The sequence below is a fragment of the Anticarsia gemmatalis genome, chromosome 11, assembly GCF_050436995.1.
Source record: "Anticarsia gemmatalis isolate Benzon Research Colony breed Stoneville strain chromosome 11, ilAntGemm2 primary, whole genome shotgun sequence".
Lineage (NCBI taxonomy): Eukaryota > Metazoa > Arthropoda > Insecta > Lepidoptera > Erebidae > Anticarsia > Anticarsia gemmatalis.
The window spans coordinates 6,310,899-6,455,077 of NC_134755.1; the positions used below are offsets into that span (position 1 = coordinate 6,310,899).

General features: G+C 34.6%; 10 protein-coding genes across 19 annotated transcripts; 7 read left to right on the forward strand and 3 right to left on the reverse strand.

Moving 5' to 3' along the window:
* The first annotated feature begins 27,958 nt into the window (after positions 1-27,958).
* Positions 27,959-31,703, forward strand: LOC142976543 (uncharacterized). 3 transcript variants are annotated; one of them, XM_076119968.1, is made up of 5 exons: positions 27,959-28,056; positions 28,135-28,362; positions 28,478-28,623; positions 28,784-29,384; positions 29,712-30,918. In XM_076119968.1, exons 2-5 carry the CDS (start codon positions 28,158-28,160, stop codon positions 30,035-30,037), a joined length of 1,278 nt encoding a protein of 425 aa, XP_075976083.1. In that variant the 5' UTR covers positions 27,959-28,056; positions 28,135-28,157; the 3' UTR covers positions 30,038-30,918. The 3 variants fall into 3 exon arrangements, with proteins under 3 accessions (XP_075976083.1, XP_075976084.1, XP_075976082.1); XM_076119969.1 differs by lacking the exon at positions 29,712-30,918 and adding an exon at positions 30,956-31,703 and having other exon boundaries at positions 27,968-28,362; XM_076119967.1 differs by having other exon boundaries at positions 27,968-28,362; positions 29,712-30,917.
* Positions 31,704-31,730: 27 nt separating this feature from the next.
* On the reverse strand, positions 31,731-36,508 carry LOC142976542 (putative ATP-dependent RNA helicase pitchoune). The gene is made up of 9 exons (XM_076119966.1): positions 36,107-36,508; positions 35,770-35,922; positions 34,034-34,195; positions 33,655-33,796; positions 33,254-33,416; positions 32,880-33,032; positions 32,451-32,618; positions 32,095-32,269; positions 31,731-31,949 (listed from the first exon to the last, which is right to left on the reverse strand). The coding sequence occupies exons 1-9, from the start codon at positions 36,372-36,374 to the stop codon at positions 31,861-31,863; spliced, it is 1,473 nt and encodes a 490-aa protein (XP_075976081.1). The 5' UTR covers positions 36,375-36,508; the 3' UTR covers positions 31,731-31,860.
* A 649-nt stretch (positions 36,509-37,157) lies between these two features.
* On the forward strand, positions 37,158-42,675 carry pit (probable ATP-dependent RNA helicase pitchoune). The gene is made up of 11 exons (XM_076119828.1): positions 37,158-37,350; positions 37,544-37,615; positions 37,831-37,992; positions 38,389-38,649; positions 39,454-39,603; positions 39,905-40,069; positions 40,385-40,526; positions 40,956-41,115; positions 41,566-41,718; positions 41,993-42,163; positions 42,312-42,675. The coding sequence occupies exons 1-11, from the start codon at positions 37,245-37,247 to the stop codon at positions 42,639-42,641; spliced, it is 1,872 nt and encodes a 623-aa protein (XP_075975943.1). The 5' UTR covers positions 37,158-37,244; the 3' UTR covers positions 42,642-42,675.
* LOC142976453 (ATP-dependent RNA helicase DDX18-like) lies at positions 42,634-47,916 on the reverse strand. Its single transcript, XM_076119829.1, has 9 exons — positions 47,488-47,916; positions 47,156-47,305; positions 46,496-46,660; positions 45,767-45,905; positions 44,328-44,490; positions 43,747-43,899; positions 43,505-43,672; positions 43,190-43,367; positions 42,634-42,902 (listed from the first exon to the last, which is right to left on the reverse strand). Exons 1-9 carry the CDS (start codon positions 47,735-47,737, stop codon positions 42,883-42,885), a joined length of 1,386 nt encoding a protein of 461 aa, XP_075975944.1. The 5' UTR covers positions 47,738-47,916; the 3' UTR covers positions 42,634-42,882.
* Positions 47,917-48,694: 778 nt separating this feature from the next.
* On the reverse strand, positions 48,695-50,829 carry GCS2beta (glucosidase 2 subunit beta). Its single transcript, XM_076119771.1, has one exon. The coding sequence runs from the start codon at positions 50,719-50,721 to the stop codon at positions 49,135-49,137; it is 1,587 nt and encodes a 528-aa protein (XP_075975886.1). The 5' UTR covers positions 50,722-50,829; the 3' UTR covers positions 48,695-49,134.
* Positions 50,830-51,068: 239 nt separating this feature from the next.
* Positions 51,069-54,083, forward strand: noi (splicing factor 3a subunit 3 noi). The gene is made up of 11 exons (XM_076120186.1): positions 51,069-51,327; positions 51,469-51,516; positions 51,649-51,807; positions 51,883-51,955; positions 52,261-52,352; positions 52,457-52,684; positions 52,811-52,971; positions 53,054-53,182; positions 53,268-53,460; positions 53,560-53,761; positions 53,905-54,083. Exons 1-11 carry the CDS (start codon positions 51,232-51,234, stop codon positions 54,036-54,038), a joined length of 1,515 nt encoding a protein of 504 aa, XP_075976301.1. The 5' UTR covers positions 51,069-51,231; the 3' UTR covers positions 54,039-54,083.
* Positions 54,084-54,369: 286 nt separating this feature from the next.
* On the forward strand, positions 54,370-60,260 carry LOC142976580 (WD repeat-containing protein 36). Its single transcript, XM_076120011.1, has 8 exons — positions 54,370-55,460; positions 55,593-55,762; positions 56,080-56,316; positions 56,542-56,724; positions 57,171-57,366; positions 58,846-58,924; positions 59,262-59,424; positions 59,539-60,260. The coding sequence occupies exons 1-8, from the start codon at positions 54,517-54,519 to the stop codon at positions 60,240-60,242; spliced, it is 2,676 nt and encodes an 891-aa protein (XP_075976126.1). The 5' UTR covers positions 54,370-54,516; the 3' UTR covers positions 60,243-60,260.
* A 26,326-nt stretch (positions 60,261-86,586) lies between these two features.
* Positions 86,587-91,899, forward strand: LOC142976480 (facilitated trehalose transporter Tret1-like). 3 transcript variants are annotated; one of them, XM_076119872.1, is made up of 4 exons: positions 86,587-86,803; positions 89,312-89,458; positions 89,957-90,095; positions 90,204-91,899. In XM_076119872.1, the coding sequence occupies exons 2-4, from the start codon at positions 89,366-89,368 to the stop codon at positions 91,484-91,486; spliced, it is 1,515 nt and encodes a 504-aa protein (XP_075975987.1). In that variant the 5' UTR covers positions 86,587-86,803; positions 89,312-89,365; the 3' UTR covers positions 91,487-91,899. The 3 variants fall into 3 exon arrangements, with proteins under 3 accessions (XP_075975987.1, XP_075975988.1, XP_075975990.1); XM_076119873.1 differs by lacking the exon at positions 86,587-86,803 and adding an exon at positions 88,118-88,249; XM_076119875.1 differs by lacking the exon at positions 86,587-86,803 and adding an exon at positions 89,040-89,227.
* Positions 91,900-96,547: 4,648 nt separating this feature from the next.
* On the forward strand, positions 96,548-102,641 carry LOC142976486 (trehalose transporter 1-like protein). 6 transcript variants are annotated; one of them, XM_076119886.1, is made up of 4 exons: positions 96,548-96,571; positions 99,094-99,282; positions 100,174-100,309; positions 101,262-102,641. In XM_076119886.1, the coding sequence occupies exons 2-4, from the start codon at positions 99,184-99,186 to the stop codon at positions 102,557-102,559; spliced, it is 1,533 nt and encodes a 510-aa protein (XP_075976001.1). In that variant the 5' UTR covers positions 96,548-96,571; positions 99,094-99,183; the 3' UTR covers positions 102,560-102,641. The 6 variants fall into 6 exon arrangements, with proteins under 6 accessions (XP_075976001.1, XP_075975998.1, XP_075975997.1 ...); XM_076119883.1 differs by lacking the exon at positions 96,548-96,571 and adding an exon at positions 98,239-98,368; XM_076119882.1 differs by lacking the exon at positions 96,548-96,571 and adding an exon at positions 98,249-98,511.
* A 4,098-nt stretch (positions 102,642-106,739) lies between these two features.
* LOC142976750 (facilitated trehalose transporter Tret1-2 homolog) lies at positions 106,740-112,599 on the forward strand. Its single transcript, XM_076120283.1, has 3 exons — positions 106,740-106,998; positions 107,970-108,108; positions 109,708-112,599. The coding sequence occupies exons 1-3, from the start codon at positions 106,915-106,917 to the stop codon at positions 111,006-111,008; spliced, it is 1,524 nt and encodes a 507-aa protein (XP_075976398.1). The 5' UTR covers positions 106,740-106,914; the 3' UTR covers positions 111,009-112,599.
* The last annotated feature ends 31,580 nt before the right edge of the window (positions 112,600-144,179 follow it).

Sequence of the window (144,179 nt, forward strand, 5' to 3'; positions counted from 1 at the left end):
TCTCCTAGGTCAAGATACTAAGGATCTAGTCAGGCTACCAACTAATCATGATCGCACTAATCTAGCCTTAGTACGGGTATTACGTCTGTATTAATCTACCAATGTCGTACACGGACATAGAAGCTCTCATAATACTCCTTTTTACTCTGGACATTTTGTGAACATACAAACATTCATTCATGCCTTTTACATGTAAAGTATTTTTACAGAGTTTTAGAATTCAAATAAGTATAATTGTATTGTAATTTGAACTCTAATGCTCTCAAACAAACTAAAATACATACATAATAAGTTTTTATAGATTAGTTACATCATAATTTTAAAAAGTAACTTATTGGGATTTAAAAATAATATTGATAGTATAAGATCAAAAGACTGAAAGATTCGAAATTATCCCCTAATTAAATGCGAACACTGAAACATAAGCTTATTTACATTAGTGTTTATACGAAGCGCTCATGTCGTTCGAGTTAAATAAATTACACCTTGTAACAAAATTAACGAGACACCAAATACTGTAACTCAATTAAAGTCTAACGAATCCCCGCTCCATTGACACATCCTAGATGCAAAAGATTTAAGCGCGCCAATTCTACATTATTAAAGTCTTAATGAAAAGAACCGAAGGGTCTGGTAAAGTGACTAAAAAACTTTGAATCTCAGATTTGTAACAAAAAATGTGACAAGTCATCAAATCTACATATTTTATTAGACTCTCCCTCGCCAGCTCCGACCCTCTGTCGGTCGGGACCGTTCTGTGCTAGTGATGCATTCACTACCCTCGTAAGACATGTCGATATGTATTCTGAACCACATTTTCAAGAAAATTGCATGAACCCTTGTTTTTTCGGTAACGACGAACCCAAAGAAAAAAGTATGAACTATCGATTGCATAAAAAACATTTGATTCACGTTACAGTGACGTGAAAATTGCTAGCGTATACGAGTGGAGAGTAAAAAAGCCTTTTTATTCAGGATATGTTCAGTCTATACGAAGTTTTGGGAATATTCGCTAACGTTATATTTCACTGCGTAAAAATTGCAGGATCAAATCGTATCGATTTGATGATTGAGTAAACTGCTTTTTTCATTTCCCGCTTATTTTAAAATACAGTTCGCCAATTATCACCGCATTTTTTTCTGTTTCATGGTCTTGCATGGCGTCTTAACGCCAAACTAACTATTTTTTAACCCTTATCCTCATAGTTCGTCATAAGGAAAGGCAAGTCTTAACAGAAATACCTTCTACAAAATACCAACATTTCACTGGTCCTTTTGTGGGATTAAGATGTAGTGTGTATAGTATACATAATGTATACAGAAAATATTTACGACATTCGAGCTCTATATTTATACTAAGCGGGGATATCCAATAAAATATTTATATCCAACAATCTTTATTGTGTTTTCATGCTGAAGAATCACATTACGTCACGTTCTTTTACTATTATATACATTTATATTGTAAGAATTAAATCGTGCTTTATACGTTTGTGTTTCCTTTGAGTCAAGTGATATAGTTACATAAATAAAGTTCTCGGCATAAATGGTGGTCATATAGCTAAGTTATTTGACGGTCCACTTCACAGCGTATAAAAGCATGAGCGATATAATAGTTAAAATATCGATAATCGTGATGTATGTAGGAGAGGGACGGCCCAGTTCAATATTACAGGACTTTCAAATAGGTATCAACGACAGCCGGCCGGGTGGCGGCGCGGCGCGGAGCGGCCTCAACTCCACTGTGGCGACACTTCATAAAGAACACTTTTATACTCAAGCCTTTTATTTATGATGCCCTTTCACATCTTTGGCTTCGTTTTATTGTCTGATGTAGTAGACGTATTATTGAATTTCCAATTTAATCATTCGATTGTATTTTGAGTCTCAACGATATGAAAACGAATAATGATTTTTATTGAACAGTTATACAGAGCAGTGATTGAATTCGGTTGTGCTTTATAGAAAATGCAAATTTTGAATTTGTTTAGAATTTGCATTTAGAAATAAGGTTTAATTTTTAAAACATAAAGTTATATGATGTTTATCGCAACTGAAGTGTGTTAGAAAATACTTAAATACTGGATTAAAGATGTTTCATAGATCATCTATTTAAACAATTGCTCAAAGCATAGACAATATAGAGTGGCGAATCAAAGAGTTGCTATATATTATTTAAATGGAGAATGGCGCGGGTCTTTTTACTGTGGAGTGGCGGTTGCGCGGTACATCGCTCCGCACTTCGGGACGTGACCGAGCGACGCTGGCCGGAATCACATTGACCTGCCCGCTACAGCTAGATGTGCCTCTATATTACTGTACTAAATAATAATTAAATGGCAGAGGGCAAAGATGATGTGGGAAGGTTTTTAGCAGATTGCATCGATTTTCACAACTTCGACAAAGTTGTGAGACGATTATTGGAATAATTACACTTTGGGCACATTAGTAATGCAGGAGAATTAATATCCTAAACCACTGCTTGTTAAAATAACTATAGTAGGGGAAAACGTTGCAAAATCATTTCAACACATATGGAGTCTCTAAAAGAAAATTCCGAATATAAAAGAACACAAACTTTATTTTAGTCCTAATGTTTATAAAAGTAGTAGCAACCGCCCACATGTTTGCCCTTAATAGTATCATGAACGCCTTTCTGCATTTAAAGCTATGGAATCAATTCAGTTCCTTCCACTCACTTTAAATCGGAATCGAAATGTTTTATTCCAGCCAGCGAAAATGCCGCGAATGGCTCGGGGCCGCATTACTTGTTCGCAAAAATTTTTGGCTGACTCGGTGGATAATGGTCATCAGATACATTTTGTTGAAAGACGAAACATAATGTAAAAGTTGAAACATTTCATATGAAAAGATATTCATAACGTCGAATAAAATTTCAATTAGCCCTCAGTCAACACTCTTTCTAAAACAATTTACAATTTGAAAGCTTTATTTTAATGAAATAAAGTGTCGATTGTGCACAACTTTATTCAAATATTGCAAAATTATTAAAGTTTTGGGCAATTTTGAGAGAATTGTGAAAGTCAACAATTGTCGGATTTAACAGACTTAGTTGTAAATTATTTACGCTCTATTAATTTATGAGTACGTTTAATTTTACTAAACAATTTTATTAAATATGTATAATATCTAAAATCATAAAACAAACGAATGCTAAGTAAATACTGAGCTGACAATATCCGCACAAAAGTGGGAACACAATATGAAAGGTGTTAGCAGGCATTAAACGGAACAGAAATGTTCTATAAAATACACCTGCGGTCTCATAAAAAACTCCAGATATTGCGCGAGATTGCTTCACACTCCATTGCTTGTTTCATATTTTTACAGACAAAACCTCGTGAGTGTAACTTGATATCGAATTATTTGATTATATTTGTAAGTCCTTGTTCCTTTCTTACCCTTCTCATATAAACGACTATCCGCGAATCTATGTTTATACTCTCATATTCGCAAACTTGCTTTGTAATAACAACGTTACCACCGTTGTTTATGGCAACGAAATCTTCTTTAAAACATTCTAACAGAATAAACAAAGTTTTCCTTTTAACTTTTACACCTACTTTATCAAAGTAGGATGTTTGAAAAAGGTCAGTAATTATAAAAGAAAGAAGGGATTAAAATTAATGAGAAGCATTATATACCTACTTGCTTCCGTGGCACTTAATCTCATTAAAAGTAATACATATGTCGCTAATATCCAAGCCGACCTTGTAGAGAGCTGTAAACAAGCGGTCTGTAAGTTCGCAGCCCGAGTTCACAAGTTGTACCCCATTGCGGGAACTAAGATGAACCCCAGGGCGATACCAAGTTTCGGCACGTATATTGAGACTAGAATGGATGTTTGATGAATACGAAATGCGATCTCAGTAACATGTCGAAAACTTGCTACACGACTCGTGGACGGGACAGTTTAGCTAAGTTTTGTGAAATAAGCATCCGTTTTGTAAGTTCAACACAAACACGACCCATACTAGAGTGACGTTTAATTTTGAACATTTCAAAAAAGTGGTAACTAGTTACACTGAACTTTCATTATGCGAATTCATTAACACTGCATCGGAATAGAATTCTGAATTCCATTGAACCGTGGACGAACGCGCTTCGGTTGAAATCTAGCTGAAAAGTTGGATGGAAATGGTTTTTTGTTTGTTCGACCAGAGTTACTCCGTTCCACGCAGGTCTCCGATTTGTTTTTCAATTTTACGATTTTATTTTACGTTTGCTACGCATTGGTGAATAAAACCGAGGACCTAAAAGTCATCTAGTGTCATTTAAAGAAACAGGGATAGTATCAACAATATTATCGCTAAATAAATATTTTTTTTTGCAAAAGGGGTTCATTCCACGTAAAAGATAGTATAACATGTATAACCACGGAAACGGTACATAGTTCAATAATACCGAGTATTTATATTATTTTAATCATCATACCTCTACATTTCACAGTAATAAGGATTTTTTACTGAATTGCTAGAGAGAGCTTACCATGAGTTTAGTGAATATACACAGAATAGTCGGTAAAGGACAATCATCAGGAAACTTCTGCAGCTACATTCCTACAGAATATTTGAAGCTAGCTTCTTGCAACAATAGGTTTACAATTTACGCAGGATACCTATTGAATAACCGAGCACGTACGTTTTACTGTAGGTACACTTATACGTAAGAGGTCACAACTCTCACCGCTGAGAGCAGGCAGCAAGTTTACGCAGTAGTATGTCCGTACAAATCCAGAGCAAGCGCGCACGTTGGCGACAGTCATCTGACAGGTGGCGGCCGAAGGACCCATTAACGTGCCTTCCGCGCCGGCTGCGTTACGCGACGCGACGTGCCTGCCTCTCTCCCCCAACAAATGGACAGCTCAATGAAACACTTTCATTGTCACCCGATGAACACTTCAGCCCGTTAACGCCCGATTGTCTGGCGAAATTCACTGTTAAACCGTTTATTAGAAATTCGACAATGAGAATGTTTTGATTAATTTGGAGATAATTCCGAGTTGAATGACGTTTTAAATGTCTGCATGTGTTTTGAATGTCCTTTTGTTGTTATTGTGTTTTATTTGACAAGAGATTTCAATATACATGTATACGTTTCGTATAGGTACCACTTATCAGTGACTAGGAGCGCGTGTATTATTGGCATAAATGTTTCATATAATTACAAATCTCCTTTCATATAAATACCAAAACACTACTTATCTTACACTATACATTCAATATCAGTTTTATAAAAACCACAACGAGTACGAACTATCTTTTAACAGCGACAAAAGTACAGCAAACATGTTAGACCCATCCAACAAAACATTCTAAAATCTCGCCAAATGTAACTAAAGTCACATGTATTATTCAGAATAATGTATGCAGCTGCACAATTGGGCACAAAGTCTGATGAAAATAGTTGTGGCACGAAGCGACGCCAGTTGCGGAAGTTCTTGCTACATGAAGGGCAATGGCCACAGCAAGCAACCCTAATACCCTGCTTAAGAACTACTTGTATGCTATCTACTTACTAGGAACATCTAACACTAAAATTAAATGTAATTACTTAGTGTTTGGTGAATAATTAGTACCTTTTACGGATGATCATAAACACATGGAATTCTATAATGACATAATATGTATGAATTTACATAAAAGTATTGAAATTACATTTACTTAATTCACGTAACAAAATAACATTAATGTTTAACCTACCGTACAGATCAACCCTTATTTATTATTCAAAAAAATCGCGATCAAAATAAAAGGAAACACGAAAACCGTTTCCGATAAATAAATAGAACACATCACTTAATCCGACTGCTCGATAAAAAATATAACGTGAACTACATTACTTATGTTCCCGATCCAATTACTCATCGAATTCGTATCATCTAGACGATTTTTCCTTATTTTTCATAAGCACATACCGTCATGGAAACCTTAATCCAAAATAATCAAACAAATAAATACTGAAAAACATAACACACCAATGGAATTTAATATACTCTCAAATGTGTTTCATATTAAAGTAGTTTAGCATTTTGTTTGAGGGCCGACTGATATTTCAATGCAAAGTTCGTACATGTTTTATGAACCAACATTTGAGCAAAACATGCAGGATCTATGAAATAGAAGGCGCGGCTGTTCTCACAGCTCAGGAAATTGAAACAAACATTGCAATCCCTTTTATCGAACACTCCACATGTACACATTAAAAGCTATTCGGCATTCTCGAGATACGAGCAGAGTTATTTTTAAAATGATTCGTCGGTAACTGGATTTGAATTCGATTTCGTTTTAATCTGATCGATTATATTGTTAAGAATTTACGCATGGATAAATGTACATATATTGACGTGATAGGCTTTAGTGAAAGCAAAATATGGAGAGCTGGCAAATATTTTTATTTAAAATAAAAATATTTGCAATACCATTTTATTTTAAATTCACTTTTTCATCAATGTAATCTTTCCTTCATTTATAAACCTTTTCTGCGCTGGTATATTTTAATCGTTCGTGATATGAGTTGATATAACTGAGGATGTAGAGATGCGTTGCTGCACCGCAAAAGTTTCGAGATATATCGGCGACACTCGCAAACAAAGCGACGCTGCCACAATAGGTACCACTTGTACAACAACAGCCACTTTACACATGCTAGCGGGTTGTAACAAGCTGGGCATTTTATTCCTTATGCAATGGTAATACTGTATGAGAAAACTGTGCATGAAAGTTTTGAAGCGCAAACTTGCCCTGGTTGTTCCACACTCCCGCCACACGCGCCGCTCCCCAGAGATAAGAACACGTCATAAAAGAGGCACCCGCCGAAACTTTGCCTTAATTTCTGTATTTTCCATTTCGTAATCACTAAGAGACGCCTAAACATATAATATGGTTAAGATAAAATGTATTGCAGAAGTTAACTATACGGAACACCGGTACGTAAACTTTCATTGTCGAAAGTTATCTCAACTTTGTGACACAACATCATAACATTCTACCTATCGCTAAAACAATTAACCTAAGCCTAGGCATTACAATCTAAATAGTTAAAATTATGAATCAACTTCCAAACTGACAGTAAACAAATATCATTATACAGATTCAGATGAAAACAAACAACATATACGTTTTCATGAAACAGTGGCTATTATTCTGTTCTGTTAATTCCCAATTAACCTGCAGGTTTTCCGTTTGTATGGGATTAACACAATTAGCGATGAATCACCACTTACAACTGTAAAATACATCTTTCACGCAAAAATTCCAAAACATTTTGTTGCGAACATTTTCGCTCAAAATGCGAACCTCATTTAAAAAACACAGAATTTTGTACATATTACGACCTTTGTACTCATTTGACTGTCTGAAAGAACACCCGAAATTATTCAAACCATTTTTCTCGTCAAAACTATGTTAATTCGTATTTAGCACTTTTTCAAAATGGATAATAATCCCGCTGTACCTTTTCTTTTAATGCTTTACTTGGTCGACGTTCGTAACGTAATTCATTCTTTTGTGATCGATATTCTTGGCTTTGTTATGTTATTTAATTAAACTTCCGAAAAGGAATCATAATCTTCTGCGCTTACTAGTAATAGTCTTGGCAATTGTAAGTAAGTGCATATTTGTTTTCTCTACATGTCAGGTTCAGCTTAAAATTACTTTTATACACATATGTACATGGACATGTATACAGACCTACGCTAGCACTCAGGATCGGAAACCATCAGTGAGATTGAACAATCTTTGGCGTGGTAAAGGCTTACCGGACCATCAGGCGATGGACCTGTATTTGAACTAAATACTTTGGACTGGAAGCCAAAAGCCTTTCGAGCACAATCTATTAAGTTTTTAACAAAAATAACATCTGAAATACACAAAATTTTGAAATAGAAATTCTGATACATCATTTTAGCAAATGATGAAGAAACGAGACGAAATTAGAATTTATTCCTACATGCTACAGTTAAGAAACAACAATGAAGTATCGAACATTACAAGCTAAATGAAATCTCGAATCACCAATTATACTTTACTTGAGTAATTCTTTTGCAATGTTCAACATTAAGAGCGATGTTGCTATTATTAAACAGAGGCATCACCAATCTAGGCTTACATCGCACAATGCGTACATCGTTCATACAAAACAAGACGATTTAACCGCCAGTGGTTAAATACGAAAGAGCGGATTGCTGTACGTGGGAAAGTTTAACCACGAGCGCCCGACGCGAATAAGTATTGCTTCCTAACACATATACCGAGTGTTTGCAGACGGAGATTGCAATATTATGTACCAATCTCCTGCCTTTTCCGACAAGCATACCGCTCGGTGCACTTCTTAGCATTGGAAATATTACCCTATTGAGGTCTTAACGTCTATAGTCATGCGGATACTGTTTGCTCACAGCAAATTTATGTAAATATGTAACGAGTAAATAGTCTGTTCCGATCTGGATCGTGAGAGTATATATTATTACTTCATGTGGTTTATCTCGGTATTTGCTTCAGGCGACAATTTGTACGGTATTTAGAAATTAGAAAATGCCTTTATTTAATCTCCTTCTACTGTCGTACGTCAACTGTCAGCGTTATTATCAAGGTTGTATTTTCTTTGAAGTATTAAGTATCCGTTTGGTCTCTTAAATATTTGCGGTGACTGAACTCTTGGATTCGACAGTTGTAAGATCTTTCATGCAATAAGCTTGTTAATCGTTTTAATACAAGCTTGTTGAGAAATAGCTTACGACTCCTTTGGGAACAAACTAACGGTATCCACGTGGCATAATCTGCAAATAATTCAATACATGTTCAAACAAATTACAATTTAGAACACGTTTAGTGCTCTCTCGGGAACATTTTCAATAAGAGTATAGTAATCGTGTGGATTACGACGTTCCTCTGCCGTCTGAAGCCGCAAATTTACTTTTTCCCCTCACATTTGTGACGATATTTTACGTAGTAATAACTGACATTCAAACCATTAGAAGGTCGTCAATCGACCCCTCCCAAATATCAGTCGTGAAATGTAAATATTCAGGCTTTCCCGGCCCTCTCAAAATATAATAAACTGGTAAATAAAACAGGTATTTAGTTACCAAATGAAACTCATTAAACTGGTATGGCGGAGGAACGTTACACAAAGTGTGTGTTCTGGGTATTAAAATATTGTTAACGGAACAGAAACATCGTTTGCAACTATTTTTGAAAGCGATGCAATATCGTGGCAATATTTGCTTTGCGATCAACTTTCCTTTGTGTAAAGCAAACCTATATATCAAACGTAACGCTACTGCAACAGCAACACGACGATTGATACACAAATATCGATCGGCACGTAATTGATGGCGGCGGGAAAAACTTTTTATCTTTTAAATATACAGAGAGACATCGCCACGGTGATTTTCATTTATTACGTTGATAAAAAAATGGAATGCATATTTCCAGGCTTCACTGATTATGATTTCGAATTCCTTTGTCTGTGTCTTACAGCAAATACACATATCTGAATGAGTATAGCAAAAGGTTTCGGTTCAAGGAATATGTTATTGGGTTTCAAAGATTTTCCAGGAAATTCTATGAAGTTCGTAGTTCCATTCGTGGATTAATATGTACTCCACAAACTTCTAACATTATATTACGTATTTCTACTTAACCTTAAGGCATCGGCAATTTCTATCAGTTTATGATGAACGCCTTACAAATAATCAAAACTTAGGTAAAATGTATCACGCTATGAAAGTTGATAAACTTGATAAGCTAAACAAAATTTCAGTGCATTTCTGCACATGTTGTAAATATAGTAGGAGCGCACAATGTGTCGGTAAATCACGGGCGTGAAGCGGCATAAAACGAAAGGTTTTTTATAAACTCTTCACATAGTAAAGGTAACGCCATTATTCTCCAAACAAAACCTTATACAAAATATGTAGGATCATATATCGTGGTGTACAGCTCACTATTACAATGTAACGGGTCTTAAACGCGATTGAAAATTAAAGGTTAGAATACCTTACATTATGAGACTGAACTTTACTGAATTCAGGATAGCATTTTATAAATGTTTCATATCAACAGTTTTAATGTCATTACTTCTCTCTTCTCTATGTAAGAACAAGTAAAGTTCCCATCAATGTCTTGCAATAAGGTCAGGTGCGTAGTATTCGTAACTGGCGTTCCTATATATTACTATATAACAAGATGTATGGATGTGAATGAAGCAAGGGAAGTTTGTAAGGATCGTACCAAGTGGTGTTCTTTGGCCTCTACCTACCCCTATAGAAAAATGCCGTGAAATGACAATGTATTTATGTAACCAAAATAAGTGTATGATCACTCATACAAGCTTTAAGTCTTAGGTACTCTTACGAAAATAAGATAGAGTTGATGTTGTTAAATTAAATGGATTTTTTTATGTATAATAGGATACAGTAATTAACGCGAACACGCATTTTACCCTGAAATGCCTTACGTTTCGGTGCAGGTTGCACTCGCCGTGGTCACATCTCAAGGTAAAATGCGTGTTTGCGTTAATTCCCGCGTTAGTTATGAAACGGTTTTTATTTACAGCACCAGTAAGCATATATCATAAGAACTTATTGACGTCCAATTGATAAACTCTACTAAATCAGCAATGGACAAATGGTTCATTGGGAAACCGATCTCAATAGTATTGTCTATCGTCGTAACACCGTTGGTCGGAATTTCAGCTCTAAAGTTTATATAACTGAAACACGTTTCTAAGAACTATCACGCACTGTAACAGTTGAAGACGACTTGGTTTCTCAGAATTTAAATAAACGTATATTGGTTTTACAGGTGAGTAGTAAATCTCTATTCACCTCTACAAATCAATCCTCTTATTCATAAAAATATATGAAGTTACGAAAGGCGTATAAAGAGTTTTGTTTCTTTCACTCCTTAGCGAAATGAAAAAAAGAAAACATATTATAGTAGTATTTTAACTAAAATAAGTTTATAGTGTGTGATTTGTGAATAAGAGGGCGAGACTATAGTAACAAACGTGGTTCTAGATAAAGTAAAAAGTTAAACCGTCATTGTCTGTATTCAAAAAGTAAACATTGATGGCTTCAATTGCGAATTGATAAATCGTCATCGTAATCACACACGACATACACAGTATAGAGGGCATGAGCGACGGTAGGTGACATGACAAACGGTCGCGGGCGTACCCCGGCGGTAGTGGAAGATTTAGTGGCGCGTTGTGTAGCGATAACTACCTCTGTTTACACTACATTTAACTTGTGCCAAGTGCCGCGACTGCGAACCGGAGTCGATCGCCACCGCCGAGTTCTTACTTGTAACGTGAATAAATATTAGTAATGGTCCGCTTGTCTAATGACACTTGCCGGAAAAATGTCTTCTTATAAAATAAGGGTGTTTTCTATTACGGGCGTACGAGGTATTTTTGCTCTTTCTTGACAGAATTTATTTTGAGTAATGAGGAATTCTTGAATCTAAAAATAAATATTCAAGAATTTTAAACTGTCAATCAACTTATTTTCGAAATTAAACCTAAAAGTATCACTTCTGTCAACATTGCCGTCACAACCAACCTTTTGTTATGTTCTTGATAATAATTAATTAACTATTACATAGCTACAATTACATTAGGTTTATAATGATGCGCAAATTGAATACCAACTTCTTGCCTACCTAAAAAATACTTTAAAGATATAAATTAAGCAATCATCATCAGATCTTTCCAATAGTTATCCTGAAATAAGAGTCCTAATAGAGAAAAACCATTGATTATAAACTGTGATTAATATTTGATTAAGGCTTGTAAAAGCTTCGTAGAACTATGAACAAACACAAAAGTTGTAATTAAATATTTTATTAACTTATTTATAGAGATAAATTAACTACGCAGAAAAAGATTAAATGTATCTTTTATTTAATTTAAAAATCAGTTGCTTCTATTTTCAATAATAAACAGCAGTCTGTGAAAAGTGAAACTGCAGATTAAAGCATTAAAACTCATTCATATCTGCTCAAGCTTTGTATATTTTCTTTGAAGTTGTGGATTTTATATTTCGGTCTGCGAGCGTCGACTGCTGAATATACATGTACAATTAGTATTTATGATGGTAATCAGCAGTGCGCGATATTGCATCTGTTGCATCAACAGCCAGCGGCAGTGAAACGTCATTATTTTGCGACATTTATTTGATTGTGGGCGCACCTTGTAGCTTACAAAGCTTTGACCGTCCGAACAAACAAGCCGTGGACGCAATAAGCTCGCAATTTCGGACGGACGCTCGACAAATTTACCAACTGAAATGAAGTCTCAACTATAGTGCAACAGACCGTTGTCAACAGGCCACGTTTTATTACTCACGCGCGCTATTGAATTTCGCTGTTCCGTTTCCGTGTCCGACACTGCGCTCACTACATGCAGCGTTTGTGCTCCCACTGTAAGGGCTGATCAAGGCGCGGAACCAACAAAATGCTGACAACAAACACATATCAAATTCTAAACAACTATGCACCAGGCGTAGGTGTGTGGTAAAAATCGTTTTCATAGTTTCCTCACCAATATTTCTGTGCAAATATATCACAGTACTCGTAATTATGAATCAACAAAGTAAATTATTCTTCCTCCAAATATTACCGCTACTTAAAATAAATTAATGTCATAAAAGTAGTCAAACGAATGTAATACAAGGATACACAAAATTAGATTTAACCCAGTAAATATAATTATTGAAGTCACATTGAAATGAATTTCTCAAAAAGATTACCCTCCATAAGTCTGTTACACTTATTCACAATTTAATTAGAGTCGTAATTAACATTGGCAGAGTTTCCGCGAACTCTATAGAATACTTTTCCTGGAATCTTTCAACATTTGTGAAAAAAAGTATGGCATACTATATCAAACTCGTTATTATAAAGTTTGTACGCGTCCTTCATAACATGTGTAATTGAAACACGACTATTTGTTATTGAATCAAACGGCAATTACGAGTGACATTGTTTAATTAGCACTCCAAATTAGCACTAATTACAACCTAAGGCAGCATTACAATCAAATTATGTAAAACAACTAAACAGGCTTGACAGCAATTAAATCGAGGCGTAGTTGTGCTCGGAGTGGCGGCAAACATTCACTGTTATTGCAATAGCATGATAGTCGGGAATTTTACCATAAACCGGGTGCAACCGGGAATTCCGGGAGCAGTCGTTTGGCGGAACATTAATTACCCGGCCACTTAACCGGATGGTGCCATGCGGCCCCGACTGCTTTATGATGAGTAGATATAACCGATAGTTGACATAGCTTTTTTATATCGAATACTGCGTAATGTACGGCGTCTGTGTAGCTATTTGCACTCTGATGCGATCTCGATAATCGATACTATGCGACCTCGTCCCGTCCAACACAATTTGGCATATGAGATGAAGTGTAACTTGATTTGTGCTTTTAACGCAAAAAAACAGAATGAATGCTTTATAAGTTAGAACTGCTCGAGTATGCGCTACGTATCTAAGTAATAGTATGTAATTCAATACATATGATTGTAATATCAAAAAAAAACATTGGTTAACAGGTAATCACTATACCAAGCTAACAAAACCTGTCAAACCTAGTTCCTTATTGTTCCAAGTGTACTCTAAAACTTGAACTTCAATATCATAAGCTCGCTTATAATAAGGTGTTATCAAGTGTCTTGACAGTAGGCCCTCGACCGCGAACCGTCTCTTGATAATTGACGCCCGGGAAATTACATGTCGGGCCGCAGACAGTTGTTGATGACGTCACGACACTTGATTATAAACGATTTATTTCACAAATGATGCCAACGATACAGTGCCGAGTGTGCGCGTAATGTGGTTAGTTAATAAAACTCGAGGTATGCCTTATGTATCATACAGATAACAACGGCTGTAAAAAATGCCATTTGTTTCTTAATGTCTGCTGTTTAATATTAAATTGCAGTGTTATAGCTATGAGTTATGAAAAGGAAATAACAAACTTAAGTTCTTACGCTAAGTTGGTAATAAACAGAACGGCGCAATATTTTAGGTCATTTGGGCTCCGAAAATTCTAAGAGAAAAATCATACTTTACAAAAAAAGCTACCAATCAATTCTATACCGTAATAGACCTACGTTGGTAATAAAACAAATAGAACTGAATCAACAAGCAAACATTTTCAGTCCATAAAGTCTTCTTTCAACTGTCTCAACGCAACACATGCAGTTAAAACGTATTAAACTTTACTCATCTATATTTATCTAGTAATAAATAAAAAAAGATCCTTCCCTCATTACACATTCAGCCAGTAATACCACAAATCAAACGGAACGTTTTCAATGTGTCTATTCAATTTAAACACAGAACGTTATGTTTATGCGCGCCAACGATCCTCCGCCTTATTACCTTGAATTGACTTAGTTAAGTAAACGCTCGTACGATATAACATCTGTCAAAGTCGTGTGTTACACTATTCTATTCTAATAAATATGTGTGTGTAAACCAGTGTTGTTTTTGCAGCAGTGGATTTTATTACCAACGTGTTACATAATAATATTTATTCATTTTCTTTCTCTATGTGGTTTTACAGTATCGGATAGTTTAGTTTCCATTTTATACTTATTGTTTACGTTTACCTTTTGCAAAATATTTTCAAACACGCTTAAGTGAAGAATTGTAATCCACATCGGTAGGTACATACCTTTAATGATAGGGACTAGGAATCTATCTAGAACTATCACTATAATTATTTACGTGTGTTCACGGCGTGTAGGTGAGTAAAAGAAGTATATTTAGTCGATTTATTTTTGTGATAAACATACGATCTACGAGTTTATTTTTATACCCCGTACACGAAAAAATACCTTAACAAGGAACGCTCGAGTCACCATCACGTAAAACAATTTTCGTCGTCAAACATCCAAGTCACCTCTCAAACGGCAGCCAATCAAAACGCTTCAAAAGCCGGACATAACCGGCTTAATAATTTGCATTAAGCTTCTTTACCAACATAACCGTATTTTGTATAAACGGCGTGTTGCAAGAACGCTGGCTTTACCCGGTTAACTACCGGATAATCAATTAACCGTTGACCGCCTGCATCCGGCTGCACCGGAACTATGATGAGGCACCAGATAAATGAACCGGAAAGCTGAGCTCTTAGTTACACAATGCTGTGTGCTGTTATGTGTTAAGACATACCTATCTGTTTTAGTTTACGCCATATGTGTGATTGTGTAGCCGACAAAAGTGGAATATTACATCTACTATTGCTGCTTTTTAATGTAGGTGTTTAACTAGATAAAATTTTAATGTAAAATACAACTCTTTATTTTTTACCTCAGAATGTTTGTCTATTGTATTAATTAAATAAATAAGAAGAAACGACTTATTTATTGTTATAATTTACAACCGTTATGCATTCAAGTAAAGCTTCTCTGTCACTGTTTAAAATTAAGTTTATTAAACAAATGCTACTAAACATTCCACTAATTAAAAACTTAATTCTCTCAACTAAAAATAATGAAGGTCGCAACGGAATTCAATACAATTGTCTCTGAACGGTACGTTACTTTCGAGTTTCGATAGAAGCGCGCCACCAACAAATCTGTTAGCCCTTATCTTCCAATCCGTACCCGAAGGAACTTAACCCGAATGATTTCCGAGTCATTAACCCACTCCCACCCGTCCTAAGCAAGATAGACAACATCTGACTTAGATGTGTATCGTGTGAACCCAGAGACTTACAGATTAACTGTCACTGATCCCGCTGTTACACAGAATTGGAGTTATCAACCACGGACGCGAAGAAATCGTGCTATCTCCAAGTAATGCAGGCTTAGCCAGCTCCAATCAAACTAAACAAACCTCACTAATCGTATTTCTATTCTCTATCTGGCTCTGTGGAGTTTCGTGAGCGGCGGGATTATTCCGTATCCAGACAAGACGGAGTTATGGTCTCGTTACCTCGAATGACTCTCGGTAAAGCGGCGTTTTAAGATTACGGAGTCTCAACTAGTGCGCGGGGCAATATTGAGCGCTCATTACAATGTTCTGATAATGGTAAAGGTCGTCCTGAATCTGCTGACGCAAAATCAAAGGCATTTGGTGAATTCCACCTTGTATTCAAAGCAAGTTTCTACTGAGATTACAATTACAAAGTAAATGTTGGTAATATTATGTTAATACAATATTAATTTTGGTTGAAGCTAAAATGTTGTTCGAAATATTACTACATATTATTATAACGAGTAATGAGAGTAGAGAATAAGCTATTCATCTTATATGTATGTTATCACTGCACCGCTGCAGCTGGGTGCATTCCTTAGAAGCAATTAATTGTGCTGCCGCCCTCCATTTATTATGTCATCTTGATAGGGTAAGCGAGTAGCAAGCGCATCCGTTACTAAACCTCTTAACAATGTCAATCTCTTTGCTTTGTCCTTCACACTACATGGAAATTGCTCATGCACCAGGACCATTATCGCAGGAGTGTACACTGTCCATAGTGATAATTAGCGCTTAAGTCATTCTCTTGTAGAAAGCTTCTTTGATGGTTGAAAGCCAGTGCAAATATGTTATTAACGTATTTATACCAATAACGTATCCTAACAAATATTAGGTTTCTTCGTAACCCCACTACTCCCCAGTTAATGTGTAACAGACAAAGGTTACTAAGTTTTATACAATTTGAAGTTGTTAAATTACTAAGAAGGGTTTTAGGAGTCTACACATTAATTATCTCAAGCTGGCATCTTGTAAAACCGACACGGGCTTAACAAATATCGGAAGCGGCCAAACAAGGCTTCTTAACTTTGAAAATGCTTAGTCACCGCCGAGCTTGAGCAAAAGAGATTGTTTCTGAAAACAACAGCACACTTCGAGTTTACACAGATACAATTTTGTTGTAATACGTACAACAAATACATTGTTTGGTGCTAAGATGAGATACTATGATAAAATATTTACGTCACAAACAAACTAAACAAAGATGGCAAAGTTCATATTTTTAAACTGTGTCAGTCCAACGTTTGAGTTCCAATATGAGGAAGTCGACACAATAATAATAATAGTGTAAGAGTAAAGAGAAGTGAGGAGAGGCTCGACTCACAGTTGTAAGCTCGTCGTTCGTTCGAAACTTGAACCGCGGATCAAACTTTCCTCGCGAGACATGAAACTTGACTCGAATGATAAGATTAAAATATTACATCAGCTCGGCAAACTCGCTCAGACATTATTCCAGAGTTGAGTTACACTACTCGTTATAATTATAATGTTAACACCGCACTCAACTTAAGCGATAACATAAAGAGGTAACACCGTCTATTAGATCCGCTAGTCGTATATCCTAATAGGTCCTAACTAAAACTTTATCGTGAGACATAACTTCAGAATGGAACACTTTTCGTTTCAGTCGCTCGTTTCAGTCTTATCAGAACGTCGTTGGAAAGGATCCTCAAATTTATATTATTAGTATGCAGTGGTCGGAAAAAGTAGGACAACAATTGGGAGGTTTTGGCCGGCAGTTAAATGGTTCGTAAGGATGAGTAAAAATAAAACTAATTAGAATGTGATGTGCAGTGGTAGGCAGAGCCGTGTAGCAGAAGGTAGGCACTAGGCGGAGGCACGCGGTGCGGGCGGCGGCCCGGGGCGTTCATCTAATGAGCATCCTGCCTCTCACAATGTACCGAGATGATATTCCGCGGTGCCCCGACGACTATTATTATATTCCGCCAAGCGAACCGCCGCGGGCGCGGCGTGCCAGCCTTTTCAAAATAACTATGTTGCGCTATATTTACGACGACTTAAAGCGAACCTCTAATTCTAAATGTGAGATTATTCGGCTCAAAGAGCACGCCACCGAATATTAAGCTGAAAGTTACATAATTTTACATTTTTGTTAAGGCCAGTGCATGGGTTGGATGCATCTATCTATTGCACTCGTTAGTGTACCATGCGTCTTTGAACAATTTCAAACAATTACAGGTAGGCTTTGGGAGTGACAGTGTTTAAAAATACTTCTTTAATGAATCAGACAAGTTAATAGGTGTTAAGAATGTGTTCAGACATGCCACGTACGTCTTCAATATAACCGGTTCGGTGGCACGGTTCGACTCAATCCGACCTAATCTGGGCTTACAGGAGATCACAGGAAACGTTACCGCTGCCGTGATAACGTTTTCCATTTGCTACAATACGAACATTATATTATACCCTGCTTATGCTAAAATATCACTATTTACGTTACTCCCAAACTAGCAGTCGATTTCACCAAGACGTCTGTATTTATTGATAATTTGAATTCCATGCACGAGTGACAATGCTCAGAATTGAAATGATACTATTATATAATATGACAATGCCAATTGTACATAGTGTACATACCATAAAATAACTCCACAAGATACATAGGTACTGTTCTCAGGTTTAAAATAAAAGTTCGAGTAACTTCGAGGTCAAAGAAAATAGAATCACAAAACTAACACTTTTAAATGAAAATAAACTCGGTGAAATATTTAGTTGTGCAGTTTGGAGACTACGAATAGAAAGGTCTTAACCTATTTTATACTAGCCTTATATAAACAATGCAATTTTCCATTCGGTCGACGCTGAGAACAAACTAAACGGAAGCAACTTTTCTACTCGATAGCTTCTACGAGCGAGATGCTTTGCGAGTTTTATGAATAATAAACATCGTTTAATGTTTACCATCGGTAATAACACAAGTTTCGTAATATGCGATACTTTCATATTCGTCTTAATATTATGCTCAATATCGATGGGATTTCATAAAGAAAAATGTGTACGATATGTATTTTTTATTGTTAAACGAGTAGGTACGAGTAAATATAGCAACGTTTTGATTCTGACATATACTAAATATGGAAATTAGCTGAAATTACTACATTACCACTATGAAGTTAATTCTTACTTAGTCCTCTTATAATAAAATCCACGTCGAAGGAAATATAAAATTATTATTTTAACATTTCCTCGTTCAGATATTGTTGAGAAAATCCAACAGAAACAAAAGGTAATTGCAGCAGCGCAAAACAAATCCAGGCTTCGCAGTCACCCCGCCTGTGTCTAACGACTAGATGAAGAAATAAGCTTTCCATAAGCAAAACTACATTTCCTATAAGACGGAAGGCAAATAACTTTATCAGGGTAAAGTCTATGGAAACGGCGATTTGTTTTTTACCCAATAAAGAAAAAATAAACAAAATACCGGATGAAATATAGGTACAACGGCAGTTCATGTTGAGCCGAAACGCACAGGGTTTTGTTTTGGATTTATTGATCCTTTATTGCAGTAAGACGGTTTGGGTGTGTCTAACTCCCTGTATATGTACTCTGGACTGAAATTTATTTTTGTTTGATATAACTTTGATTCTGAAAATAAATATTACCTAGTATATGGATTTGTCAAATAATTTATGTTATGTTAGCTTATAACTTTTGCCCGCGACTTTGTCTGGTTTCTGACTTAGGACAGAATATTCATACAAACTTTCATCCCCTATTTTATCCTGTTGGGGGTAGAATTGATCAAAATCGATCCGTACAGTGGTTTGGGCTGTGCGTTGATAGATCACTATGTCCATCAATCACCTTTGAGATTTACAATTATATTTGATTATAAATGTGGACAACTATTGTAATAAAAATATTTTTATGAACGATTTTAAAATATTATGTATTTACAAATAAAAGTGCTTCCTTGATTAAACGGAGAAAAAAAACTCGTGTTTCAACAATATGCTTTATTTCAAGTTGTCATAACAGTAGTGAGCAACAATAACACGCTAACAAGTTCCATCTGTTTTAAATCAATGTTGGTTTCCATTGCCACTAGACAAAGTTTCACTGAAGGAAGCCAATAGAGGAAAGGAAAATAAAAAGTTCTTTCCAACTTTGTCCGAAGTGTCAACCAAAGTTCAACAATCGACGCGCGATGGAGTAAGAAAATGTTTCCAGGGCACTATATTCGATACCAGTGCATTTATTTTTCAAACACAATACAATAAACATAAGATCTCTGGGATATCCAGTAGCCACTACAATTTGCATAAAAGGTTGTGTCCCAAGGGAAGTTCAGGATTTACCCTAGTTTGTACATATCAGTTGTCGTCAATAAAAGTAACTTTTCCGTAAAAGATACCCTTCTTAAATTACATATGATCGTTGTTTTTATACGAAAACGACAATTTTACATGAGTTTTATTTTGATGTCTAATCGTATACTTATATACGAATACGATACCCAAATACGATGGGATATAATTCCTGAAGCGATATCTTTTGACTGACACTTGGTTGTATTGTGGAGTGGCTGGCGCAAACAGATCGCCAGGCAGCTTTCACGCTGGAGTGGCGCTAAGCGCGACCATTTCATGAAGTAATCCGCACTCCGAGAGGCATTAGCGGCTCTCCCCGCGCACTGCGCAGCTCTTCCTCAACAAATACCCTGACACTGCATTTTCACATTTTAATTTAACTTTATCTTCAAAGTTATTCAAACTATTTATTAGCTCATCTGCTATGTATACTTATTTATAATTAAATATTATTGTACTGCTTCGTACGGTTGTTTCTAAAAGATACAAAGGCTAAAATAGAGTTTATAAATAATTTTGTATTGCTAGGTATAATCCGGCAGCAAACTATCTCGACGCTGTTTACTTGGTAGTGCAGCGGCAGAGTCGGTAGGCGACGATAAGTAGAATCGTTTCACGGCATAATCCTCTCACTGAAGAGGTATTATCCTACTGCGGAGTCCACCCGCCTGACTACGGATAAGCACCTGCATTGTGTTGAAGAGTCGGCATTTTGACGTATGCCTTCTTATGCAACTTACTACTTCTTGAGAACACGAACCTGCTTTGTAACACATATGAATGCGATTTTCTAGCGAGTCATGTCTTACAATCAAATTGTTTTCCGGAACAGGTCGAACTACAAACTTTTAACTTATCTTTTGTACCTATATCTACACGGCCTTTAAAATATTTACTAAACATCTTAAACGGCGAGTTGTTGTGACATTTCTTTTACGGTCATTACATTTGGTAACTTTTAGGAAAAGATTTTCCGTTGAAAGTCTTTTACTTAGGTAAAAAGCTCTTTGAAGTTGTCTAATGCAAGCGAAGCATTATTTGACAATCAAGTAAGATTTTAAAGCAGGTAACATTTGAATCTACTGAGATTATGATTTAAAATATGTGGAAATTCATTATATTGATAGCAAAGTAATGACCAAGTCATTGGTGCTTTTAAAACCTTATTTCAGTAAAAGCAAGCCATTGTCTCTTTGGATCTTTCCCAAATATCGCTCGGAACGTCCTAAATGGAGACAAAAAGCCACTGCAAACCGATGGTAGGCATATTGAGAATGAATGCGCACATAAAGTAGCAGCTCTTTTATATTTTAAAATACAAAGCGGACCGTTTGAACAAAAGCCATCCCATATAACATGCAGGTGCAATATCAATAAGCAGCTGACACAGTAGGTACATACAACACGTCTAATGATCAAGTACGTACGAGACGCCAGAAGCGTTTCAAACGTGACTGAAATTGGGAGGCTTGTAAAAACATAATTCATAAAAATTCATCCCAAGATAGGATGTAATCTACATTTCGATTGTCATCTACGTTATTCTAAGGGATTGAATTTTAAGGGTGAGATTTATTCTAGGTTAGTCAGCGAGCCTTAATTGAGGTCCATTCAACTGAGATATTGGTAAACGGTCAGTCGCCGGCGGCGGCCGCCTGATTGAACTCTCTTTCTTGTGTTATTGTGAGTGTAATTACGGGTTTTGACGGATTCAATTATGTTAGTCCTTTTTTAAACAGCCATCGCTTCCTACTTAAAACAGAATTCGAAATCAGTGAACCCTTTTGCGGGTTACTGTGTTTATTTGAAAAGTGAACAAAATTGGGAACATTAAATGAAATTGCTCGAGAAATTAAATTGTAGGCGTGGGATACTATTCGAAACCTAAAATACTTAATTGTAAATAATAATATCTTCAGTATAAAAATCTGTAAAATAAATCTAAACTTCTTAATAAACTTATCAGAGCTAAACAAACCTCTGAAAAAATAGAAATGATAAAATCAAAATGATCACAACGGATGAAGCATGAAACGGTTCAGTTAGCGGTCTCAAGACGGACTATTGAGGTTTAACAATGGGGCCAATCACGCGCCGCCAACTTCCAAGACCTCTACAGAGGCACGTTCTCGCACTTCCGAGTTGCGGATACTTCCCCAAGTAACATTCAACCAGAAAAATCCCCAATCAATCGACAAATCATGATAAACTTAATGATATCTTCTATTATTTATTCCAAACGCGTACGCGTTATATTTTCGCTAATTCTATTTGCCAACTAATCAGGAATTCCATGGGGAACTAACTTAATATTGTGTGAGGAAAACGTGACGAAAACTCTAAACATAAGACACAACTTACGTATAAATAAATATTGCAATCAATAAATAAACTAATATGAACTAGTTACGGTTTATCTGTTAGTAACCATCAAAAGGATTTGCTTTATAGAAAAGCCACACTTGAGGCACAAAACACATTATTCTTGTACAAATGTAGAAAACCGTCCGCCTTGCCAATACATAAGATTGGCGAGCTATATCGGCTAAATCCATCAGATAGAAGGCAGCGCAAAGTTACAGGTAACACCGCGGTACACAGCACAATCCCGTGTAGCGCAGTAAATAGGTCGGCTAGAAGTTGTCCCATCTCTCGGCGCGTGCCGAACAGAACTTACAGATGTCTAACGCAGCTGCTGTCTCGATGCTTCTCACTACATATCTACGATACAACCTACTATTCTAGACCTTGTTTTTTGTCTCACAGTATTGTAAAGCTAAGTTCTCATTAACCCTCCCCCGAGTGTAGACTGTTGTAGGTAACTGTTCTAAATACTAACAAGAAATGATTATATTCATTTGCATCGTACAGAACATAACAATAATGATATAGCACCTAAAACTTTTGTAATTAATATAAAGAAAGATTTTCTCTCTCCCATATATCACAGAGTGGATAAAGTAGTATCCCACTTTACAAAAAGTTTATTTGGGTCAGTAAATTTTGTGAGTGACCAGATCATTATTTTAAAAAGAGGAATAACTTAAAAGGAAAATATACGAGCCCTCACGATCATTAAGCCGATGAACACTAACTTTTAAAACGAGGAGTTCACTCATACAGTTCAGATCATTTTTTAACAAGAATAAAAAATCCATTGAACACTTCTCTGTTAATAATTTTAGTGCAAAGTTGGTGCGGCGGAACAGTCACAACGTTATTAAAACTTCTACCAACGAGCTTTGTTATAATCGATTAATGCAGTTCACCAAACTTCTGTAAACCATCAAAATGATAAATTACAATAGTATATTTCCAAGGGATTAGCATCTTGCAGACTGTCAACCCGATCCGTAACAGTTACCTGAGTCATTAAAACAGGTAGCCAAATTTCCCGCATGTTATTAAATGCGCAGTCATATCGAAATCGCTATAATCGAATACGCTCCGATTCATAACCGTATTAAGCCAGGGGTCTGTATCGATTATATCGAGTAGATACACATGCCGAGAGCGGAACCGATAGCCAAATAAACTAGCAAACCGCATCGATTACCTGTCAATGGCAGCCTCCATTGGAGTGACCCCGTCGCCTGTGCCACCCGAGACCGTCCTGATTATATACAACCGCTCATTTAATTACGTCATACTTTTTATTTTTAAATATCCAGTAACTTGATCTCGCGTCAAATGCCCTTATTTTGTCTCATAACATGCTATGATTTTATAAAAGTGACTTCAAAGTTCAGTCTTCGCTATTTTAATTTTCAGGTCAAGTAAAAAGGGAAAGAGCTAATATTCAGAATTCATATTCTAAGAAGAATCTGCACAGCAATTTCATTATTATGGTGTTAACAACACAATAGAGAGAACTTTGTCTTGACGAAACTTTTCTACACTTTTAATAAGAAGCCCATTCATCGCATACTTTTCATTAGTGGGGAAGTGGAGAAGAAAGGGGATGGCTTTATCGCTGTAACTCGTGACACCAGAAAATTAAAAGTGCGGAGTCATGGTTGGGCTATCTTAGGAAATAGGGTGACTCTGCTCTTACTGAACTTAATTAATCGACGCTTAAGCCGCTCGGTGGACATGTCCTACAATCGATAGGTGGGGGAACACTGGGTACGACCACTTCACAAAACATAAATAAAATATGGCCACTACATTCAATTCTCTCCGGGCCACATTACTTGAAGACTTGACGACTCTGTAGCAATATTTATATGTATTTAAAAATGTGTACGTAACATCAGACACGACAATGTAAAGCTAAACGTAAGAGAAAAAGATTTTGTTGGTTTAGAAAGACACAGGTCTAAAAAAAAACTTATTATAGGTAATGAAGTGAGATTCAGTGTTAATAATAAATAATATGAAATTAGGTACTAGACGATGTAAGTAAAGTGCGTAAATATCTACAAAGCTCTTTGGTTGTAAAAGCATTGGTGGTGCGCCTCACAACTGTGACTGACATATAATCGATAGTGCACGAGACGTGTGGCTTTAGCACTGGTTTAATGGCATCGATAAGAATCACATAGCCATTACTGCAAATGGGTATTATATGATTTAATGCGATGAAAAATTGGCATGCTTAACAAATTAAAGTCATATAACTGTATACATATGTATAAAGAATTCTTAATAGCACATGCGCTTGACTTGGGGACTTTGGAATTTCAACGATGGCTTGAAATTCGAGGTTTGTATTGGTAGTACAAGGTATACATAGGAAAACCGAAAAATGCTTGTTTAATTTTATATTACTAATTGGCTTCGGCAATAGAACCACGAGCCACAATTATAATATTTTTTATGAGGCAATTTTTTTTAAAAATGCACGCTGTTCACTATTCAGTGTTTTGGATTGTAATTTATTTAGCGACATTATAACATATATTATTGATGTTATGTAAAAAAAATCAACTGCATTACAAATATTTTAGGAAGAGTTTTTTTTTATTATTGAACCTTTTTATTGGGATGATCATCGGTCTTCTCGCTATTATAACAGAGTCAGTTAGCATATATTTATTTACTCATAACTAACTGAAACAAAAAAAAAACAGAAAGTCTATATCTAATTGTAAGTATTTAACAGTAACAATCTTACCCGAATGTTTCCTCTAAATCGGAAAGCCAAAAACATCTCAATCTGTCTTGGCAGCAGATGCCTTCCTAAATTCTTTACCGTAGATACCTTCCTAGAGTTATAGCCTCACGTAAACTAGTTCATTAGCTTTTACGTGTCACGACTATAAATAGACGAACTCCTAACTAAAAAGAAAATTCCATCGGTAAAGCTAAAGATCTTTTTTCTGCTCAGCACCTCATTTAGTATTGGTATTTATTATTTAACTAACGTGTAATATCATTTTATTTTAGTTAAACCGAATTAAAATGTTGGTTAATAAGCTAAACGAATAAAACAATTAATTTATTATTACCTGTTCTGTTTTACCTGACAGCGATCCAAATTACATTTTCAGTGCTGAATGAAAACAAATTTGATTGAAATACAAACGCAGTCAGATACTATTACTAACTTTTACTAAAAGTATTTATCCACTGTAACTCAGAAGTTAGTGTTTGTTTGTACAAATTCAGCGATGTCTTAGTTTGTTATCTGTTCAGTTAGTCTCACGCCATCACGCGGCAAAATATAGAAAATCTCACGTAGATAGATAACAAACAAAACTTAGTCAGTGTAACTAACATCTTCGTTGGGATTCCTCTGCGTCGACAAACTCCGAAAAGTTTGGTTGAAACTTAATTTAGCTGGACTAGTCCACGACCGCTGATGGAAAGTTTTAGCAAAGCTCTGTACTAATGGAAGGCGAACGAAATAACTGGAAGCCATCTATAAACTAAGTTAAACGTGATGCTTTATACATAGGTACATGTTTAGTACTTAAATACATCCTCATCAAGGATTACTTGTATGAAGCTTCAGACTTTGTAAATGTTCCTAGTTATGGAGTTACTAAATAAGTTAGTACTTGGAAGTACTGAGTGCTACGTTGACTATTTCTAACTGCACCTATAAAAGTAATAAATAAATGAATATCAATAAAATTTTGGATAAAAAGTACCGTTTTTTTTAAGGGTTCTCTACCGATGCAATTTTTAAGATGAAGATCTAGACAATCTGGTCATTACTATAATAATATGAATACATAGCTGCTAATCATTAGGGCGCTTATTTTCAGACAATTAGTCCAGTCATTATAGTAAGTTCACCTCGGAATTCGAGATACCCAGCTGTAAGTCTGTAAATACTTGTATATTGACACCCTAAAAGTTGTCTCAAAACCTACATATGGTAGGGTGTACGCAACTATAAAATTTCAAGGTCCAAAGTCCCAAAAACCGGTTTTTTGAGCTTTTTTTGTAAATATCTCATTTCCTATGGAATTTTTGCATTCGTATTCATTACCAATATTGTACAGTATAAAATTCTCTACAAATTTTGTTTGAATTTTTTTTTTTACGGTGAACTGTTTTCGAGATAGAGGGCGGAGAGCGCGCGGTCACAGGATCATTTCAAGTCAACCGGTGCCTCCGGTCGAAGATGCGCCATATATAGTTGATGAACTATCGATAAATCAATGATTATAATAATAAATAAATTTAACCCATTACTGTCCCACTGCTGAGCAAGGGTCTTCTCCCGTAATGAGGGAGGGGTTAGGCCTTGAGTCCACCACGCTGGCCAAGTGCGGGTTGGGGACTTTGCATGCCCTCAATAAATGTATTTAACAAATTTTATTCATGCAAGGTTTCCTCACGATGTTTTCCTTCACCGTTGGAGCATGTGACAATTATTTCTAATACACACATAACTTCGAAAAGTCATTGGTGTCATCATTTTCTTCATAATTATATTAAATCTATATCTTTTCAATAATACCGATTTATTTGTTTTTTTTTCATCATGTAAGAAGTTATTAATATTAATTAGGTTAAAATTCAAATATAGTGCCTATAATTTCATGAAAAATTCTGCAATTACATGGGCAGGTAAGTGTTGATAAGTTAATTAATACTGAATAAAAAGTGGATAGGTTATAAAAAAAATGATAAAAAATAATGTAATAGTTAATAGAAATTGACAAATATTTATTAATCATTGATTTATCGATAGTTCATCAACTATAATATATATGGCGCATCTTCGACCGGAAGCACCGGTTGACTTGAAATGATCCTGTGACCGCGCGCTCTCCCTCCTCTATCTCGAAAACGGTTCACCGTAAAAAAAAAAATTCAAACAAAATTTGTAGAGAATTTTATACTGTACAATATTGGTAATGAATACGAATGCAAAAATTCCGTAGGAAATGAGATATTTACAAAAAAAGCTCAAAAAACCGGTTTTTGGGACTTTGGACCTTGAAATTTTATAGTTGCGTACACCCTACCATATGTAGGTTTTGAGACAACTTTTAGGGGGTCAATATACAAGTATTTACAGACTTACAGCTGGGTATCTCGAATTCCGAGATTCTTACCTAATTTAAGCTTAATTGACTGCACTAAATTACCTAGACACGTTACAAGACTTTGGGTACCTTGAGAATAAATTCAAAAGTTAAATAAAACATTTGCATATTGCCTAACCTACCCTTCCGTGTTTCCTATGAATAGAACTAAAGACTTCGTAAAATATGCGTAGCTAATTCGATAAATAACACCGTAATCGGTACGTAATTAAAATAGTTAGCATGTTTGCATTAATAAGCCACATGTTAAATTTTATGACGTAATAGTCGATTATTAGTGTAATTTTAATTAATTAATAGGTGGCAACACTACTAGCATACGCAACGACGCGCGTATAATCTATGGGACGCGCCGTTCACATCTGTCACGTTTCCTACACAAAATATTTATCAAGTTTATTTTACTTTATTCAATAGAAAATTGTTAGTTTCGCGTTTATTACGTGTTTATGAAAGCAGGAAGCATCTTAAACATTAATTATGCCAAGTTTTACTTTTTAGATGCAATTTAATAGTGGTTAGAAATGGACCAACAATTTTCATTGTCCTGGAACAATTTTCACGGAAATCTGACTAAAGGATTCGCCGGTTTATTAGGAAATGGCGAGTTTGTCGACGTAACTATAGCCGTAGAAGGCCATTTATTGCAAGCTCATAAAGTAATATTATCAATATGTTCACCTTATTTCAAGAAAATGTTTCAAATGAATCCATGTCAACATCCAATTGGTAATTATAACATGACAAAGTTTCTTTGTGCTCACCGTGTCTCCTCTTATTGCTATTAGAATCTAATAAGTAGTAAAATGCCTGAAGTGGCTAATCAAATTTATTTATTTTTCAGTGGTGTTAAGAGATGTGACTCACAAAGCAATGAAAGACTTGTTACAATTTATGTATCATGGAGAAGTAAGTGTGAAAAGAGAAGATCTCACTAGTTTTATAGGTACAGCAGAAGTGTTGCAAATCAAAGGGTTGACGAATAAAGAGGTTGGTAATGTTTTTTTTTCTCATAATTGACTTAACTACATACATAACATTATTTCTAATGAGTAATTACCTAATAATAATTAACATCCACAATACAAGACTATTTTACTTTATAGCAATGTTGTGTATATTATTTAACCATATTTTTTACATTTTACAGACTGATGATGAAAATGATAGTGAGAGAGAGCATGATTTAGCTAAGCATGGAGCAGACACACAAAACAACACACCTGATGCAGAGTCATGCGTCTCTGACACATATGACACTGGCATCAATGAAGAGTCCAGTCAGAACAATGACATAGAACTACTAAAACAAAGACAGCTCATTGAAAAACTACACAGACTCAGCAATCTCAAAAGAAAATCTGATGAATTCATACAAAAGAACTACTTCACTGACATACTCAACCCAGAAAAGAGACCCAAAATAAAAGAAAAAATAGTCTACAAACAAAACAGCCAGATATTTCAAACTAATAACTTTGAAAATGTCAAAAACTTGTATGATGAGAACCCCATAGATATATCCACAACATTTAACACACACTTGCACAAAAATAATTCTCAAGATCTGTGTGAAAAAAGTAAAGACCAAGCATTATCTGACAATGGAGTTGAATTGAAAACTGAATGTGATGATAGTGACATCATAGTAACTGATCCTGCTGTTTGCTCAACTCCTAAAAACTATGAATCTATAAGAGATGGAAAGAAAGATCTCTCTGTGCCAATGGACTATCCATCCCCACAAGATAGTAAGTATTTTATCAATTAAAATCTTATGCAATCTCTAAAATCACAGCAATTTTAAACCAAAGCAATTAATTTAATTTGGTCACATTAAGTTTTATTTTGTTAAAACTTCTCTGCTTACTAATGCTTACTCATTATTTCACCCTGATCAGAGATTGTGTTGAAAATGCAATCATTTTATTAGTTTTCATTAAGAATTTTTCCTGTTTTCTTTTGCAATAAGCTTCTTATATTGAAAACACGATGGCATTTTCAACATTATTCAATCTTACAATTGTTTGTGATTTTTTTTTCAAGCAGTACATTGAAAATGCCCATCGTGATTTCAGATACCAGTTTGAGTTCATTTATCATCGACCTTAAAAACTTAGTGAATGGTAAGGTGACTAACAACATGCTGAGAACTAACACCAGCGAGGAGTTCACTAGGCCTACCATGGAACATCGCCTCGTAACTATTCCACAAAAAGAAGATGGCAAAAAGAAATACCCACAGCGTTCATGTCGCCTCTGTTGGAAGATCGGCCGGCGGCGAGACACTAGATTCATGTGCAGTGCTTGTGAACTACCATTTTGCAAGTCACCATGCTTTGGCATACATTTTAATGATATACTCAAAGTCTCACAGCTGCAAGGAGATTATTATGCAAATTAACTCAACTCACACACTTTTATCATTTAAGGCAATACACAATTATTCCTAAGTCAAAAATTGGTAACCAAAAGGTTTACTGCCAGGCTACTATACAGGCCTCATATATTTATTTTCTAAGTCTACTCAAAGCCGAATCATAGATTCAAAAGATTTGGGACCAAATCTATAAACTGGATGATTGTGAGAACTATAAACCTTTTAAATAGGTACATAAATATATTGTAGTTTAGGTTATGGTTAAGTACCAGTTACATTTCAGAGTAATAAAGATCAAAAAGCACAATAATTAATCAACTGTGATAGTGGGACAGGCTCTAAAGTGCCAATTTATAACTATAAAAAATGCTATTTTTATAAAACTGCAACTGATTAGATACTAATTTCACTCTTTTGATAGTGCCATCGCATTACGCCATAAATTTTTATAAAGACTTTATTGCTCATATTCTAGTCTATTTATTGTACTAATTAAGGTATCCATCAATCATTTTTGTACTATACACGTATATTTTCGTATATAGACTAGTATTTCGACAAGAAATAATTATAATCAAAATGATCTCTGTAAGAGTGGTTTTACATGTATCTTTTATATGAACAAAATTGAGATTACATTCCTAATTTTACATTCGTGATTTTTATATTACTTAAGGTCTTTGCATGAAACAATTATTGTATTATTTTTAGAATTTGTGGAGCAAGTGCTATTTTGCGTGTGATTTACTTAAAAGTGTGTTTTTGAATTACTATTATAAGCGAATGTATTTTTATATCCATATTTCGATTAAATGACATATAAACTGAATAATTGTGTTACTCATTCTGTATTTATAGTCACAATAAAATAATATACTAAGCAAATATTTTGATCAATTCGGCCCGATAAAGTTTTAATGAGTGTTGTAATTTCTTTTACAGGTGCTCTCTCACTAGTAGTCAATGGAAATAATGAAAATCAGCAGTTGCCAGTGCGTTATAAATACATTTATAGTAGGAAAGGCCACAAACAACTAGTACATATGAACTTTGTTTACACAAAACATTCAACAACACATGGAAAGACTTCATGGAGATGTGTGCAGTACTTTTCTTTGAATCGATGTCCAGCCACGGTGGAAACTATAGATACGATGATATATGCCGTCAATCATCAGCATAATCACGAAGATTGTCTCGAGAAATTATCAAGAAATAACATCTACGAAATGAATGTTTCGCCTAAATAGAAGCAGTATCGTGTAAATAGTATTATACATATTGATAGACCTCAATTGCAATTGAAGAACTTTCTAACTCTGCTGTGCAGTCCAAACTAAATACTCATGGAGTGAAATAATATCAATATAGTTTTATATGGTCAGTAAAGCAAATGATAAGTATTAAAAATGATATGGGAGTCCTAAGACAAACCTTTATACGACAGCTGAGCTAGAAGAGTTCCTCATTGGAGAACCTCGTTGTTAAGGTTTTGAAAAGTTCCTATGTTTTATTTAACGATGATTTGATCTGTAATATAATTGTGTATGTATAAATAAATTCAAAATGGTTTTTATACGTAAAGATTTTTAGACTTGTCTAGTCAAAATATAGATTATTTTGTTCATGTAAAAAGGATCATATTTCTGCCCTTAGATAAGGAATAATTAATATAAAATGCCTATTTACATTATTCATGTTTTATTTAACACCTAATAGATAATAATGTTACTATTTTTAGGTATATGTACATTTTTAATAATGTCGTACTATAACATTACTTTTATATCTGAATGGACAGATTACTTTCTTCATTTAAAATGAGTTCTATAATTTTCTTGTGTCCACTATTTGATTCGCTTATTCCCGGTGGATTTATCTGCAAGCATAGCTGCTATTCTTTTTCTTGGTCTATGTTTCTTACTGAAGCCGATACCTGTAAAACGAATACAACATATTATTTTCCGGCTCCTATGAAAAGGATACCTAATCATTTTTCGTTCAATTTATGCAACCAAATTCACGCATGCATTTCGGTTCAAAGTGGGTAAAAAAAATAGTCTTTAGAAACTGTTACTTACGGACATCAACATCAGGCCTCTCTTTTAGACCGAATGATCTCGCCACAGCGTCTACGTCCATGGTAAGCAAATTGAAAATGTGTTTTAATTTTTTCACTTCAAAAGCTCTCATGTAGCCTTCAAATGCTTCAACAGCCAACTGATGGAATTGAGGATCTGACATGGCAGCATCTAACTGAAAAAAAAAAAAAAAAAGTTTATATTTAATCAATGATGGGCATATTGACGCTTAAATTATAAACACAATACAATAATATTTTACAATCTTAGGATAAGAAACGCAAAGACCCTTTCACAGACGAAACGAAAAAGAACTCAGTTTTTTTCATACACAACAGTTACTTAAATTAATTTACCTTTGGTTTCAAATTCGCTAATTTATCCCAAGATTCGTATTTGTCTAAATATATTTTAGATTCCTTCAGATAATTGACGAATTCAATCTCGTCGGGCCGTAGCAAGAGTACCGCGTTTCCTTCGGCGCCCATACCTCTTGCAGTTCTTCCTACTCTATGAATATATTCCTGAAAAAAAAACAAATCTGCAGTCAAGAAATAGTTACCTACATCACAATGATTTTTAGCACATGACTTACGAAGCACCGGTAAATTTATTTTATTGCTGTTTGGTCTCTGCCTACCTTTATGGGAAAAATGCCTGATTTTATGTTTGTATTTTTGGTACCAATACAATATTTAAAAATAGCAGTAGGTAGGTATATAATAACAATTTGCGTGTCGACTAAAGTCAGGACTTCAATATTTATTTAAAAACAAACAACTTACATTGGCATCTGCAGGTGGATCGAACTGTACTATCCAATCTACCGCCGGAATATCCAGCCCTCTAGCTGCCAGATCAGTACAGAAAAGTGCTACTTTCTCTGCATTGTAGAAATTTGATATTACTTCTGTTCTATCTGACTGACTCATTTTACCCTAGAAAAGAACAAATAGTACCTATATATTTTCCGAGTATTATTATTGCATGATGAAATATATAGTCATGCAATTTTAACATAAAGATTGATTCAGATTGAAATAAATCATATTTTTTATTGTATTCTAATCCAGATCAAAACAACCAGTTGCTGAACTAAATTTCACTTTAGTAAACATTTCATGTTAATTTGGTGTTTTTCGTAATATGATTTACTTACATGAATACATAAAACTGAAGCTTGACAATACTTGATAAAGAATTCATGATGAAATTCAACTGACTTACAACTAGAGAAAAACACCATCACTTTGAAGTTTTTTGTTTTCTTCAAAAGCTTGTCAAGCCACCATAATCTGAATTCAGTTTCACATACAGCATATCTGAAATTCAATGCATAAATTTAAATTTATAAATCAATTTTAATAACACTATTTACCACTGAAAAACGTTGTAGTTAAATAAAAGCCTTGCATTTCTTGCTACCAAATTCTAGTCCTGTGTTTCTAAACTACAATATGAAAATATGGGATTTTGAACTATACAACTATTATGTTATGTGAACAAAATTATGGGTGATTTGCCTGAAATAAATAGTTATTTAATTTAATTTTAACTTACCCCTGTTTCAAACCCTCTACAGTGGCCATGAGATTATCTTCATCAGTATTTATATTATGAACCTTTTCTTTCATAGCTGATTTGATCAGAGCCTCTGTTCTTTCTGACTGTGTTGCACTGAACAACATGGTTTGTCTGTCCTCTACAAGCATAAGGCAATATATTCATATATCTAGATCATAATTCATAGAACTTTGTGTAGGTATACAGACATGTGGTAAGCAAATTTCTAAATAAAAATGAGATCTATATAAAGAAATTATTTATTCTCAGAGTAGAAAACATTTTAATTAGGGTAATGGTGAAAAAGTTCATGTATAAAATGATTTTTGACTAAAGATATTGGTTCACTTTGTGAAATAGAAATATTTGGACTTACTAGGTAACCTATTTATAATTTGCTTCAAGTCTTCTTCAAATCCATACTGGAATATTTTATCAGCTTCATCCAATACTAAACAGCAAACATTTCTATAGTCAAACTCTTTTGTTCTCATGTGGTCAAATAATCGGCCGGGTGTCGAAACTACTATATTTACTCCTGTAATCAATAACAAAAAAAAACCTTAATAATTCACAATCTGTACTTTGTAAGTACTAAGTGGGGAAATAAATGACTAACTTGTTAAGTGTATTATCAACTGTAATTGAGTATTTTATTTATTGAATGCTGCAGAACTATGCAGCTAACTAGTGGTTATGCCTTGTATAGGTGCTTAACCCTTAACTGAAGTCGTGAAAAATAATCACACTTCTATAGTCGTGGGTCCAGGGGACCCATATTCTACTTTTGATGTAATAAAACAAAAAATATTTTATATTTTACGCATTTATATTTATTAAACTCTACATTGAAACTTTAAGAATCAGAATCTTAAAGAAAATCAACAATAGGAACTTTAATTCTCTCCTTAAATGGATCTTTTTTACAATCAGTTGTTATTCAATTAACCTAAAAACATATATTTATTTAAAAATCGTAAAAAATATAAACGTAACATAAAAAAACTAAATACAACTTTTTTCGTGTACAAAAAATAACAAATTTAAAAAAAGTTATCATAAAAACTAAAAATCTTCTTCTTAAAAAAAATTGACATATCAAACTGAAGAACAAATTATAAGCATGAATTGCATACATTCTTTGCACAAGTCATACAAATAGGTAGTTTACACTTAGGACATAAGTGTAGGCTCTTCACTCTCTTGTTGGGTGGACAGACAGAACACCTGTTCCCTTTATTTCTCTCCAATTTCAGGCTTTCTTTATCTGCAGATGACGAAGTTGGTGCTGGTTTTAGATTGAGAGCTGTAGCAAATTGTCCTCAGTTGTGTGGGAAGTTTTTGGTTAGGTATAGCATTTTTCTTACATGTAAGCTCACACAATATTTTTGCGAGTCCTTTCGAAAACATCATCCTTGTCATCTTTGCAGCTCTTTTATGACTTTGCTGGATGATAAAAGCATTCACCGCACTCATGACCAATACTCTAAACAAAACAGTCGTTGGAGCATTATTTCGACATATGGGTGAATTTCCACTAGTTTCATCTTCATCATAATTCGATTCTGTGTTCAACCACTGCTCTATTATATTATCTATATTTGTAGACATATCTCTTTGGTCTGACATCACAAATAACCGAAAAAAATAAAATAGTAAAATGAATGAGCAACAACTAAAAAGTTACGTTTCTATAGAGCTCATCAAAACTCACCTTAGCAGTTGCGAGCGAAACGCGTCCATTCTCCCATGCGCGCACCGGCGTGCTGGCGGAAGGTACCTAGAAGTGGGAGTCGCTAAGGCACGAGCCTTATTTTTTACACGCGTTTGAAGATTGAATATGGGTCCACTGGACCCACGACTACAGTTAAGGGTTAAAGAAGGATTGTTTTGAACTTATGGTTGTCCCAGTGCTGGTCAAGGGTCTCCTCCAAAATGAAGGAGAGAATAGGTCTTGAGTCTACCAAGCTGGCCAAGTGTGGGTTGGTGATCTTAACATTTAGATTATATAAAATTTTATCACATTTTGCAGATTGGGATCTTCAATGCTTAGATACTTTAAAATTTAGTCAAATGTTCACAAGTATAAAGCTTAAATAGTTTTGTACTAACCAGTTGCAAGTTCAGCACTCTGTCTTTTCCTGCTTTCTCCTCCAATAACAAGGGCTGATGTGATATTCTCATGATAAGCGATTAGATCTTGCAGAACAGTGTAGGTTTGTGTGGCTAACTCTCTAGTTGGTGAGACTATAATACAGAATGTACCTGCAAACCAAAAAAATATGAACATTGATGGAGACAGTTGTATTCTTTTTTTAGCCCAAATGAGGGAGAAGTTACCTTGAGGCCACCACGCTAGCCAAGTGCGGGTTGGGGACTTTGCATGCACTCAATAAAATATTTAATTCTTACGATAAAGTTATAGCTATTTATTAATCAAAGAGGTTACCTTCCAATTGCTTTTCTTTACACTGCAAAACAACCTCAACAGCTGGTATTAAAAAGGCGAGTGTTTTACCAGACCCCGTCTTTGCAGTAGCAACAACATCAAACCCATCCAAAGCTTCAGGCAATACTTCAGCCTGTATATCAGTCATTTTTTTAAATCCCATTCCCTTGATAGCGGCTAATGTAGCCGAAGAAACTTTGTCTTTCAAACTTTTGAACTTATTTCTAGGATTTATATTTTCCTCTTCCATGTTTGTTTCCGTTTCCATTTTAAATGCAAATAATTCCTGCGTAATATTGTACTGTACGTACGAAACGAATGAACTTAAACAAGAATTCAAAATAAATTCAAATCACAAGTGAAAACCAAAATATTCACATCCACACTTTACTTACAGTGACACTGACGTCACTGACTGACAGTGACATTTTTCAGTGCTGCCATCGTTTATTACAAATCGGAAGAAGATAGGCTAAAAAATACAATAGGCTTGTATAGTATAATAAAATATTAAAAAGTAATGTACCTAATTGCGAATAATGCGAATGTCATAACAGAAAGGATCGTCTTCAATACTCTATAGAGATTAAGACCTAAGTTCTACAAATACCCGAGGTTAGATAAAGGTTCTTGATAATTCTAATAAACGAAGATCTAAATGATTTAATAATATAATTTATTCTGGTGGTGGGTCAACCATATTAATATATTATTCGTAGAATTTGCTAATTCAAGTGAGCCTTGCCACTAGTTGCCGCTGTATAAAGTTTTTAGTTTAATTCTAATAAATGTTTGGAGATATAGCGAACTCGGCAAACATACTAATAAGTTTATGGGACCAAAGTTTATAAAAAAACATCGCAATAAAATGAATAACTTCGGCGCAATAAAAGAGTATAATTACAGCTTATTTGATACCTTTGGCAACATAAAATAAGACCACAGACAGTCGCATCCTAAGTTCATAGTGAGGTGACACTAATCTACGTTCATTAGGCGATAAACAATAGTCCATCACCGCTATAGTAAGGGAATTGTCAACTTCTGTCAACGTGCATCTGTCATTTCGTTGATCAACATAAAAGCGTGTATATCTCCATGTGAATAAATAATAAATATTTCTTGAGAAACACCCAAGATGCCTACTCCTGACAAGATACTTATGAGGAAGATAAAAAAACGCGAAAAGAAGAAATTAAAGCTGATCAACAAGAAAACCAATGGCGTATCAGAAGACGCGCCAGGTAACATAACCTCCAATATGGTTTTTACCACCTTTCTTCCGATTTTATTACCGTCGATATCGATATTCAACAATTTTTTCTTTCAACGTTCTCACGAGACTTAAAACTTGTCATAAGCCAACATAATAATGTTAAATATTCATTTGTATTGGGAACACATTGAAATCAATACAAAACTACATTTCTTTTACAGATGCAGTACCCCAGGTAGTAAATGAGAACAAAAAAAGACCACGTGAAGATGCTGAAAAAGCCGTGCCTAAAAGTAAGTTAATTATTATCATTATGGATGTGCACTACAGATTCCTAAAATATTAATTTAATTTGTCTTATAAAATTTATTGTTAGATCAATGATTTTCTGTCTTTCTCAGTATTCGTCCTTTTAAAAAGGCCCTATAGCAACCAAACATTATTTATGCATACATAATCTTTAAAAATAATACTAAACTGTAGTCTAACATCTCAATTTTTTTTACAGAGAAACAAAAGAAGGTAAAGCAAGAAGTGAAAGAAGAGCCGGCGCCAGTGGAAGAAGAAGATTCTTCTGCAGAATATAGTGAAGCAGAAGAAGAAGAAGAGGAGGATAATGACACGGAAAATGAAGAAGTTGAAAATAATACCAACACAGAAGAGAGTCAGTGTAAGTGTACTTTGTTTTATGTTTAATTTTGTTCTCACTCCTAATAAATTGTCAGTTGGCTTGTTTTTAATAGCAAACTAAATACATGTTACATTTTAAACAATTTCAAAAATACAATTGAATTTGATTTAGTCTTTTAAAAAGCTCAGTCTTTTAAAGCATTCTAATTATTATTGATTGTTTCAACTTAATTTCATGAAAATAATTGTTTTTTATTTGTCCCCATGGGACTTTATACTAGTGCACATTGTAGAATAATTTTAGCTAAACATCATAAATTATTTGTTGCTTTTGGATGTCAAAGTTGCATAGTTCAATGTAAACCATTAACACTAACATTATTTAATTACTAACATACAGTAATATTTCATTAAAACTTCTTTATTTTTATTACAGTGCCTGGCTCCAGCTTGTGTCTTGGTATACTATCAGATCAGAAGTTCACTTCCCTTGAAGACAAAGTTTGTGAATCAACTCTCATGGGTATCAAAGACATGGGTTTTACCACCATGACAGAGATTCAGGCTAAAGCAATCCCTCCACTGCTGGAAGGAAGAGATCTTGTGGGTGCAGCCAGGACAGGCTCTGGAAAGACATTGGCCTTCCTTATACCAGCTATTGACCTTATTTATAAACTTAAATTCAAGCCTAGAAATGGTGAGTTGTGTTGTATTACATTATGAAGGTACTATGGTTTAATTTATTCTAATTTTTTGTAGCTTTCCCTTTCTGAGAGTCAATTTAAATGTCAATGTAACAAAATTTATTACTGTTACTAAAGGAATATTAACAAAATATATTAGTTACAACATTAAAAAAAAATGTTTAGTTTAAGATGTATAAAATTTTAATTGATTCAAAAAACATGCTTACTTACTTATAATCTTATGATAAACTAGCTGTCCCGCGCAACTTCGCTTGCGTCACATAAAAGAGAATGGTTCATAATTTTCCCCTTTTTATAACGTTGTTTACTGGTACTCTGCTCCTATTGGTCGTAGCGTGATGATATATAGCCTATAACCTTCCTCGATAAATGGGCTATCTAACACTGAAATAATTTTTTAAATCGTACCCGTATTTCCTGAGATTAGCGCGTTCAAACAAACAAACAAACTCTTCAGCTTTATAATATTAGTATAGATTTAATCAATCAAAGAATAATGTACATATAAGGTTGTGTTTTATTATTAAAACAAAACAATATTGTAATGATGACAAAAGGCGAATGTGAAATTGGTTTATCATATCTTCAAAAACAGTTGATGTAAGTTGAGAGGTTTCAAATTGAGTCTCCAGTGCAAACTGTCGAGACACATTTGTTGCTAGAGGTCCTTCATCAACTGTAGGAGAATGGAACCATTTTATGAACTCAGAATGGATATCTGAACATGCACCATCATAACTTACTTTTAAGATTCAACTATTTATCCAAGTTTTAAAGTTTATTTTGTTTTTTAGGCACTGGTGTGATTATTCTTTCTCCTACAAGGGAGTTGGCGATGCAGACGTTTGGTGTGTTGATGGAATTGATGAAATATCATCACCATACTTATGGATTAGTCATGGGAGGTGCTAACAGAAGTACTGAAGCACAAAAGTTGTCTAAAGGTTATTAATTATAACTAAATCCAGTTATAGTATTTACATATTTACCATACTTAGACCCCTTACACACTAGCAATCATCTGCAGGAGTGGCTAGCCGCGCGGTTACGGTTTTATAAGCAATAATTCATGGCAGTTATCCTATCACGAAATATTTTTCCAAAATCTAGAAAGGGTGATATAATGCCTTTCCTAGATTACAGCTTTTTCTACTAAGATTATATAAAAGAAGTTTTCCTATGAATGCATTGACAAAGTATTCTTCTAAAACATTATATAAAACCAGTTTATGTATAATTTCACAGGTATTAACATCCTAGTGGCGACACCCGGTCGTTTGTTGGATCACTTACAAAATACGCCAGACTTTTTGTACAAGAACCTCCAGTGTCTTGTCATTGATGAAGCTGATAGAATATTGGAGATTGGTTTCGAAGAAGAAGTCAAACAGATCATCAAATTACTGCCAAGTAAGTATTATTGGTCAAACTATATCGTGAAAGATCCTTTAAAACATATTTGCTTAAACAACTTTTCGTCATAATTTTGGCTGACGCGCTGCTACCTCAAAGATATCGTCACTATCACTCTGGCAAATTTCATCTATTGAAGATCAGCTCTGTACTTGGAAGCATCCTAGAGTTATTTATATAACATTTTTCATATAAGAAATCCCTCAACTAAATATTATATTAGTCCGAAATAAGTGTGTTGGTTAAGTTACTGTCGCTATTTTACGACTTTATAAAAATATTTTCTTAAAATAAATCTACTCATTGCTTCAGAACGTCGTCAAACGATGTTGTTCAGTGCGACGCAAACAAAGAAAACGGAAGCTTTGACTGCGCTGGCCGTCAAGCACGAACCGGTTTATGTTGGAGTTGATGACCACAGGGAACAGGCTACCGTCGACAGTTTAGAACAAGGGTAAGATGCCTAACAGTAGCAGCGCCATCAGGTGCCTTTACACATCAAGCCCGCGAACGTTTTTTTCTCGGGCTTGACAGATGAGCGCGATTTACTTTTTATTACTAAATACATCAACAAGCCAATACGCAGAAGAGGGAAAATAATTCGAGAGACGTATTTTACCATGCATAAACGAGTATTTATTGTAAAAATTTAAGATAATAGTCACAGTAAAACAAAAACAGATTAGTAATAATTCAAATTTAGGACTCTGAAGAGTCCTAGATAGAGAAAATACCTACTACAAAAAGTTCCAGGATTCTTTTTATCGGATATTGGAAAGCCTGGTTTTGTTGATAAGATTCCGAAAATGTTTGTGCAAATTGCGGTGCATAGAATCCGAAACAAACTTTTATTCCGTGGACTAACGTGAAATATTTTTTACAGATACATAGTATGCCCTTCAGAGAAACGTATGATGGTTCTATTCACATTCCTCAAGAAGAATAGAAAGAAAAAGGTGATGGTGTTCTTCTCTACCTGTATGTCTGTCAAATACCACCATGAGCTCTTCAACTATATTGATCTACCAGTTATGTCTATACACGTAAGTATTATATTATGTTTTGAGCAAACAAGTCGATCACTAGTAATTGTGGTAATGCTAACAAATAAATCTCAAATAGATTATAATTTTCTTGAATGAATCTTGAATCGCAAGGGATTGCAAACACCGACGAAAGTAAACATCTGTTCCTGACAACAAAAGCTACAACAGTGTTAACACTTCTTTCTTTTCCAGAAAACAATAATTTCATTTTAATAGTAACAATTTTTGTACAAATCACAATATGAATAAAATTGGTCTCATATTCGATTCTCAGGTCGGACAGGTCGGGTCTTTTCTGGTAGTATGTAAATGTGCCCAGTAGACAACAAGCTCGATCCCTATTACATAAGACTAAGATTTTCAATGACAAAACGGGCTTGTATTCTATACCACTTCGGGTATAACACATGTGAAGTATGTATATAAAATTATTACTTTATTCTCCAGGGAAAGCAGCAACAAACGAAACGTACAACAACGTTCTTCCAGTTCTGTAACGCGGAGTCCGGTATACTGTTGTGTACAGATGTAGCTGCGAGAGGTCTGGATATTCCAGCCGTTGACTGGATCGTGCAGTATGACCCGCCGGATGATCCCAAGGTATTGTTACACATACTTATATAATACTAGTAAATACTAGTCAAAATATCAACTAATCATCTCACACTACGAAACCAGATAAGTGTAATAGTTATTCTACAGCCCATAATCATTAAAAGTTGAGAGAAAAAATTAAGTAGTATTAAAATTTATGGCTTGTTTTGTGTCTTTAAAATTGTAGAATAGACTGGTCTACTTAATCTAAGTGTGACAACCAAATGTCACTATAGTCTGTTCTCTAGAGCTTAATAATTAAATATATTTATTATTTTAGGAATATATCCATCGTGTGGGCAGAACAGCTCGTGGTCTCGGTACAAGTGGCCACGCGCTGTTGTTCTTGCGTCCAGAAGAGCTTGGCTTCCTCAGATACTTGAAACAGTCGAGAGTCACGCTAAACGAGTTTGAATTCTCTTGGAATAAGATTGCTGATATACAACTGCAGGTCAGTGACTACTTTTTTTATTACTTTTCCCACTATATCATTCTTTCTAGTGCAAGATATATATTTTACTTAGAGCCAATATTTTACTTTAAAGCGTAAATGAACGTGAACCAAAAACAAATTAATAAAATCGTCTCTTTCTTTACAGCTCGAGAAACTGATATCAAGAAACTACTTCCTGAATCAATCTGCGAAAGAAGCATTCAAGAGTTATCTGCGAGCTTACGACTCACATCACCTGAAGACTATATTCGACATTGATACTATCGACATGGCTAAAGTATCAAAATCTTTCGGCTTTACCGTACCACCAGCTATTGAACTGAAAGTAGCAAATAAAGGACCCCCTCAAAAGAGGAAAGGAGGCGGCGGCTACGGATACTTCAAGTCACTAAACGCCCCATCTTCTTATAAAAATAAGGCAGAGAAAACTAAGATCTATAGGCAAAAGGGGAACAAAAACAAATCCATCAGTTAATAATAATAATTGAAAATAAATCAATATTGTTTTATCTTTTAGTTTTATTGCGTAACATTAGTCAACAATGTTAGTTATCTAAGCCATCCTTCACTGTGTACATATGTACTAAACGTCAGATAAATCAGACGTTAATATCTTGACACACTACACAACAATGTAATCTTGTCTGGCAATTGAATTTTGTTGATAAACAACCTTCGTTTTCTAGGTGACCCCTTCATTATCAGTGATGAAATTGTCATTTCTTCTTCTTTGGTACTGGAGTGGTTTAGTTAAGAAAATCAAATTCTATTTCGAAAACATCTTATTTAGATAGTAAGTACCTAGCCATAGTATAGATAATCATGTTGAAGAAAGTTTTTGAAGATGTTCATATTTGCAAAATATTCCATTTACTCAGTCGGGTCTTGAATAATGGTAGATATTTACATAACAGACTGTCTAATCACAATCGGAGCATGTTATTAACTTTTCAGGTAATCTTATGGAACATATTTATCCTGTAAGGGCTAGTATATAACTACAATTCATAGTAAAAAGGATACAAAAATCAACATGAGGCTGTTCTTGAAAGCCAAACGCTCTCGCTGCTAGTTTCAAATCCAAAGAGTTGATATTAAATATTTTCTTGAGGGGATGTGTTTTATAACACCTGAGAAATGAAAGATACGCTTTTCGTGCCAGTGTTTTCATTACTCCATTATTCGATATGATGTCTTCTAACTAAAAAAGAGAGGTACAATCAGTATAAATCTATCTATGACCGAATCCGTATAGCTATCGTAACTGCTATTTGTGCCATAAAGGAGGTTAAAAGATTATTATTACCCATATAGTATAGAAATCTAAAAAGTTCTTACCATTTCTTGAAGTTCGTTATTAGGCATTTCAAATGTGTATTTATCTAAATACACTTTCTCTTTTTGTAGAAATTCTATAAATTTCTCTTCTTCAGGCCTAAGCAGAATTACTGCGTTGCCTGTATTGTTGAGTCCCCGCGCCGTACGGCCAACTCGATGAATGTATTCCTAAAGATAAGATTAAAATATAGTAAAAATTCATATGAATCACAGAACAGTAAAAAGTATATAATTTTCATTACCTTAGGGTCTGTTGGTGGATCGTATTGAACAATCCAATCCACACTAGGTATGTCCAAACCCCTGGCTGCTACATCAGTGCAAAAGAGAATCCCACTCTTAGCTTCCGTAAAACTATGGAATGCCTCTTTTCTCCTCGCTTGGCTTTGCTGTCCCTACAATATACACTGCGACATCAATCACAAGGTTTATTAGAAAATTATTGCGCATTGTTGTTTCAATCGTTTGTCGTAGGTCAAATTATTATTTATAATATAAGAGATTTATGATATGCATTTAAATGATGAAAGTGACACATGTTATCTATCAATACCTATTAATGTTAAGTACTTCCCCCGAGGGTCAGCAAAGCTATCACGATATGAAACTTTTGTGATTGAACGGATGTTTTTAGAGATAGCAACTTAAACGAATGTAGGAAGCTGTTATAAACCGCCGACGTCCATCGCTGGCTAATATAAGTACGTTCAGTTTAGCTCGCATTGTTGAGACAGTTAAGCATGCATGTATGTCCACCGCAAACTATGCCAGCTAAGCTAACTAAGGTTCCAGTGTCAGCATTTACAAAACTCATCATACTTACATGTATACTCAATACAGATGCTTTACAATGGTTACTAAAGAACTCGTAGTGAAAATCTACAGATTTACAAGATGAGAAGAACACCATTACTTTTAATTTTTTACTCTTCTTCAACATTTTATATAACCATGACATCCTTTTCTCCACTGGGCAGATGTAAAATCTGAAAGTCAATTTTAGGATCATAATATTATTAAAAATTAGAGGCTCCTTTATTTTTGCTTTTATGCAGACAGATTCAATGCATATGTCGCAATTAGCAGGAATAGGTACCTACTATTGCGAGGTCATATTTATTATCATAATACTGTCAACCTTTGATTACTTTTATGCTGATGCACAGATCAGTGAGAGATAAATGTGTTTTCTATTGCACCCCGTAAGTATGTCTAGTGTCTACTCTTACCCCCGGTTTCTTAGGTAGGTACCTACATTTAGCGGTAGTTTATCTATTCAAAAGCGTTTAAGCTCAATGAAACAAGACAGTTTGGATAGATAAACTATCGCTAATTGTGCCTCAGAAACCGGGGATTAAAGAGTTAATGTAGACTACAAATGTTGACCCCTGAGTGCTAATTCACTCCAAGTGGTGCAAGACCTGGATCTCACATCTACCTTCCTCACCAACTTATGACTTCTTGACTATTCTGAAAAGTATCCGTGTTAAGAGGAACTGACTGGCTGATTCTCGTAAACAAACTTCGACCTCTGTTTCACCCCAATTCATACGTTCGATGTTGTTGCATGCTTATCATTATCGTATTATATTTTGTCAACGGACGTGTGCATATACAATAAATGACTGAGTATATAGGTCACAAGCATGTTTTTAAAATTGGATTATTCAGGACTCTCTGTCAACAAACAAATCTTTACTATCGCGCTATCAGCAAGCGTACGAGAGGTGAAGATGTTATCAATGTTCGTGTAAGTGCCCAAAAAATAAAATATTATTATGCATTTTTCTAGAGCATAGCAATTTTATAGTGACCTACTTTCATGTTGTTATGACAAAGAACGCTTGCGTACATTTTATTAAATGTAGTTTTTCGTGCTGACACAAAAAAAGTACCTATGTTACCTACTTAAACAATAAAACACGTCGAGACCGTAGAATTTTGTATAATTCTGATGAGAATAATAATTTTGCTGATAGGAAGTAGGTAAACATATTAGGTCGGGGAAAAAGTCCTTTCGCTTTATAGTATGTATGAACTTGTAATAAAAGTTTTCTCTACACAACAACGCGATCAATCGATATTTGGGTACCTCACGAGTTCACTGAAAGAAACCTAATGAACCGTGTACTCATTTGTGATTCTCGAAGCCAAAGAGATTTTATTACAAGTTCATGCATACTATAATGCGAAAAAACTTTTTCCCCAACCTAATATAACAAGTATTTTTAGTATTTACGATAAATAGTAAATGTCATTTACCCTTGCTGCAGTCCAGAAACAGTGGACATTTTACTATCAGTTACTGATATTAAAACCGGATCAGTTCTCATTGCCAATCTTGCAAGATTCTTCACATTTTCGCCCATCGTCGCGCTAAACAAAACTGTTTGTCTTTTTGCTGAAACATTTACAGAAATATTACTGTTACATTGTAACAAGTACATTGACATTTATTACATATTCATAACTTCATAAATAAATACAAATGACTGAACAGATGTGGCCTATAATATATATTACTGTTTACAATTTATGCAAATCAACACTTGATAAAGTTATAACTGTATCATATAGAATAATAACACAGCATTATATGTTTGGGCTACAAGTAGATTTCTATAGATCAAAGCACAGTTCTACCATGGGGTATCCAAAAGGACTGGAAGAATGTTGGCAGCAAAAATGCACTTCAAATAAAGAAAACAAAATTCTATACAAGGCCTAGACAATCAATAATACTGCATGATGTGATTCATATTCACTGTTTCAAAAACTGGTTGTGCAATAGTATTATAGGTCTAGACCTATAGAGGCAGTTTGATCATTCTTATTATAATAAAATTAGCATCTGTTGTTGACCATGTCCCACAACATTCAAGAACAGAAATAGGCTACTTCTTTTCTTTTTTGCTTGTGGTATAACACCAGATTCCTTTCTGTCCTATGAAGAAATAAAAGTTGACTAATACCACAATGTAATATACTCACTTGGTAATAACTGAATGATACCAGTAATATGTTTTTCAAATCCAGCCTCTAACAATTTATCTGCCTCATCCAACACTAAGATCTTTAGATTATTACAGTGAAACTTTTCTGTGTTTTGAAGGTGGTCTAATAACCTGCCTGGTGTGCTGACTATTATATTTGCACCTGTGAAAACATACAAAAATTTCAAGCTTTACATTGAGAATTACTTCTGGTGGATAGATGTAAATCTGAGTCACATCATATAGTTGATAAATAGCTTGAAAACCAGTGCTTGATTGCTGTTATTGATTTATAAATCTTGTTAGGGAAAGTACCCAGGGTAATGACATTAACTCATTGACTGTGCAATGGTTATTGTCATTACTCTAGGTAAATAAATTTTAATAAAAACATGTGAATTAGTAGATCAGATAACTGGGTGCCCTCTGCACTGCATTCTAATACTGTTTATGTACACATGAGCTGACTTTTTAGCTTCACTTTACTAGACTCATCTTCTCACATTGGTGCCTGCAAATTTATAAAGTAAGCTATGGTTTTCAAGGAAAGTTGGGTTCAAGCTATTTACAAAATCCTCCTTAAAGATGGGCTCAGGAAACTTCCTAAGTCACTGATTATGCAAATTATGTTAAGATTTTAATAGCTATATTATCTTACCTTTCTTTAGTTTCAATACATCTTTTGCTTTCTTTTCACCTCCAACAATTAGGCAATGTGATAAATCAATGTGTGCTAGTAACTTTTTTAATACTTCAAATGTTTGCAATGCCAGTTCTCTAGTTGGTGATAGAATTATACATCCAGTTCCTGAACAAACATAATATTTAGTAAAGAAACATATTATACTGAATGTTATTTGATATTGGATATGTCTGATACTTAATATGTTTATGGTAAGCAAGTATATGAAATACCATTCTTATTTTTTTTCTGATCTTGTGCCTATATTTCTAATTATTATAGAAAGTGATGTAAAAATATAAAGTTACCATCTTTTGCTGAAATTCTTAAATTGATTAGCTTGTCTACAATTGGAATTAGAAACGCCAACGTTTTTCCGCTACCAGTCTTTGCTGCCCCAATAAGATCTTGGCCACGGAGCAGATGTGGTAAAGCTTCTGCTTGAATACGAGTAGGCTTATCGATACCCATCGTTTTCAAAGCTTTTAATATTTTGCCATCAATTTTCCCTTCCAACATGGAATATGAAGACTGTGATATTATTTCTTCGACGTCCATTTTATCTATTCTAACAAATGATCGACTTAAACACTTTCTTTAGGGGCGATAAAACTCAGTCGAAGCTTAGACAATAGATTGTATAAACTTAAAACGCCTCTATAAGTAATAATTAACTAAAAGATTTGAGCACACGTGCCTTTATTTACAATTTTTCATGAACTTTATTGACTGGTTTATTCAACTGTCAAAACAAAGCTGTCACGCTGACGGCTGATTTCAGCTTATGAGCAGTATTTTCGTAGCGTCAAACGGAGCGTAAGTAATGATTTGTTTTAAAAACATTTGAAAATGTTACACGTTATGGATATTTTTGCGAAGAATCCTTATTATTTAATTACGTCTGGCGTCAGTTCGAGGTAAAAATAACAATAACCGACGGAACACAGATGGTTTTTAATTTATTTTCCTTATTCATGCGTCATAATATGTTATGTTTACGAGAGTAAAATAACAGTTTAATCTTATCATCGGCTTTTTTAATGCACATCAAGGGTCGTGAGGATTAGTATTACATCAATAACCTAGTCCATTACTCCTTTAAGTAATGCTTCTGTTATCAGAAGAGATTCCACAAGTCAAGGTTGAAATGATTAACCGTAGGAATACATCGCATTTTGTCGATTGTTTCCCTGTCACTATAGGAAAATATGCGAATTTACTACGAGTTTATATCTGTCTCTATCAATTGGGTAGTAAAACAACACCATTCATATATATCAAGACAAGTTTTCCTTATTAGAATTCCTGGTTGTAGTGAACTTCAGACTTAAAAACCCAGCATGAGTAAAGATAATAATTTGTCACCTGAGACAGAATCGCTAAGAATCAATTACTATAGGATGTAATGTAGTGAAGGTACTAAATGCAGAAAAATAACATTGTTATTTGATTACAATAAGTTAAACACTGCAAGCTTAGATTTAAGTAAAATAGGAAACAATAAAATAATGAGGGTAATATTAAAACAATAATTTTATTGATCACTCACAATGTTTTTTGTTCACTTCATTTATTTTCTACTTGAACTAAAACAGCCTTGCGTCTGAGGAATGTGAGAAAAAGTAATGCATGATGTTTATGATTTCAGTCTTTACACCAAAAACACTGATGAATAATCATTGTAGATACCAAAAGTTCTTATACTTATTAACAAACACTTTCCACCTAAACAAAAATAAATTTTCTACTCATGATACTTCACTACTTATAATCATGCTATTTATATTAAATTCAAGTTGATTGTTGTCTGTGAATCAATCACATCTATCTTATAGAGACGGTGTATAGGTTTGAGACATATTTCTAGTTAAACATGACAATGGACTATGACTGTTTTACATTTGTAACTTAAGTGTTAAACACATCACATTAAGGTGTAAAAAACACTGGAATATTTAAAGTTCATCATGTGAGGCATGCAGTGGTGCATTACTCACATCATCACATGCAGCGGGTGTTGTAAACTCCATCTTATATTCACAGCGATAGGGTTCTGTGACAGATAAGAGTTTAGTCTCCAACCCACAACTGATTTGTACAATTGTCATTCTACTAGGACCATTCCAGCAAGCAATACCATTAATGTACTTCATAACTGAGTACCTATTGTGGTCTGGGCCAGCCCATTCTCCCCAATTTCCAAGTCCAATCTCACCACCACCATTCTTGGATTTCTGGGTGACCTTCTGGAAGAGACATAACTTGTAAACATATTCCTTGTCTTCATATTCCCAGCATTGGCCATCCAGGGTGGCATATTCTTGTTGTAAGCCATAATCCTTCTCCAGATTCTGTTGGATTTTCCTAATGTTAGACTCTATTTCTCTAACTGTGCGTTCAGCATCAGAGTGTTCACGGCGAGCTTCAGTGGCTCTATCAACCAGTTTTTGTGTTTCTTCATCATATACTCCAGTTTGCTGATCTGGTTCATGCTCCTCAACATCATGGTCTTGACTATCCAAATCACCTTCCTCTTCCTGATCAGCATCAGCATCTAGGTCACCCATGGTGTCTTCAGCATCACCCTCTTCAGTTTGTTCAATATCTTCAGTATCTGCTCCCTCTTCACCAGCTGGCTTGAACATGCCCTGTTCCATCATCAACAAAGGTTTCAATAAGGACCATGTATTCTCAATGAAACTCTCTTTGTCTATGCTCTCTCTATCACCAATGAAGTACTTAATTTCATCTTCATCAACCTCACCATCTTTGTTTTTATCAAAGACATTGGCTACCTTCATTTCATCTATTGTGAGCACTTCATCCTGATTGGAGTCAAACCTGTTGAACTGCTCCAAAGCTTCTTTGATAGTATTCTGTCTCTCCTCTTCAGCTTTCCTTTGCTTTTCTTTCTCCTCTGCTTCTCTGTACACCTTAAGGGCATCATTTTCTTGAGTTTCTAGATCATTCTTAAGAACTTCTTTCTCATCTCTTACTTTTTCAGCTTCAGCCTTGTCTTTCTCAAGCTGTGAAAGCTGTTCTGCCATCTCATTTCGTTTTGAATTACCCTTTTCAATTAATTCTACTCTTAAGTGACTACCAGCTTTGTACAACTCGGCTATTCTTTGAGCTTCAGCCCTAGCCTCTTTGCCGAGTTCCTCACAGGTGTTGCCGCACTTTGCAGACGAAGCATATTCATCAGTTCCATCGCAACAGTCACATACACCGTCATTGACTCTCGAACTTGGAATATTCTGCGGTCGATGACCGGCGTTTGTGCAATGGAAAACGCCATTTAGACAAGCTGATGTTCCTGGCTCGTCACTGCCATCAAAGCAATCACAGTAATCATCATTTACGTAGCTGAAGGGAATGGTCATTGTCCCATCAAAGCAGGTGAAATCTTTTGTCGGTGAATATAGCGGTGCTTTTGATAAAGAGACCCCGCGGGGTCTTGACACGTCCGACTGAACATAGGTGATAATAGAACTAATAATTAAAAAAACTGAATGATACTGGCTGATCCATGTAGAATAGATCATGATTATTTTATTATTACACCGTTTTTACTAAACACCGGTCACTTGATAAAATTGCAATAGATAAATAGAGAACGTGTAGAAAAATGACAGCGCTGACGTTAACCAACCAGAGTCAACCACAACTTAAAAATAAAGGTCATAGACTGATAATTAATAAAAATGGATCAATATTAATTATTTTCAAACTTAGCATACTTTAATCACATTTCAGGATCTTTTCGGGTAAATATAATGACCCTATTTGACCAAAAACTGGATCCAAATATATCACCTTAACGTTAACATTGAGATAATCGACTAATTGCATCTCTCCTCTATGGTTCTCAAACAATCTGTGTAAACTTCAATGTGTCAGATTGTCAGAAATTGATTTTGTTTTGGAGTTTGGAGCTTGAAGTTTTGTTTGGTTATATTGTAATAATATTCATTATAAAACAGAACTCCTGTAAAGTCGTTGATGTATGTTACGATATCTTTAATCAATTTTGAGTGCAACCTAGAAACCTAATCATGGAAACTATATTAGAGCAGCAACGAAGTTATCATGAGGAGAGGGAGCGTACCATGGATGCTATGGTGAAAGAAATCCTGCATAAAAAGACAGGGGTTAGTATCTTAGAATTATCTTATTACTTTATGGAGTTTTAAGGAAATCATTTTGAATTATTTCAATCAGATAACCTATATCGAATTGTAACCTGTAAACTGTTTGTTTGTAGTTAATTAGTCTTCTCCCCTTCTTTTCAGCATCGTGAGACGATTAATGCCGACCATCGTTTGAAGAATTTGCACGATGTGAGTATATTATACAGTGATCTTATATATTTGTGATTGACCACTAACTTTTAAACCTATATCATTTTCAAATTTTGTGATTTGCCTCTACAGTTCATACAGAGGTACTATTTTAATGATTAACTTTTGCAGAGGTATGTAGAGTCAACTATCAGGCTAAAAGAACTGTATGAAGATAAGGATGGACTTAGAAAAGAAGAGATTGCAGCACTGTCTGGACCTAACGAGTTCCAAGAGTTTTACGCTAGGCTCAAGCAAATCAAAGAATTTCATAGAAAACATCCTAATGAGGTATGAATAGGTTTTCTGACAAGTATGTAAGATTCTGTTATTCTTTATGTTTCAAAATTGTATGTATGTTTTCAGATTTGTGTTCCAATGTCTGTAGAGTTTGAGGAATTGGCAAAATTAAGAGAAAACCCTGCTGAGGATTATACAAGTAAGTATCAATTTTTTTTATTAATGGTCTGCACTGCATTATTTGTGGTGCAGTGTGGTGGGTTCAAATCCCACCCAGGATAGATATTTGTGTGATGAGCATTTGTATTGGCCAGGTTGTTTATTAATTAATCTATTTAAGTATGCAATTAGAAGTATATTAGTATGATAATCAGTTATTTGGTTGCTGTAGTATAAGCTTTGATTAGTTTGGAATCAAATGACCATATGAGCTGTCAAATGATATTTACTTTGCTACTAATACTAACAGAAGTTACTAATAATATATTTGATCACTCTTTGCAGCTCCTGTTGAATTCACTGATGAAGAGGGCTATGGCAAGTACCTAGATTTGCATGAATGCTATGAAAAGTACATTAATTTGAAAGGCATTGAGGTAAATGACAAAACTTTTTATTTTAATCATTTATTATTATGCATAATATTATATGGTTCCAATTGAAATTAACTCTTTGCTTAAATTAAATTCCTTATTTACAGAAAGTGGACTACATAACTTACCTTGCTATATTTGACCATCTCTTCGACATTCCTCGTGAACGCAAGAACAGTGAATACAGGAACTACATCAGGGCTCTTCTGACATACCTGAAGGACTTTGTGAGTCGTGTGAAACCTCTCATGGATCAGGCACAAGAAATGGCTGCTGCTCTTCAAGAGTTTCTTAAACAGTGGGAGGCTGGAAACTTTCCTGGATGGCCGGCAAGTGTTTTTATATTTTCTGTGACTTTAATAGACATTTGGTATTTGGTATATTCTGGTAACAAGTACTTATAGAAGATCAAGTAAAATAGGGTTTAAATAACAATATATTTTATATTTTTATATTTACAGAAAGAGACTGGTGGTGCTCTCACAAATGTTGGAGCTCATTTGGACCTTTCTGCCTTCTCTTCATGGGAAGAGCTTGCTTCACTTGGTCTGGATAGATTGAAATCTGCCCTCATGGCTTTGGGCTTAAAGTGTGGTGGCACATTAGAAGAAAGGGCACAGAGGTATGTATAGAAGAAAATTATTTTAGCTAATTTAATGTGCTTATACTTGTCCTAAATAATTTTAATTGTTTTTTTATTGTAGGTTGTTCAGCACAAAAGGGCAGACATCTTTGGATAAGTCCTTAGTTGCCAAAAAAGGAGGTAATAAGGCGAAAGCATCTACACAGCAAAGGCACAAAGATATTGCTGCCATTGAAGCACAAGTTTACAGGTAATCACACATTTATTTAATGATGTCAGGGAATAACCGAAAATGATTGATGCTTTGTTTATCTTCAAATATTTATTTTATTTAGATTTGCCAACATAGTAAGCAGTACCCGCAGTGCGACTATCGAGAATGTCACGCGTCGTGCGGCTCGCGCTGCCGGTGAGAGGCGCGATGACAGTGGCGACGAGAGTGATGCGTCTGCTGCTCCTGACATTGATTCAGATGATGATGAAGTACCTTATAATCCCAAGAACTTACCTCTTGGGTGGGATGGCAAGGTAATTTACTTAGCAACAGGATACAAGCCCCACTTAACTTAAAAATAACTTATTTGTGAACAATAATTTTCTTGTTTCTTACTTTTTGTTTATTTTCAGCCCATACCATACTGGCTTTACAAACTCCATGGTTTGAATATCAGCTACACTTGCGAGATTTGCGGCAACTACACGTACAAGGGACCGAAAGCATTCCAGCGTCATTTTGCCGAATGGCGACATGCTCACGGCATGAGGTGCCTGGGTATCCCGAATACCGCCCATTTTGCTAATGTTACCCAGATTGAAGATGCACTTGCTTGTAAGTATTCAAAGTTCTAATAATTTATATGTTTCAATAGAATAAGCTGATTTATTTGAAGGATAAAAAAACGAATAGACGAACTAGATGAATCTGTTCCTATTTTCGTGTATATCTCACAATAAATTATACTTTTTTTCTAGTGTGGGAGAAAATTAAACATCAAAAAGAAAATGAGAGATTTGTTGCGGAAAATGATGAAGAGTTTGAAGATTCTCAAGGCAACGTCGTAAATCGTAAGACGTATGAAGATTTGAAGCGACAGGGCCTTCTATAAATATTGTACCTATATAATAAGATTTATTGTAATAAATTGAAAACTAAGCTATAGTTATTTTATTAAACCTGATTGACCTACCCTTAATTATTATTTCCTTATCGCTTTTAAGCTCTCACACCGCAGGGAATAAGTGGAACTGTTTTCCTGAGGATACGAATATTTCTGAAATTCATACTTAGTTGTCTGCTGTAAACTTTGCTAAGATGACAAAGAAACAGCATAGGCAACTAGTTCAATAGCAGGTGTTGCCATGAGCAAAATGCTGGATGGTTGTATCGTCTGTATTCTTTTGACATATCGTACATTGTGACAGCACTGACAGCTGACAGCGTGACTGACAGCAATGAGCAAATTAATAACAAACACACGCGTGTGTCTTGTTAGTATGGTTTAATTTGTAAATGATATTAACCCTTTCTGTGAATTTAATACAGTGTTATTGTAAAGTGAATCTATTTGAAGAAGTCTTGTGACAATGCCGGAGAGTTCCAGCAGCCGGATATTTACCGGTTCGAGAGTGCTAGGTTATGTTAGCACACATGTGCCGTTTGTTGCTCGGTTTATCAAAAGGAGAGGCGAAACTTTACTATGTACAAGTGTAGGAAAGTGGTTTCACACCTACGGGTGCGACAAGTTCCGTCTGCTAAGCATCAGTGGAGAACATCCTGGCCCGATCACTTGTATGAGTGGCGACAGCTACCATGTCTATACTGCCAGTGAGAACAACATTTACGCCTGGAGACGTGGTTGTGAATTGAAACATGTTTATAAAGGACACAATGCTCCAATCCATTTGATGTTTCCTTTCGGTATTCATCTGATATCAATAGATGAAGACAATGTACTTAAAATATTCGACATCAAGGAGGAATCACAGTTTCTGGAACTTGGCTTTGACGAAGAACACTTTAAAATAACCACGTTGTGTCATCCACCGACATATTTGAACAAGATATTGCTTGGAAGTCAGCAAGGTCAGCTGCAGCTATGGAATGTGAGAACTTCGAAATTGGTGTTTACCTTCAAAGGTTGGGAGTCAGCTGTAACAGTAACAGAACCGGCACCTGCTATAGATGTAGTTGCTATTGCATTAGCTAATGGTAAAGTCATACTGCACAACTTGAAATTTGATCAGGTTGTAATGGAGTTCATTCATGACTGGGGCATGGTCAGTAGTTTATCATTCAGACTGGATGGAGTACCTGTAATGATAACTGGCAGTTCAGAGGGTCATATAGTAATGTGGGATTTGGAGGAAAGGAGAGTGTTATCACAAATACAGTCTGCTCATTACTCTAAGATATGTGGCTTGAAATGCTTGATGTCTGAGCCTTTAATGGTAACTAATTCTGAAGACAATTCCTTAAAGCTCTGGATATTTGATATGCCTGATGGTGGTGCAAGGCTTTTGAGGAAAAGGTGAGATAAATCTTCTTATACCTAGATGAAAATAAAAAAAAACTTCTTAGTGTTCAAGAAATCTTCATATTTATTTCCTTAACTTAACAGGTGTTCTTATGTACAATAATTATTATTTTCTGTTTTTTTTAGAGAGGGTCATTCCCAGCCTCCAGCAATGGTAGCTCACTGTGAGCCGAGTGGACACAATCTGTTGGCAGCTGGTAGTGACAGCAGTCTACACATTATGAACACTATTTCTGAAACATTCAACAAGAGTTTAGGAAAAGCATCACATAATAGGAAGGCTTCTAAGAAGAAAAGTAAGTACATTGTTTTATTCAGACCAAAGCTCACTATGTAAATATCTGTATGAATAAAGGTTATGGTACTCCTTGTATAGTATTAAAGAAATGGATATATGTAAGTGGAGGTTGTAGTACAAATTTCAATTGTATTTTACAAGGCTACTACATAAGCTTTATGGCACAGTATTCATTCTAAGAATAAAATTAAAATTACGTAGTTTTTGTAAACTAATGTCATGCTTTATTGAAATGCAAATGCAAATTAATTGATCATCAGATTAGTTTTCCATTGTTTTATAAGTATGATTACAACACTGTTTTTAATTTTTCAGAGAGATTGGATGTAGACAACTTGATATTACCTCCAATAACAAAGCTGAGTTCTTGTATGCAGAGAGACAAGCAATGGGATAGTATTGCCTCACTCCATGAAGGTTTCTTTGTGGCTACTACTTGGTCATACAATAAGATGCGCATGGGAGACCACAAGCTGAAACCTCCAGAATTTAACAAGGGAGTTACTGCAAACTGTTTGACTGTTACACATTGTGGTAACTTCGTAATTATTGGTAAGTGTTATATAGTTGTTTAATGATTTTTTATTATATTGACAACATCAGATCAGAAATTGTGAAATGAATAAAAAAAATACTTATACTTTTGTGCTTGAGTGTTCACGACTCTTGTAAGTGGATGTTAAAAGTAGAAGAATTTGTCCAAGAATTTGGAGACATGTTCATAAATTCACAACATAATCCGAACTAAAAAAATGTATTTTATTATTTGTTAAACAGGTTATAGCAATGGACAGGTACACAAATTCAACATGCAATCTGGCATACATCGCGGACACTACGGCAAAGAGAATAAATTAGCACATAAAGGCGGCGTCAGGGGAGTTGAAACAGATCTTTGTAATCAAAGGGTTATGACTGTTGGTGCTGACGATAAATTGAAGTTCTGGCATTTTAAAGATGGTAAATATTAAATAATTTAACTAAGTTTTAACTCCTCCTCCATTCCGGGAGGAGACGCTTGCCTAACAGTTGCCTATTAATGGATTAATTTTTTTTAGGTCCTAGGCAACACACAATATTTATATACCTACTCAGCATATAATTATTGTGTGTTGCCTAGGACCTATGTTTGTAAACCCTTACAATTTGCTTCAGCGCCGAGACAATTATCAACGACGAGTTGATTTTAAGATCTAGTTAAACAGTTTACTACATGAAGTACCGTATTTAATTCCGATATAACGTCCTGCCGTCCGTTCCGTTTGGGAAAAAATATTCGTTTGGGATATCTTCAAAAATCTATTTTATCCTTTTCTATCCTTTTGTTTCCTATTTCTGCCCACTGCGATTGGACGAAAGCAATCGGACTATAATTAAAATTGTTTTATGTAAATATTTTGTTTTAGCGTCATCACCGTTCCATGTAATAAGGTTAGAAGAGTCGGTATCAAGTACAAAATGCCACAGGGACAGCGGCTTGCTGGCTCTCGCCAACGAAGACTTCTCCATTACACTTGTCGATATCGACACTATGAATATTGTAAGAAAGTTCGACGGCCACAACGGGAGAATAACTGATATTGAATTCGATACTCAGAGCCGGTAAGTTTCTGTTTCAATCTTTTAAGTTTATTCGAATATTAATTTTACGTCCGTATCAATTTATTATAAGGTTTGAAATTGATTGTCGCAATCGGGTTTCGCTTCGCTTCGGGGTCGCTTTTAGTATAGAGCTTTAGAAATATGACATTGAACAAAAGACTAATAACATAGTACTAGATGAAACCTTAATCTTACTTTTTTACTAATATTATAAATGCGAACGTTTGAATAGATATTTGTTGCTCAATTACACCAAAAATATTAAACGGATTTTCATAAAATTTGGTACAGAGATATAGATTAACATAGAATAATTTGAACCCCTTAAAATCTTTTCACGCTGACGAATTCACGCGCAATGCTAGTAATATAATATCGCCGCTAGCGGGCATAAGCTAACACAACTAAAAAAAACAGTAGTTCTTTTTTATTAAAGTTATTACGACACTGTGCACATGTTAGTTTTAGAGTAAATTCTATGAAAAATAATTAGAATTTCATTGTAAAGTGCTAAATGGAGGCAGGCTAATTCCGTCTCGTGTTACTTATTTCTACGAATGAATATACGGGCGCGTCAACATTGCCACTGCGCCTTTAATACTCTACCACGTGGACTATAACAAGAAAACACCTTATTTACAGTGTCCAATTCAATCATTATCAATTTACTAGCTGACCCGCGCAACTTCGCTTGCGTCACCTAAGAGAATGGGTCAAAATTTTCCCCGTTTTTGTAACATTTTTCGTTGCTACTCCGCTCCTAATGACCGTAGCGTGATGTTATATAGCCTATAACCTTCCTCGATAAACGGGCTATCTAACACTGAAAGAATTTTTCAAATCGGACCAGTAGTTCCTGAGATTAGCGCGTTCAAACAAACAAACAAACAAACAAACAAACAAACAAACTCTTCAGCTTTATAATATTAGTATAGATTTTTTATGATTATTGTGTTACGGGGTATTAAAAAAATAACTTATATTTTACGTAAACGAAGAACCGAGAAATTGAAAACCTATTTTTAGATCCCTTATTGGGAATAAATAAATAAATATCATTGGTCACCGGTCGGTCATTTGATTCCAAACTAAACTTATATACTTCTTAATACATATTTTTATAGATAAATTGAAAACCAGGTTCAGAACAAATACTAGTGATCATCACCCAAAGATTTACCCCGGGTAGGATTCGAACCCACCACACGCGGCTACAGTTATTGTGGTGAGGTGACTTGGTGTGCAGTGCCGAATTAAACTTAAAGCTCGTATTCTATAATGTTAATGAATTTGAAGTGATGAAAGTATTTATTTTACTACAATAGTCATCGAAGTATCAAAGGCAACTGGAGATTTAAGTACTGAAGGCTGTTTCAGCAATTGGTTGTCAGAATGCAGTAGTATTTAACAACGTCGACCGTTGTGGCACATGCGTCGACCATTCATTATGAATTCACTTTCATGTACCTATCTTTACAGGTGGTTAATTAGTTCATCAATGGACTGCACTGTGTGTACCTGGGACATACCGAGCGCACAGCTAGTAGACATTTTCTCTGTAAGTATTAAATTATCATGATTGAGGTTTTGCGAGTAATATAAAGTATAGCTCATAAAATTATGACAAAACGCGCCACGGTTTGGTGAAAGTAAATATTTTGCAATATAATTTGTTATATTTCATATTCATTGTTTGCTAAAAACGCCAAAATAAAACCTCGAATAAACTAACACAACTTTTAAAAAAACGGTCCTAAATGTTTTAAAGAAGAAAAAGCAAGCGTTTGTACAGCTATATCTATATGACCGTGTAAGAAACTAAAAATGTACAACTATTCTTTGGATTTCTTAATTCGTAAATGCAAGTAAGTAATAAATGAAATATTTCTTCGTAGGTAGAACAACCTTGCACATCGCTCAGCATGTCGCCCACCGGGGACTTCTTAGCAACGACTCATGTAGGAGAATTGGGAGTATTTCTATGGGCCAACAAACTGTTGTACGAGAGGATATTCCTCAAGCCTATAGATAGAAATGCTGTTAGCATACCTAAATTGAGTAAGTATTCATTTGTTAAATTAGCACGAAGTAGTTTATTATGTTTTTATTTACTACATCGAACGTTATATTCTCTTATCGATTAGCAAAATCTCAATGTACTCGTATTTTTAGGATTACCAAGCACAGCACCAGAGAAGCCCGATATAGACGATATAGGTATCATAGATTTAGGAGAAGAGCCCGAGTATAAATCTCCAATACAAATTAGCGAAGAACTCATTACATTATCCGATCAACCTACATCTAGATGGCTGAATTTACTGCACCTAGACGTTGTAAAGAAACGCAATAAACCTAAAACACCGCTCACTGTGCCAAAATCCGCACCCTTCTTTTTGCCTACTATACCCAGCCTCGAATTAGAATTTGACTTGGAGAAAGACAAGGACGGCAACAGGGAAACGAAGCTATTAATACCAGATTCTTTATCAACATTAACAGTGTTTGCAAAGAAATTAATTGTATGTGAGACGGAAGAAAATTACGAGAAGTGTATCGAGAAATTGAAAACGCTCTCTCCTGCGGCTATTGAAGCAGAAGTCACAAGTATGGCACCCGACGCTGGAGGCAATTTAGATGTAATGAAACAATTCCTGCGTATGTTGGACGTCATGCTTAAGAGTAATAGAGATTTTGAGTTAGCTCAGTCTTACATGAGTTTATTTTTGAAAATGCACACTAAAATTATCGCTCAAACTGAGGAACTCAGAAGTGCTTTGGTCGAAGTCGAAGAAACCTCAGCGAAAGCGTGGTCAAAGTTGCAAAGCCAGTTATTGTATAACATTTGCGTGGTTAAAGCGTTGAAAGATATGTAATAAAATATTTAAAGCTCATTGTTTCTGTTTTATTTTTCTACACTATTGTGCAGCACCAACACAATGCACACTTTATTAAAAATATACCTACCTACCTATTGCATCGGAATGAAAAATGAGGGTACGCATCTAAATATAAAAAAAGATATGAAAAAAGCTCAAACTAAAGCTGTACGTACATACACAAAGAGAACCGAAACGTACCTACTGCGGGAGCACTCTCAACAATGGAACGTAATAGATGATTCTTTCTTATTGTGAACATTGAAAAAGTGGGTTTTTATATAAGTCGATGCGAATTATCTTGTAAAGCAATATCTACTTATTACATAGCTAATATAATACCCATAAAAGTAACTATGGATTAGGTATCGAGGTGTTCCTCAAATTGACTTAGGAGGTAGAGGCAACCAGTATTCATTGGCAAAGAAAAGATTTGTAAGGATTACTGGTTCTTTGATAAAATATGATTTTTCCTCCGTCTATGCAATTTTTCTCCTCCATTGGATTCCGCCTGTTTGCGGATGATCCCGCGCGAGGGTCTTTGCGGCGTTTATTGAATATTTTTCGAAGGGAATTAAATCGCGGCGATCGGTTCACCGGAGCCGGCGTTCATTAATGGCCCGCTTCATTTTCGCAATAAGTATTCATTTTTCCGCCCCCCTCAGCGTCGCGGCCCACAGGCGGCGACGAGAATCTCCAATGAAAATCTGATTGTGCTTCCTTTCCTTTGCATTATGAATATCTATCAAATTCCTTCGCATCTTAGCGATTCCTTTATTGAGCCAGGACCGAGTGTTAAGCAAATAGCGCGAAAGTAAAACGTTTCATTAATGTGTATCTTTTTTTGGCCTAGAATTCGTTGCAAAGCAGAATTCATGAGGAATGTGTGTAGATGTAACAAAGGCTTTGAAAAGTCATTTCGATGTGTATGCGCCTTCATTTGCAAGCGCTTTAGAAAATGTTAATTTCCGGAGGGCGTTCGGAGCGTAGCGTCTGTAGGTACGTATGTGTCGTAATGTACGGTTAGAAACAACCTATGAGAGCTGTTATTAAGGAAATATAACCGTTTCCCGATTGAGAATCGTACTCGTTAAAATAATATATTATGCTTGCAACCGTTTCTCGTTAAACAATTATAATTAGACCCTTTCATGTGAGTCGCGGGTCTGTTTCGGTCGGCACAAAAGACCGCCGCGCACCGCGTGTTTATTCCTTGCAAACAAGGGATGATTGGGGATGGGCCAGCGACTTATGAAGTAGGTGCTATCGTTAACTGCACTATTATGCATGAGCAGCGACCTGGTAACCCAGTAACCTGTAGGTTGATGTAATCATGATTTTAATTATTAATAAATAGAGATCAGACTCTACAATAACTAAGTTGGTACTGGCACTTAAAATATGTTACTTAACTAATCAGATATCTTTAACTCAAAGCTCTGTAAAAGACTTAGGTAACGGATATTTATAAGTCCTTTTTCTCACAAATTATCCTATTACTTCAATTAAGTACTCGTATATCCATTATGCACATATCTAGTAAAAAATACTTATTATTTATGACTATCGTAGCGAAAGTTTCCTTTGATCTGAATATAGAACAAGGAAATGAGGATTGTCGTCCATTTTCTATTACCGATGCTTTATTCCACGCCATTTAACTTTTTCAGTGGAAAGTTGAATCTTCATAAATGCGGCGGGCGTGGGTGGGGAGTGCTCGACCACTTGACGGTGTCCACTGGGTATTAAACTCAATATCTAGAAAATTAACTATTGATGCAGATTATAAAACGCATTCCAACTGACTGAATATATTACTTGTTTTGAGCTAAATTTCTTTGGAATTTTTGTATTTCTGATATTTACCTCAGAATGTAACTAAGATATGTATTTGGTGAAGGAAGCCATAGGGAACGAGAATTATGTTCTAAAATGTGTTTTTGAGACAATTAAACAAATGCAGATCGTATAATATTCTGCGAATATCTATCACTATAAACAGTACTAATATCATGAAGTTATATATCATAAAAAATATAACAAGTAATATGCTTACCTATAGTATAAGTTTGGTTTGCGTAATACCACGATTAACCGAGTTTTGATTGTGCGTGCAGTAACAATGTAAACTATCCACTTTCCAAATATTTACAGCAAATTAACTGGCTTGCCAATACAAGTTGTCTCTAATGGATCCACTAAGCTCAGCTTAAAAAAGGAAACGAAAATAAATTGAATGCCTGCTTCGGGGGTTTTGTTTAGTGATTAGACACCCTCTAAAAGTAGCAAAATACCATTACGTAAGCGATTGTTGCCCGAATCAGCTATTTAAAAAATAAACACCCACTTTTCACAGCTTCGCTGAAGGACTCGGGTAAACATCGTGTGTACCAATAGAGATACACGTTCATTAAACGTAGTAATCTTATTAGGCTTGATGAGTTGAAGAACATGTAGCTCTCGCTTACCTGTTTCGTGTAATTACATTAAAACGCTTCGAATAGACCTTTTCGCAGTGTAATAAAACCGATTCATCATTCAGAACCCGTGAATCGAATTGATTGAAGACGCAATTATTAATGTCCGTCAAACCGTTACGGCTACATCATCCATATAAAGAATAAACGAGAGTTTAATCGATACTTTCGGATGTGAAATTGTACCGTTACTAATTTACACGCGTTACATTAAGCAAACATACGTTATAAAGTGCAGCAAAATTGTTTCATGAAAAGTGTATGGGGCAAAGCCGTTTGTTGACCATTGGTTAATTAAAAGCAAACAGAGTGGGAGAGTTTACCTTGTCCATGGTGTAGCACTCCGATATCCGTTTTCTGCACATCGGCCTACGAGATATCCTACCTACTCGTATCGACTCGTAACTTTTATTTGTACTGCTGTGTAGGGTTGAGCGAATCCCTGACTTTCAATAAGTGTTGACACAAATATTATTTTAGAGATATCTACTATTTGTTAAGATGCTTTCGTGTAGTATATTCGATTAAAATTAATCCGTTGCACATATTTTATGGCTACCGTTTCCAAACTTACGCCACTGGCTATTGTTTAAAAATGCGAAGAACTTAAGCTTAGCATGTAAAGCATCGTAACTTTAAAGTAATTTGTGACAGAGTCGGTATCGACTAACGACATTTTTTATTTCTTTTAGTTTGCACTAGCTTCGTATTCATTTTGCCTTTATCAGTTTGTTCTTGCACGTTTTTGGAATTCAATTTCCGTGTCAGACGAGCTTTTCCAGTCTATCATCGTTCTAAAATATCTCAAAACTCGTGTCGTTATAATCGATTTTAATTAAGTTCAATATAATTGGCTCGTACAAACGGCTGAACCGCATATGTAACGTGTAGCTATGTAACGAATAGAGTTGTGGCTGATTGGATATGTACCTACATAGGTATGTTGATTTAATGTATGGAGGAACGTATTTAAACTAGGTGCAGTATTTTAACAAATTGATGTGCTATAGGTAGTTACGTTCAAATTTGAGCCTTATTGATGATTTTAACAGAATACAGTAGTAGGTATAGATATAGATCTCTCATTTTGAGAGTCTTTCTTGTCTATCTTGCATGAAATTTTATTTCACCTACTTAGATAAGAGTCTTAAACTCCCCTTAATCTCAAAAGCGTTATAGAACCTCAGATCTAAAGCGTCAAAGTCACTTTGAAGCCTAAGAGGGAACTAAACAAGCTTGAATTAGCACATCATATAATTGAGACAGAAACACTAGCTAATGCACAGGCGAGGGCTACTTAAGTAGGTCCTCGATTATACAGACGTCCGGAGCAATAAGCCAGCGCCCATTACAATGGGCTAAATTACCGAAACACAGATAGGTATAATAATACACTAGTTAGTAATTAATTACTTCATATATGCCTACTTAGATAGTTACGCGAAATTGACGTCTAATACATAAATTAAGATGTAACAAAGCAATACACAGTTCAATTCGACTGGAATTAATTAATTGTTGATAGACAACGTTATGCATATAATTAGCTGTTTTACAGTATTAGCATTTTGTTAGCACAATGTTAATATAGTAATCTATTTGTAGATACGAGGAAATGCGAAAATGTAACAGTTGGCTCAGAGAATGGAGGGTTGTGATACTCCAATAGTGATTATATGGAAATGCGATCATGCTTGAAAGGCGATTTCACACTTGTCGCTTTTTACTGAACCATTGACGTGCTACTCGCTTTGTGTACTCAAACGTGTATAAACTATGTGCTTTATTCCTCCTATTGAAATGTTACGTTATTGGAAGAAACACTGTTTCAAAATAAAACATGATATCGTTGTTTCATCTCATGTTTTTATTTTATTGCAATCAGCGCATGCATTGTTGTAATTTTATGAAGTCTTGTCGTTCATGATTGGTATTTAATTAATACATTGTCATACAGCGTAGAATAAGAGAACAGAGTACAGAGTAGAATAAGTATTCTCTGATTGTTCTTATATAAAATATTGTTATATTAAAACGATGATAGACAATATTGCGAAATAAGTCTCTTAAAGTTATTATCTATTTCTTGAAGAGGTTCCGCTTGAAGTATGACGATCCGTAGCTAATCGTCTATACGCTAACAGGAATACTTAATTTTATTTTTGGTAGCGGCATTTTTTAAAATTTAACGTGGCCATATATTTTTAGAAATTGACTACAACAACTTATTCGAAGTTTTATTTCTCAGATCCCAAAACTTTTTCAAATATAAATGATTTAAAGCAGTAACGACAATTTTGAGCGACCCTGTGGAATTGTTATAAAAACCTTTGAAAATCTTTATTAAAAACGTTTCTCGGATTAGTCCCACCCATCTCTCGTAAATCGGAAAGAAAAGGGTTTTCGTCAGCGGTATGTTAATTACAGAAACCAGAATACAACCCTTTTAAACAGACAGCCGTCCATTTCTGTATCTACGTTTTGAATGTGAAGCTGATTTGTTGAGGGATTATTTTAATTCGCGTAAACGAGGCACTTTCGTATACCAACGTACTTAATTTAAGTAATAAGTACATGTGTATGTCGTGTCGAGTACGCCTTTCTTCCTTTATAGCTGTTTTGTGCGCGGGTTAAACAAAGTTTTAAGTGAGATCGTTACGATGGAGTAAGTGGTACCTATCGTAATAAGACTTATATTTGTGACGGCTGTTAATCCCTATAGGGGAAGTAAATGTGCATGTTTGATGTTGTTGTGGAGTTTGAAACTTACATTAATACAATTTACCTTAGAATATATTGGTTAGTTTATAACTTTGTGTGAGAGCTTTTTATCAATATTATTAGTAAGCATTTTGCAGGTACAATTTTCTACATTACGTTTTGTTGAAAATAACGATGTCTCTATGAAGCATAATTATTAAAAAAAACTATCTTATGTTTATTCCATACTGTATACCTGCCTGAGTATTTATTTCATCAGTTTCCATTAGTCGGGTGGTTCATTCATCACAATAACTTCATAAGTGTTATTTATATAGGTCGGTAGATTTCACAGTAGTGCTCTGTATACACAGACGTATCTAGAGCTCTGCACGGTTGTGTATGTCGCTTAGGACGGATGTGTAATTTGCATGGCAATAAATTATTAAGATGACCAAACGGTCCGCTGGCCTTCCTCCTGTTTACAAATTAGGTGCAAATCTGACTGCTCTAATGTTCTAATACCCCAAATAGGTCGGTTGACTGCTACTTGAACCATCCATAATTTAATATTTGATCGAAGGGTAGCTAATAGTTTGACATTCAATTTAGTTAATAGACAACCTTATGACTGCCCGTGGGTTGTAAGACAACCCTACGTAATATTAAATACCCACACACTTAACATCAAATAATGACTAATTATATCGGTATACCAATTCAATAGGTTTTCTTCACGGCATTGAATGTTATAGGTGACATTGATCTTCTTGTTCGTTCAACCTACTAGGTATTTACTACAAAGACCGTTTTAGTAGTCTTGTATCAATATCTATCAAATTGTATAGAAGTAAGTTCAGTATTTTCTCGCTCGTAAGCCTTTTTCACACAAATTAAACCTGTTGAGAAAATAAATTTATAAATGAATCTATTACCAAAACGTCGCGCACATTTCGTCTTAACGCAGAGCCTATCATAAAATTTAATTAAAACAATATACATTGGCACCAGCAGAACGGTAACGAGAATGACAGAACAATGGCCGAGAAGTAGAAAAAATACTGAATCATTTTTTCAATAATATAACCAGTTAAACGGAAAAATAATATTGCTCAAAGCCGGGTCGCGGTACTTACAATATTTAGAATACATTTTGATAAAACTAGGTACCCTATCTACATTATTGTAGTCAATAGATTTAATGGTCTTTTAAGATTGAGAGGTGTTGTATATAAATTAAACCACATAGTAGGAATGATTTAAAAAGATCAAACAATACATAAGCTATAGTAGCAACCATTAATGGATTTAGGATTCCGTACTCATTAGTCAGTAGAATTATTCCGATATCGCAAAAAAATAAATATTACATCGCATACATATAGGACGAATCCTCGAATTTATTTGAAGACTGTGGATTTTACAGCTCTTCTAAGTATTTATTCCATTTTAGTAAAAACAATCGATCAAAATCATTTATTTCAGGCTACTGCCCATAGATAAATAAAACCTTAACCTAAGTAACTATACATAATATATTAATATAACTCTTTTAGATACATGATCTTGAATATTATACAAAATTTATCACGTGATAATTATGGTGATCGTTCATTTGAAAGGCTTTAAAAAGACAATCATTTTCATAATGTAATTATTTTCTGTTATATTTGGGATTTAATAAGGTTTTACATTAATTAATTACCGTTTAATTCCTATATACCTACGTATTGTGATTAATCAATGTTGATCTGTTTAAAATATAATCCAGCTAGTAGCGACTTTTATTATAACAAATTTATTGGAAATATGTCATTGTTTGCAATGGATTTTAATTTATTTGGTTCATTAATTAAAACGGTGAGTGTTTTGATGTTGAAAAAGTTATTTAACATAGTTACATGCACTTATTAAATATTATGGAGTAATTATATTTTTATTTACTCAATATGCCATTAATAATCATAACTTGAACTGCACCTGTTTATACCTTATGCTCTTACGCCGCGTAGTATTAGTAGGAATAATATAATATTGTGTACAATATTGTTACTTTACAATGAAGCGGCAATTAGGAATACCTACTTGGGAACATGACGTCAGTACATGTATTAATTGCGCGTATTTATCGTTCGGCTGCGATCTAGCAAGTCGGTGTATGTCGGAATTAGAATGTAATCGGGTAACGGGCGCGGTGGAACGGAACAACAAGGATTTACGAGCTCCGACGCTTCCGCACCATGCACTCCCAAACACTCAAAAACTACACCCCTTACCTTTTTGTACGGTGAATACGTTTTTTATGATAAGTGGAATAAATTGCGGACGTCCAACCAATTTGTCCAGTTGTGTTGGTTTTTCTTCGCCGCTACTCGCATATGTATCGTCTCGAATCGCACTCGTATGCAAAGTGCTCCGACGTACTCGTGATTTACCTACTTTTGTTACGGACTTATGTTGTTCCTTTTTGTTGGCTGTGCTAATCATAACACACAGGCATTTTTGCAATTTCAAATTAAAGATGAAGTGTTCGACTACCTATTTTTAAATGTATTTCGTAACAGTTTTTATAGGTAGGTCTGCAATCTTGTGTTGTGAACTTGGGGAATGATGTGGTTTAAGTGATGTGCTCTCGTTCCGAGATAATTTGAGTATATTTGGCGTACATTGCTATCGCTATAAAGTTCGTTAACGAAGTTTCCGAATCCAATTTATGCAAACAGCAAAGAGCGAAACAGAAGTCAACAAAAAATTAAGCTTCACAGTGAGCTGAGCCGTAGTCTTTGTTCTTCTAATCCCGACTTTCCTTTCAGATAGCGTTCAGTCAGCTCTTAAATTAAGAATTTATTTCAGAACTTCATACTTTCCTGTTCCCCTTTGTGTTGCATCACAATGGAAATTATTATCAATTGGAAAACTTTCCGTTTCCACAACTTCTATAAAGGCTCACGTTTTATTTTCCACTTTTGACTTTCTTTTTGTTTTGTAAGGCGATATCACAGCGGGATATTTCACCGTGCCCATCTTGATTATCAAACAATCATTTGTTCGTAAAGTAAGCGATGCCCCGAGTAACTTTTTAATATGGCGCTGTAGTCGTAAACTAGCCATTATAAAATACATCTCGCACATTATTTATTTAGAAATATTTTTTAAAAGCGGTCCGCAGAAGGTTATCTCCTAAAAGGGTTTTCCAATGGAATATTCATGATTACCCTGAGTAACATTAATGGTTGTTTTGAATTCCCTCATGTGAAAAGAAACATAGTAACGTGGGATATGTTTTCCACGAGTTTATCTTCAAAATTGGCTTCGAGCATTGCTTAAAAATTTGCATTTCATATAGATGTGATGAATAATTTATAACACGCCTCTGAAAATTAAATAGGCCTTAATGAAAAAACTACGCGCAGAATGTATATTTCAAGTGGCACTGTACTTGGTAATTTCTGTTAATATAATATAAACAAAAAGAGAGGGTGCGGAAACAGCAGGAAAATGGATTTCCGCGAGACAAAGAACTTTTGTCGGAAACTACTCGAGTCTCGCGCCACACACAGATAAATAAATGAGCGTGATTGAGTTTTAATATTTACACGAAAGATACATTAATACCACTCACTTGATGCTGCACCAGAAACATTTATTTTTATTACAAAGTTAAAAGCCCGAGTCGTTTATTTCATAAGGGATCATTTCAGTCATTTATTATACTCAGAATAAAATCAACAATAAACCCAATATTTTCACGATCCGATGTAACATTTTATTTGCGGTATGAATAAAACACGCAAATTGAAATAGTCTAACAAAAAAATATAGGACACATTGAGATGACATGTTGGCACAGTTTATGACAATGAAAGCCGACGAGCCACTTCGGCTGAATTTAATCCGCAGCGGTTAAAGTTCCCTTCAGAAACAATAACAATTCGTTCAACGATATAATGTGACCGCACAGTTTTCCCCGGAGGAAGTTTTAAGTGCAAAAGGCCTCACAAGTTTATGTGTTGAATGAATCTAGGAACCAGCCGCGTAATGTAAAAGTTGTAATTTGATTTGCAACGGCAACCACTACCTACCATTGTTTTCATTTACCTACAGTAAAACGGCTTTTTGTTTCTCGTTTAAACAAGTTACGACTTTGAGAGTTATGAATAAATGAATAGCTTTTCATTATACCCGCCTCTATCTACTTAAAGTACCAACACAAAGGTTTTTATTGTCGTGATGAAAACTTTACGGGAACAAGGTGCGTCGACTCATATCCCAGCCACTATATGCGTTGATCTTTTGGCATTCGTCTTGAGCACGGTGTATAGCGGTCTTGTAACTCAAATGGGCCAACTTGATTTAAGTTAAACTTTGTGCCAGATTCATGGGTTTATTATAAAAAGTTTATAAAGGTAAAAAAAGAGTGTCAGGCATATGAGCCACATTCTTGAAATAAGCTCTAACAGCAAATTTAATCCGGTATATTCAGACACATCGCGGGGACAACTTTAAAGCAGAGTCGAATAAGCAATGCTGCTCCTGTCCTCTGTCACGTACCATGTAGACGTTTTGTTTATAATTATGCTTTTTATGGGCAAGCAGGTTTTAGCTATAACGAACACTTATAGCAAACAATAACATCGTTCCACAACTAAGATTTTCTCAAGTTTTAAAACACGTAGAGGGCTTGCTGTTATACATTAAGTAATACCATCAACGCAAACGTCACATTCTCTTTTAAAATAAATGTACGCGTTACGAACGTCCCGCCTACGAACAAATACAGCCAATAAAGACACCTCCTTTCCTCAGGAACCAAGAGTATTAAATCTGAACGAAGCGGAGATTTATATAAACGATAATTTCTACTCTTCGCATCGGCGGCTACCCACAGCAGGGACCTAAAAACCAATACTGCCTACTTATTTTAAATAAATTCAATTACACATAAATGACGTAGCTGTTACTGGTTATGGTACTTACCATTAAAATTACCGCCATTACAGCTGTTAAAAAATAATAAACTGTTATTGTAAAACGTTAAAGAATTCGAACGGCATTTATAATTTCTGATCCGATAGCGCAATTTTTTAAAGCAGTTTTTCCTTCTGCATATTTTAAAACTTTTGTATTCTATTCTTAGACATCTCTTTATATTTATGTTAGCACTTGTAGAGTAAGAAATATTCAATCGAGAATCGGAAAATATGTACACAGCAACAGGGATTAAGCTCCCCGCGAGCACGAGGAATAAAGATGTTTGTCCGGTACAAAGAGATTTTCCTACATTTTGTACTTCTTGGTTATCCCTACATTTGATAGGTTAAGAAACAATGACGTAAAGCGGAACTTACGTCACTCTAAGCTCCAGATAAGTATTAAAACCAACAACAAGGTCACTTAAGTAAACAACAGCTTGTTTTCCTTAGTTTACTCAAATAATTTGCGTAAGAAAAGTTGTTGATCATGCTTTTTGTTTCCTTTTACTCGAGGATTAGTATTGAAAGTTAAATCAAGCGTAATAATGTGGTTGGCAGATGTTTATGTATGAGATTATTAAATTTAAATTGATGGCTTAAAAGATCTAAGATTCCTGTGCCGGTTTAAAGGGATCAACACGTAATCAAAACGTAGACCTTGTCGTAGACGGCTACAATAAAGTCTACGAATGTAGCAGCCTACGTGCTACGATACGACAGAGCTATTTGAAACATATTTTTTTATTGTTATATTTAAGTTTATATTGCAATATTGAAATAATTTATGTAATATTAATTAATTAGGATTTACATCCCGTATCGTAAACCATAACTTAAGTACCAAAAATCTTAATTAATCATTCTTCTACAACACCCAGAATACGAGAAAATAAAATTGCTAATATGTAAGTGATGTTATTCTGTCACTTTCGTAGCGTGAACGATACATAATGTGCGAACAACTTAATTAATATTACGAGTATAAATAACCAGAAAAGTGTATGACTAATCTTTTTATTTTCTGAACCGGGCATGCAATGATAGCAATCTTGTACAACTGCATAGAAAGAAAACTGAACACAAATAATACACTATAGAATCAAGTCATTATTAATAGTTGCTGATAAAAACGTTGGGTATGTTATTATTTTCTAGTATGTGGGTCATAGTACCGAGCGAGTTGCACGGCGGGTGGTGGCGACGCTTCGGAAATATCGGTTACACTTTACACTATGCTCTTATTATACACTAGTGCACCTAGATTGAATATAGCGACGAGATAAAGGGTATTGAGGAAGACATCGTTTAAAACTTTGTTCTCTTTATTACAATTAAGAATAGACTATTTTGCAATTTTTGTGTCGTATTTAGTGTTTAGTTCATTACGTCTTTAGTATTTTAACCGTCATGTTGCTTAAGTAGTATTGAAAAACTACGTTTCTGTGCTTTGAATTGTAGGTAAAAAGTCGTTGAGGTCATTAAGACACTAATGGTTAATCAAGCCAAAGAACATTGGAAAGCTGGAACAACTTTGTCCACAGACTAGAGAAAAAAAGAAGCGCTGCAGAAACTGTGGAATGGCTGTCTTTAAGAAAACTTGTATCCTGCAATTAACTCAGTACAGTAAACGACATTAAACATAAAACAATGTACGTTACATACATTGTTTGCTTTAAATTATCTATTTCGTTATTACGTGTAATATTAGATGTAGCATTAACAACAATAATAATATATTCTACAGATTAAACAACACAGAGAAATGCGGTTGCATCGTTAATTGGATAACACGACTGTTTGCTAAAATCAACTTTACAATTCTACCCCGAGACGTTTACTGGCTTTAATCAACCAACGTTTCACAGTCGAGTAAAATTATATAGAAGAGAGTATTTTGATGGGGTTTTGTAGTTGGAAACTAAACAGTTTATTTGGCATAATTCATAAGTCATTTGCATATTGAGCCCGTTTTCTCACTCAGATTTTCCGGCGTGACCCTCAGAAGCGGACCAAAGTATTTATTGTTACTTCATTTTGAAAACGTTTTTGCTACTTATATTTTACGACACTCAAACTTTCTGTAGGCCTTTTTTAAAAGGCAAACCTATTTTCACTTGATTTTATTTACCCTTTTGACCGGTGTTTCTTTTGAGAAACGTCCCGTTTATAAAATGCTCCAATCTTAAACTTATTTTAAAATATCAAATGAAATATAGGCATATTCATAACGATACTCCATACTAGAAATTAACATGAACATCTAAACTTAATACTAAATTAACATTATTTTGTTAATAGGATACGTGCAAAGTATACAACAATATCTTCACAAGCCTTCTAATTGTATAGATTAACTTTGGTACAAGCTGAACACCGTAGTAAGCGGGAATTAAGTAAAACAACAAAGGTACCTATTTGTTGCTGTACTTAATACACTCGGGATGTTCACTCGGGTACGGTAATAGGTACTTACAACCTTAATAAGTATTTTGAACTCTTTGGTCTAACCTAAAGTGGGCCAATTCCAAGTAATTGTTACTTGGGTCCTATTTACGTTTTGAATTTAACCGCGGTTAACTTTAAGTAAAGGTAAATGATTGTACCTGTATCTTTGAAATCGTAAATATGTTAATTATTCGTAAATATTTTGCGTGGGCGTACCTAATTACCAGGTAAAATTAATATGAGCGAAGTATGTTTTAACAATGTGCCGCGAAAATGTCATGGAAGCTACATGTGTAATTTTAAGAATGTCTCGTTGCATAAAGCAGGATGTTTTAAATTGAATTAACCTATACATGTTTGGAGTACAAAAAGTGGGAGTACGGTCTACGGAGTACGTAAATGTAGTTCACGCGGAAGGCCTTTAGTAGGATAGCGGCGGCGGCGGGTGCAAATGTCAGTCTTCTGTCGGACGCCGCAAAGTAATAACAGTCCGTGCTAATGGATTGTGGTCTTTAGGTAGCTCGTATATTTTATTTGCGAATTATGTATCCACGTTTTCTAAATATAGGATGTTTTGAAAAGGTTTGTAAATACGGTTCTAAACTTTAAACGGAGTCGAGCCGTTTGGGTTTTTGTCCATTTAAGATTAAGCTGAGTGTAGGCGTTGTTTGATATCGTTGATGTCCTGAAAGAGCGAACGAATTTGTCCATTTACCTGAAGTTTGACTTTTACTTTTTTCGAGGAAGTAACCCCTGTCCGAGCTTTACAAAGGACTTAAAGAGTCAAAATAACAACAATCAGAAGCGTCATAATATGTCCGCTAGACCATTTCTAAACAACGCTTAACGTACAAAAATCATTCTTCATTCAATCATTTTTTGTTGTAAGTAGTTATTAGTTAGCAATCAGTAGATTGAGTAGAAGTTTACAAAATATAAAAAATACAAAAAGTGCTGTAAAAATGAAATGGCTTTGTAAAATAAAAACAAAATGAAAAAAATAGCTTTCTGTTTACTTTTACGGTACGCGTCAATGCATTCAACTGGATACATAAATGTGTATATTTTAACGTCAACATTTTTTGATACATTTGTTATGTCTGATATACAAAAATACGATGCAAAATTTAATTGTGAGCACTTTCTAACAATTTAAAAAGCAAACACTTTGTAAATCAGTACATTCTTTCATTTGTAAGACTAAGGACTTAAGTGTGATTAAAATACTGAATATAGAAAATAATAATTACCAAAATTTATACCGTAATTTGTCGATGTAACGACGTACATTTAGTACGTACAGTCTAGAGATTTTATTCAAATTATAAAAACAAGTGAATGATTAATGAAAACGAAAGAATACCTTTGGGAATAAATTAAAGTGTGGGAAACCGGGATGAATGAAATGTAAAAATCAACATTGAATTAGGTTTCCCAATGAAACAGTTCAGAAGTACTTGACTCACGACACAATACAACAGTGACAAAGAACCCCTAACGACCCCGAATTTATCGTGAACTTTCCACTAATACCGTCATTAAACAACCCTTTGTTTTCTTCTTTGATAAAAACGCCTCGAAGCACCTCGGAGTTCGTAATTTTTATCTTTCCCTGCTTGAATAGTCACCTTAGGAACAAAAGCAAATAGGTACTTTTGCGACAATGACAACAGCTGTCGCTATTGTCTGGCAATGAGCCTATGTTTATTAATTTAAAGTTCAAATTTCCACAGAAATTTGAGTTGAAGTAGTCAATCTTTGATAAAAAGTGAGCATCGTTATAATAATAAACGTCCGTAGAATTCATGAGGGGAATGTCTAGTCAAGTACAGAGCCGGGAACTTATCCACGTCTAGCTCTATTTAGTACGAGCTTGAAATATGTCTAGCGATTTGGTACAAGTACACTGACACAAACTCGCATGATTGAGAACAACTTCTTTTCAGACATGTGGACCTGGCAATTATATACTATAGGCCTAGTAATTATGTTAGTAAAAATTGTGTTATTAAGAATCTAGGAAATTACTACAGCTAAGAAGACTAATGTTATACCTTTAAGATGTCAAACAAATATTTGAAATTCATCAGTCTTTTCGCTTACAGCTTTGCCCATGGATCGACATAGTTTGGTCTTACTAAAACAGGTGTGGATGTCCTCCACTATCCCTATGTCTCTCAGTACTTGTTACGACACTCACGGGAGTGATGGGGTAGCCATCCTTAGTTGAGACCGCCGCAAAATTACGTTTCAAATTGCCTTAACCACATGGGAAAAATCCAGCAACGAAATGCTAGAACAAGTTACGCCTACAAGCCTTGTTACGTGGTGGTGAAAAGTCAACATCATTATAATATTTAAGACTTTTTATGAAACCGAGTACTTACAATCCCCCTACATTGTAGTTTAATTACGAGGTACGAAATCCACGCCAGTTTGTGTGAAGTTTCATACGAGAAAATTACATTATGCTCTGAGTAAAATCCGTCGGCTTTCGTGCCCAGCAGGGTGCATACAATTGAATTATTTAAGGTATTATGACGTTAAATTGCCCAGTAGAGGCGAGTATACTGTAATCAGGTAAGAATGAGTCGAGCGAACGTCTGAGACAGACCTAAGATAACCTTTACTATAAGCTTGCTAATTATTAAAGTTATTCGTGTTAAGTTGGGTAATTTAACTACAGAGTGTATTGCAAACGAGCAAAGTTAAAAGAAAGTCAATTAACGTGACGCGTGAATTATAATTGTGGCGGTTACTGTCTGCCTCTCACCTCTGTAGCGATGTCACACAAGGTGAATTACTCATTGTTCGCATTAGTGAAAAAGTCGCAAATATAAAATATAAAAATATTTTTTTTTATTCAGGCAAGCAAAAAGACAATGTCTATCAGTATTACAATATTTTTAATGGTGCCCTCTAAAGATTACATTACACTTACCCTACTACAAAGTCTAGGATGTGCTTTAGTTACGTAAATGTATCCGTAATATTCTTCTGTCTAACCCTTCAGGGAAATACAGGCCTGAAGTTAGCTAACATCATATTAGCCGCGTGAGATGCTTGTCTAATACCTCCGTCAGGCAACATAAAATATGTAACAATGTTTTCGTTTTTTTGGTTACTTTTTACCTTTAAGCGATAAAATAATAAAGTTAGTTTGACTGTTTTATTGAACAAACGCAACGTAACTGGCGTCTAAATATCACATATGAATATTTAAATTGGTGACTTAAGTATTTTTTTCTATTTTTTCATATCCAAATTAAGGGCGAATACCCCTGAGCATTGCTCCAGAAGTTATGGAAAATACTTTATATTTTCTTCATATGAAAGTAACTATAGGTACTTACCTAATAAAGTTTATCGGATGTGTATATCTCGGGAGGATATGTCAGGACATTATTCCAAGGGTTCTCCCGTAGGTCGAAACTTCATACTCAACTCTTCAAACTCATTGATAGGCACTTTGCCTATAATTTTCCCCAAAACAACCTGGACAACTGTCAGACACAATAGTGTGGGCGTTTGACTTAATCAATTTATTGTTAAAGTCTATTAATAACTCGTTTACTCAGAAGAGTTTTTGACAATTATTGAAAACTACGCGTATTTTGTGCTTATTTTGAAATAAATAAAATGTGTATTTGAAATAAATGAAGGCATGTTTTGGTTTTATTCAAGTGTAATTCTTTGTAATGTATTGTGTTTACTGACTATTTCGTAATAACTTAATTCTCGGCGATCAAACAAGTGTTTATTACCTTAAAGAGGACTTTCTTAAAAAAATTGATTTTGTTTGTTAGCATGAATTAAAATTCTATTGTAGAATAATAATATCAAGAAATACAATCATTATAAAAGTGAGTCGGACAAAACCTGGCGCGAAAGGTTACATTTACTTGATTGTATACAAAGTCTGTTTAATTTTAGCGTAGTACCGTGAAGCTAACCTAGTTACCCTCGGCATAAGTGCAGTTAATTTTCGAGATTAGCATTTGTGTGAGACAATTAGTCGTGAGTAAACTTTAAATAGAGCTTTTGAATAGACTTATTGCCTTGCTTGGGCGCTTAGCTCGAGACCGACTAAAAACTGGAGGCAAAAACTTAAGCTGGTAAGTACACTCCTATTGAACTGAGTGAAGCGGTGCAATTACGTTAGTCCTCTCCCGGTAGTCGCGGCCGCGCCCGCTGCCGGCACAAAGACTCGCCCTTGCTTTCATTTTCAATCATCATTTTGTTCAGATTTCTTGCTTATTGCATTCATTGTAAAACAGAAGTCTTAAAAACGCGCTTTCTTAGAATGATATTGAGCCCCACTACGACTATCCTATATTGCATAGATTATTCGAGGATTAAAGCAATATTTTTGGTTTCCCTTGAGAACCGTTTGTAGAGTTTCTTGCGCCGTTTATTTACCGCGATAACATGATCCGGAGCGGTAGAAACTTGGACTATCAAAAAGAGCTATGTTACGAGTCTATTTAAAATAAAGAGTTGAATTTTAACTTGAATTTGTTAATGGTTTCTGGGTTGGCAAAGTTTTGTAGTAGACGTTTTGAGATGGAAGAACTTTATAGATTATCTTTTAATGTTACTAGTTTGAAATTGAAAACTTAAATTTGGCTTAGTTTGATAATAGGATATTTATTAAACTCGTACTGTGGCGAGTAGGGTCGTAGGCATTTTTTATTTCTTGTCTATTAAGTTTTGAATTCTTAAGATTCATATATTTAATAGTATTTTAGTTTGACAGATGACTCTATAGATATTAGTCTAAAAATATATATAATAAAGTGTATAAAGTGTATCACAATCTTACGGACCTTAGTTTGTCATAGTTTGTTAACTTAAGACATCGATCTTAGATTGCCTTGCCACGATATTTGGTACATATCATCGACAGCAGAGAGTGATATTAATTTACTATTCGCAGAGTGTGGTCTAGGACACTAACAATTTGCAAAGGATCATGCAATTGATATACCGTAGGCATACGTATGTCTATATTTCGTAGTGACGTCAGATCTCTAACCAACTAGACTGTGCAATATTGTGAATAGATATGGTTCGTTGAAACGTCTCGGTATCTCGATGTATGGGAGTGCGACGTTAACGGCACTTGGGAGACATATCGTCGCTCATTTAGAAAATATTAGCTTCCCTTAATTGGCTAACTTTCCACGAATTATCTTACGTAACTAGCAATTAGGTGGCTTAGTTTATCTGTTAGTAATAAGGATTTATGTATACCCGCGCGGGTTTCAGCTGTATTTTCTATTTGTTTATAAAAATACTTGATATTTTTTAGCCCCTGGGATTACCTCTACATAAAATAGGACAAAATAAATAATGGTTGACCCATTTGATTGCTACATTTTTATTTCAATTGGAAAATGTTTTCAGAGAAAATAAATGATTTTGTATATTACATTCGTATCTGGTGCGCTAAAGCAAGGCAATATATCAAACTAACGTTAATAGGTGCATATTGATCTTACTAAAATCAAACATAACTAACGCATCTAAAATCCTTTGAAGGTGATCCTCAAAGGCTTATGCAGGTACTATCGGGCACCCTGTGGACCGTACCTACTACGTTTGTGAACATAGGCAAACATGACTCTGCTTTTGACGTTATTAGGCCCAATGTCAAGCTAATAACAATGGTCGAGCTTATCCGGAATAGCCAACAGCCGCTAATATTGGGTACATCGTTACGGTTCTCAAAGTTTGAATAATTTCGGTCCACAGCTAGGTATTCCATTTACAACATTTAATTAAATGGTTGCACCGCTGCATATAAACTTCAAGGGAAACAAATTACTTACTCATTTATTCGGGTTACTATGAGCCAGAAAGTTTGGGAACTTAGATCTTAGTCTCTAATTATGTTAACGATATTTAGTAGTAATGAAACAGATTTCAAACCACCTATAAATTTACAATGTGTTACGGAACTTTACAGAGTGAATATAGTCTATTTTAATTCTGGGTTAGTGTAGTTTTAAAAGGATGTGTATACTCATGGATATGACTGTATTTGTAACATTCCTGCTCGCAGTGAGAACAGCAAAAATAAAGTGCAAATCGTTTGTAAAATTCAATATACAAATGTACCTAGAGCGAGTTAGACTTGACTAACTAAGTATATTGTGCCGACTGTGTTCAATTTTAGTTTTAGGCATTCCGAGATAAAATGCGTGTTTGCGTTTATTCCTGGATTCTAGATATATGTATATCAGTCGTACAATTTATCTAAGTGAATCGACTGCAAGCAGTATGCAGTTGGTAGTAAAAAAAAAATATCTTTAGTTAACAGTGTAAGGTACGGTCCAGTTATTCTCAAAGCGATTTTAGTATCTAAACGTAGCAGTCCCGGCCGACCGACATGTACACTGTACAATGTTTGACAAGAGCAACTTTCTGAAAAAGACTCCCCATAGATGTTGATGATGTTACTCAATGCGCCAACTGTGAGTTTAACACAAAGTCTTAAAAGTACAAGCGGATAAATAAAGTCTTGTTGACCGGCGTTAATGAAACGCAAACAATCCCTGAGTAAATTCTGCGATGCAAACCCGCTACAAGTTGTATTCCTGTACACACCCCTGGATGTGCTTCTTTTGTACCGTTTTCAATACGGAATTAGGGCTGATTGGATGAATTAATTACTTTGTTCTACATTTCCTTGTATCGTTCCGTTTATTGCTGTGTATGTATGAAATACAGATTGAATTGAAAATTTTCTTTGCAATGTGTATTATTACTTCTAAAAAAAATATTACTTCCTGTTGTTCGTGTTATTGAAATCTTTATTATTATCTGCTTTGAAGCCATTTAATCATATATTGTTTTATTAGTTCAATCTAGAAAAACAGTTTTATGGATATTTATTATTCACAATTATTTGGTGGAATACAGTCAGGATAGCACCGTGTTTTTTAATTATTAGGTCACCGTTGGCAGGCCATAAAAAGACGGTTGCAGCAAACGAGTAACAAGCATTTAAACAGTGCAGTCGAAATGACGTAAGCGGTTACATTGTTAGTGGTCGTCGGCATAACACAACACAACACAAATTCGTTTCTGCAATCACGGACGTGAACGTTCGAAATCTGATTTACCGCTGATTTGTGGTCAGGTGCGGCTGCGTGCACGTACCGCGTGCACTACTACCCGTCCTACCCGACCCCATCTACTACACCAACCAAGTTATTCCAAAATATAACTCATATCACCTGTCGTTCCGCTTGAAATATTGCCGTGCTACGATTTTATCACTCACAATGATGTATCCTTTATTGTTGAATACATTACGAAACTTCGTTCAGCAAATCCCTGAAAATTGTCAGGTTTCATTTAACGGCTTTCATAAACCCTGTTAGGATTCCGATAGTAAAAATAACAGGCGCGAGAATATTCGTTTTCAAAGAGTTGCGTGTTATGTTACGATTTAATTTTTATCAAAGTCCGTTCTATGTTTGCAGATCGGATTACGTGTAAATCATGGAAGCGTCCCTATTGTTTGCTTTTTCACATTTGCTTACATACCTGATTCGGCGAAACGAAATCGCCAATAAAATTCCACAAATTGAGGTTTAAAGCTATAAACAAGAAAAAGGGATGGCAACAGTTGCCAAGTTATATCCCGATGTTCGCACCCATCTGGATTGTGTTATAGACAGAAATGAGGACGTCGAAGTTGGTTCAGAATCTCGACAAACTGTCAAACCTGCTTCATTTACGACGAGCACCTACTTATTTATGTCCGCATTTGCGACGTGGGAGACAGATACTGGTGCAGTACATATTATATACTTTTAAGGACTTCCAAGTCATATCGTCACAACTTTTCTCGTAAATCATGGAGTACTTTGAATTGTTAAAGTTTTCGCCAAATGTAACTTAAACATGCCTACTTAAATGTTTTCAAATTGTGATGAATAATGAAGCCCAATTTTGTAGAACGAAAAAAAAAATCACTTTGACAATAAATTACGGAAGAATTTTTGTAGTACAGCGAGTTGAGGTGAAAATAATGATCGAACTTCGGAAATCATTTAAGAAGAACGATTATTGGTTATTGAGCAAAACTTTTGTTCGAGTCGATGATAATAGGCGGAGGAAATTATGAACAGACGTAATATTTCGATAAATGGGAGTTTCCTACAGATGTTCTTTTTATTGAGTTGAAGATTGGTCTTAAACTATTAGAAGTGAGACACGTGTAGTGCTTTGGCAAGTACCACGGGAATATCCTAGTGAGAATCGGAGTTGCCCGTCAAACTAGAGCCGGTACACAACAAAGCCATTACCAGTAGACGCGAGGCCCAATCTTATTTTCTAAGTTTAGGAATCGAAAAGTTGTTCACAAACATCGAGCTATGAGAATGTTCGGATCCAAAGCGGGTGTGACTTACTACTTTGTATGTGAACTTTACTTCAACAAGATAATTTAGCGAATGAACTATAAACGTTGTGCTATATTGCCCGTATGCAAGCTGCGGTTTTTACCACAATATGTTTATAGTCACTTTTTGTTGTACGCTTTTTGGAAGGTATCCAACTTTTTAATATTAATTTAAATTCTGTTAGGTGGTGTTTATTTTAAAAATGGAATTTAATTATTTATTGTTTCGTGTGCGTTAAATGAAAATGTTCATCAACTTAACAAAATGGGCTCGTATAAAATTAATACAAGATAACGAAACAGTAAACGCTTTAGGGTCAACTGTTGATTAAATGTTCCTGGATTCAATTACCCACTCAGGAGAAATATTACTGATATATAAGTATTCTACAGGACACTGCAAGTTATAGATGATATTTCTGCAATGCGCCTGCTCTAAATCTACAGTTAGGTGATACAAGGTCTCGTTTGGCATTTTGATTGCTTATCTCAAATGTATTTCCAATGTATGGGCAAATCTGATTGACCGCTGATTTGCGGGCGCCCGCGACGCGCGTAAACATTCACGTTGTGTTACTGTTCACCTACGATCTGTTTACCTTGTAATAAAATCATGCTCGCCTGAGCTAAATGAGTTTGCAGATTATAAATTAAAATAATAATGAAGTTATAAATTATTAATGAAACAGAAAATATGCTAGTTTTAATGTCAGTAAATGTTTACCTAATTGATAATATTTAATTACAGGTACAATACAGGTTAAAAAACTTTGAAATAAAAAGCAGTTATCTATTGAAAGCTATTAGTTGAGTGATATGATTTGAAAGTTTTTCCACCATTTTTCATAAAACAATTCCTTTAAGTCTCATTCTTCTCTTATCTATTCTTATCCTATTTCAGAAATAAGATGATATCGTAGTCGCAAGCTCAACACTTTTAATTCACTTCTCGTTATATCCTATACAAACTTTTCTGATATGCAGTACTGTTCACTAAAACATAGTAACAAATCAGGTTTGAAAGAAATGTCACAATAAAGTACAATCTCCCCCTTAGATTTGATCAGTCGCTTACATGCTTACATGAAAAACGCAAAGGAAAACGACCTTCAACGTATTTTCCTTCACTCATAATTCACTTTATTAAAACATGCATCAGCATACATTTTCTGATACATTATCAATAGGTTCTACTGTACCTTTCACGTGAGTATTCGTATTCCTACATTCATCAAAGCTTGATTCAAACGTAGCGGTACAACATTGGCAAAATATCTACAGACGTCAAACTACATAAAGAAGCCAAGGAATAAATCAATGAATCGAACAGAGATTCAGAGGAGTCGATTGAATATATTATCTGTTACCATGAATGCGCTAATGTCGGAGAATTTAATCGGGAGCGGGCGAGGGAGCGGAAGAGCCGTTCGTCTGAATTTACGAGCGAAAAAGCTTCCGCCGCTTTCGACGTCCATGCCACACACTATAACAATTTTTGTACATAACAATTTAAATAACTACTTTATATTAAATTATGCTTATGCACTGTCAGCAATTTTCCGTTGTTTTAAATTTATCTTTCAGTTGTCGTGTTGTTTACTTCATGTAAGTTGGAGTACGGGCCGAGGTGAAGCACTTTACGGCGATAGAATAATGAAAGATTTTGTATATTTCGTATATAAACACAGTTTTTCTTTGTTTATCAAAGTAAGGATCAAAATATAGACGACTAGCTTCTCCTTCAATTGTTTTCTGATCTATAACTTCTTTGATTTCACAACAAGTTTTTATTGTCAGGTTATATTGTGCTACACAAGTGACGAGTAGACGACACAGTGTTTCACACATTGTACACTATACTGCAAAATAAAAAGAGCGCCAGTTGAAATGCTTACAACGTCTCGTCGTCCCGCACTAGATACAGACACAACAGTCAGCGAAAGTGTAAAGTGTTTCTTATGAATTTTTATCAAATATTTTTACTGTTTGCGCATTCACCGTTTTATTCTCGAGACATTTATCTAGCGCAAGTTATTTAACAATCGGAGTACGAAATTTTCGTCGGGTATAATTTATAAATAGACCTTGAAAGCGCGATCGCCTAATTTGCTTTTCAGATATTTAGACGTCTCCTCGCTTAAGGGATTACGCTTTATAATGCCCAAGGACCATTGTTGTAGCTTGATAAAATTTAATTTGTCACAAGGAACGAGCCCTCCATCCCGCCACGAGGCCAGCCAAACGAACCGTGGAAAGTAATGATCACATGAAATCCCAGATCAAGAATTAAGAGCACTTTTGTTTTAGTAAACCGACCGGAATAATAGCTGAAGTTTCGCGTCGCTATGCCGACAAATGATTTGATGGGCTTCATCAGCAGTCGAGAGAGGCCGGATAATGTTTCGTTTCGCGACCTATAAATGAAAAAGTTCGATGTAACCCACTGTTCAACAGTGATGTACGATGTATAAATGGAGTTTTACAGTGTTTTTGCGAGCAAGTCAGAAACAGCGTTGCAATCTTCGTATACCCTTTATGTGTTACATTTTGTCGGGTGAAGCCCTGAATAGGCGGCCAGTCTCTTTGATGGTATTGAAAGAGAAAATGCTTATCGCACCATCGCCCGTAAATAGCCGAGTGGGTGTCGAATTTCTCTACACATGCTACGAAAACACACTTATCCTTTTTACTTAAACTGTTTTCACATCCCTTCTCAATACGTTGAAACTATTCGTCTGAGTCTTGCCCTTTTGAATCTATCGGCAGGTATGTTTATTGAGTATGAGACCTATAAGTTCCATTTGACGTAATTTATACACCTCGTTTTTTTATATTGGCACGTTTTTCTTTCGTTTTTTCTTTGATATTTTTTCTATGATAAGAAAAGTTTTGATTAAAATAAATACTTGTATTGTATCAATGAAAAATTGCTGATGCATTTAAAAGTTTGATTATAGTAGTTGTATAATGAAAGTTTGATAAATATTTGTACATTTGTATTTTGTAAGTTAATTTAATCTATTAATACTAGACTGCAAAATAAATAATGTTATGAACAAACTTAATGTTATTGTTAAAAACAAACTGCGTGGGCTGCAATAACAAGATCTGTTCCACGATATTAATACAATGAAAGTTATGAACTGAGTATAAATACGAACATATCGAGAAAATAATTCCCACGTTATCATTACCACTTTACACTCATCTTTGGATTGAAAAAGCTAATGGCTTGGAACAAGTCGAGGTGGTTAAAATAAATCGGCGACATTCCATTTCCTGCAGAAAGTAATGCGACCTCATGATTCCGTTTTAAAAATTGAATTTCACGTTATTAAAGTCTTAGTTAAGGAGCGACGGCTATTTAAAATAGAGTAATGAACATTTGGAATACATAAAATCAATCGGAATCGTATAATTTATGTTAAAAAGTGTCTCTATATTGTAAATGATCAATATTCTTATCTCATAAGAAAGTCTAATAAGGTATTCCGTTTGATAACAATTAACATTTAACAAGCGAAGTTGGATGGCAAGTTTAAATCTCGTGTTTCGACGTTATTTGGCAAATTAATTCAGAAACTTTATCTTGAAGCACGCGAGTGAAAGATGTTTTTGCAGACAGAGTTTGTTACTTAATAATTCTATGATTGTAGTCTAAGCTTTAAGGGGGTCAGAGCCCATTCGTCCCCTAAAATTCGTCCCCTAGTATAAAAGTTGTAGATTCGGTCCCTACATAGGTGCCCATTGGTCTCCTGGTAGGGGACCAATTAATATTTTAGTAAAAAATATTATTTTTAAGGTACCCATTCGTCCCCTCTAATATATATACAATATAAGTTAAAGATTCGGCACCTATTCAGGTGCCTATTGGTCCCCTGAGATAAAATTAGCTATATTTTACCTAAGAAACGGTTAACATAATACACTTGTGAACAGTTTATTAACGGAATTAATTTAATAAATCATAACAGATCATTGAAAAAAGAGCTATGATGAATGATAATCCATTATGATTTTGCATGTATGTAGTTGGTAAATATACAAAAAAATAAGAAGTAATTATTTACTGTTGATATGTGTTCTATTTTTTTCTGCATATTTTATATTTAATGTTGATTTATATGATGGTCAATCAAGACTGATTTTTGTAAAAGAGTAGTAAGAGAGTATTTTGTTAGTTTCTAGGACATTGTGATTTTGTATGTGTTAATTTTATTTGAAATAAACATGATATCTACCGAAATACTATATTTTTTATTAGCCTTTTCTGCGACAAAGACTAGGACTACCAAGTTGCAGTATACACATATACATGTACTTATATTAGAAGAATGAATAAAAATAAATATTCTTCAGGGGACGAATGGGCCCCTCAAAAGTTCCAGGGGACTAGTGGGCACAGGGTGCGAATCTTAGGGGACGAATGGGCTCTGACCCCTTTAAGGATTTTGAGCTCATAAGAGATTTCCGGTTCATTATGTTTGAATATGTTAACTAGTTGTGAGGAGTTTCATCGTTAGATATTAAAAGTAAACTCCAGTTCAGTACCACACGCAAATTAGATTTGAATAGAACGATTCAGTTTAGCTGAAAAACGGGAACGAACAAACTGCAGGTTTTTGTGATAATAATAAAGAGTAGAGCAGTTTATTTTTACTGAATTTAACACAATACGTATGAAAGTCTAATATTCTGTCGCTTAAATACACTTGTAACAGTTTTTTTTTATAAAATACTCCACATATTATTATAACTTAAAGATATAAAGGTTGTGTGCCGTATATGACGTTTAAATCATTTCTAATAAATGCTTGAGGTACCTACGATGCAACGTCTGTGTTGTGAAACTAATTTTAATGTCACCTTGTATTTAGTAAACTAAGCCTTAAAGTTATAATCACTAACCAAAAAATGCCATAAGCATTTAATATCAACTTTTGTTGTAAACAGGAAGGATGCTAAGAGAATTAAATTATTTTCTTTTATCGTAAAGTACCTTCTCTAAATGTAGGGAAACCCTGGAGAGTTGACCTTTTAAAAATCAAGGAACTTTTGCAGTTAAAAATTACTCGTTTCATAAATTTCTTGTTTCGTAGTATTTTATAAAATAAGATATAAAAACCTGGTGCAACATGGATAAAATGAATTGTCAGTCAAAAAACATAATTATATACCTATATGTCGAATTCAAGATTGCATAGCGTATAGTTTTTAATTACACATATTTAACGAGTAGTCAAGTAAGTAATTTGATAAGGCAGTTTGTATAGTAATTTACTTGCTTAGGTGATAGTAAGTTAGTTACTGTTACCAAGTGTCAATGTTTGCACTATTCGAATTGGTTGTTCAATACATATTAAATATGTAAGGCGAGACTGTATAATATGTTAATACGATAATAATAATCCTCACTCGACAGTACGCGTATCATTGGAAGTGCATTTAACTGGACTTATCCACGGCTGCCAATACTATCGGTACAGGTTTAAGAGTGTGATCGTTCGTTCAAATTTCATTATTAATGTTATTTCTTCATTGCATAATTAGGTGAGTGTTTATTTTTTATTGTGTCATAGTAATAAGTACTGACCTACATGTATCACAGCTGCCCTTTTACTGGTTTAAAGCAGTCAGTGACAATGAACCGTGTAGCTTTCGTCTTCCACACAAGTGGTTGGAGAGTCAAAAGTGAAATTGTGTGTGTATTAGAAATAATTATTCCACTGATTATATCCTGACATGTTCTTGATGCAATGTCCCAAACCCGACAACTCGGTCATCATTTTCATTTCGGAAGACCCGTGCCCGCCTTGCAGTTTGACAGTGATGTGCTAAATTACTATTTATAGTGTTCAAAACTTAATTTTTACCGTCGATAATTCTGTTGCAAGTTATAGGAGATTAAACTGTTGGGTTTAACGACTAGTGTCTGCACTTAGTCTCGATTGGTAGCACTACGACAATGACATACTAATCCGCGATAGGCTGCATCATATTACGGTCAATAGTAGGTACTTACCATCTTATTTAACCGTCAACGATAGTCGATCTATCGTTTACGATTTGGCTAGTCTGCAATCGGTTGCAATATGCTCTACTCTCTCTCTACATCTGCCCTTATGGCTATCGAATCTATACTAATATTATAATCTATACTAATATTATAAAGCTGAAGAGTTTGTTTGTTTGTTTGTTTGTTTGAACGCGCTAATCTCAGGAACTACTGGTCCGATTTGAAAAATTCTTTCAGTGTTACTTAGCCCATTTATCGAGGAAGGCTATAGGCTATATAACATCACGCTACGGCCATAAGGAGCGGAGTAGTAACGAAAAATGTTACAAAAACGGGGAAAATTTTGATCCACATTCTCTTAAGTGACGCAAGCGAAGTTGCGCGGGTCAGCTAGTAATATCATATTTAGGTATAAATTAAATGGGAATTGACATGTGTTGACAAAGAAATTAGTAAAAATAATTTGTTTTACTTCGTTTTAACGTGGTGTCTCTCATTCATAAGCAGGCCTATATCTATCTGAAGATATAATATTAACACCGTTCTTTAACAAACAAAAGGTCGTTTTCCTAACCACTTTGAGGAAAACGATTCGAAGAATTTGTTCCATTTAAAAGTGTATAACTATGCAGGAAGAAATGCCAAGATCATATTATTATTAGCCTCTGTACAATAACAATGTATAGTGGACATTGGTTGGAGAAACGTTATCAATATTGTTGATTCAAAACTCCGCTATATCCTTGGGTAACATTAGAAAGAGATGACCTATAAACCACTAATGTGTTGCGTAAATAAACTATTTTTGGACAGTTCATAAACAGTTTGAGTAAATCCCTTTGGTTTATGTTTTTGTAAATGTGTGTTGTGTGTTTCGTGAGATAGTTGTGTTTTATTGCATGAGTGATTGCATGAATAATTAAAGTCTAGACCTCTGTACGATATTTTTTTGTTCTATGTATCACAATCATTGTCTCATGGTAAGAGAAAAACCGCAAAGTGGTTTATATTTATTATAGTTTTTCAAATGAATTTTGTTACTCTGGTTGCAAATAAATTCCTAAAAAAACATATCATAGCCATATCATAACGTTATGACGGCGAACAAATAGGTTGTACAGTTTCGACGAATCGAATCAAAACCTATTTCGGTTTAGGCAAAAATATGTAAATACGCCTAAAACTACATACATGCATTGATAAAAACCTCGACAGATTTGACTAGGCTTTTTGCCATTTTAAAATCTAGTTTTATTTTTTATAGAATTTTGAAATATCTCTATTTCGCTTTGAATACAAATATTTTGTCAAGTGTATCGCCGTGGGGGCGGTTTAACTGATAGTTATAGTAGTTAGGTAATTATTTATAATAGCTTGAATTAATCACTTCATTTTATCTTGCTTGTGATCGTCTGGATTATTATAAAGGTTTTATATTTTCTGTAATATAAATTTAAGACCAGCTAGTTTAATGGAGAGAAAATAACTATCATTTTACATTTCTTCATCTCTCATATTTTGGCATTAAGTTGTAGTAGTAATGGTATATTACCGTCAAGTTTATTCCAGCTTTCTTTTGGTTTTCTTGGTCACATTGTAATGAAACCAACCTCAATGCGAAATATTTTATGATCCATGCAAATTAGTAAACACAGCTGCGTCTTATTATTTTATTGAATACTGAATGACCTACTAATATTTGTGTTATTGTAATTTGTATTATAAGCTGCCATTAAGCAAATAGGATTCATTGCGAAAGCAATAAAAATATTATTTCACGTTACTGCTTTAATACTGTCAGTGTGAATAGATAACTAGCAAAATATAGATTGAAATGTTTTTAAAATTATTTCTACACGTGAATCAAATAAATCTTCAAGGTGATTTAATTTCGTTTAAACTGTGGTATTCTGAAGCGCTGACTAGTGCGAGAAACAATGTGTTTACTATTATGGCTGGTATGTCAGCACTTTAAACGTTAAGCTACGTGTTGTAATTCCAGCATACTAACCTTTTTTAATTCAATTGTTCTAAAATTACAGCTGCACAGAGCGATGCCAAGATTGTATGTATAAACTGAATATAAAATTAGTGTAATGGCGAAGGATGATTACGAAAATGCTTATCCGGAATACGAAGAATCCATTGAGAGTCCTGTTAACATTTCGTGGACTCCATTTTTGAGACAGGTATTTTAAAATAATATTGTTTATTCTCTTTATAGATATTGACAGTAATTAGTTGGCAGAACGTCACGGTATTTGTTTTTATTTTTTCTAAAAGCTATTAAATATCTTGCGTAGAATATTCGAATAAGAATATGTAATATATAATATAATTACTTACTTTCTGCGAGGTACCAATATAAGGATACTTGTGTTAAATTTACGTAGAACGGTTGATAATACCATAGGTAATAGGTCATCGTTGCCTTGACATTTGAAATACATACAACAACAGCTAGTTTACATAATCCTTCTAGTAAGACCACATAGCAAAACACCCTCGAGGGCTTTACTAAGTTCAACAGGTAGGATTTATACATAGCATAAATTGCGTATCCAAATACAAGGAGTACGTAAAAGACAGAAAGAAAACTCAAAGCTGTAGGGAACTCATACTAAAGTGGTGGGCGGTAAAAGTATTCAAATGTATACTTACTTTAGTATTTTCTTGTATTATTTCAGTTGTTCGTGGTCGGTGGAGTGTGGACGATATATTTTGTATTAGGACTGTGTTACGGCGCTCCTAATGTCTTCATACCGCAAATAAGACGAGAGGCTAATTCAACCGAAGCGGTCTCAGAAGATATGGCGTCTTGGTTGAGTATGTGTTTCAGTTAAACTTGTAACTTTAAACTTATTTGTTTTTTTATTGTGGGGCAAAGTTTATGTCTGAAATTTAAATAATGCAATATTGTTTTTTTCTTTTCAGCATCGATTCATGGTTATGCTGCCTTACTATGGATACTTATTTTGCCAATACTTACACGGAAGTTTGGACGAAAAGTACCATTTCTCATCTTGTGTATTACTACGATGTTAGGATATATAGTATTTTATTTAAGCTCTTCTAACATTATACTTTTAATTAGTGAGATTATGCAAGGTCCGCTCGTCGCTAGCAACATGACCGTCTTGATTCTCATAGTCACAGAATATTCATCTCCGCGATACCGCGGCGTATTCATGACAGTGAAGTCAACCATTTTCTTCTGCGGAGTGTGGGTCGCTAATGCAACTGGAACTTTTAGCCACTGGAAACACATTGCATTTTTTGCATTTGTATGTTCTTCTTGTTCGCTAACAGCTTTTCTTTGGCCTGAATCTCCATCTTGGCTGGCTATGAATGGACGTTTTGAAGACTGCGCGAAATCTCACCACTGGCTGAAAGGTTACGACAAAGAGTCTGAGAATGAACTAGAAAGTTTAATAAATGCGCAAAAAGAATATCTAAGAGCACGTTCCAAACGGAAAGAAGCTTCCTGCTGTCGACTTAGAATTATCATGGAGACGCTCTCTACAAAGGCGTTTCACAAACCCCTTTTACTATCCATGACTGTCATGTTACTATACAACTTTTCGGGAAAGTTTGTTTGTAGTATGTATTCCGTAGAATTAATTAAGAGAATTACGAATAGTGAGCCCACTGCGTATATGGGTATGCTTATATTAGAGGCTGTGACAATATGTAGCATGCTCATAGGATGTGTGCTCTCAAAGTATCTTAAGAGAAGAACATTGTTGCTGACTTCATCGTCGATAGGTATTGGATTTCTGTTTGTAATATCTCTATATTTATATCTTATAAAATTAGCTGTGATTACTGAAAACAAAGTTGTGTCATTGTTGCTATTGACTTTGTTTTCTATGACTTTCAGTTGTGGGCCTATGATACTCGCGTGTTCAGTGTATGGGGAGCTGACACCGATTAGGTATAGAAGTTCATCGTTACCTATACTCGCAATATTCTCAGAAATATTGATGGCCAGTGTTCTAAAAGTTTCACCATATATTTTTAAAATATTTGGATTGCACGGTGCTTTCCTTTTTTATGGAGTCTCCGCCTCTGTTTTTGCATTTTTATTGTATAAATATTTACCTGAAAGTAAGGACAAGACTTTACAGGAAATAGAGAATTATTTCAAAGTTGCTCCGGCAGATGAAATCGTTTCACAAGAATTATTAGAAGATAAAGATTTACATAAACCAAGATGATATTGTTATGAGCGAAGAAAACCGGCATGCTTCAAAGTTTGCATTAGGTTTTTGAGTAATTTGTGGAAAATTTTGTGAGTTAATAATATATGCTAATAATATACTATAATATAGATAGAAATAGCTACATTTGTTAAGACATGCTTTAATTATATCTTATCACCTAAGTAACAATTTGCATAGTATAATAATTAAGTAAAAACTTGCGTTATACTTGTATCTAAAATAAATTGAGCAAAACCAAACCAGTATAAAAAGGTAAGTAGTCATAGTTTCCTGAATTTCAATTGTTAATTAGTTTAACATTAAGCCAGTGAACTTGTAAAAAGTGTGATAGTGTTTTTTTGTAACAAAATTATAAAAATAATTTTTAACATAGACTATATCGAATTATATTTATTCTCTCAGTCTATTTTGGGTTTTAGTCAATGTAAGTTAAAAGATCACTATTATTTATATTCCTGACTGGCCTTTGTTTGCATTTTGGTTGAAAAAAAACCTTACACGTGTTTCATAAAAAGGCGCTGTCTAAAAATATCGTGTCTCGTTAAAAAGGACACAAAACAAAGTTAATCTGGGAAAGATAGTTTAAAATGTATTTTGCATGAAAACTGAACTAGAGATAAACAATTTGTGCGGACGAGTCCAGTTCGTTGGAATCGTTTGAACGTGTATTTTTTAACTATTTTATGCTGTTATAGCTTTTAATAATGTGTAAAATGATTTCCGTGAAAAAGTTGGTTCAATATGACTTTTAATTTCCTATTTCGGAAAACAATTTATATTTTAAAGTATTTTATTTGGTTTCGGTTATTTATGTAGCAAAATAACAGTTTTACGAAAATACTCTAATTTTATCTGTTTATATAGTATCGGAATCGAAATACTGGCTGATAAATAATTATACATCTGTTCATAGGGTGATTATATCGAATCATTAATTGAATTGAATGATTAAGAAGAACTGAAACGCCAAGCTTGACTAGGAATCGTTACAAACCTTACATTACGTTAATCTATATAGCAATATTCTGTCTTAGATTTCAGTAGCATTATTTCAGTTTTACCAAAATAAAACAGTAAAAAAAATGATTGCTTATTGCTTATATACTAAATAAAAAAACTGAATTTTGAGAGAAACATATTCATGAAAATACTGTAACAAAATTGAAGCCCCTTTGAAAAAGGTCAGTTTATCCAAAATTTTCCAAATAAAATCCGAACTAGAAATAAACAAGCTGGACGGACGTTCCGCAGTTTAACATTTTTGTGAGTTTTGTGTCACACGAAACTTTCCTACAGTAAAATATTTTTACACATTTTAACAACGTTCTCGTATCAATTATTTATTTTGTGCAATATGGTTATAGGAAATAGCGCTTCACGTGGTTATCCATACTAATCCATACTAATATTATAAATGCGAAAGTAACTCTGTCTGTCTGTCTGTCTGTCTGTCTGTCTGTCTGTCTGTCTGTCTGTCTGTCTGTCTGCTACTCAATCACGTCTAAACTACTGAACCAATTTGCATGAAATTTGGTATGGAGATATTTTGATACCCGAGAAAGGACATAGGCTACTTTTGACCCCGGGAAAATGACGCATTTCCCGGGAAAATTCATAAAATTCAACTAATTCGCGAAAAATCAATATTATGATGACATTGAATTAACAAAATTCCGTTGCCATGGCAACTGTTTTAATGGCGGGTATGCCTCAGCGCGACTTCGTTATACTAAGAGATATAAATAATTTTGAGAATATTTTTCGTGAAAAAAAGCATATTTTATATCATCACGCTACGACCAATAGGAGCAGAGTAGGTAACAGTAAAAAGTGTTACAAAAACATGGAAAATTCTGACCCATTCTCTCTTATGTGACGCAAGCGAAGTTGCGCGGGTCAGCTAGTATTATAAATGCGAAAGTAACTCTGTCTGTCTGTCTGTCTGCTACTCAATCACGCCTAAACTACTGAACCAATTTGCATGAAATTTGGTATGGAGATATTTCGATACCCGAGAAAGGACATAGGCTACTTTTTACCCCGGGAAAATGCGCATTTCCCGAGAAAATTCAGGTGGCGAACGAAGTCGCGAATAACCAATATTATAATGACATTGAATTAACAACATTCCGTTGTCATGGCAACTGTTTTAATGGCGGATATGCGTTAGCGCGACTTCGTTATATTAAGAGATATAAATAATTTTAAGAATATTTTTGGTGAAAAAAAAGCATATTTTATATCATCACGCTACGACCAATAGGAACAGAGTAACAGTAAAAGTGTTACAAAAACGTGGAAAATTCTGACCCATTCTCTCTTATGTGACGCAAGCGAAGTTGCGCGGGTCAGCTAGTTATCTATATAAATAAAAATGAATCACCGAAATGTTTGTACGTGCATAATTCAAACTTAACTAAATTCGATAATTCTTTTTTTATTATGTTTGTAACTGTCAGGAGTCGGGACAAGGTTTGTAGGGTATCGATGGGATCAAAATTCCTATGGGAACTAAATCTACGGGATAAAATTGTACCACACCTGGGCGAAGTCGGGCCAGTCCGCTAGCCATATTACTAAAAATGGTTTTCAGTTTAATTTTTGAACATAAATCTCTAAACCTATGGCAACACGAAAACTTAATTTTGTCGCATGTAATCAACACCTTATTGTTATTGTAGTTATAAACATCATACAACTATAGAGCATTGCACTCGCTATTTGTAATAGCATACCCTTGGTTTTATGGGTCAAAATAAAATTTTTCTTCATTTGCATAAATACATAGTTCAGATTTTATTGTTTTCAATTGCAGTGTTAATGCCATGAAACTATTAAGAAATGATGCAGGTCACTACTGGCTGGTTGTATAACACTTCTGATTTTAATTGTTGGCAACACTACCAAGTGTAGTTTAATGTTTTTAAAAAACGAATAAGTGTGGCGTGATTAACGATTGCGAGATTCTAGGGTCCGTTTCCGGGTGGCGTTGAATTTCCTATCAGATTGTTATCAGTAACTACCAGCGGTAATGTTTTGACTTTACTCAGTACGAGGCTGGCTCCTACTTTTCCTTTAGAAGGCAGTAATTTGTATGAAAAACTAGCCGCGCAACTCAGCTGACACATTTTATTTACTCTCCGTAATATCCTTTACCGTGTCTTAAACACAATTTTACAAAAACGATTAGTCGAATTGCTCGAGCTCTACTTAAGCTTTGCGCTTAGCAACTCATTAAGTGAATCATTTTTATATTAAAAATAAAATATTCTATGTCCGACTTCTGGTTCAAAACCTCTCCAGCGATTTTTAGTCAAATCGATCCAGCCTTTATTAAGTTATAATAAGTATAACTAACAAGACTTTCTTTTATACGAGTATAAATAGATGCAGAAAGTTAAAACATGAAAGAAAGTCAGTCATAATGTTAGCGCTTCTCGTCATATCAAGTGTTATTGAAAAATGTTTGAGAGACGTTGGAGAGGCCTATTAATATAGTTATCCTAGTAAACATATTGTGACTCGATAAAATATCATCCTTTGGTAATTTAAATCAATGAAATGACTCCCAGATCATTTGCCTCGTTATTCTCTTGACGGCCATCGACAGCGCCTTTGAAATAACACGCTGCAACAAATGTGAAAATAGTCAAAAAGATGTGACATACAGTTACAGCCCGACATTGGGAATCTCATTATTAAATATTTTTATATGAATAGGAATCTAGAACTCTTACACTAAGAAAATTAAATGACGTATTAAAAAAGGGGTTGTTCATATTCTTGTAGTTTTCTGATTTTACCTTAAAATTGTTTCTTAAAATAATATGTAAGGTCAGATAACCTAACTGCTAGATGGTGTAGCAGCTAATGAATGAAAACAACTGTCAAGATCCAGCTCCTAAGGTATCTATTTATTATTCTTATCCAGGAATGGTGAAACTTAGTGTCTTATTTTGTTTCCTGAAGCAGGGTACTTACATATTTAGTGATTTATTATAAACAAAGCTGTTTCCAGTTTAATTCGATTCTAAGTTCGGTTACTTGAGTACAAAACAGACAGTCGTTATTTTAGTCATTATATTCTAGATGACAGCGCAACCGAAGATTTACGGTTTATAATAATTGACGCCACCCTCCTTTGGTACCTAAAACACTTCCGGTTTTGATTACACATAGTATCTATAGTTATCACGTAGACATTTATAACACAAAAGTAAGAGCCAGTTTTACTTCTATCAGGTAAGTTAAGGATCACTAATATGGCGGATATAGTAACAGCTAGTATGAAAAAATCTGTCAGTATTTCTATTTGATAATCGATACTTACCTTAAAGGTTTAAAACCGGTAATAAGCTTACTATTTTGAAAACATGCAAGAGCTGTTTTTATTAAAACTCTGCATAATACCGTGAATTTTATGTATGCCTCTTTCAGAAAAATGTCCCATGCATTGCGTATATCACAACACCGCTCATGACAATGAAAAATTGAGGGTAGCTGTACACCAACATAGGGAACTTTTAATGCACGACGCGAATTTGTCGCGATACTTATTTCTACCCAAACAAGTTCAAACGAAAATGTTTATCAAACTTTTTTGTCACAATTGATGTAAATAATTTACTTAATTTGTGTTTGATATAAGTTTGAATAGGATTTTTTGTGAATTGTAATTATTTGAAGTAATCGTTTAAGCATTTCCCGTTCTTAGAATTAAAAACAAATTTAAGTCAATTCATAATTAAATAATGATTGGCTCACTACGTTGCAACAATAGAATTTGAAAATATCTACTGAAGATAACTTGTTCTGAATAGTTTTCCGAATTCCACTTTCTAATTATCCAATAATAGAAAAATGAGAGGGCAAGCCCATTGGACTACGCGGTTAGTTCGTCATACAGTTTTTATCTATACTTACTTAAATAAACTCTTAAAAATACAGTGATTGTTCTTTACTTTGATAACATACATACATTGTAAGACGCTAATCAATTCAGTTCTTTATTTAATTTTGGCTTCTGTTATCGTTGTAACCTACGACCGATGTACTAAGATTTTCTTACCGGCCAGTGAGGTAAGAAAAATAGTGTTTATCTTTTAATTTTTTAGACCACTACATTTTTAAGTGACAAGTTCTTATACCTATTGTTCTTGCTCCTCATACGTAGGTAAGTATTTCAGTGTGTATATGAAGATGTGGAGACCTGTGTCATCTTGGTTATGGTTATAGATACTAACAACCACTTAACAAATTATATAAATAATTTTATTCATCATCAACCTCATTCTTGATAAATATTGTCACATGTCATCCTAAGATGAATACTTTCTTTATTTAGAAATGGGAAAGTATGTCAATTAGTATTAATTTACTTCTTTCACACACAAACGGCTAGACTGTTTTGATGTGTAACGACACAGACTACTACATTCAATAAAAAAACTCACGTGGGTCGAGACGCTAACATCAGCCAGTTGTGAATGATAATTACGAAACCAATAAATTCATAACAAACGTTTCACATTTCACATGCTCGATTCAAGAAACTGTAAACAATTAAACATCGAGGCTGTTAATTGCCATGTTTTGGATTATAAATTACCGTGTTATGGCGATCTGCGACTAATTAAACTGGTTTCCATCATACACGTCATATCACTTTAGTAATTTAGTGCCTGAAATTACTAACCTATCTGAAATAAGTATTTAGATTCTGTGCGTGGATTTCATTTCGAATTGTTTGCATGTGCACTTAAATTTTAGTAAATGAATGTTTTTCTGAGTTTCCTAAAGTAAATAGAATTAGGGTTATTCAATATTAATTATGCTTGCATCACAATAAAATTTAGAGATTGTTATCATAAGCTTGTCGTCACTGTAGTTCCCGATCAATTAGATTGCTATCTTTTTGTTATTTCTAAGCAACGAATGCTTTTAAAAAGCAAAAAAAACCTTTATAAATCAATAAAATTTTTGTTATGATACAACTGGCTGAAAACATAAATTCCTGAATATAAAATCAATTAGTAGTATACGGATATTAAATCATTTATTTTCAGTTTCTTATTACATATTATACAATAGATGCGCTGTAATGACCGTGGCATTTTCAAACAATTGCATTGGACATGCGGATACGTTGTGACGTCATATCCGCCCGTGAGTCCGCGACGATACCGCTTGACACTTCGATATAATATGCAACATCTCATCATTTGAATACTATTTCAATACAACTTGATTCGGAAGACACGTGTAAAAATATATACTATACTCGTTTAATTAGTACCTAGTTTTGACACTACCACGATTGAATTACAGTCAGTTGGGTAGGTATCGAATATTGCTGATTGTATAAAATTTATTTAGCTGGGGTAAAACTTAACAAAATACTAAAATTGTATCGTGTCACGATTTAGATGTTAGTGCTATGTTAATTAAATGATATCCTACATTAAACGGCTTCGTTAGGTAGTTCACATTATTTATTTAGCAACAGTATAAAACTGTCTTATTGCTATACCTACTGCTGAGCCTCTCAGTCAAAGGCCAACATTTATAATAATATGATAAAACTAAATTAAGTAAATCATAACATAAGTTAATCATTAAAAAATCAAAAGCTGCATTATTCCATCAAATCATATGTCTCTAAATCAAAGAGACATTTGTTTCCAATGTCAAGAATCACATGAAATCACAGTTGTAAATAAACGTTGATAAGAATTTGATAGACACATAAATACGAGTGCGTAAGAGTAGCAGTGCATTCGCGCGCTCCAGTGAAATGTGCCGCGTAGACGCGTGAATGTGCTGGCACCTTAATCTTAAGAAATCCGATTCAGTAATACAGTTATAGCGACATCGATGGTACTGTCTTTTACTTAATTCATTTGTGATTTAGTGTTTTCATATTCATAAAGATATTTGTTAGTTTGTATTAGTTAAGTGATGTTTAAAAGCAGTGACTTTTATAGTTTATTTGGTTTTGTAATAGAATCACGGCAATGACGGTAAGATGAGCATATACTCGTAATTCATTTTTTGCGAAAAAAATATTATACTGGGCATACAGAATTTGCTGGCATATGTAAGTGTGGTGAATTGAAGGTGTTTCAAGGTTTTATAAATAAATAACATCTGCTAGCAAATAATATTTAAATACTAATTGCTTTACAAACAGTATAAACTGCAAACGTATAGACAACTAAATAAATAAATTACATATGAAATAAGTATTACTGAGTATTATTTATCTGTGAGTACATTAGAATGTCGTTACTTTATTATGTTAAAACTGATGTTTAAGTTATTTGCTTTTTTGATAAGATTCATAGAATTTTAGATAGATTTAATTTGAATAGAAAAAACAATTTACGTAAGTAGTTTGTAAACTTGTACTAGATATTATTGTTATATCACAAATCTTCACCTTTTTCCCTTAAATAATATTTTTCTATTGAGTATTGTTTCGCCTTAATATTAATATACGCCAAAACGTATGAAAAATCAGGAATATTTTACTCCAGTAACAAACACCTAATTACTTATCAGAATCGAGAGTCCATCACGCATTTGACCGTATTTTAAATCAGTTTCAGATATCGTCTGGCGTAATTTGAGAGCCGATTATGCTTACATTCGAAACATCAACTCATCAAACGTAAAATACGAAACCGATCAAAATGGACAAGTGCAGTTACGACGAAATTAAATCTGTAGACTCGAAAGAGTGTAAGTCACAATTGTCAGTCACCAAGTCCGCGGTACCATTTCTAAGACAGGTTAGTAAACATTGATAACGAGAGGAATATTACGTGACTGACCCTTTTAAATATAGATTTAGAGAGTTGTTGATGAGATGCAACATAGATGGCACAATGCCAAATTTTAAATCGGTATAGGAAGTACTCTTGAGTATAAATAAGAGTAGACATAGTGGGTTGTAGTAAACAGTAAGATTAAGAGTAGATAGTTGTTGAGTTATTGATGCAATAATAACATTCTGATATAGTTGCAATAAAGTCAATGACCTTCTGGCACTATGCATTTCTGTTTACAATTACTTTGTACTATGTTTCAATAGAAATATACAACACAAGCCTTTGTGATATTTTAAAATAAATTTGCTTGATAAAAAGACAGCTGTTTAGTTTACGAAGTCTAAAACCCATGAAACAGATATTCCGATTCGAGCTACTACAAGTGGACTACAAAAACAATAATGCAGTTGTATAAAGTTAAAACTACTTTTGAGCCAAACTGCCTTTTTAATAAAAGTGCCGTAAGCTCAGATTACTTAGTTAATTAGTATATTTTGCCTTTTTTACTTGCATACCTATAGTTTTCGCATATAGGTAAAACGCAATTTATCTATTACGAGCTTACGCCAATTTTATAAACCCGTTAGGAATTGTAGGATGAACTACTTTACTTTTAACTAATTTATTCAATCACTGGTCACTATAGCGAGTTCGAGTACCAAAGAGCCTAGAGTGTAGTCAGTCCAAAGGCCGATTACTAAAACGTTTCTCAAAAAGCAACGCTTAAATTTAATGTTATCTCTGTTCTTTTAACGTTTATTGTTGCGACAGAAATAATTTCCAACGCCACTTACAACGTCTAAAGCAAGCACGACACATGTGTATAAAAACACGTTTTATTATATTTTTCAGCTTTACGTATGCACGGTGGCGACGTCAATATATTTCGTACTGGGATTATGTTTCGGCGCACCTACCGTGTTCATACCGCAGCTGAGGAAAGAAAATTCCTCGGAGCCATTAACAGAGGACATGGCGTCTTGGTTGTGTAAGCTCGAATTATTATTTAATTACCTTAGACTGTTTCCTACGTCAACGATGAATGCTATGCGATGCGAAGCAGCAAACGCAAAGCACGCGATAAATACAAACGATCTATTTAGTAAAATGTTGTCTTACAAACCTATTAAAGAAGAAACGCATTTGTTCTTCCTGTTTTCTTGATTTATGCGTTATATCGCATTCGCATCGCATCGCGTTTTTCAGTGCATATTTCACGGGAATGGAAATTGCGGGCACTATTTACTTCATTGCGTAATCATTTAACAGACATTTGTAAATATTTATTTCAATCAGTATTGTTGTATTTGTGTTCAATAAAAAAATAAACTATTGTTTTTTATGTATATATGTACATATCTGTCTCGAGCCATGTAATTATTGCTCGTTCAATGCATTATAAAGTTAACTCATTGTGGGGGTTTTGGTTGTTAGGTTTTAGTGCTGATCAATCATATCAGCCACATCGAATATTTTTGTTCTGAAAAACTATAATTTATAATTAATTATGTTAAACAGTTTTTCCAGACCCCAAGGAAAAAGTAATGTCAATTTCCTCCTTTTTGGGTCTATACCTCTATACCTGTTTTTTTTTGTTATTTAGAACCCTAATATAGTACACTTTGTACAAGGCTGGTCTAGCCTTGTACAAAGTATGACTCATATAATGCTCATAATTAAATAGCAGCTCGTTTAACTGCCCTTAAAAGTGTACAGATGGCGTGGTTTAAAAGATTAGACTAGAACAACAGTAAAGCAAAGAGGATTACTTTTTAATTAGGAAATAGGCGACCCGGTTGACTTTTCAAGTTCCGCGAAGCAGCTGATGCGTTTTGTGTTTTTCTTTCACCGTCTGTTCAACACAAAAGAATGTAATATAGTTTTACTTAACGTAAATATATGTAATGTTTTCTTTGCTAATTAAGGAATTTTCTTTACAGCATCAGTCGTTGGATACAGTTCGATGCCGTGGGTGATCATTCTACCAATCCTCACTCGTCTTATTGGAAGAAAGATTCCATTTCTGATCGTAACAGTATTGACATTAGTGAGTTTCATTGTTTTCTACTGCAGCACGAGTGCAACGCATCTGTTAATTAGTGAGATACTGCAGGGTGTCACTCTTGCTAGTAATATGACGGTACTGATATGTATCATCACGGAGTACTCGTCCCCGCGTTACCGGGGCGTTTTTATGATGATAGAATCATCCATATTCTTCTGGGGAGTGTGGATCGCGAATGTGACTGGAACATTCAGTCACTGGAGAAACATTGCCATCATTGCGTTCGTGTGCTGCCTGTATTCTTTAACTGCTGTCATCATGCCTGAATCACCTTCCTGGCTAGCGATGACTGGGCGTTTTGATGAATGTGCCGCTGCACACCATTGGCTCAAGGGTTACGACAAAGAATCTGAAGACGAACTCAAAAACCTAATAAGGTCTCAAAAGGAGTATCTGAAAAAATGCGCAGCGCGTAAAAAGTCTAAAACGTGTTGTCGAATTGATGTCATTAAAGAAACACTAACAACAAAAGGGTTTTACCTGCCATTATTGCTCTCTATGGCAGTTATGTCATTGTATCATTTTTCGGGGAAGCTCGTATGTTCCATGTACGCAATAGATCTGATTAGTGCAATAACGGACAATGAATCTGCCGCCTATACCGGTATGCTTATTTTAGATGCCGTGACAATACTCGGAATGCAGATTGGTTGCGTATTGTCCAAGTTGGTTAATAGACGAACGCTGTTGTTATCGTCATCATTTGTTGGAATTTTGTTTTTGTTTATAATTTCATTGTACTTGTATCTCATTCGCATCAGTGCCGTTGCAGAAAACAAAATTGTATCGATAGTGTTACTTACATTATTCTCAGTGTCTATTACTTGCGGTCCTATGATCATGCCATCAACTATTTTTGGAGAAATAATATTTTTAAGGTACAAAAGTTCCTCGTTACTTATATTAACATTATTTTCCGAGTTACTGATGGCAACCGTACTCAAATTGTCACCACATATATTTAGAGTGCTAACTTTACCAGGCGCTTTCTTATTCTACGGATTGTCCGCATCTGTTTTTGCTATTATTTTGTACAAATATTTGCCTGAAACCAAAGATAAAACATTACAAGAAATTGAGAATTATTTTAAAGACTCGCATGAAATAGCGGAGGATGCGGGCGAAGCTTTTGTTATGGTGAAAGAGGATAATTGCGACGCCCAGAAATGTTAGAAGATTTTTGTTATTCCTAATTGCATTTATTGTTTACATTATTAAAATAATTAATATAGAAATAAAATGTTATCAGTTTTCATTGGTTTTATTGTTTTTTGTTTGAACTTGAGGCGGTATTATTGTTAAATGGAAAATTGGCGCGGAATAACTTTCAAGTTTAGTCTAGTTTCGCAACCCTTTTCCTGAGATTGTTTGGTTTTGATAACAAAACTACACCAAATATAGTTTCAATTACTTTTGAAACGAGCACGAACGGTAAACTAGGCAGCTTCATTATACATTCATTGATTATTATTTTGTTACTTATCCTAAGGAAATCATGGAAGTAAAATGTTTTGCTCAAAGTAGATTATATTATTATTTTGCACCACTTTTGTATATGCTGGAAATTAAGTGTAGACTTTGTAGTTAGAGTATGATATAAAGTCGAATCTCACTTTCTCTTGTCTCAATAGTTTAAACTTTCGCTTTGCTGGACTATACTAGTCCTTACTAGACCTTATAATAGGTACGGTAATCTAGACTCACTGCGAAACGCCAATCAAACAGGATACCTATTGATTCCTGTATAACATACGATTGTGATAAAGTTTAGAGATTAGACTCAGATTTACAAATTAATATTTATTTATATCATGAGATAGGCAAACGCGAACTTTTTTGGCAATATTCGTCGGATACAACAAAATATTATTCAACGTCAGACTTTAAACTACATTTTGTTTTATCCAATCAAGTCTTCGGAAGTTTTGTCTCTTCAGTTAAATAGGTCAAGCCGAGACCGACTGAGACTTCTAAGTTGGAGTACAATGCAGATAACTGATTCACAAAAGCCACAATTAAGTACCTTCTGCCCCGCGACCTCGCCCGTCGACAGCTGGGATTGCTTGACTGATGTCTCAAATACATTGATGCTAAATCTTATTTAATTACATCTCAATTCAGTTAAAATCCAAACGTAATAAACGTAATCCTGTTAATAACTGTATAATTTGGTTATAAAAAGTGATGATCTTTTAAATTTTCTTACAATGTGAATGCGTGATTACCAGATTAAAAGCTTCCGTCACAGAATGCTACAATCCGCCTTTTGTTGGCATGTTTTTAATTAACGATAGGTATAATACTGAATCAATGAGAATACAATGTTATATCTTATCTACCGCAGCAAGATAGGTTAATACGACCCACGTAAGCCAAAAATAGTCCTTGTTATTATGTAACGATGTTAAAAAAGATTTTTATGTATATGTGCGCTATATTTAGTTAAAATTGACATTTAAATGTTTTCAAATAATATCACGTATTTGAAATCTTAGACAGTTTCACGTTCTCTAATTACGGTACCGCTTCTAATGAGCTCAACACACCTCAACCCTTCATGTACTCATAACATTCGTGACCTTTATCAACTTCATAAAACTCGGAACAATTTCGTCACGCGAAGTATTACGTTCATAAAATAGAAATAGATGTAGCGGATGGTAATAATGGTTGGTTGAAAATCGCGATAGTGCATAAATAGCGACAGTTTGCAACTATATTGGCTACAGAGTTGACTCAATACTGGCGTGGGAAGATCTTCAGCTGCTAAACTTATGTATTTCTTTCAGCTACATCTACGAGAGTACATCTAATGTAAGTGAACATTTCTGTTGAACTTCACTATTACGATGTTAAATACACATGCTACTTGGTTTTCTTCGTAAAAGAATAATGAAGTCTACAGATGTAACAACTACAAGTCGGCCATTTTTACTAAAGTTATAAGTATAGACTAAACTACTAATAAGACAAATACTGGGAATCACATACCATATTAGAGAAGTGGCTGAACTTGAATTTTACTCAACATTTTAATCTGATAAATACTGTAGGTTTCAATTTTTATCACAATGACCGGAAGAAGCACAGTACAAGTTGAATTAAAGCTTCATGGTCAAATGTTTCTGAAAACGCAGCATTAGTTCCTTTGTAATCGATTGTCGCCACATCATAATCACAATTATAATGTAAATCTAAAGGTATTTTTTTAATAAGTCATTAAAATACCATTTATTTTTTACATAGTATTTCATAATTGGGCTACCATTACGTATCCTCTCCGAGGTAACCAAATCTTATTTGCTTTTCTGATAATTTCCTGTAAAAGAATACCACATTTTACATTAGTTAAAACGTAGAGAATATATATAATTATATAGGGTATACAAATTCAGAAATACGTAGTACTCATTAGGCAAATGAATTTTGCTATAAGCCGTGACACGAAATAAGCGAATATGACCTAAATATATTTTGGAACGTTACCGATCATGTATTACAAATCATACTAATCAAAATATTCCGAACTGCGCATTTAAATACAAATGTTTAGTACCGTTTAGCGGAAATTGGAATTAATATTATTTATTCGGATTCTATCGGACATCATCTACTTTTATAGACGCTTAGATCCTTTTTATTGTCCAACGACGCGGAAAGTATTAGGACGATGTCCTCTTCCGATTTTCTATCAAATCAGTCGGTTATACCTACTAGGGTAAACATCTGAACATTATTCTATTCAAAAGTATGTCGATCCACACTGTTAAGATGTAAATGTCCGATAAGAAGTACGAAAACTACTTGTATTTAACAGTCTGCGCTTATTCGGATATAAATACTATGACATCTTCAAAGATAGGGAAAGAGAAATAAAGAAAAGTTAAATATATTACATACCATCGGTTGACCGAAAAGTCCTTCTTACGCGAGTTCGCGGTCAAAATATTCGTGACTGAAAGTGTGTTTACGCCTTTAGTTTTTGTTTACCAATCTCACGTAGATAAGGATCGCTTTTACTTTTGCAACGTATTTCGTTTCAATAAAATAATTAGCTTCGAACTCGACCCAGAAAGTTTTTATCCTGTTGAATCAGTCTATCGGATTCCATTCATCAGAACTTGAGCTCCGATCTGCCTACTCTTTTCGGAATAAAATCATTATCCATTACGCTTAACTGTAAATTAAACAAATGTCTTATAGATACAGAAGGTATGAAATCAAAATTCTAACTGCCTGTGTTTAATAAAAACACTTTGTTTTAATAAATTTTCAGAAACACAAAAGTAAACAGATATATTTACTACGTCAACATTACGGTGAAATCATTTTCATATGGAACTTGAATTTGTTTGGTATATACTGAAAACTGTTTTGGTGGATAATTTCTTCATAGTTGACTCTAGGTTCTCTAAAGAAATTGGTGCTTGATATTACCATTTTAGCACTTGAATTATAATGCCCTATAAACAGAAAAAGAAGAATACTGGTCGGGGATTTAAGTTATTGTATCAAAGACATAAAGTCCTTGTGATTTACCTACATCAAATCTAGGTCAGTATCGTATGACTATTAAATCATGTTTAAGAAAATCCTATATTCCTAGGTAACAAAAATGTGATACAAGTGTTATTGTATTGTGAAATTTTAATGTCAATAACATTGTTAAGAACTGCCGGAGCCCCTTTGTCACAGGGTTCCGTCGAACGCTTCTCTTTGTGCAGTTTCAAATATCAAAATATTGCTGTTGTCATATTTTTCCAGACTTCCCGTTTCTTTGGAAATTGTTTGCAGACGTGGACACGTCAGTAAGTTTAAGTATCGCCTCACTGGCCACCGTACCGACTGAATGAGAAGTAAGCTATGCAATCTCTGTAAATTATTTAGTAAAATATTTGTAAATTTTAAACGTCTGTGGAAGAGCAAATTGTAGCATTTGTAGTATTTTGGTCTTTCTACGATTAGATTTAACAAATCTTAGAGGTGGGCATACTCTCTCTCTTACATGCTAGGAATCCCATATGGTAGTGGAGTTAGCCTTCCTAATCTTTCTCCTCCAGTTCACTCTGTCCTGGACATCGTCTTGGAAAACCTCACACTCGCTAAATTCGGAAGTAACGGATAATGTCGTTTTATTCGTAGGGATGCTATATTATTTAAACTTAATCATTTCATGATATGAATATATCTTGAATAAGCGTAGGATGCCGTCATCTTTGACCGTCGAAAAGAAACAACGCTTTGTTTCGGTATCTCTGTATTTAATCACTTGAATGTAACACTTGCTCAAACATATAGATAAATAAGGATATTTCGATTTTAAATTATCGTGAAGTTAGTTAGCTACGATACCCAACGCTTTGCAGTTAATCGGAATTAATAATCTGTTTATAACTTTATTCCGCTGCCTGAATACACAGAAATAGTTTAGAAATGGGGATCTAATATCTATACAACTGAATTTTTGTTAAAATTTATTTACGTAATATCAGTAGCGTGCTGTGGTAAAAAACGATTGTATAATACAAATGGAGTTGTATAATTACAACGAAATAAAAGTTGATGAAGCCGAAGAGCTCAACAATGCGTCGTGGAAGCCTCTAATGAGACAGGTTTGGTTTTAACTACCTTTTATACAAACATAGTTGTAGATGAAATTTTAATGTCCATCTGAATAGTGGAAAGCACTTTGGATTATCTGGTAGTCGACAGTTGCATTTTTAAATTGTAAAAAGAAGTAGGTTAGTGTGTCTGTATCACGTGTGTTTAAAACATCTAGTGCCTTGTTTTATTTGCTTGTTGCAACGGAACATATAAATACGGTGAACATAACTTTTACTACAACAAGTTAGTAAGTCTGCTTATAAAGCTTTCTAAAAGAGTTTTCTTATATTTGTAAATCCACAAGAGATAAACATTTAGATATCCAGAAAACTATTCAAATAATTTTGAGTATAGACCCTAATCATAAGTTTTTATATACGCACTACAAATAGGTATTTTAGAATCATTGTTAACAATGTAAATTTGTTAGCTAGTCAGTCATCGGGCGATATAATACGCACCTTGCAAAGATCGAATTCTCTTGACTAAGCCAAGCGTTTGTAAGTTGAGCTGTTAATTAGAGAAACCAGGTTATTGATGCATCAGGATACCGTCTGTATATTATTATGAATGCTTGCTTTGTTTTTCGGGAAGGTTCGATTAACACAGCATAAAAAGTGGGATGTCATACCAATTTCCATTATTGAGTACATAGATACAATTTTTTTTTAGATGGGTAATAGTTGAAATCTCTGAGAAATTATTTTATTAGTAAATCTATATTAAGCTGTCGATACCACAATAGCAAGTGTAAGTACTGCACTTTAATTTTATCAAAATTTTAAGTCACACAACATCAACGCACACATACGCTGCAAGTTTTATTAAAATAGTTCTCGTTTTTGTGGCATACGTTGCCTATTTTTAGACTGTAGCTCTAATTCGTAGTAAAATTACTAGAAATGTTATCAAACTTTTACAACTACAAAATGTGAACTGCATCTGTTACTTTAATTACCTATACACTTATCTGTTCCAGTTGTTTGTGTTCAGCGGCGTTGGTTCAATATATTTCGTGCTTGGATTATTCTTTGGTGCACCAACAGTCTTCATTCCACAGATAAAGAAGGATGCAAACTCTACCGAAGTTCTCACTGACGAAATGGCTTCATGGTTATGTAAGATGAATTATATATTATACTAGCTGACCCGCGCAACTTCGCTTGCGTCACATAAGAGAATCATATTTTTCCCCGTTTTTGTAACATTTTTCATTGGTACTCTTCTCCTGTTGGTTGTAGCGTGATGATATATAGCCTATTGCCTTCCTCGATAAATGGGCTATCTAACACTGAAATATTTTTTCAAATCGGACCAGTAGTTCCCGAGATTAGCGCGTTCAAACAAACAAACAAACAATCAAACAAACAAACTCTTCAGCTTTATAATATTAGTATAGATTAGTATAGATATAGATTTAAAAATTATAGGCTACTGAGAAATTAAAATCTGAGTAATTAATACCAAAGATGGTTAAGTTATGTAAGTCTATGGTCGCAATATTACAATATTTATTCATAGCATCTACTCGCCATACGAAATACGTCAAGAAAATCTACGACAGCACATGAGTGAATGGTCCAAAGTTCACAAAGGTGGTTGAAGCCTGCTAACCCGATATGCCACAGTGAGGACCTTAATCCCTATTATTCTGTACCCGCACCGTGCAGTGGGACAGTAATGGGTCGATATTATAATATTGCACATTATTAGGGACCTCCCACGACCTCGTTTACGTTCGTACTTTGAGATTATCGGGGCACTGGCCACTAGTTATCTGATGGCAAGTTTTCCTTATTATCAAAATAATTGAAAGGGGTACAAGGTCTTCTTTTTCGTAAGTATAAGGAAAAATAATCTACTTTTAGTGAGGAGATTGAATGTACCACTGAATTGCCCTTATGCATTATGAAAATGTACGATATTTTATTCGGGGATCGGCTAGTTCATAATCTATACTAATATTATAAAGCTGAAGAGTTTGTTTGTTTGATTGTTTGTTTGTTTGTTTGAACGCGCTAATCTCAGTAACTACTGGTCCGATTTGAAAAATTCTTTCAGTGTTAGATAGTCCATTTATCGAGGAAGGCTTTAGGCTATATTTCATCACGCTACCACCAATAGAGTACGAGTAAAACATGTTACAAATACGGGGAAAATTTTGACGCTCCTATGTGACGGAGGCGAAGTTGCGCGGGTCAGCTAGTTATCGATAAAACAAGTTAAGTTTTCTGCTAAGTAAAAAGCCAAAAAAATATAAAGTATTGATTTCATTTGGAGTAACTATATCAGTAAATAACACTAACAGCTACACTTGTGACTTAAGATCAAAAGGAGTTCAAAATTAAATTGTTACTCACAAAGTTGTCTGACCTACTCTTAGCTCTTGCACATGTTGCTTAGACATTTACGTAATAATACAGATAGTGTGCAATTATCTCAACTGACTACCAATATTACTTGGTTAAAGTTTATTTTGATATTAGGCTGTAAAAGCATAATCAAGAACGAAGAGCTTACGGCATCTGCTCTCATTAATTTGCCACATTTTGCCTCAAAAGGACTTCAATTATCCAAAATAATAGCACTTTGCATATAGACTGTATTTACTGAGCATGTTACGAATAAATAAACATTATAGTTTCATTCCCAGAAAAAAATAGAGCAAGATTAAATAAAATGCAAATTGTACTAAAATAAAGTTATTTCCTTTGCAGCTTCCGTGCACGGCTACAGCGCGTTACCGTGGGTCCTCATTATACCGGTACTTTCGCGGCTAGTCGGTAGAAAAATACCGTTCTTAATCGTATGCATAAACACAATAGTTGGCGTTATAGTGTTTTACTGTAGCGCTAATACAATACAACTGTTATTAAGTGAAATAATGCAAGGCCTACTTCTCGCTAGTAACATGACGCTGCTGGTCGTTATCGTTACCGAGTACACTTCCACTCGATATCGAGGACTGTTTCTAGCTATCGAATCGGTCATTTTCTATTGGGGAGTATGGGTTGCAAATCTAATAGGAACCTTTTTTCACTGGAAGAACATCGGCATTGTCGCGTTTGTGTGTTCTCTGTATTCTCTCAGTGCGTTTGTTTGGCCCGAATCACCTTCTTGGTTGGCGATGAAAGGACGGTTCGATGAGAGCGCCGCGGCACATCACTGGCTGAAAGGATTCGACAAAGACTCCCAAAATGAACTCGTAAATCTTATAAATTCACAAAAGGAATATCTCAGAGTATGTGCTCAACGAGAAGAAAATAAATCTCGTTATGAGTTGAGAAGTGTCATTGAAACAATATCGACGGAAGCATTTTACAAACCGTTACTGCTGTGTGTCGCATTTATGTCATTGTATCACTTTTCTGGGAAAATGGTCTGTGGAATGTACACTATAGAGTTGATAAAGCAGATATCAGATAACGAGACGACCGCTTACATTGGCATGCTTATTATGGATTTCGTCACTATAGTCGGAATGCAAATTGGTTGTGGTCTCGCTAAAGTTGTATCAAGAAGAACTTTACTATTTGGATCCTCCGGAATTGGTGTTATATTTTTATTTGCAATATCGTTGTATTTACATCTCATGTCACTAAATTTAATTTCAGAAAACAAATTATTATCTATTTCACTTTTAACGTTATTTTCAATGACGATTAGCGTTGGCGTAATAATTTTACAGCCCCCCCTCTTCGGTGAACTTATATTTTTAAGGTACACAAGCTCGTCTTTGCTTATAATTACGTTATATTCTCAATTATTAATGGCCACAGTACTGAAGGTGGCTCCGTATATTTTTAAAACGCTTACTCTACAAGGTGCATTTTTCTTTTACGGCGCGTCTGCATCCGTGTTTGCGTTAATTTTGTATAAATACTTACCTGAGACGAAAGATAAAACTGTACAAGAAATCGAAGCTTATTTCGAAGAGCCTCATAAATCAGATCATGCTTCAAAAATGTTGATAGATGACCATGAGAATATTGATAGGAGGCTACGTGATGAATCTTAAAACTTTTGGGTTATCTGAGTGACCGTGCAAATATATTTACGAAACAAGTTTATCAATCTCAGCCTTAGTTTCAGTTTTCATTATCGAAGTAGTATTCATTGCGAGAACTTAACATGATGTTATTAGACGACCCCGTTGTAAAGACTTGTTACAAAAGTAACTGTAGGTATGACGTTAAGCTAGGTACTCTGCAAGAGTAACTAAAAAAGAAACCCAAGCGTAAAAAGAAAGTAAGCTGGTATGTGTATTGTGGCTAATTAGTTCATAATATGGAAACAGACATGAAACTGTAAGTAATTATTGAAATAGTCTCACTGTATTCTACACCTAATACTCACGAGAGTTGAGCAAGTAAAACGTAATTTGATATTTGCTATTCGTATAAATCAAACAAGTTCCTTCAACATGTTTTGTTTTGATGTAACAGTGTAAAGATGCGGGTGGCTGGATTTTGTATTCTTCTGTTCGGCTGTTGAGTCGAGCATTATATTATTTTTCGTTTTAATAATTTATCAAGCGCAAGAATCGTCCCAATTTGTGAACATAATGTAATATACGGAGTATTTTTCAAGAGCTGCTAACGATGTTCAAGGAATCCGTTATCATCAATTTGTCGAGCAAGTCGTCTGTGACAAGTGACAGATAAAATGCAGTCTCTCAGTTTAAGGGGTTCTACTGTGATTTATTGATGAGTTTTCGTGTCGGCATTCCGATCCCCGCCGCGTCTGCTGTCAAACTTAACCACCAACAAGAACTTACCTCAGATAGTTCTAATATCGATTGCTTTTATCCGAATTGGTAAATGTATATAGAAAATGTAAAGAGTACTTCAATAGAACTTGTAATGTTTTGAGCAAAGTTAATGTAAATAAGTGTTGTAAAACTAATGTTTCGCCTAATTAAATCTGTTAAATTCAGATTAAATCTCTTTTGTTGCTGATGTAAACTTAGACAGAAATAGTCTCGATTCCAATTTATTGAGTTAGCAAATTATATTGCAGGCAATGGACTGTAATAAGTAGTTATTGTGTAACTTTTTTGTTGATTTTCATAAAATACTTAAGTTATTAAAGATGAAAGTTACTCAGTAAATAGTCATTTGTAAAGTTAATTTAATATTTTATTGTCAAAGTTATTGGTCATTGTTGAATAAAGCTGTCAAAATACGAAAGTTGTTTATTGAAATTTATCGAAAGTTCGTAGAATTTTATCTAATTTTTGGAGATTTCAGTTTGTTTAATTAAGTAGGAGATGGAACACTTTTAAGTCTGTTCTTTGATATTAGTTATAATTATTATTATAGTTATCATAAATACAATTTTTATTCAATTTTAAATATTATCGGATAAAATGAGTGAGTTTTTAATTGGATAGCTGTAATGTCACAGGAAGTTGTATCGAATAGTGAGCATACAATCACTGCGAAACCAATTCATCAGCATGCCATGGCAAATTTAAATTCTCAATCATGGAAAATTGCACATTCACTCGATTCTCGCCGGTTTATAGGTCGAGGAAAAAGTAAACAACTGGCCAGCACACAAATAAAAATGTTGGCGAAATGAAAACACAACGTCATTATTTTACGAAAACACAGAAACTTAACAAATAAAATACATCGTATTAAACAATATTATTTTTCATAGTTGCTATTTGTCTAAGGTCAATTACATTTTATAAATATGTGTAAGTATTAAACCGAAATGTAGCATAATAGGTACTATTTTATATTCATGTGTATTTAAGTTTGTTAACACAGCTATATTTGCAGTAAAATGAAATATTTGGCAGGTAATAAAATAACTGAATGTGTAAATAATTTATTTAAAGATAAAATAAATGCGTGATTATCTGACCGATAATTCTTCCTGCGTATGAATTGCGAATTAATTTGATTAATCAAAGGTGTTATATTATTATATTTTTCTTTGAGTTTGTTGAAATACCTGGAAATTTATGTATTTGTGATATGAATGGACCCATTTTCAGGTGTCAATGGATTAGTTCAAGGTGAAGATGACTTATACCTATTTATTAAAGTAGTGTAAGAAAAGCTTTCAAATTGCGATTGTCTTTATATAAATATTGTGATTTGAGTAACGGTTTTCCGACCAGAGGTAAGTACATAGCTTCATTAAGATCTAAACTTCGTCGTTCAATTCCAACACTCCACCATAATTACAACAAACAAAGGGCTAATAAATATTTCGCCGTAGCGAATTATAGACACAACAGTGGCAACATTTATATATGGCATAGCGTGACGTTATCGGGTGCGTAATCAGTTCATAACGTCTAAATAAGCGGCGTACGACCGGCACACCGTTATTTACAACTATGCAAATTGCTGTGTAAAATTCAACCCGTAAATCTCCGTAGTACGGAGACAACCGGCCTATTAGCACCCGATTCCGTGTACCAGGACACACAGTCACGCACTGATTGGAAATGTAAAAGGACCATTGTTGCCGGCTGGATGTAATGGAATATTCAGCTATTTCCCGATCGCATTCTCCTGTTATGAACTGTGGGTAGATGTAACGAGAATGTGATGTTCTGCAGCCGAGAATCACTGTGCTATGTCCCATGCGCAATATATGGTTGGCAATCAAAGGATCAAATCGTATAAAAGATTGCCCACAAGAATAAAACTTTCACTTTTCTATCACTATAATGTACTAGATTCTAATCTAAAGGCATTATTTTAACACGTTAAGTGCGATACAAGACATTTTTGATCAGTTAATGTCATTAACGTAGTGCGGCGGGAAAAAACGGGAACCTACCGCTGGTGCGAAGAACTTTCCTATAGGAAATTGTTGAAGTTGAAAGGAGATAAATATACTCATAGGCTTACTACTGTTAAAAGAACCACATTTTCAATAAAAAACGAACAAGCCATATTTGTCTTGTACCGCACCGAAATACATTTGTTACTTGTCAGTGCGATACAATACAAATTCGACTTGTAGGTACATGACTTGTACCGCACCGTGTTAAGCGTCGTGTTTACTTTAGTGCTGGGCTAATCATCGGCGAAATAGTTTGTTTGATATTGTGCTCCCGCCAAAATGAAGCGATCACGAAGAATTTTATCCAAAGTATTTGAGGAGAAGGAGCAGGTTCATGATGATCGCGATTTTGTTATAATGGGACAAGAGGCGTCAACATCATCCAGAACTTGTACCAGTGGTGAAAACTCAAGCAAAATTAGAGTTTTAAATCAGGAGGTGTATACAAACCCGAGCATAATAAGTGATAGCGACTGTAATATGCGACAAGATAATATGGTGGCTACATCGACAAGTGCAAGTACAGACATGGCAAAGTTTAAAAAAGCGAAGAAGTCAATACAAGATGTGCATATAAGTCCTAGCATGGGTAAGAGTTATTCCTTATTAGAAAATGTATCGTTCCCGGGGAGTCCTACATCACTAAGCGACTTAAGCATTAAAAATTTGATACCTTTGGACCAAACAATGTCTGAAGAGCGTATATTTGATCTTTTACGTACACCAACTTCGCATCACAAACAAAATGTCAATGTCACCCCCAACACAAATGTATATCAGGAAAAATGCGTGGACAATATTAATCAGGTCCAACCCATCAGTAATAACGCAGAGCCAGATATAAACGTGTTAACATCCAGGCCGAGCACCGTTTCGACTGTACAACCATTAAATGAAGTAGGCATTATTAACAGATTATCAGATTCAGATAGTGATGACTTTGATAACAGTGATTCTAGTATTGATTCTTTTCATAGCCCTGAATCGGATTCTGATAGTTCCGAGGATCATAACACCCATATAACGCTTTCTAATGAAGAATGTCAAGATGATTGGATTGATATTTCAACAGATAAACCTAACATAACAGAATTTACACAAGATTATGTAGTAAACGTACCTCCAGAAGTTAGTACTCCGTTTGACGTTTATAAATTATTTGTGACAGATGATGTTATCAACAAAATGGTACTTGAGACTAATAAATATGCTGAAGATTACATTCGAATAACAAATCTAAAACCCAAATCTAGGGTTAAAAGTTGGTCTCCAACCGATTTCTATGAAATGAGTAAATTTATGGGAGTGTTGTTGACGATGGGTTTGGTTAAATTACCTTGTTTGCGTTTATATTGGTCAAAAAAGAAGTGCTACCATAATGATTATATAACTTCTTTAATGACGAGAGATAGATTTTTTTTATTGCTCAAGTTTTGGCACTTTAGTAATGAAAGCCAAATCGATAATAATATTGATAAGCTATATAAGGTTCGAGATTTACTTACAATAATTATGAAGAGGTTTGAAGAAATATTAACCCCAGGTTAATATTTAGTAATTGATGAAACTATGATCCCGTGGAGAGGTAGGTTGAGATTTCGACAATACATAAAAAATAAAGCCCATAAATATGGGATTAAATTGTACAAAATGTGTACTCCAGAAGGTTATACAAGCTCTATTATAATATATACAGGCAAAAATGAAACCGTAAGAAATAATAACAAATTACATGGCCACGAAATTGTAATGAAATTAATTAAAGGGTTAGAGAATAAAGGTAGAGTTGTGATTGCCGACAATTTTTATACGTCTGTCAGCTTAGCCGAAGAGTTAATTGAAAAAAAGACGATGTTTTGTGGTACTGTACGGGTGAATAGAAGAGGTCTACCAAAGATAGTTACAAGTGCGAAACTTAAAAAAGGTAATGTTGTGGGTAAAATGAATGCAAAGGGAGTAAAAGTAATAAAATGGTTCGATAAAAGAGCTGTGACAATGTTAACCACAGTTGCAAAACATGATGCTCAAATTAAAGATACCGGTAAAAGAAGAAGAGGCACGGGGGAAGCTGTTCTGAAACCAGATTGTGTATCTTTGTATAACTTGAATAAAAAAGGAGTAGATTATAGTGACCAGATGACTTCTTACTATAGTTCCTTAAAACGAGGCCTGAAATGGTACAGGAAACTCATGATGAGCATAATATTTGGCACATGTTTGGTTAATGCTTGGATAGTGCATAATAGTATACATAATAAGAAAGGCAAGTTGTTGGATTTCACTGAATCTATTATTGAATCTCTGACTAAGGCTAAATTTATAAATGATAATAAAACAGAATATGGAAATAAATTACATACTTTTACAAAAGGACAAAAACGGAAAATGTGTACTGAATGCTATAAAGAACTACGTAAAGAATTATCAAGTCGAGAAGCTGATAAAAAAGTGAAGAGGGTTAATACTATGTGTGCCGACTGCAATAAAACAATGTGTTTAGACTGTTTCAACAAATCTCATATTAATGTAAATTGATTATATTTCAATATTTTTTAAAAGAAAAACACAAAAAAAATTAAAAAAAAACAAAAAAAAAACAAATAAAAACGAAAAAAAATACACAAAAAATGAAAAATAATACACAAAAAATAAAAACAAAGAATCCGTTTCATAAAATGTTCCTAATTATTGTAAATATTCGATTAAAATATTGTATCCATATCGATTATATTATTTGTCTCTTGCCCAACCCTGAGTACAGTATACAAGTCAAATAATTATCCACTGTTTACGGTGCGATACAAGACATTAAATATCAGTATTCATTTTCAGGTTTATTTTCAAAAATATTGGATAGATTTTGAAACGGCTAATCCACAATATAAATGAATGTATTTAAAAACGAAATAACCGTTTTAGTGTTAATTAGGAATATAATTGACCTACTTATGTACATATAAAACCTAATTGGCTTACAATACTGATATAACCAGTACCGCACTAGAAATAAACCCCGTACCCACCTATATTGTCTTGTATAGCACCTATGCACAGATCTAAGTTTGATACGCCGCACTTAACGTGTTAAGGTGGTTCAAAACAAAAGCTATTAGTTCCATATGATTGGTCAAATTAAAGCGTTTACTGTCAAGTAAACGCTTTAATTTGACCGATTTGACCGATTTGATTTGAGATAGTGTGTTGATTTCGTACGGCATTGTGTCAAATCTTACATTGACTCCACAATATTCTCTCTTATGAATAAGGTACCATGTAGTTATTTGTTCGCCAAAAAATATTTCTTGCAACACTGTCTTCATTTAACCATGAAAATAACAATCTGAAAATCAATAAGTAAATGGAGCGAACCGTCTAGGCTCGTGTTGAAAAATTAGAAGTCAAGTTTATTTCAAAAGACTGAGATACAAATTAAGTTAAGTAGTTTTTCTTTATAAATAGTTACTGAAAGAGTTTAGAAACTAACAGAATAGAAAATAAAATGAAATGCTGGTTCCCTTTAATTTTAACGTCCGGCTAATTTCGGAAAGGTAAAATGGTATTTAAAGTTATTGACTTTGAAACTCTTTAAAGTTGGTCAGTTACTTCGGTCGCAATGTCTATTTTTTGTTCCGCTCTTGCTGTAATTTAAATTATTACTGAAAAGTCTAAGTGTTTAATTTAAACTTAGATTTGTAATATTTATTTTTTCATAAACATAATTAATAGTTAATGCGTACAATTACAAACTTGTTAATATATCAAGTTAAAGATGATTGTTTTAATTATTATTTGGTTGAAAGTCTTTTGAAAGACTTAGAATATCGAATAGAAACCGAATAATTATGAAAATATCAAAATAATAAAATTTATTTGAGCCTTATTGCTTCATAAAATGGGGTTTCATAAAGTGAAGGACTTCTCCTCGGTGCCAGATGCCCATACAATGGCTCTTGATTGACTAATAAGATTATCCTTGAAATACGATTGTAAACGCTTGATTATAAACGTTGGAGTTTCGAATAAGGTTTTTAAATCAACTTTATAACTCTTATAAAAATGGGTCCTGTGTTCCTTTGCGGCAATTTTATAGGTTGGTATTCCGCATCATTCGAATGTTTGACAATTTCAACCAAGAATATTATTGGCGTTATAACAAAATACACAAGACTGTGTAATTCATACTTGTTTAAAATATAATAATAATAAGGTATTCTATGCAAAATTAAGTTATATCAGTTTCGACTATGTACAACTATTGAATATAAAGCCATCGTTTGGCTCATCACAGCAGTACTAGTTTTAAACATAAAATATTATACAATATAAGTTATTTGTGTATCATATACCGTAGATGCCATCTTGAAATTTAATAAAACCGCATAATACTGTGCACACGTTTTCCAGGACGTGGATTCCAGTGTTATTGTATCGATAGTCGTGTCGGTAAACGGCTTAATAGCGAAGAGCTTTGATCAATATCTAAGAAGCGTTCGTTCAGCAGTCGGATTAAGTGGCTGATACAGAAGGAGAGGGGTTCTGGACACGAAGCCTTGTGGTTGCACTGAACCCTGTACAGTGTACCTACGTATATACTGTTCCAATTGCAAATGGAAGCAAATAATCTTTTAATGTACGTTGCCTTTTATGTTTGAGGAAATATGTTGACCTTTTGTGAGAAGAATGGATAGTATAACGTGGCATGATTTAATTTCTAAAGAGTAAAATAAAGCGGTTTTTTTATTCATTCGTAATAAAATGAAGCCGGCAATTTTCCAACATGTACGTAGTTTTTTTCACGTCCGATATTACCTTAATGAAAAAAGCTTCGAAGAAACTTCTTCATTTCATTTAAAATATTTGAAAAAAAAAACAAAAGCACTTTTCGTCAATTTGCAAAAATCGAACCCCGCAACTACATAGTGGGAACTGTTAGTACCACTCAGAACATAAATGCCGCTAAATGGAAGAATAAAAGCTGAAAATATAAAAGGCTCTTTAATTAATTTAATTTTGAAAGTAAATGACTGTGTATTTTACAAATTTGGCAATATCAGAAAAATCTAATTGTTTGTTCATTAAAGGTATTCGTTACATTAGCATTTTCCTCGAAGAGTAAACAGTTCCGTGTTGTTGCTACCTGTGTAGCTCAGTAAGAGGTTTGTCGGAAAAACGACAATATTTAACATTAAATATAGAACAATACTTACCTTATTAACAATACCTTATCGATTATTCATTATTGTTATTACGAACTCTGTCATAAAAAAATCTACGGCGCGTGTAATGTATTAAGCATTTACAAACTATACTTTTGGTAATTGATGTCTATAACATCAAACATTTCATATATAGTAACAAACACGCGTCACCCATATTTTACATCACGTATTTATTATTTTCAGTGAGATGGGCTTTTTGGCAAAAAATCGAAACTAGGCAAGCGTGCGGGCTGTAAATTAAATTTTTCACTTAATATTTTCATATTAAACTGTGAAGTGAAACACACGCGTAGTTTATGTTACCTACTCGTACGAACATACATGCCGCACATTCTCGTAGGTAGGTACCGCGTCGCTCGTTTCCAGGGTGAAACTTAATTTTCAGACGCTCGTAGCGGAACACTGCATATGTTTGTAAACACGCAGTAAAAGAAAGGTTTTTATTGCGCTGGGAACACGGGAAACTGCATTAGTTGGCCGCTCTATCTAAAATAAATTACTAGATCGCTCACCCTTTGCACGTTTACGCAGTAGTATAAATTGGCCAGTTTCAGAATAGAAAATGATTCACTCACTAAATAAGAAAGAAAGAATAAATGTTTGGTATAAAATATTATTTTAAGCGTGATTACAGTAAAAGCCGGCTTGCAGTCGGTTTCAATTCATAATTTGTGGTACGGTGTAATGTTAATAAAAGCCGATATTTCCTGGGATGCAGCAGCTGGGAGTTGCGCGTATCCAAATGAAAGAGGGCTTTGATACATGTATTCCTGTAACTGCACTGCGGCATCGGTCTAAAGCAAAAAAATCTAGCAACGTGAGAGCCCACTGTTTTCCATTACCGTAATGGAGTTACTTTTCTGTTACATTTTAGTCACATTTTTTGCGGATATGCGGCTTTTCGGCAAAGCGATATGAATAAAATGTCGATGTCAATAGTTTATTCTAAAATCATTCGTGTACAAAACGTTATCTGTTCGGAAACGTATATTTCAACCGAGCGAAATTAAATTTTCATAAAATACACGTTGCCACTCCACTGTCAGAGAACTAACGAAAATGATTTATATTGTGTGACGACGGAAGGTGCAAGGAAAAGCAATAAATTTGAACCTAATTACTGCCAGGTGTCAGAGGCAAGCCGCAATGCCTGAACAACTTTACCCCATAAGTCAGCCACGATCGAGATGAACGAACCACGTAATTATTCACGCAAGTACGCGCAATTAAACCATCTGCTTATTATTATTAGTGCTGTGTTAAACATAGTTTGATGCTAACTATTCCAATTTTGTTGCTCATACATACTTGTGTTATCTACTGCAATATTCACGCTGAAACATTTTTATAATAAGTACTTCACAAATAAACCTATAACAGTAGCAGTATTTCGTTAAAGCAGTTAAGTAAAGCGCAGAAATCGGTGGCGCGGCATTTTCATTGATAGCTCAACGAATGCGAAAGGTGACGTTAATCATGCTGTCAGACTTGATTAAATCTGAAATACGAGCCGCGGCGGCATCTATTGAGACAAGTAAATAAATAGCCGGCTTCAAAGTTGTCGCAATGTGCTAACGGGCCAAATATATCTCTAACTGGGACCAAAAGCGTCCCCACCTTGGAAACAAAAGAAATACAAACGACCGCCCTGGCGTGAAATTAATTCAAAGCGATGGGTCGACGAAATTGTATACAAAGGTAAGCGAAAAATAAAAGCGAAAGAGCCGAACCAATTTCCAAGGTCTTCTTTAGCAGCAATTGTGGCCTTTATCTAAATAAATACCGCATCGTTGCCCTCGATTGTCTATGCGTTCTTCTCCACAAATGATACACCGACAAGTACAGCAGTCGCTGCCATAGACTGCAATATTTATGGAAGCTCCGGCCGTCTTGTATTAATTATGAATGCAATTTATTTTTTCAACAGGAGAAGTTTCCAATGAAATCCCCGAGCAGGTGTTCAGAAGAAACGATTTACTATCAAGAGACCGATTTGTTTGTCTCCTTTTCATAAAATATATCTTTTATATCTCGACCATAAGGCAGGGTTTAATGCAGGTACATGTATTACGTAGCTTAATAAATGACGAATAAAAATATTATAGATATTACCTTTTGACTGACACGTTAAATTTGCGAGGGGTGCGTAAGTATTTACTGTCCTGGACGCCTGCTGGTGACATAAATGTTGATAACGGCAGTTAAATCGGATAATAAAGAAATAAAAGTAAAACGTAATGGGTCATTACACTTACTATCGGTTGTAACGTGGACGTGTGCACCTTGTTACGTTCTCACGCGTTCACTCGCCGAGTTTGGAGAAGCACGTAATAATTTTGCTAGAACCCTTTTAAGACAATTAGCGAAGAAACTGTAATGAGATACACGCGAAGACGAACATAACATAAAATAAAACATTTCCCAACATTATTTATAAAAAAAAACAAACATTCTATTTAAATGAAATAAGTTTATAGCTAACAGTCAAATCGATATCCTGCTTCCCATTGTTAATTTGATGTATGCCCTTAAATGAAAACACAATACAGCTAACAGTATAGGACGGCGAATGTATTTTATTGGCACATAAATCGTAATATTTCCTCAAACAAAATAAAATCAGTTATCGAATCGTTTGTTTATCTGTCAGCAGGTGTAGGTTCGCAGGTAAATGATGTGGAAGGTGGAACGTACGTGAGCAGCTTGCAAAGGTTTATCGACAAATACTTTCGGCTATATCGATTACTTTATTTTTTGAGGTTTCTAATAATATAATTTAGTTAATTCACTCATACAAATTATATGTTTTTTAGATATCTCTGATAAATATAGTAAAAGATAGATAGAGGTTTTGTAACGTACAATTACTTCTGATGGCAAAAATACTACTGCATTATCGTCGTATCATTATAATTTAGAGGTTCGTGAGGGTACCTTCATTTCACACTCCCCTAAATCACGTTTTTGTTTGTCGGTGGCAGTCCTTTGTTTTGACCGAGCAATAGCTGGAGCAGTATCTATGTAGATATTCGTCTATTATTCTACCAACACATACGGTTATATGAGCTTCATTTAAATTGTATGGGTAGTATGTTATTAAATATCGTTGTTTAATGGAACTGTTCGTATCTGTCGAGTTGTAAAGAGTCAGTGTTGTACATTAACGTTGTGATTACACAATTCTCGTAGCGTAAATATGAAGAATGGGAAATTAGGTGTGTTGTTTCATTGTACAGCGAAAATTAGGTGTTTTACTTTGAAATTACTGTGGAAGCGAATTCGTTGATGGTTTCCGTGCATTTTACTCATTTGTCTCTGAGTTATTGAACTGTTTTGAGTGCTTGTGTCTGTGTTTATTTCAAGTTTGATGAAAAGGTTTCGGGCAAAGTTAGTAGTCGTTTTCAAGTTCGACTTTCGCAGAAGTTATACAACAGTATAAACGTACCTATAATTCTGTTGAGACATTAACTGACACCAACAAAGTAAGAGTTTAACTTCCTATAATTAATAAAGTTAGCCCACGGAATAAAAATAGACTGATACAAATATATCGTGAGCAGAAATAATTTGCGATCATCTAATACTGCAGTAGCACGTGAAAGAAGCCGTTACTAACGAGCCGTGTGTCGCTAATGCTCTGAAAACTGTGATACGAACGTTGTACCAGCATTAACGAAGATGCCTAACTTACTACGAACTATGCAAGCTTAATAAGTCTGCACGGAAACACACCTTATTATTTATAGAAAAAAATAATAGAAGCGTAATATGAAAAGAGTTTGTAGTGTTATTGTTTAAATGGATATATCGAACTAGGTATATTTACTGCGTATTCTGATGACGAAAATAATTAATTCAAAGAGATGATATCTCTCTATAAACTTCTTCGCAATAGCTAACTTTGCTATTCAATTACATCTAGTTCTTAGAAACAGTGATGCAACTAAGCAAGTAATGGAATGAGTAAGGCAAATATGAGTATGCGTTATTATTAAAATGAATGTATTAATTTATTTATAACTAGCTGACCCGCGCAACTTCGCTTGCGTCACATAAGAGAGAATGGGTCAAAATTTTCACCGTATTTGTAACATTTTTTACTGGTACTCTGCTCCTATTGGTCGTAGCGTGATTATATATATACCCTATAACCTTCCTTGATAAATGGGCTATCTAACACTGAAAGATTTTTTCAAATCGGACCAGTAGTTCCTGAGATTAACGCGTTCAAACAAACAAACAAACTCTTCAGCTTTATAATATTAGTATAGATAACACAACAGAAAATTCTTTTCACATCATGCTTTTTGTGCCAAGTTTTTCTAGTCTTACTACATTTTCTAAATTGCCGAGTTATGAAGGCGGATAAAGCTCGTCTCGTTGAATGTGGGTGCCGGTATCTTATGATTTGACTAGTTGCCAGAATTTTTCAGGCTTTTGACTGCCCGTTACTCTCGGCTTAACGTCCTTTTCCACATAGATGCTCGCCGGACAAATATCTCATACTGCGTATCTGTTTGAATCATCCAATGTAGCATCCAAAGCAGTTTCGGATAAATTTTTCAATAAAATGTCAATAAAGTATTCATAGTAACAATACTGTGGGCATTTTTGATGCCAATATCCTTTTATAATAAAAATACAATTTTATATGAAAATTTTTTATTAAGTTACTTCAACAATTTCAATTAACGGTGCAATCCTTATGTAGTTCGTAGTCACACAAGTTTGACGCCATAAAAATTGCAGGGCACCAATCCCAATCATAATTTCATTCATTGTACGTTACACGTATGTTAAACGCGAGTGTAGGAGTATACAAACAACACACATATCTCAGGATTTTTCACTGCTTGCCCACACATGGTACAGCTAAAGCTATTAATCATGTTGATAGCAAAATTAAGTCTTAATCCGCAAATTCGAATTTGTCTGACACAGCTGTCGGATCATAATCCTGAATTACGCAAGTCTCTTGGCAAATTTATTTTTAATGCAAATAAATACAGATTCGTCGCACCTGCCTGTCTAGATGTAGCGAATAATTAAGCAAAACATGAAGCGAAATAATACAAATTACTTTGAGACTTAACTCGACTTTATTTTACGAGAATACATTATCTACTTTAAGCGGATTACTTGACAATCTTGACGTACTATTACTCAGGCGTAAATTAATACTTGCCTTGTGTTTTGTTATTTCTTCAGTAAGTGTTAAATGTACTGTTTTGGTGTAGATTCTTGGAAAATATATGAGTTATTACATACATGTATTACATAATGTGCGCACGGCAGTTTTTGAGTAAGTGACATTAGTACTTTGAGTATATTACATCACGTCATTTCATTATTTACCAGCCATGTAAAAATCTAATCTCCTATCGAGCTTGTCCTTCAAATTATTTTAGTTTGCAAAAATAAGTTGCTGCATTTTCAATAAACAAGAGGAACACATAATATAGGTACTTTGAGTAAAAGATATTGCAATATTGCATATTTTTAGTTTCCAAGCTATCTGTATCGATATAAAAGTTTATTGCACGCCAATATCAAACACAAGAATAGTATCAGAATGAACTAGGCTTTACAAAAACTACACAATACAAACATGATTGAAGTCTGGAACTATTGTACAGCTAATAATACCATTGTGCCTCTCATAGTGGAGGCATTTTTATCGCCTACAAAACAGTATAAGATAACAGTTTTTCTTTCTTCGAGACGGGAGATACTTACCACAATAATATTCAGGAGAAATATAATCTCGGAATTGTCTGGAAGTGTTGTTTTCTCAGAAATATCTCGACGTGATTGCAAACGGCTCGAGGTCGTAATTGCTTCTTCCGCCTCTTGACATCATTATCTTTGCCATTATGCACCGGGCTAAGCTGCGACGACGCTAGTACGCCACCGCTTCCACAAACCTTCTATAAATTTATTATTGTACTTAAAAATTTAATCCTACTCCTTCAGATATTCGGCTCTTTTGATGTCCATTCTGATATTTGAGACAATTCTCTTCATTTGCAGAGTTAGCGGAACGTCTTTAGATCTTAAAAGGAACGGAATGACCGCTTAGGAACATAAAATGAAGTAAAATTTACAAATTGTGATGAAGACAGTTTCTGACAAGTGTAGGTAAGCCTTCTGTAGGTGCTGAAACATTTAGTGCCAAACTGATTTATATCGGGAAAAGTTGAGGTCTACAATTTCATTTATAAATGGTGAATGTGTCCTCTTACGCCGCCAATATACCCATTGCCTAGTATTTCATTTAACCCATTTCATGATTATTTATCGCTTAAAACGTTTCAGTATATCATCCTATATTCGACTATTACAATATCCACATTGGGCAATGTAAGTAAAAGCTTTTTTGACGCGTCGATTTATCACAAAACCACTGATTAATCACCGACCGTTCGATTTTTTCATTCAACGCCTGTATAACATTAGAAAATTGAATGAGATCGTTTGAACCCAAAATTTCCTCTCTTATTCTTAACAATACAAAATATAGAAAGATATTAATAGGGGTATTCGTATCTTAGACGGTTATCTAGCGAAGAGGCTACGAATACGTACGTCGTACATGTATGATTGCTCGCACGTGTAGGTTTGATTGTCATCTGATACAGTGTGGACACAGCCTACAGCAAGAGACGAGTTATCTCAGAAGCACTTGTGCATGCCCTTTCATTCTCGCATGAACGACGTTATTATTTCTAGTGCTCGGGTGATTTGTTCGAGTACTGTAAGATTAATAAAGTCATTGTGAACGCACAGCTCAATCACTCAGTACACTTTGACGTCAGATGCCGAGTCGATTCAAGCGCTTTGAGATTTTAACGACAAAAATTAAGGGTATGTTGTCGAGATAAAATTGTGCATCTGTTCTCGAAGTCGGTCGTAAAAATTCTATACGGTATCAGAGTGGGATAAAATTGGTGCGATGCGAAGCGGTAATAAATAACAGGCGCAGGCGTCGCGTGCCGATATCGATGTTACTGTGAACAAAGAACTTTGCTGTCTGATAGATAAATCAGTTCAAAATTTGGATACTCGAACGACTTTGATACTGAGCCTGAAAATTCGGGTAACAGGCAAAATGCATTTAAAGCGTTTGAAACACGACCAGTGTCCAATTTCTTTTATGAAACATGCGCAAACATCGATATGCACGTAGTTTAAAAATATACAGTATGTATGCACTGAATTGACGGCGACACTGTGATATCCCTATAAAATATAAATCAATGAAAGAGTTACGAGTGCTGATAACTTTGTCACCTCAGAATACAGCAACATTGTTGTTAAAATATGTACTTGTTATTTTACTGATTGTGACCTGATGAACAGTTATGCACTTATGTAGTTATCTCATTGACAAGGTGAAGGTTGAGATATATTTATTCAAGATTAACATCGATTAAGAATAAATCAAAGTTCGCATAGTCCGTGTTTATCTTCTTTCTTGTATAACTAACAGCCAGCGGATAAAATGCAGTAGCGGTGAATACATCAGGAAACCGAGCTGTGACCTAATTAATACGCTGATTCAAATGTAATCATAGATCCGAGTGCTGTTTATAAAAAGTGCATAGAAAGAAATGCAATCGCCTTACTTTGTATAGAACTGACCCATGCGAGCATTCATAATTTATGAAGCGCTCGGTTCTTTTATTTGCGTGTCTTCCACTAAATCTTTATTAATCCATTGTACAATATAGTTTATTAAATTATTTACCTGAATAGTATGGGAGCATAAATATTCTCTTCCGTCTTTCTTCTGTTAAAATCTTTGAAACCAGAAATACAAATCTTGCAAGGAACTAAAATGAACGGTGAATAAGAGTGTAGTATTAATGCAAGCAGAAAGTTTTGAAGCCAACCACAAGAAATAGTTGCACAGCTCGGTACATATCCGACACAAAGTTTCTACTCTTGCTATTGCACTAATACGGCGAGCGATATAATATCCTTTAACTATGAAAACTCCTCAACTTTTAAATGCATAAATTATGATTTCAATTTCTCTTGCTTTCATTTAAGTAGTTCGACTGTTCACTCAATTACAGTTTATTTACAGCCATACATTAACTTTGAGATGACTCACTGCATTCAATGAATATAATAGTGAGTATTCACTGAGTATTTTACCGAGTTTTTATAGTTTATTTCTTTAACGTAACTACGGTGATCTTCTAAACAGATAATAAAGTTTTATTAGCTTTTGCAGTATTCGATTAAAGGTCTCGATGAATATTTTTTTATAAAATCAATTTAAAAAACTACTTAGCAGAAACAATAACTTTTTAAGTGATCATAAAATGAAAAGAAAGGTCAACATGCAGATATGACCTTATTTTCCTCACAATCTTTGAAACTTAACCCTTTAAAACTGCCAAACCTTATTTCATACGTAACTTATAGTTTAAAATGTGTCGAAAGGCTTTAAACCTTTTTATATCTAAAGTACAGTTGGATCGTCGTTAAAAGCAAATCCATATAATACAAGTAAAAGTTGATCATTTTTGAACAATGTTCAGCATGGCTGTGCCTAAAAGGAAAGTTTGGAACACGTGGTTGCCACACTGTTTAGATAAAATTAGCGCGGAGTTTGACAGGGTCGATTGTTCTCACAGACCTATTCGTTCTATCGTGTTACACTCTATTGTAAAAAAGACATCAATTACATACGGAATTTTTATTCCAAGGTAAGATTCACGTTTAAGCCAATTTTTCTTGTTGATCTGTAATAATTCTCTCCCAGGAGAGAGATGAGAGAGAGAGTGAGAGAAGGAGAGAATCATTCTCTGATTACGAATAAGTTTGGTGTCAGCATTTTTACACGTAAACAGATCAATTTACAAACTTCTAGTGGTTCTCAATTACTAATAACACCATGCTCTCAACCTTGTATTGGTTTAATCGATATATTTTATATTATGCTCGCTTACAGTCAATGTCAGCTGTTCAAATAGATCGGCCGCTCAATTTTTGTACAAAGGCTGTTCATTGAAGTTTCTAGGTTAAATGGTTAGCTTTCAAGGATCATTTTACAAATGGAGATATTTGTGGTCGAGGTCTCCTACCTTTGTACTAAACTATGAATAAGTAATACGAACATTTTCCTAAATAATGTGATGACTATGAGTACAGCAAGTGTACTGTTATAAGGTAAGCCAAATCATAATAAAAAAGAAAAACTGTTAAATATAATTTCGGTTTAAGTATTCCTTTGTTTCGCCAAACTTTTTCTTGCGCCATAAAAATAGCTAAACGATAAATATGGCCACAAAATATTTTACTATCAATAGAAATAATATGTAATAGAAAAATAAATTATAGGTTTCAGATAGCTTTACGAGTGTGATGTATAATAAATTGGACTTATATCCTAAGTTCAGTATAGCTTATAAGATTTTCGCCGAAGTACCCAGACAGAAAGCAATTACATATAACATAAAAATAAATAAGAAATTATTGAGTCGCATGATATGTTAACGTTTGAGCTGAAAAGTTATCAATGCGTACTATAACCAGGTGATATGAGGCTGTAGCTTACATTTATATTATGTACGTTGTTTCATAATGATCCAAAGGTATAGAAATAGCTTTACGAAGTGTAAAAGCAATGAAAACTATTTATAGCAAATGTTAACGCAAACCGATAGAGTTGTTTAATTTATGGTCACGACTTTGTTTTACTGTAAATGAAAATGTTATTGTACCTAGTTATTTCATAATTTTCTTTCTTATGGTTAGTAGTTCATTTTGTGTTAAAGCTTTGAACCGCCCAAAACAAAAAAACGTGTGGTTGTAAATGGAATGATTATTTCTATAGATTTTGGATTCATATCAGACCTACTTGATAATGGAAATAAAAATCTGTGTAGTAGTGTCGTGTCGTGACGTCACACAAGTGAACTGTATTCAAAGGCACATAACGCGAAAAGTTGTGCGACGCAAACTTGCGTCTCCAGGTAATTAAGATATTTAGAACTTGCACATGCTTCGTTATACAAAACTTCTTTATGAATATTAAATACTTAGCCGAAATACACGCTAAATTATATTTAAGCTTTGTTTTCGAAATTTTAACTAAAAGCACATTTTACTACAGTAAGTACTTTTCAAAGCAAGAGCTCCAACATAAAATTAAACTTGGTGCCTATTATTGTCTCGCATTAAATGAATAATTTCAGGCATTTACAAAGGTAGTTGAACAAATCTAACACATATGTGTACAATGTACATAGAATTCTATACAATACAACTCAACAAAAATAGCTGAGATATATTTTTGATTAACAATTCCAACAGATGCCGACTATTTTTGGTGTTGTTATAGATATCCGAAAATTGGATATCCTTCAACGATTTTTATTGTTGACTATACTCACTATCGAGACACTCGTTTTATATATTAAGAAGAGCGGTTATAACGTGCGGATACTATTTCATCGACGGGATTATCTTATGAGAAAAAATAAACAATCTACAGATGTTGTATTTTAGCCAATACACACGCCATGTACATTTTTCATCTCGTAATCTCCGAGAGGAAACGGAACAAGGTGAATAGAGCGCGAGCGGAGCCGCAAGTGAACGCACGTACTCTGCAAGCCTCAAGCTTCACACACAAGTATATTTACCCATTAAAGGATGACACACACATTATAATATCAGTGTACACACAAGCGGGTTGAACTTTCAACAAAGTAATTTACCTTCAAAATAAAGTGAACCGCTGATTTACAACGACATGGTTCAACAAGACCAACCCCTATTATTACTGAGCCCTTTAAAAGTTCAACAATTGACATTTGCAGCGAAGACACTATTATGGAGGCAATTCAAAGCATATTATTGAGCTATCAACGAGATAGTGGATGATTGATTGTTGTCTATTAATATAGTTCACGAGCAAGAGTGCTTGAAGGCAGACGCGGATACAAAAACAGTTAATCGTCGCCCGAATAGATGTGGCGCCGGTCATTGTAATCACAAAGCCTCGTATCGACTGCTGACAAATATTTGTTGCACAGTGAGGGACGGTCACATAAATGTTTGTTAAGATATTTGCGTGCCGTCAATTATTATATTTAACTTTAATAAGCCCCTGCGTCTATGACAAGTATGTCAACAAAATGTTGGGACAAAGAAACCACTTTAAAATTCTTCCATCAAAAAATTTAAAACATATTAATATTGCACGATATATTCATGTAATCTATACTAATATTATAAAGCTGAAGAGTTTGTTGGTTTGTTTGAACGCGCTAGTCTCAGGAACTACTGGTCCGATTCGAAAAATTCTTTCAGTGTTAGATAGTCCATTTATCGAGGAAGGCTATAGGCTATATATCATCAAGCTACGACGAATAGGAGCAGAGTACCAGTAAAAAATGTTACAAAAACGGAGAGAATTATGATTCTCTTATGAGACGCAAGCGAAGTTGCGCGGGTCAGCTAGTTACGCGTATTTTTAAGACGTATTTCTTAGGTAATAAGTGTATGACTCGTAATCGGGCAAAAGTACCGCAGAAGATTAAAAGCTGACCACTGTCGGTTTTACTTACCGTTAATTCTGGTAAAACGAGATGGTTGTTTGAAAGTAATCTGTTGATCGCAGGCTAAGGAAGGGTAGCGTGTACAGTTCGCGGCGGTTCGTGATGGCTGACATTTATCTTGCGGCTGGCTAATTAGCAGCGTGCGGCACTGGATCAATGTACCCCAATGCGCTACTCCACCGTATTTGTAACAGTAAATGCCAAACTTATTATTTACATTGTTTTAAAAGTACAATTGATAAAAAAGCTTGTAATAGTATCACGTTACTATAATACTTTTAAATAAAACCACCGATAAGATTAGTTTTGTCGCGCACGAACAATTCTAAAGTCAAGCTGTTATCTGCAGTAAGAAGGCGCATACTTTCAAATGACAATAGGAATAACAGCACAAAGTTTTCTAAAACATAAAAAAGTAAACAAAGCAGACACCACATTGTATTAAGCCATTAAGAACGCCGTAACAAAGTAGTAAAGTTCAATGAATGCATGTGCCTACAAGAAATATATTTTTTGTCCAGCGAGTGTGCTAATGAGGCCCACTGGGCGGATGTACTGCTCGTAAATACTAGTCCGTTTCGTTTTTCCGCTTCCGGTCTAGTGTTGCCATTACTTGAGCGTTACGTCTTTATTTAAGCCATAGGTATGTTTAATTTGAAGTTATGCATATATGTTTGAGCCCTTATTTATTGGCTATAAAAAGGCCTGCATGCTATTAGCTTATCGTCTTATCAATGTGAAGTATGGCGCTCAGGGGTGTAACATCTTGTGTATTTTGTGGAACACTTAATTTTTACTCGAGGTTTATGGCGTAATTTATAAGCAACACAATACAACGTTCGGTTGTATGGTAGTTAAAGTCGTGTGTAATTATTTTTATGACGATTTATAACGTTTTGTGCTCATTAACGCTCGTGTTAACAAAATAAATTCATATCTAAAATGAAATAATGTGTTATTTGAAATGAATTCGACGCCCGTTATACATAAATAGTTCGCATTCAATGTTTAATTTGTTTATGTTTAATAATATATCAGTATTAATAAAGTTATTTATAAATCGAATAATCTAAACGACTGCCTAAATATTTATTGTTATCAGTATAAAATATGCATAATTTGTCGGGAAATTGAATTACAATAACTGTTTTGTTTATGCCTACGATTTGCCATTTACATTGCGTTAAACATTGTCGGGTTTTATCAACAATTCTGTTGGCCGTAAAAGCTTGACTTTGTGATTGTCTTTGTTTACAAAAATACCGCGAATTGGCTAACAATAGATTTATCGTATTTCAAGAATTAATTACAAAACAACAGTAAACCGTTTATTTACCACAATGGTAGTTGTAACATTGGTATTCTCTTTGCAAATTGCAGTAAATTGAGGAATTACGTACTTGCAATTCTGTGGAAGTGGCGATGGTATCTCAAGTTGCGGTGGTTGCCGACCGCTCGCGCTGTGCACTGATACCTTAGGGGGAGGCTCTCCTTACCGAGCCACTTTACTAATGTCGATTATTAACTGCCTGCTACACTTCCAACACAGAATTATATTGCCTACTTCTGGAAATTAGTTCGGCACTAAAGGGAGTGATTCACGATGCCCGTTTAATTAGACGTGCTTGTGTTCCGTGTTCTATTAACTTGTCTAGACACGGGTAGTTTTGATTTGGTTTGTACACGAGTTTTATTGTGTTGCCAACCCCGTCTGCGGCTTTGTTTCCGTTCATAATAAAGTGAACAACAAAAATATATAAATGTTTCATGTTTTCTCGTACTTATAGGTTTACAGGGTTCCTATCTCGTCCTACGCTCAATTAGCGACATCCTACTCCTGGCGAAGACTTATAGGGGTTAACAAATATATTCGAAACGAACAACCCACATAAAAAAGCCAATCTAAAAGAAATAGACTTAAACGGTAATGTTTTTATACGTGTAGACAGCTCTTCCGCTAGCCACTTTATAATGTCTTCAGAGTATCGGCTCGGCCGCTGGGGAACCATGAACGCTGAAAAGTGTTCGGAACGGGAAATGTTACAAGTAAAATAAACAGCGGGAAAAATCTGCGAAGATACCAGCGCTGTTTGTTTGCGTCTACACAAACACAGATCATGTGATTGATATAAAACGTTTACTATCAGATGTCGTATAAATTGACACCGACTATTATGGCATAAGGCATCCACTCCCTTCATAGCCCCGAGGGAGCCGGTGTCCTTAAAATAAATAGAGTAGCAAACTCGTAAAAAATCTTTTTACAATCGCGGACATGTTTACATCTTCCGAGCTTCGGTGCAACTGAAAGAAAAATAGACGGCAGGTTATCGTCCTGCGCAAGTCGTAAAAGGCGACTGTACGCCATCTTAAAGTTGTCGTGTTTTACGGCCATCGTAGTGTGCGGAGGCCGCAACTTTTGTTACTGAAACGTGCGTTTTACAGGCCAACGTCTATCAGTCGCCACGGTTCATTCTTTAAACTGCTTAAAATATAGGCATTCAATCATCTATCACTTGTTACCGGATTGTTACTAATATTCATTCGGAAAATACACTTTCATACTGAACTTTATAGAGTTGAGCGGCAGCGAGTGAATCGAAAGTAGAAAATAATTTTATTTTGTGTGAGTCACGCTAAAACTTCCATTTTACAATAAATAAATAATAGGGAGCACCACTAAGCACTCACGACCCCACTCTGTGATTCCCCGTATCGCATTTCCCTGTATTTGTCCCGAGCGGGAACTGAGCACGCGACCCTCGACAACTGCGCCTTTTTGCTCGATTTATAAACCTGACTAAAAACCTCCATCTAAATATTCTGTCTGTTTTTTATTCGACAGCGGCAACTGTTCGGTGGATAGTATTGTGTAATTTCTGATCTACACAAACAGAAATACTTTTGACACGTCTGGCACTAATAAGGTCGGCGTTATACTTCTAGGTTACTACGAAAAGGCTGAATTTCTACGAGCGTACAATATACAGTACTCATTATTTTTTTGAATCAGCGATTTAGTCCAATTCGTGTTCGGCAAACTGACTCGGAAGGGTTGAGCGTCCCCAATAAACGCGACGGCTTTCTACAATATATTTTTATATTTGTCGCCAAGGAATAAAATCCGAAACCCGCTAGTTTTAGTAAAATGTGTACTCAATTTATTGTGATTTTAAGAAAATATTGTTTATTAAATACATTCTATTAACAGACATACTGTAAGTTCAGTAAGTTCGTTCGCCAAAGCTTTCGGACTCCCGCCCTGCCTAATTTTATTGACGTGTTCTTATTATTGGTTATCTTAAGGTTGTATGTACCTAGACAGCAAATGTCTAGAGACCGCTTTGAAAATATATTTTGTTGGAAATTCTTTTGTTATTTCTTGCTTAAGTTTTACATCAGATAAAACTTCCTCCTTTCTTTTTAATATAAACAGGACAGCTACCTCAAAGACAGTAAAATAAAGCGATAAACTCTGTAACGATTAATGTGGACAATCATAAATATACATTTTATTGTTCAAATCTGTTAATGTAAATGTGGTTATTAATGAAACAAGCTCTCAGTGTTGCTTTATATTTGGTTGAATAGTTAAAGCTTTTGAAGATGGAATATTTATTTCGTCAATTCATCCGAGAATACTCTATTTGTCTGATAATGATCAGACTGTTTATTGTTAAAAGACGATTATCTCGCTGCTCACCAGCGGCCATTGTCTAAGTACCGCTTTTGAGGATTAACTGCGATAGGCGGGTAATATGGCCTATTATGTTTCAAATGTGATTGAATCGAGATTGATTGTATCAATAAATATGATGGATAATCTGCAATTAGTGACGTCGCGCGTCTCGCTAGGTCGTCTACTATAGACTGTTCTCAATAGCACGTGCACATTATCAAATACACGCGCCTATTCACAACGTTGACACTACAGTAATGTCTTGACGTGAAATGTTCCATGTTAGAATAGTTGTCAGAACCCTTATTTGTATTCGAGCTGTATTCAAAGGAACGTCTCACAGTTTCTTGCGTGTTTATCTAAATGTGAAAAGAAGTGATATTAATTGAATGATTCGATGAAGAACACTCAAAATGTAATGGAGGAAGAAAAAGTTTGTGACTCATCAGTTTTTAAATTTCATTCTCATGTTGGCCCGCATATTACAGTGATGTTGTTTTAAGTCTTAGTTAAATAGCAATACAAATCACTAAACTGAGCCCTATTTAATAACATAGGTACGTTTCAGTTAAATACAGTCTTAGCGCTTTTTTGTCGTATGAGTAGATACTGACTACGTATAATACGTTGCAGATGCACTTACTGGACGATTATTACTGTTTTCTAAATTTTAATACTTCTTGTAATGACTTTCACATTAAGCATATTCCTTAACTAATCGATATTCATACCGCAGCTGTTTTTTGCTATCATAATCGGCTGCGGCACCAACATCTCTAACACTTTGTTATAGTCTCTCCAGTGAGGCGGTCCCACGATTTGTAGTCGTGATCAAACACGGGCGCATAGATCCTAGCCCCAACTAATGAATCTCGCCGTCTCACCATGTGAGGAAAAGTAAACAAGCGGGGTGAGTAATAAATCTAAATTCGTCCATCAGTGAGTGCAGGCAAGCGTGCACTGCGCTAGTTGGCGTGGGGCGTTAGTAGTTTGTCACTAGGAGGACACGTACGGACGTGATGCCCAGTTTATTGCTTCCCCGGCACCGACTGATTGGATAACTCAGAGGAACTACCATAAAAGCCAAACTCGCTTTACTTTTCACTTTACAGTCAAAACCATTTTCACCCCTCCTTGCGTGAGGCGAAAACAATGTGCGTTTGGGGATCGTAGTAACTCCATAAGTAACGCACGACTGAGCTAGGATATATAACGTGGGAAACATTATTTAATGCCTTGAGACATTATTTGCTTCTCATATTTATTTGGATCCATGTAAATGTAATCATTTGGGGCAAAAGGAAATAAAACGTTGCTATTTTTACATTGTACTAGCTAGTGTCATATACCTATGCAGGCACGCCAATAAAATGAATACATTTTCTATCTCTTGTTTTGAGTAAGCATTATTTTATTATATGTTTCTTCTTTAAGTAAAGGCACTGGGCACTGCAGTGTACTACCTTAAATTACAAAACAGTATCTAGGTGGATATCTTTATTATGAAATGTTTTTTCAGATGAACTTTCACGGAGTACATTTTCTACAATGAAATATTTAAGCTCTGAGAACAGTAAAATAACTCTCCAGAGGAATGTGATAATGTAAATTTTCTTTCCGTTTTTTAAACGTCCCAGTTTGCTCGGTGGCTGAGCTTCATGCACAAATAAGGAGTTAGCACGTACAACTCGTCTTATCGTAAGGCACGTAGCCCGCTTGATGCCTACTTTATTGCCAGCTAGGGTCCTCGTGAATGCCGCTGCATCACACCAATGCACTCCACATTCCTTTTTTAATTGGGAGATACCAATAAAAACGTGTGAACGATTTTCCTGCATATGACTGAAATAAAACGTAATTTTCGACTTACGCCGGCGAAATCGCATTTCACTGAGTTTCATATTAATAAACGTATATGTTTATCATATATATGTATCATATGTCGCATGTATATAAAGCTTAATTTGTACATAAATGTCTACTATCTGACGTAACAAATTAATTGGACGCTGATCAAATTTGATCGTGCTCCGTAATTCACACGAAGGTGATTAAACTTTGATAAACAAATATATTTATATTTGTTTATCGCTTACATTTTGGTACAAACCTAAGTATATTTTCCCTTTATATTTTTTGATATTAGCAATTTAAAATGAATCAGATTCCATCAACAAACATCTACTGAAATCAAAGGAAATATGTACTTTGTAAATATTTTTTCGTGTTTATGTTTGTTAGGGATTTCGTACAATATAATTAATTGGCTGATAAATAAACCGATCGGTGTAGTTTCAGTACACTTAATTGGATTTCTTCCTAAACAAATATAAAAAGGTGTTTGTTCGGCAATTGTTGGGTGCCTGTGACATTTTCTGAAGCGGGATGTGTGTCCTAAGCTTGTTAATTGAAGATTAGAATTATGTGTGTACAATAATCTGTTTAACACCTTCGTGTTATCTGTTTCGTATATTGGAGAGGTAGGTATACCTCAGCTTGAGGAATTACTACTTTTTCTACTAAAGGTAGACTAGAGCGTGTACTGGAAGAGATCTGTGCAATCTATGAACGCTTCATATTGTAGTCGATTTGCACATGCACACTTCTATTTGTTGTCATTTTATTTTTAACGACTATATGGGGAGCAGCAACGTCGTTTTTCTAATAAATACTTGTGTACATAAATATGTATGTACACACTAATTGTAATTATTCTGTTCCTTGATGACTTGATCAGCGAAATAAATTAATGAACTAACAAGTAGTAAACTCGTACTTTCCTAAAAAACAATCATCTTATGATATGATGAGCCGTTAATAGGAGTAGTAAATGTGTAAGTCCTGAAAGGAAATACAGTTGGCAAAAAGAATAATACATTTTGTAGTTTCGGCCCAATTGAGTCTTGTTTGAAAAATAATTAGGTTTAAATAAAAGATTACACGCTATCCAAACGGAAAAGTTAAATGAAGGCAAATACCAGTATTTACCCAATTTTATTGTTATCTTTCAATAGCAACAAAAAATAAGACTAATCCTTTAAAAAATAGGAACATAATCTAAACGAGTCCTAATTATGATTTTTTTCTAAACGAATACGAGGTTATGGAATCCAACCAGTACTTCTAAGAGTGGCTGTATCGAAGCCTCCCACGCAGAAAGTCGGGATAGAGTTTTTAATAAATTTGTAATAAGGCGCCTATAGACTTAAATCATTCTTTAATAAACGTACATAATTTTATCTATCAGTTAAATAACTGTATGAAATAAAATGTTATATTTATTTGCTACAACTATTGCAATATGGAGCAATAGAAAATACCAGATTTACGAAAAACGGTATGGACGCCAAAATCACTGACACAAACTCTCTGACCCGGAACAACTATCTGTGGGTCACTCAAATATTTTTTTCATGCGGGGACCGACATCACTTCTCACAACGCATTATTGGTGCTGGCCATAAAAATAATGGGGTGAAGTATAGATGATTGAAACGTTGCCAATGTATTGGAGATTTCCCGACATTTTTACTAAAACACAGTACATAACTATTCGTCAGTCCGGCTACCTCAAAGCCGCAGGCTAGCATCGGTCGCTCATATTTCAATGGTACGCATCCCTTTGTATCCGCATGCGTATCACGTGCCCTCGCCAGTTTACCCCAACAGACTGATTGAGGATGAAGAAAGCGCCTTCAGATATTATTAACCCGCTCCCTTTTTGTTTCATTTTTCGGTTAGTTTAATACTGCAATAAATAGTCCAGTGAAGCAGATGGACAGCTCAATAATTACCTCTTCGTACCTGAGTGGACTGTTTCTATTGTTGTCCTAACTTCTATTGTCAGATTCGGACAGATATATTGGTATCTATACTTGGTCATCGCATGAAAACACAAATTCGCCATTAAAATTTCAGGAGCATTAATTTCTTTAAGATACTCATCTCAATCATTATATTCGGAAGGACCCTAGTGAGGAATTCGGTTGCTGGCCCGTCGTGCTGTGCAGTGTGGTACATACTAATAATCAAATCATGCGATGGCCAGGTCGATTTATTTGTTTTAAACGTGAAATATTTTTAATATTGGCATGATAATAACTTATGTAATAACTTAAGACAGAAGGTCCTTTCAGTAGAGACTAAACAGATTAATCGACTTGGTATTACATAGATCTCACCACTTTTTACGCTGCGAGACTTGAGGTTTTTTACAGGATGTTTTTGATGGCATATTATTTAGGTGGTATTTAGAGCGTTCTCAGAAATGTAAATTGCAATGAGAATGTTACTCCAACGCTGCGATAAAGTTTCTTGTGCCACCCGAACATGTACATACGGTGGTATATAGTCTTGATGAATTTATATACGTATAAAATAAAATTTAGATTTCCAGAATTGAAATGTGGCAATATTTTCATCAAAGCAATACCGCTACTGAGCTAGCTTGTACTATTTTAAAAGACTTATAAAATGGTGAATATATGAACAATCTAATTTTGCAGAAAACGTTAAATAAGTTATTTACGAATTTTCTTTATAGTTTAATCAACGGAGATAAACCGCTATTAATATAAAAATCTGTGCCAACGAATAATAATGCTACTATGCATAATTCTAATTCATTGAACTTAACATTCAACAACCGTAGAGCAGCCTTAATCACAGCAGTTGCATAAGTAATTCCAGTTAGACATTCGCTAGTAACGTTGATGTTGGCGGTCATCTAACTTAGACCATTCTCTGATTAGTCGGGCGGTTGCGGTGCATTCTGAATATTATCTAGTACCTTCTTTATCTCTCGGTGCCAAAAATAGAGAAGTTCAAACTGTGTGTAGGCTTTCGTTATAATTTCAAGAGACTGGTATGAATAAAATAAACTTGATTCATTGGTAGGATGTTTCCTTGAATAGTTGTTTTTCCTACAACTGCTGTACTTAGAATTTCATGTAACTTCCTTAGCAACTGATGTTATTCATAAATAAATGCTGAGATATTTAAATTTCTAGAAAATCTTATTTTCTGAAACGCGGAGATAATTTGCTCCAAAAAAATATTCTTCACTGAATACATCGCTAACTTTTGATAAGGCAGAGTTTAGTAAAGATGATATATATGATCAAGAGGTATGAAATGCTTGTCAAACATTTACACAATACACGTTTCAAGTGAGTACTACGATAGTCACGTATACGTCCGGTATTTCCAAACAACGGTACTCAATGTCAAGGAAAATAAAACAAAGAAACAACGCACCCGCCCCACTAGGGACCTGACTTGAGAATTTCATATAACATAATGACGAACGGCAAAATGTATATCAATGAACTAAAGCATTAAAACAACCGCATAATAAAGAGGTTATTATTTCTGGAAGTTTATTCAAAAGGCAAGAATAAATATTTTTCCTTTATCGGGCTTCCCGTCTTCGTTTTAATTGCGTAAATCCTCTTTAAGGGGATCTTTTTCGATAAAATCTTTTTTAGTAACGATACCGGGATGACGTAATTAAAGATGCGGGAAATCAGCTTACCTGTCTGTTTGTGGTTGCTTTTGTATAATTATTGGGAGAATATATTCTTCCTGAATCGATATTTACGTCATTAGATAAATCTATTCCAGGAATAACGTAGAACGTTTTGACAGAATTTAAAACCCGTCAAAAGATGAAAGTGATTTCATGTGTATAGTCTTATCTGATGATCACATAGAGATTAATCATGCCCAACATCATTGTTCAAATAAGTTTGTTTTCAAAAATACTTTCTGCTTGCTTCTTGTAACCTGATACTCCATTAGTAAAGTTATACGAACCTATACAGATGTATATCTAGGTGAGAATTCAATTCTTTAGAGATTAAAGACAACGTTTTTATTTTGCTCAAATGTGTTGCGATCTATATCTTTTACTTAGCTAACAATTCAGCCTATAATCTTTGAGTCGTATATGATCGATTTATTGTCATTACGAATTCAGCAAAAAAACCTGCAATATTTTGTTCTAGACATCGTAAAATTGGCTTGCTGAAGAGAGATAGAGAACAGAGTGTGTTGACGTCTAGGGTATTAAAATGTCAAGTTTGTATTTATTTATGGTCAACAAGATAAGCTTTCACTTTTTGTGGTAACAGACAAAATAAAGGTTAACCAAAAACTGGTCTTTGAAATATGTTTTTAGGGTTCCATACAAAAAGACTAATTAACTTAGGCAATTCTATTGTTATTTAGGTCTGCAACTCTTATTATATTGCCCTAATCAAGTAGTTAATTTACACAGTAGGTAGTAACGATTCATTGGGTAAAAGTAATATTTTCGTGTACTTGAAATAAAGTATTTTCCTCTTTTCAGTTTGTACTTACAGTGGCGGAAAGCCGTCAAAATTTCTTTCTCATTGTTCAGATTAAAATTCCGAATTAAATTCAAATCAGAGTTTCTTTTCAATCTTCCGAATAATTAGTAAACTGTAATTTGAAACGGGAACGAAACCTTTAAAATGTACTTCGATTCAAACTTGGCTTGTTTTTTATGCTACTGTAAAGTTACTGGTATAATACTTTGGTTTCGATAGCGTGGCTAGATTAGCCGACGTTGTCTCATAAATCAGACTGGTGCATACTATTTGAAAATGTTTTATGCTTCAATATTGTACTGTACAGTATACCTACTATTTTATAAACATAACCTTCACTACAGCGCCTAGGTGTAAGCTCTCCTAAATTATATAAGATTTTATTTATTGTTTTATAACGAAATATGGTACAAAACCGTTGCATTTCTCGCAATTTGGCTCGGTTCGCAATGCTGTGAAGAAAATAAACATCCCCGCTAATTGCTTTCTCTTTGGTGTGCGAATGAGAAACATTTTATTAAGTTCGAGCGACAAATTATATGCGCAGTTATGAATATTTTATATTTTTCAGTCAATTTAATGACTAATGCTGATTGTGACTCCCGAGTTTAATTATTCAGTGATATTGCAAAGTATTATTGACTTTTCAGTTAGATATTTTAGAGAAGCCCGGAGTTTGTAGAAGCATACATGTTACAAGAAAAAATGGTGGTAAAATATTAAACTAGTATGTTCCTTCAATATAAGTCAATAATGTCTACTGATAACGCAAAAATATTTCTATCGATAACGTTCAAATGTCCATGCTAAGTATGCAAGAAAACTTATTCTTTCATACGTTGTATGAGCTCTATAATTGATATGACATACAACGACATCAACACGTATGTATAAACTCTTGCCCGGCTGTCCCATAAATCATAATTGGATTTTCCAGCGATATTGCGACATCAAAAAGCTGAAGCGTTAATTTATAGTCGAAAGTATTTTAAAATATTTTCCCGAATGCCTGTAAATGTATGTAGAGCTTACATGTAATCCCAGAAATTGATCGGAGAGGTGTAATCTCACAGTTCGCTGAAGACTGTATATCGTACCAATATACTGTTCCCAATTACTGCGACAGTCAAATTTGTATAATTAGGTTGTGATATATTATTATTCGGATAATTCGTAATAATGTGTGAAAATCATAAACTAACTCAGTCTAGTGAGCAACGTAAATTATAGGTTTAATAGAAAAAACCTTGGTAACAGCCAGAATAGAGTATGGACGACATACTTTGGTGAGTATTTTTAATTGTAGAAATGTAATTAGTGGGCTTTGGTGTTAGTTACTAGGTAGTGTCTATAAATATACAATATTAGTTGTTTACCGTGTTGTACTAGAATAACCGTACGTTCTCGTTGTAATATTCATTCATGTAAGGTGTCGCCTCGTTTACAATTCAATAGAATACCTGTCATAGTGACATGAAGGCAATTAGGTTAGGACAGGTATTCAAATGTAACAAACATATAACTTTAGCACATACAAAAAGTTCATGTAAACGTTATTTTGGGCACCCGTATAGTAAAATAAAATGTTTTATGAACCAAAAAGTTGACTTAGTGAATCTGTAGCTTTACAAGCCGCTATTAAAATGGAATAGTAAAATAGTATTCATAAAGATTAAGCCTTAAGGCGCCTATGTTTCCCGCTAGATACGGACACATATTTATGTTAGTTAAACGCGGAGCCTCATTTAGTTCGTATACTGCACGCGAACTAGCCGTATAGGTAAATAAGTTTTAATTACTTGTTTATTGTTGTTTCTTCGTCAGTATTTCTATGGCTCTATAAGAATGGTTACTTGCCCATAGATTCGTTTATTCGTGCAGGTTATGGAACCCGTAGTTTTGCCAGTTATGCCACCACGTGCCACATGTAAAAAAAAAACAGAATAAAGTCTTTTGAAATGCGCCATTCATTCCATTCGTTGTCTAGCGACTAAAAAGCAAAATAGAGGTAGAATGACAAAACTTTTTCTACGTGAAAGCACAACAATATAAGGTGGGTAAAAAGGGCATTGTCTCAAATATAACCTAATAAAACGTATGTGATTTCTGCTCGCGATGCCACCCCGTTGTCATGTAGAATACTATGGAAATTCACAGCTTTTTCAGTTTTTAATAACGTCCTTGATGCAAACAAACAAAGGGTCCAAATTCTTTTCCGCCAGCTTTAATTTATTTCCAATAAAGATTGCGCGAGTACTTAGTGCGTCGAGTCGGACATTTTCTACGATCGTTTTTACGGAGCTTTCATAATGGCTGATCAGTGGAAAAGTCGTGAAAAAGCGATTTTCTCTAATTGGAAATTGAGTTTATTAGCTAAGTACGTAGGACTTATTCGCTGACTCCGACTTCAATATCCGTTGTACGGCTCGCAATAAAACTACTATCATATTACACGTGAAGATTGTATTATGAAACAGACGAGATGCGATATATTAAATTTTGTATTTTCCAACTTAGTGTATCTTCAATATCAACTGGATAGTTTTATAAAATGTTAGTCTCTGCTCGGTAGAAATTAAATTATGAAAAAGGCACGATAGAAGCTGATGAGAAATTATTTTTATTACTGGATTTACACTACCTTTGAAAGTCGAGCTTTTAATATAGGCGCTTTCGGTGTATATTACAGATAGGTTTATATTATTACCGATTCCTCGATCGATTTCAGTTGCTTTATTAGCTCTCTTCCTTATTCGTCATGTATTTTTAAATGATAATAAGGTTCAATTTATTTCTATAGCTATAGAGGAGTAAAATGGAATTAGTGTTTTGACTTTAGTTTCCTTTCTATTGAGCCTGAACCTGTTCCTTGTTGGTAAAATGCTTTTTATGCAAATAAGATGACTTAGGTTCTTTAACAAAAACATGAGGCAAGGCTTAAGGACCAAAAGAAATTAAAAAAAATATATATTCATTATATTTTAATACACTAACCCGCTGCTTGACTACTGACCACACGACAAGAAGAAGATTGTACAATACCCATTCACACAGTTAATTTTTTCGCCAATGACAACTTTTCATTTAAAATTAACCAGTAATATTCATTTAATAATTATAATTGTAATAAAAGTATACTAACACTCATAATAAGTTTACGTTGAAACACAATTGGTACAAATGTTTCTGAATTACTGCAATCACAAGCTCGTCTCGTGAAAGCTTACCGGTTATTACGCTATTTGGCTTTCAGGACCGCATCGTTGCGTCGATTTTGCTACATCCATATGTATTTACGGATGCTAGAGCTTCACAGACACCGTTTACTTTACCCCATCATCATGCTATAGAACGGAATGCCTTGCGTTTATTGAACGACTTGACAATACCAGTGACAATATCAATGTAGCGGCATTGAACTTTACCAACATTTTGTACTGTAACAATTTACTTATATACTGGTGATAAATGTTTTTAAACACGTCTTCAGCTAATAGGAAATTTACAAATCTAGCTCATAGAGGGTTAGGCTAGGCTTAACACTGCTTGTCCAAA

Excerpts from the sequence above, each read along its gene's own strand:
- LOC142976543 (XM_076119968.1), top strand. The coding sequence starts at position 28,158 with ATGGACCAACAATTTTCATTGTCCTGGAACAATTTTCACGGAAATCTG. Across the intron at positions 28,624-28,783 it reads AAGGGTTGACGAATAAAGAG|ACTGATGATGAAAATGATAG; the intron begins GTTGGTAATGTT and ends TACATTTTACAG. Across the intron at positions 29,385-29,711 it reads CTATCCATCCCCACAAGATA|ATACCAGTTTGAGTTCATTT; the intron begins GTAAGTATTTTA and ends TCGTGATTTCAG.
- LOC142976542 (XM_076119966.1), bottom strand. The coding sequence starts at position 36,374 with ATGGAAACGGAAACAAACATGGAAGAGGAAAATATAAATCCTAGAAAT. Across the intron at positions 35,923-36,106 it reads TAAAGAAAAGCAATTGGAAG|GTACATTCTGTATTATAGTC; the intron begins GTAACCTCTTTG and ends TTTGGTTTGCAG. Across the intron at positions 34,196-35,769 it reads GAGTGCTGAACTTGCAACTG|GAGTAAATATAGTAGTTTCG; the intron begins GTTAGTACAAAA and ends TATTGATTACAG.
- pit (XM_076119828.1), top strand. The coding sequence starts at position 37,245 with ATGCCTACTCCTGACAAGATACTTATGAGGAAGATAAAAAAACGCGAA. Across the intron at positions 40,527-40,955 it reads GTCGACAGTTTAGAACAAGG|ATACATAGTATGCCCTTCAG; the intron begins GTAAGATGCCTA and ends TATTTTTTACAG. Across the intron at positions 41,719-41,992 it reads ACCCGCCGGATGATCCCAAG|GAATATATCCATCGTGTGGG; the intron begins GTATTGTTACAC and ends TTATTATTTTAG.
- LOC142976453 (XM_076119829.1), bottom strand. The coding sequence starts at position 47,737 with ATGGACGTCGAAGAAATAATATCACAGTCTTCATATTCCATGTTGGAA. Across the intron at positions 44,491-45,766 it reads GTTTCTGGACTGCAGCAAGG|ATTTTACATCTGCCCAGTGG; the intron begins GTAAATGACATT and ends ATTGACTTTCAG. Across the intron at positions 43,368-43,504 it reads ATAACGAACTTCAAGAAATG|TTAGAAGACATCATATCGAA; the intron begins GTAAGAACTTTT and ends TCTCTTTTTTAG.
- GCS2beta (XM_076119771.1), bottom strand. The coding sequence starts at position 50,721 with ATGATCTATTCTACATGGATCAGCCAGTATCATTCAGTTTTTTTAATT.
- noi (XM_076120186.1), top strand. The coding sequence starts at position 51,232 with ATGGAAACTATATTAGAGCAGCAACGAAGTTATCATGAGGAGAGGGAG. Across the intron at positions 52,972-53,053 it reads TTAGAAGAAAGGGCACAGAG|GTTGTTCAGCACAAAAGGGC; the intron begins GTATGTATAGAA and ends TTTTTATTGTAG. Across the intron at positions 53,183-53,267 it reads ATTGAAGCACAAGTTTACAG|ATTTGCCAACATAGTAAGCA; the intron begins GTAATCACACAT and ends TATTTTATTTAG.
- LOC142976580 (XM_076120011.1), top strand. The coding sequence starts at position 54,517 with ATGCCGGAGAGTTCCAGCAGCCGGATATTTACCGGTTCGAGAGTGCTA. Across the intron at positions 57,367-58,845 it reads GAATTCGATACTCAGAGCCG|GTGGTTAATTAGTTCATCAA; the intron begins GTAAGTTTCTGT and ends CTATCTTTACAG. Across the intron at positions 59,425-59,538 it reads TGTTAGCATACCTAAATTGA|GATTACCAAGCACAGCACCA; the intron begins GTAAGTATTCAT and ends TCGTATTTTTAG.
- LOC142976480 (XM_076119872.1), top strand. The coding sequence starts at position 89,366 with ATGGCGAAGGATGATTACGAAAATGCTTATCCGGAATACGAAGAATCC. Across the intron at positions 89,459-89,956 it reads GGACTCCATTTTTGAGACAG|TTGTTCGTGGTCGGTGGAGT; the intron begins GTATTTTAAAAT and ends GTATTATTTCAG. Across the intron at positions 90,096-90,203 it reads AGATATGGCGTCTTGGTTGA|CATCGATTCATGGTTATGCT; the intron begins GTATGTGTTTCA and ends TTTTCTTTTCAG.
- LOC142976486 (XM_076119886.1), top strand. The coding sequence starts at position 99,184 with ATGGACAAGTGCAGTTACGACGAAATTAAATCTGTAGACTCGAAAGAG. Across the intron at positions 99,283-100,173 it reads CGGTACCATTTCTAAGACAG|CTTTACGTATGCACGGTGGC; the intron begins GTTAGTAAACAT and ends TATATTTTTCAG. Across the intron at positions 100,310-101,261 it reads GGACATGGCGTCTTGGTTGT|CATCAGTCGTTGGATACAGT; the intron begins GTAAGCTCGAAT and ends TTTTCTTTACAG.
- LOC142976750 (XM_076120283.1), top strand. The coding sequence starts at position 106,915 with ATGGAGTTGTATAATTACAACGAAATAAAAGTTGATGAAGCCGAAGAG. Across the intron at positions 106,999-107,969 it reads GGAAGCCTCTAATGAGACAG|TTGTTTGTGTTCAGCGGCGT; the intron begins GTTTGGTTTTAA and ends TATCTGTTCCAG. Across the intron at positions 108,109-109,707 it reads CGAAATGGCTTCATGGTTAT|CTTCCGTGCACGGCTACAGC; the intron begins GTAAGATGAATT and ends TTTCCTTTGCAG.